Here is a 144,179-nt window from a genome sequence, read left to right on the forward strand (position 1 = left end):
GGTTCCACGGATCCTACAAAAGCGAGAGCTTGGCTGAAAGAGATGGAAAAGGCTTTTTCATTGGTGAAAGTTGAGGACGAACATAAGACGGATTTTGCTAGCTACTTTCTGAAAGGCGAAGCTAATTACTGGTGGGAATCGAAGAAAACTTTGGAAGGAGAAGGTGTGGTGACCTGGGATAGATTCACTGATCTTTTCTTGGAGAAATATTTTCCTCATTTTATGAAGAACCAGATGGAGATCAAATTCTTGGAGCTGAAGCAAGACAACTTATCAGTGGCGGATTATGATACCAAGTTCACTGAATTGGCAAGGTTTGTTCCAGAATAAGTGGATACGGATGAGAAGCGAGCCAAGAGATTCTAGCAAGGAATGAAACCATGAATTCGTAGCAGGGTAGCTGTGTTTGAACTGACGACTTATACGGCTGTTGTTCAGAAGGCTATGATTATTGAAGGTGAAAGTGAAGCAGCTCAGAAAGAGAAAGGACCAGGAAATTTTCAAAATCGTTTCAACAAAAGGCCGGGATTTCAAGCTAGAGGAAAAGTAAATTTTAGGAGACCGGAACAAAATAATCAGAGGATGGTTAATCGACTTCCTGCCCCAACTCAGCAAAGGCTTATTCGACCGCCTATACCTGATTGCAAGACGTGTGGTAAAAAGCATACGGGGATTTGCAACAAGCCAAATGTTACGTGTTTTAAGTGCAAGCAAAGGGGACACTATTCTGGAGAATGTCCGACGGGAAAAGCAGAAGTTACTTGTTTCCAATGTGGGAGAAAAGGACATATCGCTAGAGACTGCAGAGGAATTACAATGGCCGCTAGTATTCCAAGAGTTTTAGCATTACCTCCACCTCCACTACCATAGCAAAATTAGCCTAGAGCAAGGACTTTCCATATGTCAATGAAGGAAGCGGTACAGAGTCTGAATGTGGTTGCAGGTACACTCCCTGTAAATTCTGTAAATGCGTTAGTATTGATTGATTCAGGAGCTACTAAATCATTTATTTCTGAAGATTTTATCTCTAAGATAGATTGTGAGGTTCAGTGGTTAGATGAAGTGTTAGTCATAAAATTAGCAAATGATGACCAGGTTGCAGTAGATCGAGTATGCCCGAGTTATGATATTGGGATAGGGAGATGTCATTTTTCAGTTGATTTGATACCTTTTAGGCTAGGGGAGTTTGATGTTATTCTAGGAATGGATTGGCTATCTAATAATAATGCTCAGATTGATTGTGCGAATAAGAGAGTGAAATTGCAAACTGAAGAAAATGAAACTGTGGCGCCCTCCGAACCCGGGTCAGAAGTTTGGGGTCCACACACACACCTTAATTATAACCTGCTTATAATAATAATAAAGATAATAATAATATATGCAGTGACCCTACTTATCAACCACCACGGACCGCAACAGGTTAAAGTATGCACAAAAGCCAAACACACTAATATATTACAAACCGTTCAAATCCCAACTATTTCAAACTCACACTGCGTATCAAACATTATTACAAACTTTTACAAACTTAAATTATCCCAAAAGAAGCCTACTAGCTCAGCTTCCTCAACCTGAACCCCTAGCTCAGCAAGTCACAATGACAAAACTGAGAATAATGATCATCAGGTGACTATGATTATGATATCAAGTGAACATTGGATTATAATTTAGAATTGGATATTATACTTTTAATTTAAAAACCAAGGTTAGGCTGCTGATCAGTTATGCACTAACCCCGAGCAAGGCACACAGCATTGCTCTAACTACTGGATCCAAGGCACACATTGGCCTAACTTGACCATTATATGGTCTGACCACGAATCTGGTCCACAATTTTATAAAAACAATCCAATTCTAACATAATAACATAATATGCAATAATAAACAATAACCAAAATCATTAACAACAATGAGTGTTTAACAATGAAAGGTTTTCAATCTTTGTAAGGATCAGTAAAGTAGTTTAAAAGCTTGAACGCTGGGTAATGAAAGAATTGGATAACAAAAGAATTAATATTTCAGGGTTTCAAAGATTTGGGCTCTCAAAGCATAGGATACAATGGTTGAATGTACAAGTAATTCAGTTCAGTGTTTGGGATTTTGTTTGCATATATTAATGGAATAGTATCGTATACTTGAGGTTCGAGTTTGGGTTTACAATAATCAATGGCTTAGAAAGAATATGGTTCATAAACCAAGAACAATAACTGAAATCAGGGTTTAGGTTTTCGTGCTTCAAAGCACTTGCAATGTCAACAAGACTATCAAGAATTACAATATCTCGAGAAAGTTCAGAACACTTGCCTGGTATTAGCTTACTACTCTGCACTGACTTCCAATCACAACCGTGTTACTTTTCAACTATCTGTTTTCCTTTCCTACGTCTTGCCTTTTCTGCTCACATATCATAAGCATCTATCAATCATCAACTCATAGAGTTCTATTCAACACACACTTCTATCTACCCTTCGTTTTACCCAAATCCGATTAACGGATTGAAATCTATGCAATAACGAAGTAAACACCGAATATATAGACCGATAGTCAAACAACAGGTCACGTATAACACATAATACATCACGTAATCAATGACATATCATTTATAAAGAAGTCTCGGGTCATAAATGTGCTTTCGGGTATTTAAAATAATTTTTAAAACATTTTTCGGAATTAAAACGGGTCGTTGGATCAATTTCGGGTTAATAAACAGGGTTCGGTTGGCCAATTCTGGCTCCGAAACAATTTTAGAATAATTATCGAGCCTTGAAAATAATTTAGAATAATATTTTAAAGCTAGAAACTATTTTTCAGAATTTTTAAATCATTTTTAATAATTAAATCTAATTAAATAATTAATTAAAAATCAATTAATAATTAATTAAATCAATTAATCAATTAATTTTCGAATTAATTGACTAATTAATCAATTAAAAATTAACTGAAATTAATTAACTAATTAATTCAGATTTATTTGTGAATTAAAAATAATTTTCGGAATTAAAATAATAATTTTTAGGATTTTCAGAAATTAAAAACGAATTTTTATAATAAAAATAAATGGGAAATATGATTTTTAAACATTTTTAAAACAGGAATCCTATTTTTGCAAAGTCTGGAAACTTCAGGGACCTAACTGCATCGTTTTTAAAACTACAGGGGCCTGTTTGCAATTTTACCAACCCCGCCGTCGACTTCGCCGGAGTGTGGCCGGAGAACACGATTCCGGCCACCTCAGGCCACCAAACTGTCCAGATCACAACTACACCTCACCAGGAACGTATTCATGCAATCAAATCATTATAATCATTCATGTTTTGGCCGGAAATTGGCCAAGAACATCGCCGGTTTCCGGCGAACATCGAAAATATTCAAAACACAACTCCCTTCTCTACAGACCTCGTTGGTTCATGAAACTTATACGACTGGATTGCTAATTTCACAGAGAACACAACCCACTATAACACAACATCAATCTATCACAGAATAAGAAACCCCCAAATTTCAATTAAGAACATTCATACGGGTTATAAACCCTAATTTTAAAATTCGAAAATCAAACTCAAATTTGAACATGTTATTGAACTCCAAATCAGACATGACATATGAAAATCATCAGGAAAACAAGCTCTACAACATGCAATCATCAAATCATACCAACAATCATCCGAACAAAAATTCATATTTTTAATAAAATAAATTCGAAAATAAATAAATTTTTAGAAATTAAACCTTTGATTCTGCAGTGAAACAAAGCTCAGAATCTGATAGAACACCTCAAATCCTTCGTTTTGGTTACTCAAGCTTTGAAAACAGAGATCGGTAATGCCTTCGTTTTGCTGTTTGATTTTTAGAACAGTTTATGAATATAAGATTTTTCTTGGTAAAATTATATAATTATCTGTCTGCAAATGATTTTTATATGAAATAAAATACGGTAAAAGGCTATTTATAATTACGGAAAATTAGTATCCCGTTGGATCATTCCGGATATAAAATGGTACGTTTATTTATAAAAACTGATCCAAACGGTATCGGTTTTCGGGATAATTATCCAAATCAGTACAGCTTGTACTACGGTCTTGGTCTCAGCACCCAGTTACACGTACTACGAAGTGATAATTGGGATAGTTTAATAAAAAGCTCCCGTTTATCGAAAATACGGGTTTTATTAATTTACCGAAACGAATATTGTATCGAAAATGTTGTGCCGGTACCCGCGCAGGACAAACCGTACGCCGGATCGAAAAAGTCGAAACATGGAAAATGCTCGGAATATTACAATTTGGTTAGGAAGGAGTTCTCGGAAGAGTTTCGGGTTCCAAAAACGTAACAACGGTTGACGTCGGTTGGTTCCCGTTTTTATAAAATAAATTTTAATTACCCGGAAAAAGATTTTAAAAATTTCATATGATTCTTATAAATCTATAAATCAACATAAAAATAATTAGGAAGATATGACAATTATCTATATTTTATTTTTGACATATAAAAATTAAAATACTCAATTAATATTATTTTTGAATATTCAAGTACATATATCACTTAACAATTAACTCACAGAATAGATACTGAACACACATATTAATTATTTAATAGTAAAAATAATTACACGTTATATCCCGGATATTACATCCTTCCCCCCTTAAAAGGATTCTGTCCTCAGAATCTCCTAAGAAAACAAATGAGGATACTTTTCTCTCATATCACTTTCTAACTCCCAGGTTGACTCTTCAACCTTTGGGTTTCTCCACAATACTCTTACTAACTTTATCACTTTATTCCTCAATACTTTCTCTCTTTCCTCTAAAATCTCTATTGGATTCTCTACATATGATAAATCTGCCTGAAGCTCTATTGGCTCATATTCTATTACATGCCTGGAGTCTGGATTATATTTCTTGAGCATCGATACATGAAAAACATTGTGAATGTGTCCCATGTGCGGAGGTAACGCCAATTCGTAAGCGACTTTGCCAACGCTCTTTAGGATCTCAAAAGGTTCGACATATCTTGGGCTTAGCTTCCCTTTCTTCCCAAACCTCGTTAGTCCTTTCCACGGTGATACTTTCAATAATACCAAGCTCCCTTCTTCAAATTCCATGTCTTTCCTTGACTGGTCTGCATATCTCCTCTGACGATTTTGTGCGGCTATTAATCTCTTCTGGATAATTTCAACAACTTCCTTTGTCTGTTGCATCAATTCAGGTCCGAGTATTTTGCGTTCTCCTACTTCGTTCCAATATAATGGAGATCTATATTTGCGTCCATAAAGGGCTTCATAAGGTGGCATCCCAATGCTGGCGTGATAACTGTTGTTATAAGCAAATTCTACCAGGGGTAAATGCTCGTCCCAACTTCCTTTGAAATCAATAGCACAAACACGTAGCATGTCCTCGATTGTCTGGATTGTTCTTTCACTTTGGCCGTCCGTCTGCGGGTGATAGGCCGTACTCATATTTAATTTTGTTCCCAAACATTCTTGAAAACTCTTCCAAAATCTTGAATTAAACCTTGGATCTCGATCAGATACGATAGACACTGGAACTCCATGACGAACTACAATTTCTTTTAGGTACATATGGACTAACTTGTCGAGCGAAAATCTTTCATTTATAGGCAGAAAATGAGCTGACTTGGTAAGTCTATCCACTATAACCCAAATGGCATCATGATTAGCCCTTGTCCTTGGTAATCCAACTATGAAATCCATGGTAATATGTTCCCACTTCCATTCTGGAATCTCCAATGGCTGTAGCAATCCGCTTGGTCTCTGATGCTCTGCTTTAACTCTTTGACAGGTATAACATTTGCTAACCCATTCCGCAATTTCCCTCTTCATATTTGGCCACCAATAATTCTTCTTTAAATCTCTGTACATTTTGGTACTCCCTGGATGGATGGAATATCTTGAACTATGTGCCTCTTGTAAAATTTCATTCTTTAACTCCGTCACTGGTGGAATCCAAACTCTTGAAGAAAACCTAAGAATACCTTGATCATCTTGTTGCGTGCATAATTCCTCACCTACCAAACTATTTATATCTTGATCCATTACCTCTTTCTGGCATTTCTTTATTTTCTCCAATAACTCCGGTTGGAAAATCATACTGTACACTTTTGCTTCCTCAGGCTTGCAAATTCTAACCTTCAATTCTAATTTCTAAAATTCTTTATATATTTCTTCAGGTACAGATAACACATTTAACCTTTCCTTCCGACTTAACGCATCTGCTACAACGTTCGCCTTACCGGGATGATAATTAATCGAGCAATCATAATCCTTGATCAATTCTAACCATCTCCTTTGCCTCATATTAAGTTCCTTCTGGGTAAATATATATTTCAAACTTTTGTGATCCATGAAAATCTCACACTTTTCTCCATACAAATAATGTCTCCAAATCTTCAAAGCAAAAACTATAGCTGCTAGCTACAAGTCATGAGTAGGATATTTCTGTTCGTGTGGTTTCAATTGCCTTGACGCATAAGCAATCACCTTGTCGTGCTGCATAAGAACACATCCTAATCCTTTATGAGAAGCATCGCTATAAATTACGAAATTCCCTTGATCGTCTGGAAGTGACAAAATAGGTGCCATGATTAATCTTCGCTTCAACTCCTGAAAACTTTCTTCGCACTTGTCATTCCATATAAACTTTTCATTCTTTCGTGTAAGCTTTGTTAATGATGTGGCAATCCTTGAGAAATTCCGAACAAATCGACGATAATATCCCGCCAATCCTAGGAAACTTTTTACCTCAGTGGGTGTTCTCGGTCTCTCCCAATTCGTAATTGCTTCGATCTTTGCCGGGTCCACTTTGATCCCTTCGTTACTGACTATGTGTCCTAAGAACTGAACTTCCTGTAGCCAAAACTCACACTTCGACAGTTTAGCATATAACTTCTTTTTCCTTAAAATCTCCAAAGCCGTTCTCACATGTTCCGCATGATCCTCTTCCGTCTTGGAATAGATTAAAATATCGTCTATAAACACAATAACAAACTTATCCAAATACTCCTTAAAAATTCTGTTCATCAGGTCCATAAACGCTGCTGGGGCATTGGTCAATCCAAAAGACATCACTAAAAATTCATAATGCCCATACCTTGTTCTGAAAGCTGTCTTTGGTATATCTTCAGGCTTGATCTTTAGTTGATGATATCTCGATCTTAAATCAATTTTGGAGAAGTACTTGGCTCCCTTCAATTGGTCAAACAGATCATCGATTCTGGGTAACGGATACTTGTTCTTGATTGTCAGCTTGTTGAGCTCCCTATAGTCAATGCACAGTCTCATGCTTCCATCTTTCTTCTTGACAAATAATACCGGGGCTCCCCACGGGGATACGCTGGGTCTAATTATTCCTTTCTCTAACAATTCTTGCAATTGCCTTGCTAGCTCTTTCATCTCAACAGGCGCCATTCTGTATGGGGCTTTGGACACCGGTTCTGTTTCAGGTTCTAAGTCGATCGCAAATTCAATTTCTCTATCTGGAGGAAGTCCTGGTAACTCGTCGGGAAATACGTCTGGAAATTCATTCACTACTGGAATATCTTCAAGTTTTGCTGGCTCCTGACTTCTGTCGATTACATATGCTACGAAATGCTCACATCCTTGTCGTAGTAACTTCTTGGCTTGAATCATTGTTAAGAATTTCTTTATTTGTTTCTGACCTTTGAATGTTATTATTCTTTCGTCTGGCGTTTTCACCATTACTTTCTTATTTCGACAATCTATCTGAGCATCATGCTTAGATAACCAATCCATCCCTAATATCACATCAAATTCTCCTAACTTAAATGGTATCAAATCTACACAAAACTTACTACCAGAAATCTCAATCTCACAATTTCCATAAACTTGGTTTACAGTTACACGTTCTTGATTTGCTAATTCCACAGTCATTATTTCATTTAAGCACTCAACTGGACAGTTTAATTTACTAAAAAAATCTTGTGAAACAAACGATCGAGTTGCTCCCGAGTCTATTAACACTTTGGCACATAAAGAATTCACATTAAGCGTACCTGCCACGACATCCGTATCCTGGATCGCATCCTTCACCGACATGTCAAAAACTCTTGCCCTTGAAGTCTCATTCACTGTTGGGGTATATCCCATAATCCTCAATGCATTACTGACTGGGGCTGGTGTCTTGCAATCCCTGGCCATATGTCCTGGCTTCCCACATTTAAAGCATGTAAATCCAATGACTGGAACCTTCACTGCTGGATTCCGGATAGGCTGATCCTTATTTGCTGGATGATTTCGGCACTCCCTTGAATAGTGCCCTTTCTGGTTGCATTTAAAACATACCACATTCAACTTGTTACAAACTCCTCCATGCTTCTTTCCACAAACTTGACAATCTGGAAAAGTTAATCTCAACTTATTCGGCTGATTCACATTAGCTGGACGATTGCCCTGGCCTCCGTCTCCTGCATTCTGTCTCCTGAAATTAAAATTTCTCCCTGGCTGAAACTTGCCCTTCTTAAAATTTGGAAACTTCCCTGTTTGTGACTAACCCTCACTTCCCTCAACTTTCCTTTTCTTGCTTTCCTTATCTTTCTGGAACATCTCACTCTCTGTCTCTGCGATCATAGCCTTCTGTACAACCCCGGCATAGGTATCCAATTCAAAAATAGCTACCTTCCCTCTGATCCATGGCTTCAAGCCTTGCTGGAATCTCTTAGCTTTCTTTCTATCAGTATCAACATACGACGGCACATACCTTGACAATTCCTCAAACTTCCCCTCATAATCTGTTACCGACATATTCCCTTGCTTTAACTCTAAAAACTTCAGCTCCATTTGATCCTGAACAAACTGAGGGAAATACTTTTCTAGAAACAATTCCTTGAACCTTTCCCAAGTAATAATATTCGTACCTTCCAATGTCTTCACCATCTCCCACCAATAGGTGGCTTCATTCTTCAGATAGTAACTTGCAAACTCAACCTTCTGTTCTTCCTTTACTTTCACTAAGGCAAATGCCTTCTCTATTTCCTTTAACCAAACATTTGCTTCAATTGGCTCTAAGGAACCCTTGAATTCTGGTGGGTTTATTGCCTGAAAAGTTTTAAAAGTTACCTGGGGATTGGTCTGTCTTTGTTGTTGTTATGCTAGGTGAACTGTTTGTTGGGCCAAGATTTGAAGAATTTGGGCTATTGCTGGGTCCATAGGTCCTGGGTTCACATTCGGGTTTGTATCATCTTGATTGTTGTTGTTGTTGGTTTCTTTATTTCAGGTGTTGGTGCGGGTATTTCTTTTGGGAGGCATTTTCTGTAAAGAATCAATCAATTTATTTAGCTTTTGAATCAAATATTTGCATAAAAGAAAAGTTTTGTAAAACAGGAATATTTCTTTTTGAAAATAGTGGTAATTAAGTAAATTGCATTCTTCTTTACAGAATATAAACAGTTATGGAAAACAGGGTACATGGCATCACAGGGTATAACTGGTGCAATAAATAAGGTAAGGTAAAACAGGTGCAATAAAATAAATGACAGTGCTGGAAAGGAAAAAGGTACTGATATATATAGATCGAAAGTTTTAGGGTAGTACAAGCGTAAAGACGCTTCGAAAGTAAAAGCAAAAAGGGTACAACAACCTACTCACTAGTCAACATAGCTAGTCTATAAATATAACTCAAAAGTCTACTGATACACACTACACACTACTGTACATGCTATATAACCATACAACACTGCTCCGCATCTCCATCTCTGAGTCTCTAACTCATGGCAAGTTTGGACCTCCAATCTCCTCAAGCTCCTCTAGAACCCACTTAGCCCATTCCACTAGGAAGTCAGGGGTGATGTCCTCATGTGTAGCCTCAACAATCCTCACTGCAGCTGTCCTACGAAACGCCTGTAGCCTCTCTCTGAGTCGCCTCTCACCACTCCCAACCTCTCTGATACGCATGATATGTAGTAACTCCTGAATCTGACCCTGAAGGAATCGCTGCTCCATAAGGCAAGCCTCAAACTGATGATATGGACAGGATAAGAAGAGAACTGAAAAGGTACTCCTGTAACTGAATGACTAGTAAAACCAGAATCAGCAGGTGGGGGTCCTCTAACAGGTGGCCTCATGCCTGGAGGTGGAATAGCCTGCAGTGGCACGGGCTGCAACACCGGTGGAGGTAGAATAGCCAATGCTGGTGGAACAACAGGATGTGGATGCGAAAATGGCACTCCAACTAAAGGCTCTGAGTGATCAGCTGATACGGGAATAAAAGAGTCGGCCATCTCTGCTATCTGAAATCATATCGCAATACAAGAATCTCGTTCTATAACGCAAACTATACTAATACCTGATATACCGAAGCACTCAACCTCTCAACGTTCTCTCATCCTATGCCTTACTTCTAATCTTAACCCTCTACCCATTCCCGTTAACCTAGGCTTGTGTCAGTGACTTATAACCTGTAGCTCTGATACCAAACCTGTGGCGCCCTCCAAACCCGGGTCAGAAGTTTGGGGTCCACACACACACCTTAATTATAACCTGCTTATAACAATAATAAAGATAATAATAATATATGCAGTGACCCTACTTATCAACCACCACGGACCGCAACAGGTTAAAGTATGAATACAAGCCAAACACACTAATATATTACAAACCGTTCAAATCCCAACTATTTCAAACTCACACTGCGTATCAAACATTATTACAAACTTTTACAAACTTAAATTATCCCAAAAGAAGCCTACTAGCTCAGCTTCCTCAACCTGAACCCCTAGCTCTCGCACTGGACTGGGGATCCTCGCTACCAACTGGTTCCTTTTTAACTGGAAAGAATGTAAACAACATCGCACAAATGAGCTAACTAGCTCAGCAAGTCACAATGACAAAACTGAGAATAATGATCATCAGGTGACTATGATTATGATATCAAGTGAACATTGGATTATGATTTAGAATTGGATATTATACTTTTAATTTAAAAACCAAGGTTAGGCTGCTGATCAGTCACGCACTAACCCCGAGCAAGGCACACAACATTGCTCTAACTACTGGATCCAAGGCACACATTGGCCTAACTTGACCATTATATGGTCTGACCACGAATCTGGTCCACAATTTTATAAAAACAATCCAATTCTAACATAATAACAGAATATGCAATAATAAACAATAACCAAAATCATTAACAATAATGAGTGTTTAACAATAAAAGGTTTTCAATCTTTGTAAGGATCAATAAAGTAGTTTAAAAGCTTGAACGCTGGGTAATGAAAGAATTGGATAACAAAAGAATCAATATTTCAGGGTTTCAAAGATTTGGGCTCTCAAAGCATAGGATACAATGGTTGAATGTACAAGTAATTCAGTTCAGTGTTTGGGATTTTGTTTGCATGTATTTATGGAATAGTATCGTATACTTGAGGTTCGAGTTTGGGTTTACAATAATCAATGGCTTCGAAAGAATATGGTTCATAGCCCAAGAACAATAACTGAAATCAGGGTTTAGGTTTCCGTGCTTCAAAGCACTTGCAATGTCAACAAGACTATCAAGAATTACAATATCTCGAGAAAGTTCAGAACACTTGCCTGATATTAGCTTACTACTCTGCACTGACTTCCAATCACAACCGTCTTACTCTTCAACTATCTGTTTTCCTTTCCTACGTCTTGCCTTTTCTGCTCACATATCATAAGCATCTATCAATCATCAACTCATAGAGTTCTATTCAACACACACTTCTATCTACCCTTCGTTTTACCCAAATCCGATTAACGGATTGAAATCTATGCAATAACGAAGTAAACACCGAATATATAGACCGATAGTCAAACAACAGGTCACGTATAACACATAATACATAACGTAATCAATGACATATCATTTATAAAGAAGTCTCGGGTCATAAATGTGCTTTCGGGTATTTAAAATAATTTTTAAAACATTTTTCGGAATTAAAACGGGTCGTTGGATCAATTTCGGGTTAATAAACAGGGTTCGGTTGGCCAATTCTGGCTCCGAAACAATTTTAGAATAATTATCGAGCCTTGAAAATAATTTAGAATAATATTTTAAAGCTCGAAACTATTTTTCAGAATTTTTAAATCATTTTTAATAATTAAATCTAATTAAATAATTAATTAAAAATCAATTAATAATTAATTAAATCAATTAATCAATTAATTTTCAAATTAATTGACTAATTAATCAATTAAAAATTAACTGAAATTAATTAACTAATTAATTCAGATTTATTTGTGAATTAAAAATAATTTTTGGAATTAAAATAATAATTTTTAGAATTTTCAGAAATTAAAAACAAATTTTTATAATAAAAATAAATGGGAAATATGATTTTTAAACATTTTTAAAACAGGAATCCTATTTTTGCAAAGTCTGGAAACTTCAGGGACCTAACTGCATCCTTTTTAAAACTACAGGGGCCTGTTTGCAATTTTACCAACCCCGCCGTCGACTTCGCCGGAGTGTGGCCGGAGAACACGATTCCGGCCACCTCAGGCCACCAAACTGTCCAGATCACAACTACACCTCACCAGGAACGTATTCATGCAATCAAATCATTATAATCATTCATGTTTTGGCCGGAAATTGGCCAAGAACATCGCCGGTTTCCGGCGAACATCGAAAATATTCAAAACACAACTCCCTTCTCTACAGACCTCGTTGGTTCATGAAACTTATACGACTGGATTGCTAATTTCACAGAGAACACAACCCACTATAACACAACATCAATCTATCACAGAATAAGAAACCCCCAAATTTCAATTAAGAACATTCATACGGGTTATAAACCCTAATTTTAAAATTCGAAAATCAAACTCAAATTTGAACATGTTATTGAACTCCAAATCAGACGTATGACATATGAAAATCATCAGGAAAACAAGCTCTACAACATGCAATCATCAAATCATACCAACAATCATCCGAACAAAAATTCATATTTTTAATAAAATAAATTCAAAAATAAATAAATTTTTAGAAATTAAACCTTTGATTCTGCAGTGAAACAAAGCTCAGAATCTTATAGAACACCTCAAATCCTTCGTTTTGGTTACTCAAGCTTTGAAAACAGAGATCGGTAACGCCTTCGTTTTGCTGTTTGATTTTTAGAACAGTTTATGAATATAAGATTTTTCTCTGTAAAATTATATAATTATCTGTCTGCAAATGATTTTTATATGAAATAAAATACGGTAAAAGGCTATTTATAATTACGGAAAATTAGTATCCCGTTGGATCATTCCGGATATAAAATGGTACGTTTATTTATAAAAACTGATCCAAACGGTATCGGTTTTCGGGATAATTATCCAAATCAGTACAGCTTGTACTGCGGTCTTGGTCTCAGCACCCAGTTACACGTACTACGAAGTGATAATTGGGATAGTTTAATAAAAAGCTCCCGTTTATCGAAAATACGGGTTTTATTAATTTACCGAAATGAATATTGTATCGAAAATGTTGTGCCGAGACCCGCGCATTTTCTCAAAGTCACTTTGATCGTCATAAAGACAAGATGGGTATTAGATACCATAGTGATTGGCTTTAGTACAAGTGGGAGATTGAAAGAGATGTGTCCTAAGTCCAATCATGTATGATGATTTAGGAATAACATTTATGTAATATGTTTTGATTTCATTGATATTAATAAAAGACTTGTTTTGGTTTTATTGCGGACTTTATCTATTTAAGTGTTTAAATAAGATATATCATAGTTTAGAGTATAGCTTTTTATGGATTATGATGAGATCATAATAATGAGACCTAAAAGAAGATAACTCTAAACTTAAATATTTCCTGGTCGTAGGATTACTAACTGGTAATTAGTAATCCGCAAAGATCGGTACATACTATGTTTGCTTCATTATGAAGGATGTCTGTTCTCATAGACATTTGTGTGGTGACACTATAGCTAGTATGTATGTGCTTATTATAGAATAAGTTCATTGAACATGACTCACACAGCTGAACAACTGATGGAGTTCACTCACGTGTCAGAAGTTGTTCACATAGTGATAGTTGTACAAGTATCCTTAAACTTGAGGTCATCATAGTCATCTTGTGTACACTGAACTATGCTTTGGTTTAGTTCTTAGTCTCCAGGGACAATTATAAGGGCTCTACTGGGTATAGGAATTTGTACACGAAGATAGTGTATGATCAATAAAGGATCTACCCCTTCCAGTGAAGGAAGAGAATGTTCAATGCTGATCCACTTATGCTAGTTCAGGAATCTCTGGCCAGAGTGAATGAAATTAGAAAGGAGTTTCTAATTTACATTAAATAGAACTAAGCATAGTGAATGGGAAAGCAAATGATTAAATAAGATAGGCTTGACACAAGTTTCATGCCTTGTATTTATTCGTGACATTGCAGGGTAGAAGGAATTGATTGTACGGTAACTACTCACTGAATAGGTTCTTGGTATTCTAAGCAGTGAATTCGTATTATCCGGATAGTTACGATATGCTGAGAAGTATCCCTCACGATATAGAATAAATATGATTAATTTATTAATTAATCATATTTAATGAATTAGAGAATTATATAAATAATGATAAAATAGTTTTATTATTATTTATTTCTACTACCGGCTTAATATTGAACCTACAGGGTCACACCATAAAAGAGAATAATTTAATGGTGGAGGAATTAATTAATAATGGCTGGTAATTATTTATTTGTGAAATAAATAATTAATTAGCAGATTTAATAATTGATTAAATGAGATTCAATTAATTCTTAATATTATTAATTAAGAATTTAATTTTGGAAATTAAATCAAGTGAAAGAATTATTTTTCTAAAGTATTTAGAAAAGGGATTAATGATTAAAAGGTGTTTTAATTATTAGTTAATTGGTTAATAAGAATAATCAATTAAAGGGTTAATAGTAATAATATTTTATGGAAAATTTTCAGTTGAAAATTTTGCCTATAAATATACTATTATAAACCCTATTTGCCTCAACCCAAATAATTAACCCTAATTCTAAAGTAGAACAAGAGGGAGACAACTAATTCTCTCAACCTCTTCCTCCTCCATCACATTTTACTCTTGGTGGATACCGGTGGAGTGCTTCACACTTGAGGAGCAGCTGCTAGGGATTTCCGTTCATCGTTCTTGGATAGCTATTAAAGACCTCCATCTTTCCATTAATGTAAAACTTCTTCAGGTAAACATATTGAACTACGAATTAAATATTATTTTTCGCATGGATCCTGCGGAGGGTTTTGATTATTTTTTAAGATTTAAATTTACGTTTTCGTTGCGTTTATGTACTAAAAACCTATCACAAGTGAGCCAACAAATCATCCAAAAGATGATGCTCACTTGCACTAGATTTTGGCTTCCCCAACAAAGTTAAAGAAGGGGAATCAGGAATTGATGTGTTGATCATATCCACATCCAGAGAGTTTATGGGAGAATTTGGTGTTTGAGGTGCTTCTAGAACTAATGATTTTGGCTGTGACTCCACATTTATTGGAGCTACATCAAGTTGAATTTGTGAAGGTGCAGTGACTGTGTCTTTAGCACCAGTTTGCACAGTGTGTGAACCCTGTGCATCCCCAAATGTTTTGGATTTCTTCTTTCTGGCATAATTTTGGGGTGAGCTAGTGTCCCTTACCCTTTTGGCCTGTGCTCTTGGTTGAGAGCTTTGTTCAATAGTCACATCCTTTTGGGGGGATGCAACTTAGAAATGAGCTTACAAATGTTTCTCTCTAGATTGCTTAGTTAGTTATTCTATTTGCTACTTCTTGGTTTATATAACACCAAGATTACAAAGTAATAAGACATGATAATAAAACAAAAACTATCAAGTCTAATACTATGCTACTTCATTACTCTTTTCCAGCATATTTGATTATCTTCATAATAGCATGGAAATGGCAATGCTTCTTTGTTCTCTAAAACCCAGTTGAATAGGATTCCACATTCCATTTGCATACACTCGACGCATGTGACTGTGTTGTCACTGTCAACAGATGTTTGAATTCTTTATCCGTCAGGTTCATGATCATCCGTCGAGTTCATGATCATCCGTCAGATTGTCTTGTTGATCATCCGTTGAATGGCATTGTTGTTTATCCGTCGGGTAGCAATCTGGCACTTGACTCCATTTCATTAATGCAGAATTAAACGACATCATCTATGTACAATTAATCAACCTATTCTACATATCTAGTTAAAGTTAACATGCCTTGAGTACTACTACAGAATCTAACCAATGTGTATGCAGAAATGTGCTACAGACTTATTGTTACATAAGCTACTCACTCGATGGATAATAAATCATCATCCGTCGGGACTATATTGAGTCATCCGTCGGGACTATAATCCTTATCCATCGAGTGCTACATTTTTCACTAAGTAAAATCTACCAAGGTGTTTTGTTAATGAAATCATCAAGTACACAACATATTCATAACAGTTTTCTTGAAGAAGTGTAGTATCGTATCATAACTTACTCCTCCTGGAATGCCTCACTGGAATGGAGTTTCTGAAAGGAGAAATCGTACCTTGTTGGACATGGTGTGATCAATGATGAGTCTAGCAGATCTTCTAATAAGTTTCTGGGGTTATGCTCTAGAAACAGCTACATATACACTAAACCGAGTTCCAACTAAATCGGTTCAAAAGACTCCATATGAGATATGGACTGAGAAACGTCACAGCATGTCTTTTATGAAAGTATGGGGATGCGAAGCGTTTGTGAAACTCTTGGTGTCTGACAAGCTGGGACCAAAATCGGATAAATGTTATTTTGTGGGATATCCTGAAGAAACTAAAGGGTTTAATTTCTATAATCCTACCGAGAACAAAGTGTTTATTGCTCGAACCGCTGTATTTCTTGAAAGAGAGTTACTTTCAAAGAAAACTAGTGGGAGGACTATAGATCTCGATGAAGACCGAATTGTACAAAATAATATTGAAAAAGAGTTGGAAAATGGGCAGGAAGTACATCAAGATGTTCCTGCTCCGAAAACACAGGTTGTTTGTAGATCTAGTAGGGCTCGTCATGAGCCAGAGAGATATTATGGATTTCTCTTGACTCAAGATGATGATGTAATGCTCATAGATAATGATGAGCCTCTTACCTACCAAGATGCTATGAACAGTCCAGACTCCGAGAGATGGCTAGAGGCCATGAAATCCGACATGGAATCCATGAATCAAAATAAAGTATGGACTTTAGTTGATCCACCTGAAGGGGTAAAACCTATAGGGTGCAAGTGGGTTTTCAAGAAGAAAACTGACATGGATGGTAAAGTACAGACCTATAAAGCGCGACTAGTGGCAAAATGTTTCAAACAAGTTCATGGTATAGACTATGATGAGACCTTTTCACCAGTTGTTATGGTCAAGTCCATCAGGATTTTGCTAGCAATAGCTGCTTACTCGGGTTTTACTGAAGGGATAACATCAATAACAATATTAATGAGCAAAACGCTCAGCAAGTGAATAATAGGGTACAACAGTTCATCATATGCTTCAAAAAAATAATAACAGAAAGTAAATCAACAATATGAAATTTCAAGTAAAAGTTCAAGATTTTAATAAGTGAATGGAATTGAAATCACACAGCGCTATGAGCAATGAGGGGTGATCAGCCACATCAAAGCTCCGAACCACATAACAAGTGATTCACTACTATTGAGGATTATCGGCACACATTGTCCATATAAACCATCAGGCTCCTCGCTACTGAGGTTTTAAAACTATAACAGTGACTGGCGCCTCAGTCTCATCATACCATTCAATTCCTTTTTAATAACTCATTTCAAATTAAAAGGGTTCTTGATCAAGGATAATATAACAAGGGTTGGTATTAACAAAGTTCAAATGAGAGGATGATATTAGTGTTTGAGTTTCCAAAGGAAATGAATCTAATGTATGAGGGTTTTAGGTTTCACTGGATATATATTAAGGAACTATTTGTAGGGTATTCACAGGGATATGAGGTAATATGTGATGAAAAGGGGGTTAATTCAAGTATGGATGTGATTAACTAAGTTCAAGATCCAATCATTGAGTGATATCAGGGACTAATCAATATTATTAAATGATAGTCAAACATTCACAGGGTATTCAATCACAAGAAATGGAATTATAAAGATAAGTTGAGAGTTCACTTGCCTGAACTACGCTTACTGAGTACTTGAATGGAATCGTCTATGGGCTCCTTTCCTGGCCTCCTACTTGAACCTACAATTATGGTACTCTTATCAATAACACTTGCTAACTACCCATCCGTGTATAATTATATATACAAATATATATATATATATATATACTCATGTATATAAGTGCAGTTTCTAGGGCATATCATCAGTAGAGAAGGCATTCAAGTTGATCCAGTAAAGATTGAAGCTGTGTTGAACTGGGAAAGACCAAAGACGCCGACAGAGGTTCGAAGTTTCTTAGGATTGGCAGGATATTATCAAAGATTTGTTAAAGATTTTGCGAAGATAGCAACACCGCTGACCAAGTTAACTCGAAAAAGTGAAAAGTTTGAATGGAATAATAAGTGTGAAGAAAGTTTTCAAGAGTTGAAGAATCGGTTGGTGACCGCACCAGTATTAGTACTGCCAGACGAGCAAGGAAATTTTGTTATATACAGTGACGCTTCGTATCGCGGGCTAGGATGTGTATTGATGCAACATGGTAACGTCATTGCCTATGCTTCGAGACAACTTAAACCTCATGAGTAGAAATATCCTACGCAGGATCTGGAATTGGCAGCAATCGTATTTGTATTGAAGCTTTGGAGACATTATCTGTACGGTGAAAAATGCGAAATCTACACGGATCATAAAAGTCTGAAGTATATCTTCATGCAAAAGGAACTGAACATGCGACAACGTCGATGGCTGGAATTGATTAAAGATTATGATGTTACAATCAGTTATCATCCAGGAAAAGCAAATGTTGTAGCGGATGTGTTAAGTAGAAAAGAAAGATTGAATCGGTTAACTTCATGCGAAGAATTGGTTAAGGAATTCGACAAATTGGAAATCGAGATTCGTATTCCCCATGAGTCGGTAGGAACTATCTACGCTATGACTTTTCAACCAGGATTGCTAGAAAAGATTCGCCGTTGTCAAGATGAAGTGATGAGTCAAGACAATGACTTAAAGGGAGAAGAGATTACAACTCAGAAAGATAATGAAGGAATTTTACATTTTGCGTCAAGAATCTGGATCCCTAACGTGGCAGAATTAAAAGAAGAGATTATGCGAGATGCGCACAATTCGAAGTATTCCATTCATCCAAGAAGCACGAAAATGTATCGCGATTTGAAGGAGAACTTTTGGTGGCCGAATATGAAGAAGGAGATAGCAGAATGGGTGAGTAAATGCTACACATGCCAGCGAGTTAAAGCAGAACATCAACGTCCTAGTGGGTTATTACAACCGTTAAACATTCCAGAATGGAAATGGGAACATCTGGCAATGGATTTCGTAGTGGGACTTCCAAGAACGAAAGCAAATCACGATGCAATTTGGGTTATTGTTGATCGATTGACAAAATCACCACATTTTCTTCCGATTAACGAGAGATTTTCACTGGACAAGTTAGTGCACTTATATCTTAAAGAAATTGTGATGCGTCATGGAGTACCAGTATCGATTGTATCGGATCGAGATCCTCGTTTTAATTCAAGATTTTGGAGACAATTCCAAGAATGTCTAGCAACGAAGTTGAACATGAGTATAGCCTATCATCCACAAACTGACGGTCAAAGTGAAAGGACAATTCAAACGATTGAAGACATGCTACGAGTTTGTGCGATCAATTTTGAAGGCAGTTGGGATGAACATTTACCCCTAGTGGAATTTTCTTATAATAACAGCTATCTCGCCAGTGTTGGAATGCCACCGTATGAAGCATTGTATGGGAGGAAATGCAGATCACCAGTGCATTGGGATGAAGTTGGAGAACGCAAGATTTTGGGTCCAGAATTAATTCGGCAAACAAAAGGAAAGATTGAACTTATTCGAAAATGAATCGAGGCAGCGCAAAACAGGAAAAGCAAATATGCAGACCAAGCAAGGAAGGATATGGACTATCAGGAAGGAGAACACGTATTGCTCAAAATATCGCCATGGAAAGGATTCACCAGATTTGGCAATAAAGGGAAATTGAAGCCACGATATATTGGACCATTTGAGATTTTGAAGAAAATTGGGAAGGTTGCGTACGAGTTAGCTTTACCACCCCATATGCAGCACATTCACAACGTATTTCATGTATCTATGCTTAAGAAGTACAATCCTGATACAAGGCATGTAATAGAATATGAACCAGTAGAACTTCAGGCAGATTTGTCGTATGTAGAGCAGCCGATAAGGATTTTAGATCGGCAAGAGAAGGTATTAAGAAATAAGTCTGTATCATTAGTGAGAGTCTTGTGTAGAAACCCAGTGGTTGAAGAATCAACCTGGGAGCTTGAGAGTGAAATGTTAGAAAAGTATCCTCAGTTATTTGCATAATGTGATTCTGAGGACAGAATCCTGTTAAGGGGGGGGGGAGAATGTAACGACCGAGGAATTATGCTTGTATTATATTATAATAATGATAAATTATGTGTATTATTATGTGATTAAATGTGTTAAGTCGTTAAACCCTAACTGTTATGTGTTATGTGTTGGCTGTTTTGATACCAACTTGTTTTGGATATTTATTGAGCATTTTATCGTCAGTTATATATGTTATATTAAAACCTGTACAGCTCAAAACTATGTTTTAAAAGCCCATATTTCAAACAAAATCATTGGCTCCATTTTATTAAAAATTCCTTATACCATATCGCTATTCTGAACCCCTAGACGTTTTACAAACTGACCTTTTTCGCGAAAAAACAACTTTTCCGGACCCTTCGGATACCAAAAACCCCACAAAAATTACATTTTTATTTTTATATGATCATGAAATTATCATATATCATTTTTCTTTGTATTTTTGTAATATTCACAATTTTTGGGAATTTTTAGCATTTATTTTGTATTTATTGGATATTTAAAAATTCAATATTAATACCCAAAAATTATAAAAATTGGGGCCAAATATTTTTATTAGGAGTGTAATTATACCCTTAATTTTACTTAGGCGTATTATTTTCATAAATATAAATACCTGAGTTATTATTAATTAAATCAGTTAATTATACAGAAAAATCAGAAAAATAAAAAGAAAAAGAAAAAGGGAATAGGGTTAGGGTTTGTGAAGAACAGAGCAGGAGAATCAAGGTCGAATTTCATCGTGATTTCGGAGTCCAAATCAGTCGTGTGGGTACTCGTTTTGAAGCTTATGATCTCTAGTTTTCAATTATGTAATTGTTTTTCGTGTTTGATTGATCGAATGGAAAGTTGTTATTTCGGGTTTTAATTTCGAATTCGGGTTTTGATTTCTAGTTATTGTTTGATGTTATTGTTGTTAGAAACGTGTAGATCATCGAATAGGGAGTCGTTTGGCACCGGTTTCACTCGATTTGGTGTCCGTTTCGAGCTCGTCGGAAAAACGGCGATGCCGCCGTTGTTCTTCGTTTCCGGGGACGACGTCGACGACTGGAGAAGAAGGAAGGAAGGAGAGGGTGTCTGTGTTGTTGTGCTTCAGAAACGCAGAAGAAACGAACTGGAATCGAGTGTTTTGGCTGCGTTTGGTTCGCCGGAATCAGCCCGCCGGCGTCGGGTTCTGGGCAGCCGACCGGTTGTTCTTCCCGACCCGTTTGGGTTGGGGACGACCCGGTTTCGACCCGGGTTCAATCCTAAAAACCCAAAATCTGTTTCTATTTTTGTGTTTATGATTTAATTAATTATTTATTTATATTTTAGTAATTAAAAATCAGTTTTAATAATTCTAAAAATTAATTAAAAATTAGTTTTAAATTCTGAAAAATAGTATTAATAATTTCTGAATTATTTTATTAAATTATAAATTCGAATTTATTTATTTAATTAATTATTTAATTATTTATCTAATTATTTATTAATTATCTAATTAATTAATAATTGGGTAATTAATTAATAATTAGGTAATTAATTAGTGAATAAAGATTAGAAATAATTAAGTAATGTGATTAATAATATAATAATTAGTTAATAATGCGAATAGTGATTCACTAATTAGAATTATTATTCGAGCGTTAGTTATTCGAATAATATTTCGGTAATTATTCGTATCTTATAATTAGTTATCGGTAATTATCTGTTTAGCGAATCGTACGAGTTTCAATAATAATCTAATAATTCGATAATTATGCGAGAATTGGGAGTAGCTCGTAGTTATACGAGTGATTAATCATTAAGTTAGTTTATAATTCGAGTAATCCGTAGTTATTCGATAAATAGCGTATCGGTTAATTAGATCGATTGATTATTTGTAAATAATCGATCTGATCGAATAAATAATAATAATTTGTAATAAATAGTAATAATTCCTAATAATTAGGGATTAATTATTTTTAAAATACAATAATTATTAATTAATTATTTAAAAATATAATTAAAGATTGTTTAATTATAATTAATTATTTATAATTAATTATTAATTAATTAAATCTTTTTTAATTCATAATAATTCAACTGTTAGTCCGATTTGAGCGAAACAAAGACCTCTAGACTCAGAAAAATGAGACGAATCCAATAAAAATAGTTGTAAGTTATAATTTCTTCCAAAAGAGAGTGGTTTGGTGATAATTGATAGTTCGTAGGTCCTAATAGGGGTATAATTGAGCCGAATAAATCCTGAAAAATTATAATAAAATCAGATAAGACTAGTAATGCAGGTATGAGTCTAGAATTTATTCTAAACAATAATTATAAGTCTAAAAAAATGTATTATGTGTTTTATGTGCTATGTGCTTTACGTGATTATATGAATATATGTGCTGTATAAATGTATATGTATATATGCGAGTCAGATAGAAACGCATGGGTAGACTGATAAGGTTGCGTGATATCAATTCAAGATACACGTATATAGTAAGTTATCTAAATGACTATTTTTCCATGATTGGTTCAGTGTTAGCAAGGCAGAGCAAGCTAGGGTCAGAAGACGGTGAGTTAAACCAGGTTAAGTACGTGCAAGGCTAGTTTTTCCCCTATTCTAAATTCAGATTAGTGATTTATATTTCTTTTCTATCGTATCAATTCTCTTTGATAATCATTGTTCATATACACTGTTACCCATTTATTATTGCTTGTTCCAATTTCATTTCAATTCTTGATTTACCCAATTTATTGAATTCCCTGTTCATATTTCAATCCTTTTTACCCTTATTACATATACTCTGGTATATCCTGGTGTTGGGATATATCAATAGCATTCCGATTGTTCCGGATGCTAAGCCTTGCACTGGATGGTTACTATACGGGCTGGGTTTTACCCAGACCATTATTTAATTGGCCATAGTTGCCTGAGTACTCCTTATGTTGGTTGGGTTTATGCAGTTGGGTATAGATCCGCACTATATTCTGACTGATCAGCAGGTTATAGTGCATATATTGGTTCTTGTTTCCAGTCTTGTTCATTTGGTACTCGCCAGTATTGGCAAATTACTATCCTATACAGATTCAGCTGGTTGATCCAACCAGCAGCTTATTGGGTCACTTATCTCTCTTTCTTTATACTATATATATTGTTGCAGGCTTGTTGAGCAATTTTGGCTCATCCCTTTTTATTGTTACTCCTATTGTTTTACAGTTAAGGTAGAGAATGAAACCCATCAGGACCCGCATAGTCAAGAAGCGAGTCAAGCAGCGGGACCCTCTTATACCAAGAGTGTTCCTTCTGATTCCCGAAGAGAGCTTTGAATTGCCAGATCAGGTGCAGCAGAATAAGTAGTAATGTTGGGTTGAATAAATGTATTGTGTAGTTTGAATAGAAGTTGTGTAGTGAGAGTGTAGATAGAATAAAGTTTTGTAACAAAGAGAGTTCTTGAGACAGATTTTATTTAGTTGGGTTTGTAATAAAGTGTAGTATGTGGTTCTTGTTTTCAACTCAGACCTTAAAAGATCCTGAGTAGTGATAGTTCGGGGTAATTATTATATTTATATTCCGCTTGTGCAGGTTTAGTTTGTAATTGTTGTTAATAATGCCCATAATCTATACCTTGGATTTGGAGGGTGTTATAACTATCACGTCACCTAGTGGGGCCTTTCCTTTCCTAACCGAGAGTTCTCACTTTCCGAATCTACACGTATAAAGACACTATTTCAGTATCCTCATAGTCAATCGTCGTTCATCTTGAACATCTAACGCTATTCTACCCATTCGCTATACATAAAATACCTGTACGAGTATTATATATGTTTATACTTCACGTACACATACCAATTCAAATAATTATACAAGTAACACTTACCAAATAACATACTTGCACGTTAGTCTTATATGAACACAATCCAAAAATATTTTAAGAAAACATTTATCTTGATAATATATAGTAAGTATATAAAATAATATTTAAATATAACTCAAGTTAATTGGAATCAATTATTATTTAAATAGATCCCTAGTCGATAAAATTAATTAGTTAACTCTTTTAACCGAGCAATTAAATCAATTAAAGATTATCTAAATATAATTTAAAAACAAGTCAAGTCAAATTGAGTAAAGAAATCATTTTTGAAAATAATTTAATATAATCAGATAGATTAATATAGAGTGTGTTTCTTGTTTCTAATATTAAAATCAGTTTTTCGTATCATTTTTTTTTAGAAAAATTGAGGAGCACTCCCCTTATTTTATTAGCTCCCAGTCGATTTCAAGTAGACACAAACAACAACACCAACAACAAGCATCCACCTTAATCGATTAAAACCAACCATGTCCAATTTCAATTAAGCAATTTCATAAAATGAATCATCAAGCATTTAACGGACTTGATATATACAACTTGGTTCCAATACTCACAAATTGAACCTTTTATTCACAAAATTCAAGTTACAATTTCGGAAAACCGAGTTTAACATCAACACTTTCATTACATAATTACGAAACACATAATCAATAAATACCCATCAATTTCATTGCATAATAAACTGAAAATTGATAAAACTCAAATATAATTAATAAAAACGATGTTTTTAATATAGTAGGACTCAGTTTTAACATCATCATCCACCGGTGGCTCGCCAGAGCTCATCGCTGGCGGCGGCAAAGTTCCGGTGGTGCACGTTAATCGGGTTTCCAACCGAAACTTGACCGATTCGCTTATACACATACACCATTCACTCGTTTTCGTCAAAAATCAAAGCAAATCAGAAAATTTGAACCCGACCCGAAATGGGTTCGTCACAAAATCGATCGATACATATAATCACATATGTATATAAGTACAAATCGGCATATATGAGAAGCAACGAAGCAAGAATCGAAATGAATCAAGAACTCCAAACCGGGCCCGTAATGGGTGGTTCGAAATTGATGTATATACATAGAACTATACTTACATGCACTTCAATATATTAATTAGAATAGTAAGAGGAGTAGAACCCCGGTTTCTGATTTAGAATCGGCCGAAAAATTGAAGAAAGAATGAGGAGAGAGATAGTCTAGAGAGACAGAGAAGAAGCGAGAGAGAGAAGAAGCGAGAGAGAGAGAGAGATGATGCTTGGGTCGATAAAATGAGAAGAAAAGGCCTGGTCTGATTTCAACACAGCCAGGGGTATTTTAGGAATTTTTCTGTTAAACAAATTTCTATATTGAAGTCATTTTATGCTTGAGAAATTCCTAAAATCGTACTTATTAAATTGAAAACTGGAGATTAAAATTCAGAATTATTGAAATTATATTTTTAACATGTAGATAATTAAATTACCTTTGTCCCCATATTTTTAAAATAATTTTTGAGCGTATAGATTATTTTATACAAATTTTACAAGTTACTTCTCAAAAAATCAAAATAATGATTTTAAAATAATTTAAATATACCAAATCACCAAAATAAATTCATCCATCATTTTGATAAAGACTCTGGGGTAATCTAGAGATAATATAACAAATCTCATTATTTTATATAATTTTAATTACTTTATAGGAATATTTAAAGGCTCATATACTCCTATTTTCACATAATAAAATGTTTAAAATCGTTTAAAAATGCATCGACCACATTGTTCCACACGTACAAGTCACATATCACGTAATCCCACCTTCCTCAGTAGAAGCTTCATACTTCCATTAATTTCCATATTAAATCTTAAATATTCTCACTTTTCCATCTTCGATATATTTACAAAAATCTGATATCTTTATCGGTCACAACTTCGCTTTATTCATTTAATCATATCAACACATATGGATCACTTAATCGTGTTCACACATTCATATATAATATTTAAGAATATAAGTCTCGAAGTCCCTGGATATTACATCCTTCCCCCCTTAAAAAGGAATTTGTCCCCAGAATCACACCTTAGTAAATAAATGAGGATACTTATCAAGAATTTCGCTTTCAAGCTCCCACGTTGCCTCCTCAACGTTAGGATTCCTCCATAAAATTTTTACTAATGGCACTATCTTATTTCTAAGCGTCCTCTCTTTCCGGTCTAGTATTTCTACCGGTTGCTCTACATAAGAAAGATCTGGCTGAATCTATAAAGGTTCATACTCTATCACATGACTTGAATCTGGGTTGTACTTTTTAAGCATAGATATATGAAAAACGTTATGAATGTGCTGCATCTATGGCGGCAGAGCCAACTCATACGCAACCATTCCAACTCTCTTTAATATCTCAAAAGGTCCGATGTATCTTGGATTCAGCTTTCCTTTCTTTCCGAATCTGGACAATGGAGACACTTTTAGCAATTCCTTCTCACCAGGCTCGAGTTCCATATCTTTTCGATTTCGATCAACATATTTTCTTTGTCATTCTTGAGCGTCGATCAATCTTTTACGAATCAGTTCCACCTTTTCTTTGGTTTGTTGAATCAATTCTTGACCCGAAAGTTTATGTTCACCAACTTCGTCCCAAAACACAAGAGATCTGCACTTTCTCCCATAAAGGGCTTTATATGGAGGCATGCCAATGCTTGCGTGATAACTATTGTTGTAAGAGAATTCCACCAGGGGCAAATGTTCGTCCTAACTTCCTTTGAAATCTAACGCACAGACTCTTAACATGTCTTTAATTGTCTGAATAGTTCTTTCACTTTGCCCATCTGTTTGTGGATGATAAGCCGTACTCATATTCGACTTTGTTCCCAAATGCTCTTGGAATTGTCGCCAAAATTTTGAATTAAATCTAGGGTCTTCATCCGACATAATAAATACTGGTACCCTATGCCGCATAATGATCTCATTCAAATATAACCTAATAAGTTCATCTAACAAAAATCTTTCATTGCATATATTACACTACCTTTTGGCTCAGGGATTCGCACTTCAATTTCTAACTTTTCAAATTCTTTTATTAACTCTTCTGATAATGTTAACATATTTAATCTTTCCTTTCGACTCAGGGCATCTGCCACGACATTCGCCTTTCCAGGATGATAATTTATCGTATAATCATAATCCTTGATCAATTCCAGCCATCGTCTTTATCTCATGTTCAGCTCCCTTTGGATAAAGATATACTATACTTCAAGCTTTTATGATCCGTATAGATTTCACACTTTTCTCCATACAAATAATGCCTCCAAATCTTAAGTGCAAATACGATTGCTGCTAACTCCAGGTCATGAGTTGGATATTTCTGCTCGTGAGGCTTCAATTGCCGAGAAGCATACGCAATCACTTTTCCATGTTGTATTAACATGTATCCTAGTCCTTTGTGAGACGCATCACTAAAGATCACAAAATCACCTCCTTCATCCAGTAGAGCTAACACGGGTGCTGAAACTAACCTCTTCTTCAGTTCTTGGAAACTCTCTTCACACTTGCCTGTCCATATGAATTTTTCGTTCTTTCTGGTCAACATTGTCAATGGAACCGCTATCTTTGAAAGGTCTTGTACAAATCTTCGATAGTAGCCAGCTAGTCCCAGAAAACTTCTAACTTCTGTTGGCATCTCAGGCCTTTCCATATTTATTACTGCTTCGATCTTTGCGGGATCCACTTTGATGCCTTCACTGCTTACCACGTGCCCAAGAAATTGAACTTCCTTTAGCCAAAACTCGCACTTAGAGAATTTAGCATATAACTTCTCTTTCCTTAAAATTCCCAAAGCTATCCTCAAATGTTCAGCGTGTTCAGTTTCCATTTTAGAATAAATCAAAATATCATCGATAAACACGATCACGAACTTATCCAAATATTTCTTGATAACTCTATTCATAAAATCTATGAATGCGGAAGGTGTATTGGTCAGCCCAAAAGCCATCACTAAAAATTCATAATGCCCATATCCCGTACAAAACGCCGTTTTAGGTATATCTTCCGCTTTGATCTTCAACTGGTGATAACCCGATCTTAGGTCAATCTTAGAGAAATATGTCGCTCCCTTTAATTGGTCGAACAAATCACCGATCCGTGGAAATGGATATTTATTTTTAATGGTCAGCTTATTAAGTTCATGATAGTCGATACACAACCTCATGCTTCCATCCTTTTTCTTGACGAATAAAACTGGTGCGCCCCATGGGGATACGCTTGGTCGAATCACCCCTTTGTCCAATAATTCCTGCAATTACGTAGCTAAATCTTTCATTTCTACAGGTGCCATCCGATAAGGAGCTTTCGATACTGGTTCAGTGTCGGGTGCCAAATCAATCACAAATTCTATCTCTCGATCTGGTGGCAATCCTGGTAATTCATCTGGGAAAACATCGAGAAACTCATTAACAATCAGAATTTCCTCTATCTTAGGTGGTTCTTTATTAGAATCCACTATATGTGCTAAATAGGCCTCGCATCCTTGTCTTAATAATCGTTTTGCTTGAATCATCATCAGAAACTTATTTCTCTTGTTTCCGCCCCCGAAAGATGACTTCCTTAGCATCCTTGGATTTCAACCTCACTTTCTTGCTTTTACACTCAATCTGAGCATCATGGTATGCAAGCCAATCCATTCTTAGGATGATGTCAAATTCTCCTAGTTTGAAAGGTATCAAGTTCGCGAAGAAATGACGACCTCCTATCTCTATGTCGCAACTAGGAAAAATTCTATCGACAGAGACTTTATCCTGATTAGCCACTTCTATTAACAAGTTGGGCTCTAAAGGTTGAGTAGCACAATTCAATTTATCAACAAAATTCTTGGATATAAAAGACTTGGTAGCTCCTGAATCCACTAATACTTTTGCATCTAAAGAGTTCACGATAAGTGTACATGCGATCATATCTGAGTTCTGAACAACATCCTTCATCGTCATGTTAAAAGTTCGAGCCCTTGGTTGCATTTGAGGTGCTGGAGGTGGTGCTCCTGTTATCCTGAGAATATTTGCTTGTTCAACAGGTTCCTTACAATCTCTAGCCATATGTCCCAACTTGCCATATTTAAATCATATCACACCTTTCATGTCCGAAGAACTGGTGCATTCTGAACAATAATATCCCTTCTTGTTACACTTGAAGCATATGATGTTAGACTTGTTACAGATTCCAGAATGCTTCTTCCCACACGTCTTACATTCTAGGGCGGTGGGTCTATTGCCTTTCTGTTGCTGATTCTAAGTGGAGAAACGGTTACCCTTTCCAATATTTCCGGGTTTGAACCCTTGGAATCTATTATTTGTTGGATTGTCAGAACCCTTCTTGAACTTTCCCTTCGACTTTCCACTTCCTTGTCCTTGACTTTCTTCATAACCTTGAATTTTTTTTCTTGTTATCATTCTCCCTCTTTGATATTTCACTTTCACCTTCTATAATCATAGCCTTCTGAACCGCTGTAGCATATGTCTGGAGTTCGAGAACTTCCACCTATCTATGTATCCATGATTTAAGTCCTTGTTGGAATCATTTTGCCTTCTTACGTTCCGTATTCATATATTCTGGCACAAACCTTGCCAGTTCTGAAAATTTCGCCTCATACTCTGCTACAATCATACCTTCTTGCTTCAGTTCTAAGAACGAGACTTCCAATTGATCCTGTAAATATTGAGGTACATACTTTTCCAGAAATAGTTCATTAAAACTTTGCCACGTGATTACACCATCTTCTTCTAAAGCCTTGGTAGACTCCCACCAGAAATTTGCCTCATCTTTCAGATAAAAACTTGCATATTCAACCTTCTTATTTTCACCAACCTCTGCCAAAGCAAAGGCTTTTTCTATCTCTTTTATCCAAGACTTCGCCTTAATTGGATCTGTTGTTCCCATAAATTCTGGTGGATGAAGGGACTGGAAGGCTTTAAAGCTTCCGACTCGAGGAGCTTGGGGCTGCTGCTGTAAAGCAGCGGTTTGCAGCTGAAGAAGGTGGAGAATCTGAGTCATTGTAGGATTCTCTTGATTCTGACTTTGGGTCTGGTTACCCTCATCTGGGTTGGTTGGTTTTGTTAACATATTCTTCTAATGAATAGAAAAACAACTTATTAAGCAAGATGCTAGCATGGAAATATATCACAACATAATATCTCATAAACTTTTTACCATCCATCATTTAAAATGATTAGCACATGCATCCTTATTGCTACATAAGTTGCTCGTCATATAGTTGATATCGTAGGGTAAGAGTTCAGGGGTCATTGTGAAGCATAGGTATTATTCAAAACAATATGTAAACATGTAGGAAGGGAACAATAAGGTGCAATAATGTTATGAGAAAGAAATACGCATATGAATAAAATGATAGTAAAGGTTTCAAGATTAAGATCAAAATGAAAGATAAGGAAAAATGATAATATAGCTACATGATCAAACAAGGGAAATAATTTTTGGGAATATATCCCCTTAAGTACCACCAGCTGCGAACTAACTACTGCCATAAATATAATAAATATTAACCAACTAAGGTCATCCTATTGACTCGGCATCCACCAAGTCTTTCCCATCTTACTAATACCAAGATAAAATAACCACATGTCATAATTTCACCCACCTGCATAGCCCCAACATAAACTTCATCAGATCACTGACGGTCCACACTAGTTATCAATACATTCGACATGCATCTTTTCCGCCTAGAGACTTTATAAGTCCTGGTCATCGCGTAACTAATCGGAGAATCGTCATCCAAACGTTATCGAGATTACCCAATTACACCCTAAACTTGTAAACTTACCTAATCATGACTATGTCCGATAGTCTCAACTAAACTCTATATGAGTTGGAGATGCGCACTTAACTTAGGGGTCTCCCTAAAATAGTCTTAACTTGTTTCAGGGACCAAAACATGTAGCTCTGATACCAACCTGTGACGCCCTCCCAATCCGGGGTCTAGATTGGTGAGTCACTTTTCACAATTAACCACATTATCGCAATTAAATATATAACCCCTTTACATCATAAGGATCTTAAACGGGTTATGGTATAAAACAAGTTACAACTACTAACGGTCAACATAAAATTATTACAAACCTTAATAAATAGCCAAAGTCATAACTTCGGTTTGGAATTACACAAAATAACCCAAAGGTACTGATAACAACAATCTAATTCAACATAGCATACTCCCAACTATTATTTATGTGTGTCCCCTATCTGAGCTGGTATAGAGATTCTAACAGTATGGTGAGGACCGCTACAGATATTCTTAACAGCCGTGCCCAAGCCTGGCCATCTTCCTCATGCTTAACTGTCACGGTTAGATAAATAACAGAGTGAACTACAATAGCTCAACAAGTAAATAGGGTACATCCACGTACAATCCTCACACGGACTTTACAGCCCCTCTGGACGTGAATAGGGTACCCATAAGGCCATATATTCAGCCTTTCAATTGCCAGCCCTCACTGGTCTTTATTATGTGCCAGCCCTCACTGGTCTTCATAGTGGACTGGCGTCACTCGACCACTTGCACATCCAATCAATGGAAATTCATAAAATCATTTGGATTGAAAACTTTCATTTTCGAAATAATTTTCATTTAAAAATCTCTTACCATTTCTTTGAAATCATCGAGACCCTTTCAAGTTTAAAATCATTCTTAATTTCAAGTTCATAAAACTTTTTTACATAGCAAGGGTAGGGTGTACCAAAAGAACCAATGTTCAGGAAATCAAAGCTATCATCAACTTGAAAGCATTTGCATTTGAAATAAGGTATAATATTCAAAAGGAAAATAAACAAGCCGTGTCAACATACAAGGCTAATAAAAAGAGTGACAGTAGGTATTCAATCATAACATCGAATCATAACATATGAGGCAAGGGTTGAAATGTTATTTGCTTTATTTGCTTCCTTTCTTGACCACAAGACCTACTATCACGTCACCTAGTGGGGCCTTTCCTTTCCTAACCGAGCGTTCTCACTTTCCGAATCTACACATATAAAGACACTATTTCTGTATCCTTATAGTCAATCATCATTCATCTTGAACGTCTAACGCTATTCTACCCATTCGCTATACGTAAAATACCTGTAAGAGTATTATATATATATATATATATATACTTCACGAAAACATAACAATTCAAATAATTATAAAAATAACACTTACCAAATAACATATTTGCAGGTCAGTCTTATGTGAACACAATCCAAAAATATTTTAAGAAAATATTAATCTTGATAATACATAGTAAGTATAGAAAATAATATTTAAATATAACTCTATTCATAAAATCCATGAATGCGGAAGGTGTATTGGTCAGCCCAAAAGCCATCACTAAAAATTCATAATGCCCATATCCCGTACAAAACGCCGTTTTAGGTATATCTTCCGCTTTGATCTTCAACTGGTGATAACCCGATCTTAGGTCAATCTTAGAGAAATATGTCGCTCCCTTTAATTGGTCGAACAAATCACCGATCCGTGGAAATGGATATTTATTTTTAATGGTCAGCTTATTAAGTTCATGATAGTCGATACACAACCTCATGCTTCCATCCTTTTTCTTGACGAATAAAACTGGTGCGCCCCATGGGGATACGCTTGGTTGAATCACCCCTTTGTCCAATAATTCCTGCAATTGCGTAGCTAACTCTTTCATTTCTACAGGTGCCATCCGATAAGGAGCTTTCGATACTGGTTCAGTGTCGGGTGCCAAATCAATCACAAATTCTATCTCTCGATCTGGTGGCAATCTTGGTAATTCGTCTGGGAAAACATCGAGAAACTCATTAACAATCGGAATTTCCTCTATCTTAGGTGGTTCTTTATTAGAATCCACTACATGTGCTAAATAGGCCTCGCATCCTTGTCTTAATAATCGTTTTGCTTGAATCATCGTCAGAAACTTATTCTCTTGTTTCCGCCCCCGAAAGATGACTTCCTTAGCATCCTTGGATTTCAACCTCACTTTCTTGCTTTTACACTCAATCTGAGCATCATGGTATGCAAGCCAATCCATTCTTAGGATGATGTCAAATTCTCCTAGTTTGAAAGGTATCAAGTTCGCGAAGAAATGACGACCTCCTATCTCTATATCGCAACTAGGAAAAATTCTATCGACAGAGACTTTATCCTGATTAGCCACTTCTATTAACAAGTTGGGATCTAAAGGTTGAGTAGCACAATTCAATTTATCAACAAAATTCTTGGATATAAAAGACTTGGTAGCTCCTGAATCCACTAATACTTTTGCATCTAAAGAGTTCACGATAAGTGTACATGCGATCATATCTGAGTTCTGAACAACATCCTTCATCGTCATGTTAAAAGTTTGAGCCCTTGGTTGCATTTGAGGTGCTAGTGGTGGTGCTCCTGTTATCCTGAGAATATTTGCTTGTTCAACAGGTTCCTTACAATCTCTAGCCATATGTCCCAACTTGCCATATTTAAATCATATCACACCTTTCATGTCCGAAGAACTGGTGCATTCTGAACAATAATATCCCTTCTTGTTACACTTGAAGCATATGATGTTAGACTTGTTACAGATTCCAGAATGCTTCTTCCCACACGTCTTACATTCTAGGGCGGTGGGTCTATTGCCTTTCTGTTGCTGATTCTAAGTGGAGAAACGGTTACCCTTTCCAATATTTCCGGGTTTAAACCCTTGGAATCTATTATTTGTTGGATTGTCAGAACCCTTCTTGAACTTTCCCTTCGACTTTCCACTTCCTTGTCCTTGACTTTCTTCATAACCTTGAATTTTTTTTCTTGTTATCATTCTCCCTCTTTGACATTTCACTTTCACCTTCTATAATCATAGCCTTCTGAACCGCTGTAGCATATGTCTGGAGTTCGAGAACTTCCACCTATCTATGTATCCATGATTTAAGTCCTTGTTGGAATCATTTTGCCTTCTTACGTTCCGTATTCATATATTCTGGCACAAACCTTGCCAGTTCTGAAAATTTCGCCTCATACTCTGCTACAATCATACCTTCTTGCTTCAGTTCTAAGAACGAGACTTCCAATTGATCCTGTAAATATTGAGGTACATACTTTTCCAGAAATAGTTCATTAAAACTTTGCCACGTGATTACACCATCTTCTTCTAAAGCCTTGGTAGACTCCCACCAGAAATTTGCCTCATCTTTCAGATAAAAACTTGCATATTCAGCCTTCTTATTTTCACCAACCTCTGCCAAAGCAAAGGCTTTTTCTATCTCTTTTATCCAAGACTTAGCCTTAATTGGATCTGTTGTTCCCATAAATTCTGGTGGATGAAGGGACTGGAAGGCTTTAAAGCTTCCGACTCGAGGAGCTTGGGGCTGCTGGTGTAAAGCAGCGGTTTGCAGCTGAAGAAGGTGGAGAATCTGAGTCATTGTAGGATTCTCTTGATTCTGACTTTGGGTCTGGTTACCCTCATCTGGGTTGGTTGGTTTAGTTAACATATTCTTCTAATGAATAGACAAACAACTTATTGAGGAAGATGCTAGCATGGAAATATATCACAACATAATATCTCATAAACTTTTTACCATCCATCATTCAAAATGATTAGCACATGCATCCTTATTGCTGCATAAGTTGCTCGTCATATAGTTGATATCGTAGGGTAAGAGTTCAGGGGTCATTGTGAAGCATAGGTATTATTCAAAACAATATGTAAACATGTAGGAAGGGAACAATAAGGTGCAATAATGTTATGAGAAAGAAATACGCATATGAATAAAATAATAGTAAAGGTTTCAAGATTAAGATCAAAATGAAAGATAAGGAAAAATGATAATATAGCTACCTGATCAAACAAGGGAAATAATTTTTGGGAATATATCCCCTTAAGTACCACCAGCTGCGAACTAACTACTGCCATAAATATAATAAATATTAACCAACTAAGGTCATCCTATTGACTCGGCATCCACCAAGTCTTTCCCATCTTACTAATACCAAGATAAAATAACCACATGTCATAATTTCACCCACCTGCATAGCCCCAACATAAACTTCATCAGATCACTGACGGTCCACACTAGTTATCAATACATTCGACATGCATCTTTTCCGCCTAGAGACTTTATAAGTCCTGGTCATCGCGTAACTAATCGGAGAATCGTCATCCAAACGTTATCGAGATTACCCAATTACACCCTAAACTTGTAAACTTACCTAATCAAGACTATTTCCGATAGTCTCAACTAAACTCTATATGAGTTGGAGATGCGCACTTAACTTAGGGGTCTCCCTAAAATAGTCTTAACTTGTTTCAGGGACCAAAACATGTAGCTCTGATACCAACCTGTGACGCCCTCCCAATCCGGGGTCTAGATTGGTGAGTCACTTTTCACGATTAACCACATTATCGCAATTAAATATATAACCCCTTTACATCATAAGGATCTTAAACGGGTTATGGTATAAAACAAGTTACAACTACTAACGGTCAACATAAAATTATTACAAACCTTAATAAATAGCCAAAGTCATAACTTCGGTTTGGAATTACACAAAACAACCCAAAGGTACTGATAACAACAATCTAATTCAACATAGCATACTCCCAACTATTATTTATGTGTGTCCCCTACCTGAGCTGGTATAGAGATTCTAACAGTATGGTGAGGACCGCTACAGATATTCTTAACAGCCGTGCCCAAGCCTGGCCATCTTCCTCATGCTTAACTGTCACGGTTAGATAAATAACAGAGTGAACTACAATAGCTCAACAAGTAAATAGGGTACATCCATGTATAATCCCCACACGGACTTTACAGCCCCTCTGGATGTGAATAGGGTACCCATAAGGCCATGTATTCATCCTTTCAATTGCCAGCCCTCACTGGTCTTTATTATGTGCCAGCCCTCACTGGTCTTCATAGTGGACTGGCGTCACTCGACCACTTACACTACCAATCAATGGAAATTCATAAAATCATTTGGATTGAAAACTTTCATTTTCGAAATAATTTTCATTTAAAAATCTCTTACCATTTCTTTGAAATCATCGAGACCCTTTCAAGTTTAAAATCATTCTTAATTTCAAGTTCATAAAACTTTTTTACATAGCAAGGGTAGGGTGTACCAAAAGAACCAATGTTCAGGAAATCAAAGCTATCATCAACTTGAAAGCATTTGCATTTGAAATAAGGTATAATATTCAAAAGGAAAATAAACAAGCCATGTCAACATACAAGGCTAATAAAAAGAGTGACAGTAGGTATTCAATCATAACATCGAATCATAACATATGAGGTAAGGGTTGAAATGTTATTTGCCTTATTTGCTTCCTTTCTTGACCACAAGACCTACTATCACGTCACCTAGTGGGGCCTTTCCTTTTCTAACCGAGCGTTCTCACTTTCCGAATCTACACGTATAAAGACACTATTTCAGTATCCTTATAGTCAATCATCATTCATCTTGAACGTCTAACGCTATTCTACCCATTCTCTATACGTAAAATACCTGTAAGAGTATTATATATATATATATATATATACTTCACGAAAACATACCAATTCAAATAATTATAAAAATAACACTTACCAAATAACATATTTGCAGGTCAGTGTTATGTGAACACAATCCAAAAATATTTTAAGAAAACATTTATCTTGATAATACATAGTAAGTATAGAAAATAATATTTAAATATAACTCAAGTTAATTGGAATCAATTACTATTTAAATAGATCCCTAATCGATAAAATTAATCAGTTAACTCTTTTAACCGATCAATTAAATCAATTAAATATTATCTAAATATAATTTAAAACCAACTAAGTCAAGTCAATTTGAGTAAAGAAATCATTTTCGAAAATAATTTAATATAATCAGATAAATTAATATAGAGTGTGTATCTTGTTTCTAATATTAAAATCATTTTATCGTATCATTTTTTTTAGAAATATTGAGCATCACTCCCCTTATTTTATTAGCTCCCAGTCGATCTCAAATCGACACAAACAACAACACCAACAATAAACATCCACCTTAATCGATTAAAACCATCCATGTCCAATTTCAATTAAGCAATTTCATAAATGAATCACCAAGCATTTAACGGACTTGACATATACAACTTGGTTCCAATACTCACAAATTGGAACCTTTTATTCACAAAATTCAAGTTACAATTTCGGAAAACCGAGTTTAACATCAACACTTTCATTACATAATTACGAAACACATAATCAATAAATACCCATCAATTTCATCACATAATAAACTGAAAATTGATAAAACTTGAATATAATTAATAAAATCGATGTTTTTAATATAATATGACTCAGTTTTAACATCATTATCCACTATCGGCTCGCCGGAGCTCATCGCCGGTGGCGGCAAAGTTCCGGTGGTGCCCGTTAATCGGGTTTCCAATCTAAACTTTACCGATTCGCTTATACACATACATCATTCACTCGTTTTCGTCAAAATTCAAAGCAAATCAGAAAATATGAACCTGAACCGAAATGGGTTCCTCACAAAATTGATCGATACATACAACCATATATGTATATAAGTACAGATCGGCGTATATGAGAAGCAACGAAGCAAGAATCGAAATGAATCAAGAACTCCAAACCCGACCCGAAATGGGTGGTTCGAAATTGATGTATACATAGAACTATACTTACATGCACTTCAGTATATTGATTAGAAAAGTAAGAGGAATAGAACCCCGGTTTCCGATGTAGAATCGGTTGAAAAATTGAAGAAAGAATGAGGAGAGAGATAGTCTAGAGAGACAGAGAAGAAGCGAGAGAGAGAGAAGAAGCGAGAGAGAGAGAGATGATGCTTAGGTCGATAAAATGAGAAGAAAAGGCCTGGTCTGATTTCAACACAGCCAGGGGTATTTTAGGAGTTTTTCTGTTAAACAAATTTCTATATTGAAGTCATTTTATGCTGGAGAAATTCCTAAAATCGTACTTATTAAATTGAAAACTGGAGATTAACAATTCGGAATTATTGAAATTATATTTTTAACATGTAGAATATTAAATTACCTTTCTCCCCATATTTTTAAAATAATTTTTGAGCGTATAGATTATTTTAAACGAATTTTACAAGTTACTACTCAAAAAATCAAAATAATGATTTTAAAATCATTTAAATATACCAAATCACCAAAATAAATTCATCCATCATTTTTATAAAGTATATGGGGTATTCTAGAGATAATATAACAAATCTCATTATTTTATATAATTTTAATTAATTTATAAGAATATTTCAAAGCTCATATACTCCTATTTTCACATAATAAAATGTTTAAAATCGTTTAAAAATGCATCGACCACATTGTCCCACACGTACAAGTCACATATCACGTAATCCCACCTTCCACAGTAGAAGCTTCATACTTCCATTAATATCCGTATTAAATCTTAAATATTATCACTTTTCGATCTTCGATATATATACAAAAATCTGATATCTTTACCAGTCACATATTCGCTTTATTCATTTAATCATATCAACATACGGATCGCTAAATCTTCTTCACACATTCATATATAATATTTGAGAATATAAGTCACAAAATCCCTGGTTATTACAGAATAAGCCGGAATCATAACCGAAAATTTACGCCGCCGCTAGCTTTGATTTTCCGATCAACACTCTCCAGGAATCGTCTGTTAATTTCACATATACCATTCGATTCATCTCTTCACAATCTATATATTGATCCAATCAATTTCATATAATAACCCTAAACAAATAAATATCCAGTTTCCAATTAAGAATATTCAAAGTTATAAATCCTAGTTTTTAATTTCGAGAATCAAACATCAATTTGAACATGTTATTGAACTCCAAATCAGTCATATAATATACCAAAATGACCAGGATAAAATTATCTACAAGATTAAGCCGTCAAATCATATCAATAACATCAAGAACAAAATTTCATAATTTAATCTTTATATAATTCGAAATAAAATAATTAAATAAGAAAAATACCTTGATTTCTGCACTAAAATGGATGGTTGCTTATGAAAGGACTTTTCGAGAGCTTCGATTTGATATATAGCGCGCTTGAATCGGAGTTCGATAACGCCTTCGTTTATGCGTTTTATTTTCAAAAACATAACATTTAATTAGGGTTTTCTCTGTATTTCACTGGATTTTACTGACTGATTATGATTATACGAATAAAAATAAATAATAAAAGGGCTATATATATTTATGGAATATTGGTTCATGTTGGATCATATAGGATCGATAAATTAGTTACTTAGCCGTTAAGTAACTACAAAGACGATTTGTTTTGATACCCGTATTGGATAATTATCCGAACCGGGCTTCTTATAAAACACTTTATACGAACATAATGTAATATTATCCCGTCTTTTGAGAATACGGATTTTGTTGCTTTATCGGAATCATTATCGTATCAAAAATTGTACGCCGGGACGCGTACGGGTCAAACCGTAATCTGGATTGAAAAAGTTAAAACACGGAAAATGTTCAGAATAACCTGATTTGGTTAGGAAGGAGTTTTTCAAAGAGTTTTGGGTTGTAAAAACGTAAAAATGGTTGAGGTTGGACGATTCCCGGTTTTATAAAATAGTTTTATAATTATTCAGAAAATAATTATTAAATCTGTAAATCGTTATAAAATCATATAACGATCCAAAAATTACTAGAAAATATCACAATTATCTATATTTTATTTTGGACATATTAAAATTAACATACTCATATCTTATCACATATAAACATGTAAATATAAATATCAATCATCAGATAATTCACCAAAATTCACATAATAATCATATAATAATCATTTATTAATAAAAATAATTATGCGCGATATCCCCGATATTACATCATTCCCCCTTAAAAGGATTTCGTCCTCAGAATCACACTAAGGATCATATAATGATACATTCAAGTATCTCACTTCTATTTTCTTAGGTTAATCCCTCAACCTTACAACTTTTCATAAACCTTTACTCGCAGCATCACTCATTACTTAACAGCTTCTTGCTAACATCATATTCTATTAGTTGCTCATATAACTCAACTCAAGCCTCCATTTTATATAAAATGGAGCTAAATTAGTCTTCATGAGTATACACATATAAACACCTATGAACCTAATATACGTGTGGCGATGAAGCCAACTCACCTACACTTATCCTGTCTATTTTACTGTTGCAAAAGGACAAGAATAATGCGTATTAATTCTCTTTTCTTTCTAATTCTAGTAATTCGTGCTCATGATAGTTTGCAATAGTTACTGGTTGTTGAACCTCATTCCCACATGTTCCTTTATTTAATTAACCTAGTTTGTAATTGCTTCCAATCGCAATCAAGGCTCTTTAATCGTCCCCTTAATCTTCTTGTCCATCTGCGAATGATATATTGCAACCAGGGCGTATTTGATTTTGAACGTTCTCGAAATGACTTTGGAATTTAGAATCAATGAGAAAATCTTGACTGAATATGATTGATGCACAAACTTATCACCATATCTTATTTTCCTTGAATCACAATCGAGTATATTTGCTGAGCGAAAATTTCTTACGGCTTTGAAAAAAATACACTAACCTGGAGGAATTATCAGCATATTCTAACCCATATATCATTTGTTTTGGTTCTAAGAAGTTCTCATACGAAACTGACTGTAATGATTTCCTTGACGTCTAGTCAGATATAACGTTTATTCTTTCTTTGTGCCATACGATCAGAAAGTCTTCTTTGCCATCTATGTCTTATATCATATTCTAGGAGTAGCTTGAATCTCTTGAGTTATCGAGGTTTAACCGAATTCCTATCTTTTAGTTTTGTCTTACTTGATGTTCGTTCATCTAGGAGCGGTAAATACTATTCTGGTTGGACATAATTCATCGTATTCTGAATACTCCTGTCAAATCTCAAATCAAACAATATTGATCATTTACAATCAATTTATGCATCTGATGACATACCACCATTTCTTCAAGCAACAACTAACCCACTTATTTGACAAACTGTTTATTAATAAGAGAGAATGATTAGGTTTGGATAACTTATCGATAATGATGCATTTAACGCTTTTCTCACCTTGGGTTCTCAGGTGACTTCACTATGACGTCTCTTGGCGATATGTATCTATCTAGTTTTTGATGTCCTGCCTTAACTCTTGGGGAGGTATAACATTCACTTACATGTTTCCCTCAGTTTATCTTCATATCTGGTCATTAGATTATTTCTTTTAGCCTTCGGTACTTAATAGTACTCCTGGGATGCATTCCCTATTTCAATTTACAAATGTTTCCTAAATTTTTCACCGTACTTCTGTCCCTCATATTAACCATATCTTACCTATATCATGGCATTTATAAGGTTTCTTTAACATCCTTTTGATTCCACTTTCTTTCCTATTTCCGTTCTTCATTCTCATAGCTCATTCAAAACCGAACTCTTGATATTATTACTCATTTTGATATTATATCAAATTAGATATCAATACGAACTTTGATGCTCATAATATCCCATACTAAATTAAACATCAATCATCTATATTAATACCACTTTTGATATTTAACAACCTAAGTATCAACATCAATCAAACACTGAATTAAAACTGTATCTCACATTTTATCCGAAACAAAAATACTGGAATAAATCATTTATTGTATGATTATCAAAACAATTTTGAAACAAGACATCCTTTAATAAAACTTTATTGCAGATGATAAAATCTCTTTGATTGTCTAATAAAATCCATATTGGTATAGTTATTAATCTCTGCTTTATTCCACCTTCTTTCTTTCTTTCCTTCCTTCCTTCTCTTTGCTTTATCTTAAATCTCTAGCTCTTGAAAACATTCTTCTCACTTGTCCATACAAATAAATTTTTATTATCTTGTCCATTATAAAGGGCATATTCATCAAAGTAAAGTCTCACACACTTGCAGCAATTTCTTAATTCTACTGGTGTCCTTACTTTCTCCAAATTCCTCATTGCTTTGATTTCAGATTTGAAAGTCACATCAAAATTTGACTTAATCTAATTGGAATCGATTTTCATCTAACTGACCATTAATTGGTAAAATTAACCAATTAACTCACTTAATTGATCAATTGCACCAAGTGATGACTAGCTAAATGAAATCAAAGACCAATTATATATAGTCGGATTGGCTGTAACAACCTCTTTCAAGAACCAAGATCATAATTATTTGGAGTATCAACATGAATATCAATAACACACGAAAGTATACTTTCTATCTTTAAGAGTAGGGAATTTTTCGAAAATTTGGGCAGCATCTCCTTAATTATTGACTACCAGCCGGACTCAAGCCGACACCAATAATCAACCAAACAACCAAAAATCAACCCACAAGTATGCCAATCAACTGCCACCTTCTAAACTCATCATTTCACCACCACATATCAGCTAGTATAACCCATATTTTAGTTCAACTTAAGATAATAGTGAACAATTCTTTTTATACCATACCTTTATTCTTATCTTCTGATTATAACAGAATATCACTACTGAGTACAATTATAAATTATTCTAGAATTTTTCTAGTTTGTGTTTCAATTCAAGCTCTCAAATGAATAATCTATCTATCCCTGACAATATACACTTGTTCTTATTAGTTAACTTATTCAACTTCTGATAACCAACACCTGGTCTCAACCAACACTATCATAAACTTGTGAAAAAATTCATTTGGTTTCAAAGCATTAATTCTTAAAAATTATTGCATTTAAACCACCATACCTTCATTTCCACTTATGCCTTTTTATACCAAACTTCCTTCACTGGCTCGGTTATGAGTATCAAATTTGCCATAACTCATTTACTTAAGTGGGAAAACCCAACCATTCCTTAAAGAACACCCTTGAAGTTTATTCGTAACTAGAACTTCTTCGATCTTAAATCTTCATGACAATTATCTCCCACATGATTGAGTTATGCTTCATCTTCACAATGCATTAATCGATTATCTGATTATTATTAAAAATTTCTTCATTTGCTTCTGCTATCCGATCAATCATTTACCTTATCTGATATACACAGCTTTACTTTTTTATTCCTCTAGTTAATTTACCTCATATAGTTCGCTAACAACTTCAATTCACGCCTAATGCAAGACTTAAAATGTATCACGTATATATATTTTTGCCTCTGATTTAATGTCCTCGTAACAACCACGTTATTGGCATAATGGTTCTTCTCTGCACGTATATGTCCACCATTTATTGGCTTGCAATTATCCAGACTCACCAATAACTCCATCTGCTACACGGGTTCATTTCACTTCCTTTTAAAACATTCAAAAAATAGACCTTACACAAGAAGGGAATTTGTATATATGATTCTGATTGGAAACTTTTTGTAAAGGATAACAGTATAAGGAAACAATCGGAAGGATCCATAAAATCAAGAAATCATAATTGAAGAGGAAAGAATGAATGATGATTTGGATATGAGTGAGACAACCATATTTGTACTCAAGATGGCCAGTCTTTCATACTATATGGCATACAACACATGATTAGGTGGCGTCCCACCAGACTCTTTGTCATTTTGACAAAGCGTCATACCATAACACTGTTTGTCTCAATCAGAAAGCAATATTTTGAAGGGGAATGATTTGAAAGCGATTCAATAATTTTCTTATCACCTTATAGAGCTGATCATTAAAGATGTTCATACTTTACTCGAGATATATAAGAATATATAGGATTATAGGAAAGAATGATATCATTGGTCGCCATCAACATTTCATCTGTTTATAGCTTCAACGCTTGTCCGATCGATAGATCTCATTCTGAGTCATATATTAACTTTAGAAAGTTCTCAAAAATGCTTTCTTTAATTGATTATCAGAATAAATTCCCATTCATTAGGCCTTGTATCTTTAGCGGCGCACTTCCATGTTCAATATTTTTATAATTCCACCCTATTTGCACTCTTACGAGATTTACAATCATAACTTCAAATTTCTCTTACTATACTGATCATTCAACATATCGACTCATTTGCTAATAACATTAAGTCTGGAAATTTTCTCAATCTCCTTTGATCATACTCGGCTTCTTGTGAATCGACGTATTCTTTGAACTCTGATCGTCTCAGAAATTGGATGAATTGTTTCTTTGTACATTGGTTCTTTCGTTAAACTTATCAAACAATATTTGCATTCTTCTTCTAGGAGCAATCAAACCTTCTCTATAATAGCGGGTCTATTTTGCCTTCTAAATTAATCATATTAACTTCTAGAATAAGTATTCTTCTAGATAATCTAAATCTTATAACAATCGAGAAACTCAGGAAGTAATTGGACAACCAAGTTTTAAAATTTTTTTATTTAAAGGACTTTTTAGAAAAAATTTGTTAAGAAAATCTCTTTGAAAACTAGTTTAAAATTTTTAAAATCATACACCTGGTCATTATTACTATATGAGTTGGTTGTCGTCCTACTCAACTACCACAAGGAATTTAATTAGGAAAACAATCAGATAGGAGCCCATTTATTTCCATATATCTTCTACCCCTTATTGGGTCCATTTTGCCTTCATTGGTCGACAAAACTCCAGTTACCGTTGCATATTACCTTATTCATAATTTCACTTCTAGTCTTCCATACCAGTAACACTCCCATCATCATCTCTTACAATTACTAAATATAACAGATCTATCCAGTAATCATCAAATCTATTTATATAAAACAAGGTCCACTAATATCACATCACATTACTACTATACGTATCACTTTTAGTCATAACACCATCATCTATTTCAAAGTAAACTCCCGATCTCCAATCTTCTCTAACTCCTTTAAAATCCATCTAGCTCATTCCACAAGATGATCATGGGTGGCATACTTACTAGTAGCTTCTTATTACCTGGTTGTGACTAACCTTCGGAATACCTGAATCCTCTCTCTAGGTTCCTTCTCACCTTTCTTAATACCTCGTGTACTTACCATATGATGTAGCTCTCGAATCCATCCTCATAGGTGATGTTGCTTCATAAAATGAGTTTTAATATGAGAGTATAGAACAAGGCGTAGGGTAGATAGAAAAGATGTGTTTACAGCTGAATATCCGATAAAACCAGAATCAACATGTGGGGGATTCTCGAATAGGTAGTCTCGAATCGGGGGATGAGATAATAGCTGGAAAAGGTGCAACCGTCGCAACCGGAGGTGATATGGCTAACACTGGTGGAAGAGCAGGGCGTGTATCGGATGAAGGTCCTCCGACTAAAGGCTCCGAATGATCACACGATCCTGGGATAAAAGAATCTGCCATCGCGGCTATCTGGTAATCACGTCACTAGAGAAGAATCTTGAATCTCATCTTGAATCATGCCAAATCCTACTATACGGTCACACTTACCTCTCGACGTTCTATTTTTATATTTCCTAATCTTAATCCTAACCCTCTATCCATTCCCGACAATCTAGGCTTGTTTCAGTTACTTATAACCAGTATTTCTAATACCAAACCTGTGACGCCCTCCAAACCGGGGTCAGAAGTTTGGGGCTCACAACACACACACATACAATATATAAACCTGTATATAAAATATTATATACATTGACCCTTCTTTACGCAACCGCGGATCGCAACAGGTTAAAATATGAAAACAAGCTACAATCTTAACTTTTATTACATCGTACCAAATCCCAACTAGTTCAACTTACAACTGATAATGATATCATTCTCACAATCTTGCATAACTCATCTAAAATATAAATCTCTCTGCTAGATCGATCCAACTTAACCTAGAATCCTAGCTTGAACTCTGGACAGGGAATCCTTGTTACCAACAATTTACATTTCAACTGTTAAAAACATAAAAAGGTTTGCAAGAGTGAGCTAACTAGCTCAAAAAGTCATAATAGCAATAACTGAGGTTAAACAATGATCAATTGAAATGATTATAAAGAATAAAGTTTCTGGATAAGCAATGATTCGAATTGGATATTCACTTTTCATTTTTAAAAAACAAGGTTAGGCTGCTGATCAGTCACGCACTAACCCCGAGCAAGGCACACAACTCTGCTCTTTATACTAGATCCAAGGCACGCATTGGCCTGTTATGACCACGAATCTGGTCTAACCATGAATCTGGTCTAACCATGAATCTGGTCCACATTTATAAAACCATCCAATTCTAAAATGATTCAATATGATAACCATTGTAATTCAATAAAAACAGAATCATAATTAACATTGATAAAATATTTATCTCAGAGCATAAACCATTTCATAGATATCGCCAGGGTATATCAAGGTATAAATATGAAGAACGACTTCAAGCCTCATGAAGAATCAAGTATCTCATGAACAATGGTTCAATGATAAAGCAGGGTATAGATCTTTGATGATATAGGGTAGTATAGAGTATATCCGTTTCTGTATGCTCAAGTAATTCTGGTTCAGTATTTTATTTATGGTGAGTATGTATTTGTGAAGTAGTATCGTATTTGTATGGTTTAATATCTGGAAAATCAACCGTTGGTGGTTTACAAGAAATAAGGCTTACAGCTCAAGTTCAATGATATGATAAGGGTTCAAGGTTTAATAGTTTAAAGCACTTGCAATATAAATAGGATTTATTTTAAATACTAGCAACATGTTGTGGGAAAGTTCGAAAATATTTGCAATATATATTGAAGAAAGTTTAGGAGTACTTGCCTTATCACAGATGATTTTCAACTTTACTTGTATTCATCTAACAGTTTTACTCATCAATCACTTTCCTTCTCTTTCTATGCCTTGCTTCTATTTATCAGTCACTTGTCTTCTCTTTCTACGCTTTAGTTCTATTTACAGATCACTAGCTTCCTTTTTCTATACCTCACTTACTCTGTTGGACATTACAAGCATCTTTCGATATTCAATCTCGTATTATTCTAATCATCACATAGACGTCATAAACTTTTATCTACCCTTCATTTTACCCAAATCCGATTTACGGATTGAAAGTTATGACAAAAATCATCCAACAATATCCACATAGGCATATAACACATTAATCATCTAGCACGTAGCACATAGCATGCAAGACATTCAATCAAAATAATTTTTTTCAATGAAGATTCGGGGTCAAAATGATTTTCCAGGTATTTAATACAAATTTTTGAACATTTTTTGAAATTAAAATGGGTCTCCGAATCAATTTATAATTAAATAATAGGGTCCGAACACCCGAATCTGACTTTAAAATAATTTATAATAATTATCGAGTCTTGAAAATAATTTAAAATAATTTTTTTAAGCTCAAAACTATTTTTTGAAATTATTAAATAAGCAATTAAGATTAATTAATAAGTAACTAAATTAATTAATCAATTAATATTTAAATCAACTGACTAATTTATTAATTAATTATCAACTAAAATTAATTAATTAATATTTATATAAACCAGATTTAATAATAATTTTCTGAAAATAATTAAATAGAAATTTAATTTTTGAAATTTTTATAAACAGGGATCCAAATTTAATAACCTTTTAAAATCAGAATATCAAGTTTGCAAATCAGGAAAAACTTCGGGGTACTAAAGAGTAATTTTCCCCGTCGTCTTCCCTGTTTTCGGCTCCGGTGGCCGGCCGCCATTAACGGCGGCCACCAAGCTTTTCAGGTGAGCTTAAAAGCTGCCCAGAACTTAACCAAAATCACAGAACATAGCCTTCAGACACCCAGGAACATGATCATGCAAACGGAATCAACAATAAATCGAAGAATAAGCCGGAATCGTAACTAAAAATTTACGCCGCCGCTAGCTTCGATTTTCCGATCAATACTCTCCAGGAATCGTCTGTTAATTTCACATATACCATTCGATTCATCTCTTCACGATCTATATATTGATACAATCAATTTCATATAATAACCCCAAACAAAGAAATACCCCAATTTCCAATTAAGAACATTCAAAATTATAAACCCTAGTTTTTAATTTCGAAAATCAAACATCAATTTGAACATGTTATTGAACTCCAAATTAGTCATATAATATACCAAAATGACCAGGATAAAATTATCTACAAGATTAAGCCATCAAATCATATCAACAACACCAAGAATAAAATTTCATAATTTAATCTTTAAATAATTCAAAATAAAAAAATTATATAAGAAAAATACCTTGATTTCTGCACTAAAATGGATGATTGGTTATGAAAGGACTTTTCGGGAGCTTCGATTTGATATATGGCACGCTTGAATCGGAGTTCGATAACGCCTTAATTTAGGCATTTTATTTTCAAAAACATAACATTTAATTAGGGTTTTCTCTATATTTCACTGGATTTTACTGACTGATTATGATTATACGAATAAAAATAAATAATAAAAGGGCTATATATATTTATGGAATATTGGTTCATGTTGGATCGTATTGGATCGATAAATTAGTTACTTATCCGCTAAGTAACTGCAAAGACGATCCGTGTTGATACCCGTATTGGATAATTATCCAAACCGGGCTTCTTATAAAACATTTTATACGAACATAATGTAATATTATCCCGTCTTTTGAGAATACGGGTTTTGGTTTTTTATCGAAATGATTATCATATCAAAAATTGTACACTGGGACGCGTATGGGTCAAATCGTAATTCGGATTGAAAAAGTTAAAACACAGAAAATGTTCAGAATAACCAAATTAGGTTAGGAAGGTATTTTCCGAAGAGTTTCAGGTTGTAAAAACATAAAAACGATTGAGGTTGGATGATTCCCGATTTTGTAAAATAGTTTTGTAATTATTCAGAAAATTATTATTAAATCTGTAAATTATTTAAAAATCATATAACGATCCAAAAATTACCAGAAAGATATCACAATTATCAATATTTTATTCTGTACATATTAAAATTAATATACTCATATCTTATCACATATAAACATGTAAATATAAATAACAATCATAAGATAATTCACCAAAATTCACATAATAATCATATAATAATCATTAATTGATAAAAATAATTACACGCGATATCCCGGATATTATAAATGTCGCAAGGCAAGGTAGCAGGAATTCTGGAAGTGGATACAACTACTGCTATAGCTTCTCAACTTAAAGCTTTAACGATGAAAGTGGATTCTTTGGTTAATTATGGAGTTAATCAGATCACTAGTATTTGTGAGCTTTGTGCGGGGGTACATGAGACTGGGCAATGTGCTATTTCTAGTGAATCAGCTCAGTTTGTGAGCAACTTTCAGAGGTCACAACAGCAAGCTCCAGCTACTTATCATCCCAACAACCGCAATCATCCTAACTTCAGCTGGAGCAACAATCAGAATGTGGTACAATAGCCTTATCAGCCATACACAACAAAGCATTATAACCCTCCTGGTTTTCAACAACCACAATATGCACCAAGGCAACACCTTCAACTTTAGCAATTACCTCAAGCTAATGAAAAATCTGAATTGGAGGAGTTGAGGCTCCTGTGCAAAAGCCAAGTTGTTTCTATCAAGACCTTGGAATCAAATTGGGTAGATTGCTAATGCCTTGCTAAATCGTTAACCTGCTACACTTCCTAGTGACGCTGAAGTGCCAGGAAAAAGGGAAGCTAAGGAGCAGGTTAAGGCAATTACATTGAGGTCTGGAAAGGTTGCACATCCTGAAAAAGCTAAAGCTCCAGAATCTGAAGTTGTGGTTGAAGAAAAGGAGCCGAAGGAAGCAGAAGTGGAACCATGGAAGACAGCTATTGGCAACACTCCTCCTGAGGGTAATACAGGGGAAAAACAGGTATATCCTCCACCTCCCTTTCCTAAGAGGCTACAGAAGCAAAAGCTGGATAAATAATTTGCTAAGTTCTTGGAAGTTTTCAAGAAACTTCACATCAACATAACTTTCACTGAAGCTCTTGAACAAATGCCTAGTTATGCGAAGTTCATGAAAGGTATTCTCTCTCAGAAAGTGAAGCTCGATAATTTAGAAACCGTTGCTCTAACGGAGGAATGTAGTGATGTACTACAACAGAAGTTGCCTCTAAAGCTTAAAGATCCTGGAAACTTCACTATTCCGTACATCATTGGAAAAGTATCATTGGACAAATGCTTATGTGACTTGGGAGCTAGCATCAACTTGATGCCTTTATCTATCTTCAAGAAGTTGGGTCTACCTGATCCAAAGCCTACATACATGTCCTTGCAGTTGGCCGATAGCTCTATTACATATCCATGATGCATTGTGGAAGATGTATTGGTCAACGTGGACAAACTCATCTTTCCTGCTGACTTTGTTATTCTTGATTTTGAGGAAGATAAGAAGATTCCCATAATCTTAGGAAGACCTTTCTTGGCTACGGGCCGAACCTTGATAGATGTGCAAAAGGGTGAGCGTACTATGCGAGTTCAGGATCAGGATGTTACCTTCAATATTTTTAATTCCATGAAATTCCCTACTAATGAAGAGCAGTGCTTTAAGGTGGAGTTGGTCAAATCTGTGGTTACTTCATAATTGGATCATGTGCTTAAATCAGATGCCTTAAAGAAAGCCTTATTGGGGGATTTCGATAGCCAAGATGATGAATGCGACCAGCAGTTGCAATATTTGTCTCCATGGAAGTGATGTTTGGAAATGCCTTTTGAATCTCTTGGGTTGGAGGAGCTGAAAAGTTCTCCAAAGCACCTCAAGCCATCTATTGAGGAAGCTCCTACTCTTGAGCTTAATCCTTTACCTGAACATTTGAGGTATGCATTTTTAGGTGATGCATCTACTTTGCTTGTTATTATTGCATCTGACCTTTCAGGTAGTGACAACGAGAAGCTTTTGAGAATTCTTAAAGAGTTCAAGTCGGAAATTGGATGAACTATACCAGATATCAAGGGAATCGGCCCTTTTTATTGTATGCAAAAAATTCTGCTAAAGGAAGGAAGAAAGCCTAGTGTTGAGAAATAGAGAAGGCTAAATCTGATCATGAAAGAGGTTATGAAGAAGGAAATCCTCAAGTGGCTAGATGTAGGGATCATTTATCCAATATTTGATAGTTAATGGGTGAGTCTAGTTCAGTTTGTGACGAAGAAAGGAGGTATCACTGTGGTTGCTAATGAGAAGAATGAGCTTATTCCTACACGAACAGTCACGAGATGGAGAGTTTGCATCGATTATAGAAAGCTGAACAAAGCTACAAGGAAAGATCATTTCCCTCTTCCTTTTATTGATCAGATGCTTGATAGATTGGTTGGGCATGATTATTACTGTCTTCTGGATGACTATTCGGGTTATAATCAGATTTGTATCGCTCTAGAAGATCAAAAGAAGACTACATTCACATGTCCTTTTGGTACTTTTACATTCAGGAAAGTTGTGCACCAACCATATTTCAGAGATGCATGATAACTATCTTCTCTGATATGATTGGAAATAATATAAAAGTGTTTATGGACAATTTCTCGGTCTTTGGAACTTCTTATGATGAATGTTTGCACAATCTTGGGTTAGTGCTGAAAAGGTGCGTTGATACCAAATCTGGTTCTCAATTGGGAGAAATGTCATTTTATGGTGCGCCAAGGCACCATTCTTGGCCACAAGGTCTCTAGTAAGGGTCTCGAGGTGGATAAAGCCAAGGTGGGGGTTATTGAAAATCTTCCTCCACCAATTTCTGTTAAGGGAATTCACAGTTTTCTTGGTCATGCGGGTTTCTATAGGTGTTTCATTAAGGACTTCTCTAAGATTTCAAAGCTGTTATATAATTTTCTAGAGAAAGATGTTACTTTCAAGTTTGATGACGAATGCCTTGTTGCTTTTGAGAGATTAAAGAAGAGTTTGATTACGGAACCTGTCATAACTGCACCTGATTGGTCTAAACTGTTTGAAATGATGTGCGATACAAGTGACTATGCAGTTGGAGCAGTTCTTGGGCAAAGGAAGAACAACATATTTAATGTGGTCTACTATGCTAGTAAGACCCTCAATGGTGCTCAACTGAACTACACCACTACTGAGAAAGAACTTTTGGCTATATTCTATGGTTTTGAAAAATTTCGATCTTATTTACTTGGGACAAAGGTGACAGTTTTCACTGATCACTCTACTATTCTCTATTTAGTCTCGAAGAAGGACTCGAAGGCTAGACTAATTCGATAGATTCTTTTACTTCAGAAATTTGAATTGGAGATCAAGGATAGAAAAGGGACTGGAAATCAAGTCGTCGATCATCTCTATCGTTTAGAGGATCCAAGTGCAAATTCACAAGATAAGTCTTTGATAAATGAATTTTTTCCCGATGAGCAATTGTTTGGAGTCCAAGAAGAAGAACAGTGGTTCGCCGTCATTGTGAACTACCTTGTGAGTAACATTATGCCTCCATATTTGACTTATGCTCAAAGGAAGAAGTTTCTGCATGAAATGAAGTGGTACATGTGGGATGAGCCATTTCTTTTTAGGCAAGGAGATGACCAAATCATCAGGAGATGTATTCCTTACAGCGAAACGCGGGGGATCTTGCCAGATTGCCATTCAACGGCTTATGAAGGACACTATGGTGGAGAAAAGACAACAACTCGTATTCTTCAAGCATGTTTCATTTGGCCGACTTTGTTTAAAGATGCTCATCAGTTCATTGTGAAATGTGATCGATGTCAACGTGTGGGTAATATGTCCAAGAAGGATGAGATTCCTCTTAATGTGCTTCTCGAGGTTGAAGTCTTCGATATTTGGGGAATTGACTTCATGGGGCCATTTGTCTCATCTTGTAACAATCAGTATATCTTGTTGGCGGTTGATTATGTCTCTAAATGGGTGGAAGTCAAGGCTTTGCGCACGAACGATGCGAAGGTAGTGCTTAAATTTCTTCACAAGCAGATATTCACAAGATTTGGAACTCCAAGAGTCATAATCATTGATGAGGGATCGCATTTCTGCAATTGCAAGTTCACTGCTATGATGCAAATGTATAATATGAATCATCGCATTGCTACAGCTTACCATCCTCAGACGAATGATCAAGCCGAGGTATCTAACAGAGAGATCAAGCACATTTTAGAGAGAGTTGTGTGTCTATCGAGGAAAGATTGGTGTTTGAAGCTTGATGAAGCTTTTTGGGCATATCAAACATCATATAAGACTCCACTAGGCATGTCACTGTATCCGTTGGTGTATGGTAAGGGGTATCATTTACCGGTGGAGCTAAAGCATAAAGCTTATTGGGCTTTGAAGAAGTTGAATCTTGATTTGGATGCAGCTGGTAAGAAGAGTGTTAGGAATATGTCGTGTACTTGATGATTATGTCAACAAAACACCTTAGTAGATTCAACTTAGTGTAATTTGTAGCACTCGAAGGATGATCAAATAAAGTCCCGACGGATGAACCCTATAGTCCCAACGGATGACCAATTGACATCCATTGAGTGAGTAGCTTATGTAATAAATAAGTATTGTAGCACATTTCTGCAAACAACTTTGTGTTATTTCTGTAGGAGTATATGAGTCATGTTGACTACTAGGGATATACATAATAGGTTGATTAATTGTAAATATGTGATGTCTTGTAATTCTGTATAAGTGAAATGGAGTCAAGTGACAAATAGCTACCCGACGGATGATCAACAAAGCTACTCGACGGATGATCAACAAAGCTCCCGACGGATGATCTACAAGACTCCCGACGGATGATCAAATTCAAATATCTATTGACAGTGACAACACAGTCACATGTGTCAGGTATTTGCAAAAGGAATGTGGCAGCCTGTTAAGCAGGAATTTGAGAACAAAGAAGCATTAACATTTCCATGCAATTGTGAAGATATTCAAAGATACTGGAATAGAGTAGTGAAGCAGCATGGAGTTAGACTAGATATGTTTTGTTTTATTATCTTGTCTTATTGTCATGTGAACTTGGTGATATATAAACTAAGTGTAGCTAGTAGAATAATTAACAAAGCAAACACATTTTAAAGAGAGATAGAAAATGATGTACTTGTCAAGAATCTCTCTATAGTTTGATTCTTCAACTTATAAAGCAGCTGTGAGCCATTTGAGCTTCACAGAGTTCTCATTGATATATATATCTCTGGTGGATACTTTCAAATCCACCAAAAAGTTTTAAAAGCATTTATTTTTATTACTTTCATATTTTATCAAGCAAGAACAATTTTAGTTTCGAAAAAGTTGTCAGAATTACATTCAACCCCCTTCTGTAATTCTTGTTGTATTGTTAAGGACTAACAATTGGTATCAGAGCAAGCTCTTGAAATACAAAGAGTGTAAAGATCACAACAAACAGAAAGATGAACAAGAAGGATGTTGGAGTCAAAATTCCTTTTTTGGACAAAGATAATTACCACCACTGGAAGGTAAAAATGCACCTTCATATTCTTTCCCAAGATGAGGCCTATGTGGATTGCATAGAGAGAGGTCCTCATGTACCAATGAGAGATGCAACTGTAAATAAGCCATATGTTCCCAACCAAGGCATGAATGGTCATACCCTGATATTGAGAAAGTCAGGAAAGACAAGAAGGCCATGAACATATTATTCAATGGAGATATGTTTGATAACATCATTAACTGCAAAACAGCCAAGGAGGTTTGGGACACAATTCAGATAATCTATGATGGTACTAAACAAGTAAGGGAAGACAAGATACAATTACTGATTCAGCAATATGAGCATTTCCACTGTGAAGAAAGTTAGTCTCTCACTGATATTTTCAATAGATTTTAAAAGCTACTAAATACTCTGAAGCTGCATGGAAGAGTCTATCAAACAAAAGACTCTAACCTCAAGTTCCTTAGATCTCTTCCAAAGGAGTGGAAGTCAATGACAGTCTTATTGAGAAATTCACAAGAATACAAGAAGTTTACCCTAGAGAGACTGTATGGCATTCTGAAAACTTATGAGCTTGAAATAGAGCAAGATGAAAGGATGGAGAAAGGAAGGAAGAAAGGAGGATCCATAGCACTGGTTGCTGAGTTAGAGAAAGAGAAAGAGATGAAGGTAGAAGCTGTTGAGTCTACATCAAAGGTCTGTGAAAGCAAGGGCAAAGGGCTGGTAGCTGAAAATGAAGATTAATTGAGTCAAGATGACATGGACGATATTGATGAGCATTTAGCATTCTTTTCCAGAAGATTTTACAAGCTCAAGTTCAAGAAGAACTTTGGAGTTGCGAAGCCAAATAGAAACATGATGGATAAATCAAAATTCAAGTGTTTCAAATGTGGCTTAGCTGGTCATTTTGCAAATGAGTGCAGAAAGTCGGATTCCAGCAAGAAGAAGTATGAGCCTGTTGATTATAAACAGAAATACTTTGAGTTGCTCAAGCAAAAGGAAAGGGCTTTTATTACACAAGAAAATGACTGGGCAACTAATGGATTGGATGAAGATGAAGAAACAAGCTATGTCAGCCTAGCCCTGATGGCCAAGTCTGATAAAACAGAAACAAGTTCTTCAAGTAATCAGGTAATCACCACTAATTTAGCATATTTGACTAAGGATGAGTGTAATGATGTAATTAATGACATGTCCACAGAATTATATCACTTGCGTATTAGACTTAAGTCCCTCACTAAAGAAAATGCTAAAATTAAAGAAAATAATTTGTTTTTAAGTGAGAGGAACAATGTGCTAGAGTCTTAATTTTTTTTGAATTTGAGAAATTAAGAATTGATTGTAAGATTGCTAAGAATGAATTAACTGAGTCCTTGAAGAAAGAAGAAATTTTGAAGAAGCAGCTTGAACGTGAATAGGAAGTGATCAAGGCATGGAAATCATCCAGAGATGTCCATCCTCAAATCACTAAAGTTCAAGGTATTGAGTCCTTTTATGATGCAGCCTGGAAGAAGAGCATGGAGAATATGGAATCCAATTTGGTTAAAGGATTGTCGACGGATGTGGACTCAACGGATGATGAAAATCATCCTTCAGATAATCAAAGGAATTATCCATCGAGTGACAAAGAGCCACATCCGTTGGCTGTGAGTAAACCAGTGAGTAAAGCTAGCCAAGCTGAATGAGAAATATGAATCTATTTCTAAGAATTTTATTCTAGGAGAATCAAGTCAAGTCAGGAAAGACAAGAATGTTAATGTTGGTCATCTGTCCATCAAGCAATTGAATGACAGATTATAAAAGATTGGGGTTAAAACAGAAGCTAAAAAGAAAAACAATAGAAATGGAAAGCAGGTATTAACAAACATAACAACTACACACCTGATAAATATGCACCTAGAAAAATCTGTGTTAAGTGTGGTAGTGTTAATCATTTGTCTGTTAATTGCAAGATTGTCATGCCTACTTCCATGACTGTGCCTCCCTCTTTTCCCAGCATGAATGCCATGTCTGCTATGCCTATGAATGCTATGTGTGCTCAGAATATGAATGCACAATTTGCTGCTATGCCATTTGCACCTAATCCTTATTATGTTGCATTTAGTATGCCTCAAATACCATTTAGCATGCCTTACCGGAATAACATGTTTGCAAATAGCATGCCTTTTTCCTATTAATCAAAATGTGCATGATAATTCTGTTCAAATGACTGGTTTCAAAGGTCCAACTCAAATGACTAAGGATGAATCAGAAATACCCAAGTCAAATGAGATTAAACCTAAGAAACCAAAGAAGAAAGCTAACAAGGTAGGACCCAAGGAAACTTGGGTATCAAAATCAACTTGATTTTTTTTATGTGTGTAGGGAAACATAAAGAATCTTTGGTATCTGGATAGTGTTTGCTCAAGGCACATGACTGGAGATTTTACCCTGCTCACTGAGTTCAAGAAGAGAGCTGGCCCAAGTATTACTTTTGGATATGGCTTGATTTCAAAAGACAATGTCATCATTGAAGAGGTTTCCCTAGTGGATGGTCTAAAGCATAATTTGTTGAGTATCAGCCAGCTTTGTGATAAGGGCAACTCAGTAACATTTAATTCAGTAACCTATGTTGTGACAAACAAAAAGAGCAACAAAGTGGTTCTCATTGGAGTGAGAAAAGGGAATGTGTATCTAGCTGACTTCAACTCATCAAATGAAGAATCTATCACTTGCCTTCTCAGTAAAGCAAGTCAAGATGAAAGTTGGCTATAGCACAAGAAGCTGTCCCATCTAAACTTCAAGACCATGAATGAGCTTGTCAAGAAAGAACTGGTTAGAGGTATTCCTTAAGTGGATTTTGCAAAAGATGGATTGTGTGATGCCTGCCAAAAGGGAAAGCAGATCAAAGCATCATTCAGAAAGAAGCTTGATTCAACAACTGAAGAATCTTTGCAATTGCTACACATGGATTTATTTGGACCAGTCAATGTGGTGTCCATCTCAAGGAAAAGATTTTTCCTAGTAATTATGGATGATTTCTCAAAGTTCTCTTGGACATATTTTCTAATGTCTAAAGATGAAGCTAGTGAAATCATCATCAATCACATAAGGAAAGTCAACAATCATCCTGATTTTAAAGTAAGAAGAATTAGGAGTGACAACGGAACTGAGTTCAAGAATTTTGTGATGAGATCATTTTGTGAAGAAAATGGGATTATACATGAGTTCTCTGCAGCAAGAACTCCACAACAAAATGGAGTAGTGGAAAGAAAGAACAAATCCCTTATTGAAGCTGCAAGGACAATGCTTGAAGAATCAAAGTTACCAACATATTTTTGGGCTGAAGCTGTGAATACTGCCTTCTACACTCAAAATATCTCTTTGGTTAATCAAGTAAAGTGCATGAGTCCCTACCAATTATTCAAGAACATGAAACCAACTCTAAATTTTCTTCATGTCTTTGGCTGCAAATGTTATATCTTGAAGAATCAAACTGATCAACATGGGAAGTTTGATACTAAAGCAGATGAAGGAATTTTTGTTGGATATATTGTGGGAAAGGCATATAGAGTTTACAATCTAAGAACCAACATTGTTGTGGAATCAATACATGTTGTGTTTGATGATAAAAGGATTGAAGGACTACAAGATGGAGATTTCCATGAGAGCCTCAAGTTTGATAATGTGGAGATGGTTAGTGATGACAGTGATGATGAGAGTGATCAAGAAACAGTAACTAAGAATAATACAGACAAATCTACAACTAATGAGGCTCATAATTCAACATTTGTCGAGTTAAAAAATACTTCATCCGTCGAGAGACAATCTGCCTTATCCGTCGGGAGACAATCAGCTTCATCCATTGGAACACAAAGTGAATCATCCGTCGGAACATTAAGAGAAGCTAAAAGTTAGAGTAGATCACCTACAGAAAGTTCCCCTTTCTCAAATCAAAGATTCACAAACTCAGGGGGAGTTTCTCACAATCAAAACTCAGTCACACATCAAGACAACAATGAGACCTCTTCATTTAGAGCAAATCTACCTCAACAGAGAAAATGGACAAGAGATCACCCTTATGAGCTCATTATTGGTGATGCATCTTCTAGAGTTTAGACAAGGAAAGCAACTCAAGAAGAATGTCTGTATAGCAGCTTCCTATCTAAGGAGGAACCAAAGAAGGTAGAAGAAGCTCTGTTGGATCCTGATTGGATTTTAGCTATGCAGGAAGAGCTAAACCAATTTGAAAGGAATAATGTATGGAAGCTGGTACCCAAGCCTAAAGTAAAGAATTTAATAGACACCAAGTGGGTATTCAGAAACAAGATGGATGAAAATGGCATAGTTATAAGGAACAAAGCTAGATTGGTTGCTAAGGGCTATTGTCAACAAGAAGGAATTGATTTTGATGAGACCTTCGCTCCTGTTGCAAGACTTGAAGCCATCAGAATTTTCCTAGCCTATGTAGCTCATGCCAAATTTCAAAGTCTATCAAATGGATGTCAAAAGTGCCTTTTTGAATGGAGATTTGGATGAGGAGGTCTATGTTAGTCAGCCTCCTGGTTTTGAGGATCCAAATTTTCCTGAACATGTATATTATCTTCTGAAAGAACTTTATGGATTGAAGCAAGCACCTAGATCCTGGTATGACAGTTTGTCAAAGTTTCTTTTAGAGAATCACTTCAATAGAGGTACTGTTGATAAAACTTTATTCTTTAGAAATGTTAATGGCTCTAGCATACTTGTTCAAATTGTAGATGATATTATATTTAGCTCTACAGATAAAAAACTTTGCAAAAATTTTGCCAATTTAATGCAAAGTAAGTATGAAATGAGCATGATGGGAGAACTAACTTACTTTCTTGGTTTACAAGTTAAGCAAGTTAGTGATGGAATATTCATTAGTCAAACCAAATACATTTATGATCTTTTGAAAAAGTTTGAACTAATGGATTACACATATGCAAAAACTCCCATGGCCACTGCAACTAAACTTGAATTAAACACTACTGAAAAATTCGTGGATATTTCAAGTTATAGAGGCATGGTTAGCTCACTTTTGTATTAACAGCTAGTAGGCCAGATATAATGTTTGATACATGTCTCTTTGCTAGATTTCAGGCTGATCCTAGAGAATCTCACTTAATAGCTATTAAGAGAATTTTCAGATATCTCAAGGGTACACCAAAACTTGGCATTTGGTACCCTAGAGATTTTGGTTTTGATCTAACTAGTTATTCAGATGCAGATTATGCAGGTTGTAGAATTGATAGAAAAAGTACAACAGGAACCTGTCAATTTCTAGGAAACAAGCTAGTATCCTTGTAACAACCCAAATTCGGGGTCAAGATTTGATGTCACTAAACAATCTTTACAAAAAAAATAAATTAATAAATAACCCCTTAAAAACCGGATCGTTTACAGGTTATGGTATGAAACAAGAATCTAACCTTCTACAATTCACAACAACTACAATACGAGTGTAAATACCTTCGTGCTAATGCCCTTGCTTTATTTTTCTAACATCTTCGTCCTCTCGCAGCGGGGATCTCTCTAACTTCTGCTGTCTAACGAAAGATATTCACTTTTATCCTTATCTTCTTCTGAAAGAAATAAGAATTTACAAAGCAAGAATGAACCAAAAATGCCCAACAAGTATATAAGTGATTTCCAAGTATCAATACCAAAGGAAAATTTCCAGAAAAAATCTTTAAACAATTTTTAAACAATTCTATTTATTTGAGGGAGTTAAGCGAATAAACATTGGCTGTTACCAGCCTTTAATCATAAATTCAAAAGTGACAAGCGATTCCCAAACTCATCTCCTGAATCAGGGTTTGTCCGGTTTTGGAATCATAAACTTTTCGAGAGAGAATATCGTTAATGGCGATCAACAATAAATTAGACTGGACACTAGTTCACACCTATACCCTGCTGATCAGCCAGGATACAGTGCAAATCTATATCTCACTATATAGATCCATTCGGGTACCACAGGCACTATCGCCCAAGGGTCTGGTCTATCACCGACCCGTAGGATCCAGCTCACCACTGGCCCTCACAGTAACCATCCAGCCCGTAGAGTATTTTGACGTCAAATCATTTTGATTTCAATACATCCCAACTCAGGGTTCGCAAATAACCCGAAAGAATGGGTATTTGCTCAAGAGAGCAATCGAATTATAGGAACAATAATGAAAAGAACTTGCATAATTAAGAGTAGTTGCAGTGAAATATAAAACAATTAAATATTCTGAACTTAGAATAGGAATGAAAAAATTAAAATTTGCAGTATTTTAAAATAAAGTTCAGGAATACTTGCCTTAATAAGCTTTAATCGCTATTACTGGTTGACTTTGGTTCGACTTGAACGTTCGGCTTTATCGTCAAACTACTATCCCATTTTGGATACGATCCCAACATTCAGGCCCTTCGATTGAAACTTCGTTGATCTTGATGACTAATCACTAGATCATTCTTAGTTCGATGTCGATACTCGAGTTTTCCGTCTAGGACCTACAGGGTTAAAATACCCTAATTCAGATAATTGTCTAGCTAAACGTAATACCACTATCCCTTCTACCATACGATTTCTTAACCCGGCTCATATTTATATGAATTATCGAAATATACATAGCAATCATGGTTCACATCTTCAAAATTTGGTTCGGTATTTATTTTTTTGGAAAGTACGTATATTCGTCATCTCGAAAAATAAGGTAATCGATTATTTACAAAATATTTTGTCACATCATGAATGTAGGTTTCGTAAAATTTAATTACACATCTTCGTTCGACGTTTCCGATAATTATAGGTTACACTCCCGTATTTTCAGAATTAATTTTCCGAAAATTGGGCAGCATTTCCTTTGTTTATCGGCCTACCCGTTGAAATCAAATCGATGTCAATCATACAACATCAACAATCCACAACTACAATTCATAATTCCCAAACATCAATGTAATTTCAATTACATATTATTGTTATTCGCATTTTTATTTGCAATTTTTATTTTGAAATTAATTCCACGAACTAATTTTATTTAATTTATAAATGTAGGACTCAGATTATATCATCATAGTCCACCATCGGCGATAAAATTTACGGGTTTTCGATCATATTGAACATCCTACGTAAATCTCACCGATAAGTTAATATAATTCCCGCACGAAAAATTTTATTTCATGAATTTAATTAAATCATTTTCCTTCTGAATATAAAATAATCAAATCAATAAAATAATTCATGCAAACCAACAGTAAGCAGAACAGGCTGAAAGAAATAAGGCGGCTACACGGCGGTACCCTAGTTTTTAATAAATACAGTAATCATATACCCTAGTTTTTAATCCATAACATTTGGCGCCATCTGTGGAACAGCACAACAACAACCATGGCGAGAACACGGAGAACAATCAGCATCCTTGAAGGAGGAACACCCGCGGGGACAACCCAAACGATTTCGTCAACCGTGGAGGTATCTCCGCATTCAACCTATGACGTCGCCCAAGGAGAAGCCCAGATAGGGGCAACTGAACCTCAGCCGCAAGGGACGATTCCCTCGGCTACTCAAGGTACGAATCCCCAAGTTCAACAACTACATACACCTGTGAATTCTCGACCCATTGGGTATGAGTATTCAACTGTTGTGACTACTAACCCCCCTTATGGGATGCCCCTTTATCCCGAGGTTGGAGGAAGTGGACATACTGGACAGAGTAAAGCACGAGGGTGATTGCCCCCTACATACGAGGTTTGGCTCCTATTCCTGAGGATCAGGAATTTTCTAGTCCTTACACTGAAAGAGACTCCGAATCTTTGGATGATAAAGTAGCCCCAAGAAGGAGACGTGCTGGCAAAGAGCCGATGGCTGATGGTAACCAACGTCCTAGGAGCACCCAAGGGACGAATCCCTAAGAAGTGCAGGAAAGGATCAGGGCTCACGAGGCTGAGATTCAAAGGATGAAGCGCGATTTGGAGGCGCACCAGACCACCAGACCCCCACTACCTTCTAGGGGGAGAAATCCTCCTCTGATCATAGACCTGGATGGTCCAATATAGAGAAGGGCTGTTGTCCCAAGGGCTGATCCAAGCAATCTTCTTCCCCTTGGAGATCCTGATGATCCTACTCCGCCCTTCACTGAAGAAATAATGAATGCCCATATCTCAAGAAAGTTCAAGATGCCAACTATCAAGGCTTATAACGGCACGGGAGATCCCGCAAATCATGTTAGGACATTCTCTAAAGCACTGCTGTTACAGCCCGTGAATGATGCTATTAAGTGTCGAGCCTTTCCTCAAACCCTGTCGGGTATGGCTCAAAGGTGGTATAGTCGTATGCCCCCAAACTCTATTGGGTCGTTCAGAGAATTAAGTCAGGCTTTTATTAAGCAGTTCATCAGCGGGAGAGTGCATGAGAAAAGTTCAGCATCCCTCAAGAGCATTGTGCAGGGAACAAAGGAATCCTTGAGAGACTACCTGAATCGTTTCACAAAGGAGGCTTTAAAAGTCCCGGACCTTGATGACAACGTAGCCATGATAGCACTGCAACAAGGAACTAGGGATGAGTTCTTCAAGATGTCCTTGGCCAAGCGCCCCCTGAAAGCATGTTGCAGCTCCAAGATAGGGTCGGGAAGTACATCAAGGTGGAAGAGAGCATGCGGAAGACCGTAGCGAGTAATGAGCCTACTGGAGGCAAGAAGCGGAAAACTGACCTGGAATATATCACTAAGGAAAGTATCCTAGAACCGAGCAAAACCCTGATTCAACCCCCAAGAAGGGAGGACCTGGGCAAAATTTCACTGAATACACTAAGATGAATGCTCCTAGAAGCCAGATCTTGATGGAAATCAAGAAAGATTGAGATATTCGTTGGCCTAAGCCCTTGAAGGTTGATCCTTCCAAGCTAGATAAGAGCAAGTATTGCAGATTTCACAAAAATGTTGGTCATGACACCGATGAGTGTAGACAACTGAAAGATGAAATTGAGTTCCTCATTTGAAAAGGAAGATTGAACAAATATACTGGAGAAGGTGGGGTTAGCAATAACAATGGAAGGAAGAACTTTGAAGATTGTAGGAGGGACCAAGACGATCAGGGGCGGAATCCCCAGCCTAGAGGAACGGTTATAAATACAATTTTTGGAGGGACGCGACCTCGAGGGCCTGTGATAAACACAATCTTTGGAGGACCAACTGCTGCTGGGTTATCCAGGAACTCCAGGAAAGCATATACTAGAGAGGTTATGCATATTGTTGGAGAAGCCCCGAAGAGGGCCAAGACAGGAGTAACAATGGCTTTTGATTATTCTGACCTAGAGGGTGTGAAATTTCCTCATGACGACCCGCTGGTCATAACACCGATAATAGGAAATAGCCCGGTAAAGAGGGTCCTCGTAGATAATGGTGCTTCAGTGGATATTTTGCTCCATGACACCTTTTTAAGGATGGGTTATAATGATTCTCAATTAACCCCGACCGATATGCCGATATATGGATTTGTTGGAGTAGAGTGCCCCGTGGAAGGGATAATCAAGTTGCCAACAATCATAGGTCAGGAACCAAGGCAAGCAACAAAGATGTTGGACTTTGTTGTGGTGAAAGCTAGTTCTACTTACAATGCTATAATGGGAAGAACAGGGATACATGCCTTTAAGGAAGTCCCTTATTCCTACCATTCAGTAATGAAATTTCTAATCCGGAATGGGATTGGAGAAGAAAGAGGAGATCAAAAAATGGCTAGAAGTTGTTATGTGGCCTCACTGAGGGCAGATGGAGTCGGGGGGCAGGTTCTGCCTATTGAAGATCTGGATATTCGAGAGAATGATGAGAAAATAGGGAAGCCAGCAGAAGACTTGGTCTCGATTTCTTTAGCTCCCGAGGATCCTGAGAAGGTGACTTTCGTTGGGGCCACACTAGAGGAGCCCCTTAGAGGGAAGTTGGTGAAATTTTTGCAAGAAAATAGTGATGTGTTTGCATGGTCAGCAGCTGATATGCCAGGCATAGACCCGGAACTAATCACTCATAAACTGAATGTGGATCCAAATCAGAAGACAGTGAAATAAAAGAAAAGAAGTTTTGCTCCAGAAAGGCAGGAAGCTATAAGATAGGAGGTCGAGAAGCTCTTAGAGGCTTGTTTCATTGAGGAGATACAATTTCTGGAATGGTTTGCAAACCCCGTAATGGTGAAGAAGGAAAATGGAAAATGGATGATGTGTATAGACTTCACTGATCCGAATGATGCATGCCCTAAGGACTGTTTTCCGTTGCCAAGAATTGATACTTTGATAGATGCCAGTGCTGGGCATGAGATGCTGAGCTTCATGGATGGATTTAGTGGATACAATCAGATCAAGATGCACAAGGATGACATTCTAAAGGTATCATTCATCACTAACTTCGGTGTTTATTGTTACCTTGTTATGGCATTTGGTCTCAAGAATGCAGGAGCCACCTATCAAAGGTTGGTAAATAAAATTTTTAAGGATCTTATTGGCAAGACTATGGATGTCTATGTCGATGACATGTTAGTCAAGATTCTAGTAAAGACTGATCATATAACCCATTTGAGGGAAGCTTTCGAGGTCCTGAGGTACCACAAGATGATGTTAAATCCTACAAAGTGTGCTTTCGGAGTAGGATCTGGAAATTTTTTGGGATTAATGGTCTCCAAGAGAGGGATCGAGGCCAACCCCAATAAAATAAAGGCAATCCTGGACATGGAGCCACCAAAAACTATCAAAGATGTTCAAAAACTCACTGGAAGGATCGCTGCGTTGGGACGATTCGTCTCCAAGTCCGGGGACAAGTGTTTGTCGTTCTTCAAGTCCTTAAAGAAGGTTAAGGATTTTGTATGGAGTGAGGAAAGCCAGAAGGCATTCGAGGAGTTAAAGAAATATATGGCCCATGCCCCGTTGTTGGCCAAGCCAGCTTTGAATGAAGTCTTATACTTGTACTTGGCCGTTTCAGAGAGTGCCTTGAGCGCTGTATTGGTTAAGGAGGAACTGAAAATCCAGAAACCCATATATTATGTCAGCAAAACTCTGCATGGAACTGAGTTGAATTATTCAACTATTGAGAAGTTTTCTTTAGCCTTGGTGATGGCTTCAAGAAAGTTATGTCCTTACTTTCAGGCTCATCAAATTGAGGTGCTAACAAATCAGCCCCTGAGAAATTTCATTCATAGTCCTAAGGCTAGTGGGAGGTTGATCAAATGGGCAATAGAGCTGGAAGAATTTGACATCAAGTATAAGTTAAGAACGGCAATAAAAGGCCAGGCATTGGCTGACTTCGTGGTGGAATGTACCATACCCAACCAAGAAGTCGGGGGCAGGAAGATACCATACCTCAAGACAAAGAAGTTGATAAGGGGATAAAGAAAAGGATGATAAGGAGAAAGAATATTGGGTTCTCTATTTTGATGGAGCATCAAAACCAAATTCAAGTGGAGCAGGTTTGGTTTTAAAAAGCCCTGATGGGTTCTTGATTGAGTATGCCATGAAGTTAGACTTCCCGACCACAAATAATGAGGCAGAATATGAAGCTCTGATAGCTGGCCTCGGCTTAGCAGGGACACTTAGAGTCAAGAACTTCAAGGTCTGTGGAGACTCAAAGTTGGTTATATCCCAGGTGAAGGGGGAGTTTGAGGCAAGGGATGATACGATGGCTAAGTACGTCCTCCTAGTAAGGGCTGTGATGTACCAATTTGATGAATGCCATATTGAGCACATTCCCAGGGAGGAAAATGCTAAGGCAGATGCATTATCAAAGTTTGCTTCATCTGAGATAGAGGAAAGCTCAGGAAGTGTATACTTCCACGTTCTGAAGACACGGAGCATTGATGTTAAGCTTGTAGCTCCTGTAAGACTGGGGAATTCATGGATAGATCCCATTAAGACTCATATTCAAACCGGATGGTTGCCAAACCATGCTACTGAAGCACGTAAGCTGGCTGTTTGAGCACTAAAATACTCTTTGATAGACGGGATTTTGTATAAAAGATCTTTTATGGTTCCTTACTAAAGGTGTCTCAGGCCCGATGAGGCATGTTTGGCTCTTGAAGAAGTACATGAAGGTATTTGTGGGCAACACTTGGGGGGCAGAGCATTAGCTCATAAGATAACCCGTTTAGGCTTCTATTGGCCAGAAATGATGGCTGATTCCAAAGAATTTGTGAAGAAGTGTGACCGCTGTCAGAAGCATGCACCTGTCGTCAGACAACTCCCTGAGATGCTGACCTCCATCAACTCACCTATCCCCTTTACTATGTGGGGAATGGATATACTTGGGCATTTCCCCATGGCCACTGCACAAAGGAAGTTCCTGATTGTAGCCATTGATTATTTTACTAAGTGGATTGAAGCCAAACTCTTGGCCAAAATCACAACTAAGCAGGTTGCACAATTTCTGTGGGAAAATATCATGTGCCGGTATGGAATTCCCCGCATCCTAGTCACTGATAATTGGACACAATTCAACAATGAAGAATTCAAGAAGTATTGTGAGGAGAATGAAATTGAATTACGATTCACCTCTGTGGCTCATCCGCAAGCCAATGGGCAAGCGGAAGTGGCAAATCAGATAATCTTGGATGGACTAAAGAAGAGGATCGAGAAGTCGAGGAATAATTGGGTGGATGAGATACTCCCAATACTATGGGCTTACAGGACTACCTGTAGAGTCACGACTGGAGCAACTCCCTTCATGTTAGCATGTGGAGCAGAAGCAATTGTTCCCGAGAGATATCACACTCCTCTCCCAGGATTCAAGCTTTCAATGTTGAGGAGAATAAGGAAGGGCAAAGATTAGCCCTGGATCTAATTGATGAAGTGCGAGATGGGGCACATGCGAAGATAGTGGAATATCAGAAAAAGGCTTCGTTCTACTACAACCTATGGGTTAAAGAAAGGTTCTTCAAACAGGGTGACTTGGTCTTGAGAAAGGTGGAAGCCTCTGGTGTAGGGCAGAAAGGGAAGCTTGCCCCAAATTGGGAAGAGCCATACAAGGTCAAGAGCGTTCAAGGAAGAGGAACCTACAAGCTGGAGACTATGGATGGTTTTGAAGTCCTGAGAACTTGGCATGCACAAAACCTGAAGGTTTACTATGTGTGAGGCAATTGAACATGATTATCACTTGTCAAGGTGACAAGTAGGTTGAAAAGCACCTTGAAGCTTTGCTTGCTTAGGATTTACATGTTTAGCTTTATTTTGAGGTTTATTAAGACTTATGTAAGGGATGAATCCCAATGATTTATGAAGTTCAGAAAGTTTTCAAAATATGTTTGAATCTCTATGGCAAGGCAAGTAAACTAAGTGCATGAAAGCATAAAGTCAGATAAATAGAAATGGATCAAATAAATATTACAAAGTTTGATAAATAAAGTCTCGAAAATAAGATAAAATAAATAAGCAACGCAGGGCTAGAAAAGCTCCAAGGAGCAGAGGTGCCCTCGGCATCCATATCATAATCTCCTCCACTCTCGCTCGAAGTCTCTGTCGTATCGGAAGATGAAGAGTTGTCATCTTCAGCAGGCCTAGAAGACAACTCCGGAGGAGGAAGAAGCGGGTCCTGAGGGATACGATCCGAGACAACTACTCGGGTATGAAACCTCTGCAGCAAAGCCTCGTCATCAGGGCAGACATAGTCCGCCGGGTTAATATCAGGACAAGCCTCGTTCACGGTCCCAAGGGCCGTGTCCCAACCAGTCCTAAAAAACCTAGGAAAGACTGAGTCATCCCTAACCCTCATGGACTGAGTAAACTCCTCCAAGTCCAGATAGTTATCAATCGCCTTATCTTTCTCGGCCGAAGCACCACCAGCTCGGCGTTAGACTCTCTGAGCTCTTCCTCCTTACGCTTGAACTTCTTCTCTAGAGCAGCATACTTCTTCTGCTGCCTCTTGAGGGCATTGTCGGCTTTGTCAGAAGCCCTCTTCCATGATTCGGCTTGCCTCACAGCGCCTTGAAAATAGGCGTTAGACTAAAATTAAACAATAAACAAAGGTGTAAGGCAAGTGAATGCTATAAGTAAGAAAGATAAATTCAATAAAGGGTCATACCGAGGCCAGAGACTGAGCTCCCATGAGCTTTATCCTCTCCAGGTCAGGGGTGGCAACCACATCAGTAAAATCTTTGGGAGTCACGCCATGGTAGGACCAATCCCAAGCATGCTTCGTGGATCCAACCACGGTATCCCCTCGGCGGAATCCCCAAAGAGGCTGAAAACCGCCCGTAGCAGCAGGGGCAGGAGTAGCAGCAGTAATAGGAGTACTAGGGGCTTCGGATCCCTCAGCTGAAGCCTCCCCCATGGGCTCCTTGTGTTTCTGTAATAAGATAGGCTCCGTGGCCTTTCATCGAGTGTCCAGGACCGCAAGTCGAGCCTTTTTCATCCTGGCAGTCTCCTCAATGGGAGGCACATTATCCTCGTTGATCTCCTTAGCAGCTGCAAAACAAGATAAAAAACAAAATAAGTGGTGTCAATAATGCATGAAATGAAATAAAATTGAGAAAGGAAGAAAAATACCCTGTTGAGAAACAGAGGATAGCCCCACATGGATGAGGGAGAACTCCTCTAAAAGAGTCCAGCTGGTAGTAGTACCGTCATCCAAAGTAAGCTCATTATAAATAATAGTTTCCTCGGGGCTTAAGTGAATGGATTTGAGGCTACCATCACTAACCTTCCCGAAGGAAGATATGAGGAGTGTGCCCCAGTCGCCATTCTCCCACCGTAACCCGACAAAACTATTCCTCCAATTTTGGTTATTATCGGGAATGGAGGAACTGTTAAAGATATGCTTACACTTGGGCCTTTGTTTAACATAGACCCAACCACAAATACTGGAAGAGCTGTTATAACACTGAAAAATCTTCCTAATAATAGCTACGGATAGGGGAAAACCTTCCCTAAGGCAGCAAACCATAAAACATAAAATGTTCCTCCAAGCGTTTGGAGGAAGCTAACATGGGTTTATTTGTAAATCAGCTAGAAGGTGAGGAATGAAGGGTTGAAAAAGAAACCTAAGCCCAACATTAAGGCCATCTGTATAAATAAAAAGAGTATCGGCTTTCTAGTGGCAAGTACGGTCGCCACCAGAAATTGGAACTAATCTCAGGGGAGGAAGAACATTATAACATGCATTTAATTTATCGTAATCTATGTTGTGCCAAGTGTTACAATGATTAAAAGAGTCGAGATGTGCAGTGGAGGGATATTCGTCCCCCCTAGTATTAATCATATCAATCAAAGACATGTAGGAAGAGCGGATCTCGATATCCTTACCTCGTTTTGAAGCCGAGGCAATCTTTGCCGCTCTCTCAGCACCTTTATCTGCATTGATGGAAAAATAGGAAAGCTTGGAAACTTGGAAGAAAGTTGGAAGTCCCTAGAGAGGGAAGAGTTTTGGAGATTGGAGAGTGTTGAGAAAAGAGTGTGAAGTTGTGGAAATGAGAAGTGTGCTTTCACAACCCCCACAACTCACTCTTATATAGCCCTTGGTAGGGCAAATTGGGCCTCAAAAAGCCCATTTGGGCCCAAAAATGAGAAGATTCTAGTATTATCCAGGAAATTCTTGGAAAAATTAAGTGAAAAACTTAAATTTTTAAAGATTCTGGAAGAATCCAGAAAAACTTAGAAGAACCTGGAATTTGAGATCAGATATAAAGCCCAATTCTGGAAAAATCTTGAAAAACCCAAGTGTTTAGGGCTCAAGAGGCCCAGTGCCAAGGCCCAAATACAAAAACCCAGGAATTGAGGCCCAAATATTTTAAAGGTGAATCCAGTCAAAAAGGGGATGGCCCAAGATAAAGGCCCAGTTCAGAAAAAAGCCCAGGGTCAATACTAAGTACCCATAAAAGAATCCAGGCCCAAAGTTGAGTTGGAAGAAATCCAGCCCAGATTTAAGGGCCCAAATCAAATATGTGGAGTTACAAAATATATATATATGCCAAATTCCTGACCCAATTCGATCAGGACTTACATTATATTCCTACTCGAATGAGTTGAGGTCGAAATAGCTACAACCAGGGCTGAATAAAAGGCTTATTTCGACCAGAATTTAAACCTATTCGACCAGAAACTGTATAGAAATCCTGGTCGAAACTCTTGAGGTCGATATGGCTTCGATCAGGGCAGGCAAGGGATGTTAATTCGGTCAAAACTAGGAATTCTGACCAGAAATCCTGACCGAAAAGGAAATTTCCTGCTCAAATATATATATATATATATATATATATATATATATATATATATATGAAAATCCTGGCCGAAATTCGACCAGGATTCCTGCTCGAAAGATCCTCCTCGAAATGCTGTCGACCAAGGCACAATGAAGGATAATTCGACCAGGATCCTGGTCGAACAGGATTCCTGGTCGAACCAGGTTTAAAAAAAAAGGAGAAAAAGAAGAAAAAAGAGGGAGAAAAAATGTTTTCTGAAAAAGAATTTTATATTCTGAATATTTTCAAAAACAAGGAAATTCCTTAAAATATTTTCTGAAAATGTTAATATTTTTCAGAAAATAAGGGAAAATTCCTGAAAATTAAGGAAAAATCCCAGAATTAAGGGAAAAATTCCTGGAAATTAAGGATAAATCCCAGAATTAAGGGAAAAATCCAGAAAATTAAGGAAAAATCCCAGAATTAAGGGAAAAATTCCTGGAAATTAAGGATAAAACCCATAATTATGGGAAAAATACAGAAAATTAAGGAAAAATCTCAGAATTAAGGGAAAAATTCCTGGAAATTAAGGATAAATCCCAGAATTAAGGGAAAAATCCAAAAAATTATGAAAAAATCCCAGAATTAAGGGAAAAATTCCTGGAAATTAAGGATAAATCCCAGAATTAAGGGAAAAATCCAGAAAATTAAGGGAAAATCCAGAAAATCAAGGAAAAATCCTAGAATTCAGGGAAAATTCCTGGAAATTAAGATAATTCCTAAATAAAAGGGATAAAATTAAACCATCATAAATGTGTAGGTCGCTCCACACTTTACGCAAAAACGATACCCTGTAAGGGAACAAATGAATGTAACTTCTGCGAAACCTAGTCACTGTTTCCCAAAAGTTGGGGAGCAAATGATAGGGAAGAAAATAAATCCTGATTACGTAGTTAATATTGCATTAATTACACATGATTTGGGCTACAAGGCCCAATTAAAAGATGTGCGACATTCGGACCAAAAAGGTTAACACATTGATCAGGCCTGATGGACCAGATTAGGCCTGATGGAACAAAGAAGGCCCAAAACCCTGAATATTAATTAATTTCGTAATTAATTAATAAGGTATTAAGATAAGTCCTAATGGGGATATAAATCCTTGTAGATTGGCCTCCAAGGAACCTCATGGGATAAGGAATCAGCTTTCTACTTCCTAGGACTCCAAAGTCCATTCTAATTCGGAGACTTGTCCACCAAGTCTCCAAACCCAAGTCCAATTCATGGACTCCCAACATCTTTATGAGGGGCCTCACCCCACAAATCAGAACTACATTTTTTGACTTGATCCTTGGCAATCAGCAAGGTACGTAGGATCCTTGTTAAGGCAGATCGAGTCACGAAACACAAGAGCAGTCAAATCGAGCCTCGAAGCTCACGTTCCTTAGTAATAAATATAGCAATCATATACCCTAGTTTTTAATCCATAACAACTTTATACAAAAATAAGGTAATAATATCTCGCCTTTCTAGAATACGAGTGTCATCGATCTATAAAATGATTAACGTATCGAAAATTTTATGCCGGGACTCGTACAGGTCAAACCGTACCCCAGATGGAAAAAGTCAAAACACAAAAAGTGTTCAGAATTATCAACTTAGGTTAGGAAGGAGTTTTCGGAAGAGTTTCGGGTTGTAAAAATGCAAAAAAGGTTGAAGTGGAACGATTTTCGATTCTAAAAAGTAATTTTATAATTATATAAAAATTATCATTATTAATTCTATAAATCCTCATAAAATCATGTAATAATCCAAAAAATACCATAAAAATACCAAAATTATCCATATTTAATTCGGGATAATTAGAAATTAAAACATCCTAATTTTATCAGATATCAGCACCCAAATATTAATATCAATCATCAAATAATTCACCAAAATTCACATAATAATTATTTATTGATAAAAATAATTACACGATAATTCCCGGATATTACATCATTTCCCCTTAAAAAGATTATGTCCTCAGAATCATGCTAAGAAACAAACTATGATATTTTTCGAGTATCTTACTTAAAATTTCTCAGAACGTGTCATTTTAACTGCTACTCAACGGGTTTCTATCGATATCAAATCTATCAGTTATTTATGCAACTTGACTCAAACCTTCATCTTATACATATGGAGCTAAATTACTCTTCCTAGCTATATATATGTATAAACGTCTTATGAACTCGTTATACCTGTGACAACAAGGCCAACTCATTCGTAATCATTCTATCTATCTCCTTGTCTCAAAGGATTAACCCAATTTATTCTAATCTCCTTTTCTTTCTAATTCTAATAATTCATGGTCATGAATACTCCCTATTTTTACTGACTGTTTTACTTTACTTTCCACGTCTCTTTCTGTTCGATTAGCCTGACCTATGATCATTTTCAATCGCATTCGAGAATCTTTAATCGGTATCCTGTACTTTTCATCCATCTGCGTCCGATATACTGAGCTCATGGTGTCTTATGCTTCGAAACGTTCTAAATTTATTTCAAAAATTAAAGGAAAATCTCGGCAATTGCGTTTAACTCACCACTTTGTAGTATACCTCAATTTATTTTCAATCACTATCAAGTATATTCATCGAGCGAGATCTTTTATCATCTGAAAGAAAATGTATTAATTTGGAATGGGCTGAATCTTAAATTTATTCAAAACCAAACTCTGGGTACTAATACTCATTTTGTTATCATATCAAATTAGATATCAATACGAACTTTGATGCTCACAACACTCCATATTGAAGTCAACATCAATCATCTATATTAATACCACCTTTGATATTCAACAACAAAGTAAGTATTAACATAACCAAAAACTAAACCAAAACCTGATCTTCAATTTCTAACTTTTCCAATTCCTTTACCTATTTCCCAGTAATCATAATGGTATTCACTCTTCCCTTTCTATTCAAGACATTTGTCCCTAAATGGACCTTATCTGGTTGGTAATTAACCATACCTCTGTTAGTCATAATTAATTATGACCAGAATTCATACCTTTGAAGCTTATAACGCAGTTGCCATTTTTCAACCCTCCACCGACATATCTTCAGGCATTCAACTTAGTCTTCCTTAGTCCTTGAATGGGAGAGGATGTTATCAATAAATACAATTACATTATCCAAATATTCCTTATACACTATGTTCATTCAATCCTCAGACCTACAACTTCTGATAATTAGTGCGTAACCTCATACCTCCATTCTTCCTTTTCCATGACCACTATGGTGCATGGCGCGGAACACTTCTTATTTTATTATTCCTTCATTCCATACACCTAAAGTTTCCTTAATTCATTACTTCATCCCTACTGGGTCATACGATACAGGGCTTTTGACACCAGCTCAACTTTGTGCAATAACCGATGAGAAATTCTTACTTCATTTCTCGAGGTAACCTTGGTAAATCATTTGTTCGAACCTTCGGGACTTCACTTTAATTCTAAATAATTCCGATATGAGATTTATTGTATTGTTCTTCTCTAAAAATTCACCATTAATACCTTCGTTTAATCTTCCCTGTTTACACGCCTCCTTCGAATGAAATTCCTATCTTCAATTGCTGACGTTTTACTTCATTCTCCTATCAGTTCTGGCACATCTGATGTTCATAACTTGCTTATATCCTGGATCATTTTTATAAAATGTATTTATCATTCTTTTGATTCCACTTCTTTTCTTATTTATTTCTCCATTCTCATTATTCATTATCTCTTTTAAACATAGGGAATTTCTTTTTCTTGATAATATTAATATGTTCATTATTAGATAAGCCATTTTTTTTGAAGTTAACACTGGAATGAAGGATTTATTTATAATGCTTAAATTCTCACTAACAGAATTATCAAAATTCATCGGTAGCTATTTTTTTAATGTTGCATAAATCATCACTGATAATATATTTGGCTTTTCCCAATTGATTAACATCTCTTTTTCTAGAATTCACCTGCGGACTTCGTCAGTCTCTGTCTTATATCAGATTCTTGGATTTTTGAGTTTCCCACTATTTTACAGAAACTTCCATTCAATTGCCATTCGACATGGGTATACATTCAAGTCCTTCACGGAATGTTATTATAGATGATAAAATTTCTTTGTTTTATCTTACACCTTCAGTTCTTGAAAATGCTCTTCTTGTTTATCGCAAAGGCCCATTCATCTAGATAAAACCTCGCACATGTCTGCAGTAACATCACGCTAATTCTACTAAACTTTTGATTTCTGCTAATGCCATCATTTCCTCCAAATTCCTAATTGCTTTAATTTCAGAAATAAAAATTATGTCAGAGTTCGACTTAATCTAATTGGAATCGACCTCTATTTAACTAACCATTAATTGGTAGAGTTAATCAATTAACTCTTTTAACTGATCAATTAAACCAAGTGCTGACTAGCTAACTGGAATCAAAGACCAATTATATAAAGTCGATTTGGTCATAACAATCTTTCTCAAGAACCGAGATCACAATCATTTGGAGTACCAATGAGAATAAAAACATACTTCTTTATCCTTAAGAGTAGGGTAATTTTTTTGGAAATTTGGGCAGCACTTCTCCTATACCGTCGACTACCAGTCGGACTCAAGCCGACACCATCAATCAACCAAATCATCAACTATCATATTCATCCACTTCCATCAACCAAATTCATCCATTCACCATAATTCAAACTATATCATTTTGATCAGCATATGTATGATTAACTGGCATAACATATATCTTTTTGAAATGGGACTAAGGTCTTAAACCAACAATGTTTAATATAACCATACTTTTCTCAGTTCTTCCAGAATATTACAAAATGTTATTAGTGAATTTAAAATTTATCTTGTTGTTTCTCAAAACTTTATTTCATAATTCTTTTATTTCTTGCTATTACTAATTGTGTACAGTTTTTTAAGAATTATACCGCATCCTTCAACTAATCACATCCAACCTCTATTTTTTTGATGATATACACTCAATTTTATTAACTAATCTGTTTATCTTTTAATAATCACGCATGGTCTTAGCTATCATCATCCCAATCTGGTGCAAACTCAATCATCAGATCATTATTTCTTAAGACGTTTCACAGTCGAATCACTATTACTTCATTTCCACTTATGTTCCCGTATCGATATTATGTCGTTGGTCCGTTTATGGGTATCAAATTCACCATAACTTATTTACCCAAATTAGAGAACTTCACAAACACGTTCGAAATTTGGTTGCAATTAAGATTTCTCCTATCTTGAATCTTCACGATAAATATCTTCTCGCGACGAAGGGATGCTTCACGTCTTGATCGCCTATCTGAGGCATCGTTCAGAATTCCCCTGATCTTTGATTGTCATCCCGACATTCATTCACTTTGTCCGATGCATTCAACCTTACTTCCTTATTTTATAATTAATTTATTTGTTACGCTTCGCTAACCATTTATCTCACATCAAATTCTCCTGATTTAAATCGCATCGTTACTGCAACCTACCGTACTGGTGAGATCTTCATAACGAGAATAACTGTCTGACTTGATGTCTTTGCCACGACTACGTTATCAATGTATCCATTCTTCCCTGCTCACAGATGTCTACCATTTATCGGCTCGCAATCATACCTATACTCGACATGTAATTATACCTATTACACGAGACTATTCCATTTCTTTTGTAATCGTCAAAGAACAGACTCTACACGAGAGGAGAGTTTGTGAATATGATTTTGGTTAAAAAGAACCGGATAATGCAACAAACAGTTGGGATAATCTGCAAGTCAATAAATTGAAGGAAAAAGAATGAGTAAAGATTTAGATGTGAAGGAGACAACCATATTTGTACTTAAGATGGCCAGTCTTTCATACTATATGGCATACAGCACATGATTAAGTGGCGTCCCACCGGACTCATCATCATTTCGACAAAGCGTCAGATCACAATATTGTTTGTCTCAATCAAAAAACAATATTTTGAGAAGGAAATAATTTGGAAGGAGTACAATAAATTTCCTTTCGCTTTAACCTCATATGATTTATCAATAGAAGAAGCTCATACGTATTCAAGAATCAAGAAGAATATATGCTATCGTATTTATAAAAGAATGACATTGTGGGTCACCGTTGGTCACTGTCCATGCTTCACTTACGTATGCCTTCAGGAATCATTCGAATGAGAGATTCACAGCTCAAGTCACATCATCACTTCAGAATGCCGTTTGTAAATGCCTCCATATTAAATATCTTTATGATTCGATTATAATTGCGTCTTTACAAAATTCATAATTATTACTTCCAACTTCGTCTACGTCACGTAAAATAGTCATCGATCACGCAACGCCTCAACTTCGACGATCATGATATTATTATTCCTCGCCAATCCTCTGGAAGAGTCTTCTATTTCTTTTAATCATCCTCGAACCGCTCAAATCATGAATCTTGTTAAATTTTAATAATTTCATGAATTGGGTAAATAATGTTTTAACATGTTTATTCAATTATTTATATTGTTAAACAAAATTTATGTTCGTCTTTCACGAAAAACTTTAAACTTTCTTCTTACTAGTGAGTCTACTTGGTCCTCCAAATTAACAATACCGAGTCTAAATAGATTCTTCTTTTAAGTCATTTTCTGTCTATAATAACAAGAACTTAAGTAGTAATTCGACAACCAAATTATGAAACTCATTTTATGCATAGATCTTCTAATAGTTGGTTAAGAAAATCTTTTTCAAAATCTCATTTTAAAAATTTGAAAATCAAATGTTTGGTCATCATTACTATATAAGTTACTTGCTATTCTCATGATCCGCTGATGAAATATCTAATTAAAAGAATGCCCTTATAAGGGTCTCTCCACTTTGGTACCTCCTCTACTTTTCCTTGAATTCAGCTCACACTTATTAGTCGACGAAACTTCATTTACCATTTTATACCATTTTATTCACAATTCTACCGCAACGCTGATATCTGATATTATCTTTGACATTCTTGTCGTCGTCCTTGACGTTATGCTTACAACTGTACATGCGATTCGACGTTCTGTCTGTAGATAGGGTCACACCTTCTTGCTAGTCTTACCTATATCTAGTAAGGTAAATATCATTCCTTACGTAGCTCCCGATAGGTGATAAAAATCTTCTCGCAACGGTGGTGCCTTTGAAACGTGCAATGTTGGTTCTTCATCAGCTTCTATCAACTCGTTACCTCCAGCTTGAAGCTCGTTCTACTACCTAATTCTAAGTTAAATCATACCACAATTCACTTAGCCTCTCTTACACGTTCTCACAAGACGCAATTGCATTTTTCTTTAAAATTACATAAAAAGTAGGGTAACATACCCAGTCTCCGTCGATCTGCCGATTCCTCATTACTGTAGGATCTAAGAATTCAATATACCTATAACATTACAATATTCTCCTTACACTTTTCTTGACAACATCCTATCTTACCAACTCCATATCGGATCTGCTAACCCTAATTCGCACTCAACTCAACTTAACATGAGTATGCCTAGGGTATTTCCTATCTTATATGGCCTATCACTCCTATCTTACCCTCACCTATTCTTATTTCAGTGACCAATAACCTGTAGCTCTGATACCAAATTGTAACAATCCAAATCCGGGGTCAAGATTTGGTGTCACTAAACAATCTTTACAAAAAAATAAAGTAATAAATAAATAACCCCTTAAAAACCGGATCGTTTACAGGTTATGGTATGAAACAAGAATCTAACCTTCTACAATTCACAACAACTACAATACAAGTGTAAATACCTTCATGCTAGTGCCCTTGTTTTATTTTTCTAACATATTCGTCCTCTCGCAGCGGGGATCTCTCTAACTTCTATTGTCTAACGAAAGCTATTCACTTTTATCCTTATCTGCTTCTGAAAGAAATAAGAATTTACAAAGCAAGAATGAGCCAAAAATGCCCAACAAGTATATAAGTGATTTCCAAGTATCAATACCAAAGGAAAATTTCCAGACAAAATCTTTAAACAATTTTTAAACAATTCTATTTATTTGAGGGAGTTGAGTGAATAAACATTGGCTGTTATCAGCCTTTAATCATAAATTCAAAAGTGACAAGCGATTCCCAGATTCATCTCCTGAATCAGGGTTTGTCCGGTTTTGGAATCATAAACTTTTCAAGAGAGAATGCCATTAATGGCGATCAACAATAAATTAGACTGGACACTAGTTCACACCTATACCCTGCTGATCAGCCAGGATACAGTGCATATCTATATCTCACCATATAGATCCATTCGGGTACCACAGGCACTATCGCCCAAGGGTCCGGTCCATCCCCAGCCCATAGGATCCAGCTCATCACTGGCCCTCACAGTAACCACCCAGCCCGTAGAGTATTTTGATGTAAAATCATTTTCATTTCAAAGCATCCCAACTCAGGGTTCGCAAATAACCCGAAAGAATGGGTATTTGCTCAAGAGAGCAATCAAATTATAGGAACAATAATGAAAAGAACTTGCATAATTAAGAGTAATTGCAGCAAAATATAAAACCGTTAACTGTTCTGAACTTAGAATAGGAATGAAGAAATAATTGTAGTTTTTTAAAAGAAAGTTCAAGAATACTTGCCTTAATAAGCTTTAATCGCTATTATTGATTGACTTTGGTTCGACTTGAACGTTCGGCTTTATCGTCAAACTACTATCCCATTTTGGATACGATCCGAACACTCAGGCCCTTCGATTGAAACTTCGTTGATCTTGACGACTAATCACTAGATGATTCCTAGTCCGATGTTGATACTCGAGTTTTCCGTCTAGGACCTATAAGGTTAAAATACCCTAATTCGGATAATTGTCTAGCTGAATGTGATACCACTATCCCTTCTACCCATACGATTTCATAACCCAACTCATATTTATATGTATTATCAAAATATACATATCAATCATGGTTCACATCTTCAAAATTCGGCTCAGTATTTATTTTTTTGGAAAGTACGTATATTCGTCATCTCGAAAAATAAGGTAATCGATTATTTATAAATTATTTTGTCACGTCACGTAAGTAGGTTTCGTAAAATTTAATTACACATCTTCGTTCGACGTTTCCGGTAATTATAGGTTACACTCCCATATTTTCAGAATTAATTTTCCAAAAATTGGGCAGGATTTCCTTTGTTTATGGGCCTACCCGTCAAAATCAAATCGACGTCAATCACACAACATCAACAATCCACAACTACAATTCACAGTTCCCAAACATCAATGTAATTTCAAATATTTATTATTGTTATTCGTATTTTTAAATTTTTATTCATAATTTTCATTTCAAAATTAATTTCACGAACTAATTTCATTTAATTTATAAATGTAGGAGTCAGATTATATCATCATAGTACACCATCGGCTCGCCGAGGCTCATCGCCGACGGCGATAAAATTTACGGGTTTTCGATCATATCGAACATCGTACATAAATCTCACCGATAAGTTACTATAATTCCCGCACGATAAATTTTATTTCATGAATTTAAATAAATCATTTTCCTTCCGAAAATAAAATAATCAAATCAACAAAATAATTCTTGCAAACCAACAGTAAGCAGAACAGGCCGAAAGAACAAGGCGGCTACACGGCGGTACCGCCGGTGTTACAACACCGAACAAACACACAGGGGTAGAAACACACACACACACACACGCGACACGATACACACACACACAACACGATACACACATGAACAACACGATACACACACGAACACATACGCACAAATACACACACGAACATACAACACGTCACGCGCCACCACCTCGCCGGAAAACGGCAACGGGCGGCGACTGAAACAGAGAAACAGGAACCGAGGAAGAGAACGAGGAAGCCTGAGAAATTACCGAAACAGGGAGGAACAGGCGTGCAAGAAGAAGAAGGAGAAGCAGAGGTCGGGAAAGAAGCATAGGAAATTGGGGGAAGAAAGAAAAATAAGAGAGAGAGAGGCGACGAGGGAGAGGTGAGATATACAGGGGGTGGGGGATTTGGGGATTGACTGTTTATTCATTTATTTTTATTTTATTTTTTTTGTTTTCGATCCTACTTATTTATTTTATTATAGTTCCTGACCCGTTTTCTCGCAATTTAATGAAATAGTTGCACATCAAATTTTTTTGAGAAAATTATAAATTACATATCACAATTTCCGAAATATTCAAGAGATAACAAAATATAAGTTTTATAATTTTTAAATCATTTTTGGAACTCATATCCGACTCGCATTTTAACAAATTAACGAATAAATGTGTGAGTAAATAAAAGCAAGAAAATTCCCGAAGTAATTTTAAAATTCTCGAAATATTTCAAACTTAATAAAATGAAATTTTCATGATTTTTGAAATATTTTGGAATTAAATACTGATTTTATAATTAAATGAAATCAGAAAAACATTTAATGATTAATAATTAATAAAATATTGATTTCCAAATTTTATAAACTCCTAAAAATAATAAATAAAATTATAAAGCGACAAAAATAATTTTTGAGACAATTTTAGCATTTATGAGAATAAATATTCAATAAAAATCATTTTAAAACTAAAATGAATTCATATCACTCAATAATTAATTCTATCACAAATTTTTGTACCTAACCGATCAAATACAATTAATAATATCGCAATACATAACTGACAGGACCATCACATATTTTATTTATTTAATAATTCAATAATTATATTTACACATCGGATCCGAAAATAGGTTACTTAGCCGCTAAGTAACTATATAACGATATAATTTTAATACCAGATTTGGATAATTATCAAAAAAGAGCCTCTTATTATATACTTTATACAAAAATAAGGTAATAATATATCGCCTTTCGAGAATACGAGTTTCATCGATCTATAAAATGATTAACGTATTGAAAATTTACGCCAGGACTTGTACAGGTCAAACCTTACCCCGGATCGAAAACGTCAAACACAAAAAGTGTTCAGAGTTATCATATTAGGTTAGGAAGGAGTTTTTGGAAGAGTTTCGGGTTGTAAAAACACAAAAACGGTTGAAGTGGAACAATTTCCGATTCTAAAAAGTAATTTTATAATTACATAAGAACAATCATTATTAATTCTATAAATCCTCATAAAATCATGTAATAATCCAAAAATTACCAGAAAAATACCAAAATTATCCATATTTAATTCGGGATAATTAGAAATTAAAACATCCTAATTTTATTAGATATCAACACCCAAATATTAATACCAATCATCAAATAATTCCATAAAATTCACATAATAATTATTTATTGATAAATATAATTACACGATAATTCCCGGATATTAAAATCCCGGTTCAGTAAAAAGCAAAATTCAGTTTCTACTTCTACAGCAGAAGCTGAATATATTGCTGCTGGCAGTTATTGTGCACAAATTTTGTGGATGAAAAACCTATTGCTAGACTATGGTCTGCAAGTGGAAAGAATTTCTATTTTTTGTGATAACACAAGTGCAATTTCCATTACTGAGAATCCATTACAGCATTCAAGGACAAAGCACATAGACATCAAGTACCACTTCATTAGGGAACATGTAATGAAGGGTATTGTGGAACTTTATTTTGTTCCAAGTGAAAAGCAGCTTGCAGATATATTTACCAAGCCACTTGATGAATCCACCTTTTCAAGGTTGGTAAGTGAGTTAGGTATGCTTAATCATTCTTGAATTATTTCAGATATGTTTGCAAGTTAAAATACAGCCATAAATTTAATTGATTTTTCTATTTTGGATGAGATTTTGGCTAAGTCAAAATTTACATCCCTACGGATGATCATTATCCATCGAGTCTGATCATCCGTCTGAATAGAATATCTTAATAAAAATCAATTACCTTTCTGGGATATTTTTTACCTGATGGATTAATTGTTTTACTCCCATCTGTCGAGTTGTCCAAATCATAGCCGTTAATTTTCTGAACATCATCCATCAAGTTTACTTACAGTCTGTAAGCATATCACGACGGATGATTGATAGAATTTTGATAGTTTATTTTAATTTAAACAGCTATTTTGGGCTATTTTGATTGAATCTGTATTACATTTTTCAGTTTATTTTTAAGAGAGTATAAAAGCAAAATTCATTTTCATTCTTTTCTTTTATCACCCTCAATTCAATTACTCTAACTCTCTTTCTTCTCCAAAGCAAAAGTTCTCTCTGCAAATCTCTCATTCTCTAACAGTGACACCTGTAGTCAAAATCATGTCTCAATCTGGATATATCTATGAAAAGAACAACTTTGCAGCACTTGTGAATAAAGAGATTCCTCAGTCTGGAGACTTTCACAAGATGATGGATTTTGTGAAGAGCTGTAAACTAAGTTATGCCATGCTAGAATCACCCACAATCTACTGTGAAGTTGTGGACGAGATATGGACTACGGCCGTGTACAATTCTACTGACAAGACCATAACTTTCACTCTCAAAGGTAAACAATTTTGTGTTAATGGTGATATTGTCAAAGCACACTTTAAAATTCCAGATAATACTGTTACTGTTCCACACACAGACACTGATATAGTTAACATGCTAAATTCTATGGGCTATGCACTCCCCACTTTTAAGTTAATTAAAATTAGGAGGCTAGGGCTTAGAAAGGAATGGAGCTATCTCTGTGATGTGGTAACTAAAGCATTTTCTGGTAAAATTAGCAATTTTGAGTCTGTTAACATTTCTATGCTTATCATGCTTTACATGCTAGTTACTGATAAGTACTTTAATTTCAGTGACTTGGTCTTGTTTGAGTTAGGGTATAAGTTAGGGGAACTTAATAGGAGGGGTAAAAGTGTATATTATGTTAGATTTTTTATGATGCTTGCTAACATCTTATGGAGGACATTGTTGTTGAGAACCCAACCAACAAATTGAATTGTTGGGTTTAAGAAAGGAGAGTCATTGCTGATCTCAACAGGGCAAGTCACCACAAAGAGGTGGCCCTCCATTACTTTCCAATCATGGAGGGACCTCAGGTAAGTGAGGTAAGCACCACTGTCTCCACAATTCTAACCTCACAAATTTCTTTGCCTTCAAGTGTAGCAATGGAATTTGTGTCAATGACCCAACAGATGCCTACCCAAGCTACCAAATTAAAAATTTCAAAAACCAAATCAATGAAAGCCCCCTCTGGTGTCTCTTAAAAGATACCAGTTGCGTAACCTACCAAACACAAAAAGCGGAGTATGAAGGAGGGTGAGTTAGGTGAGGGACAGGATGAAAGTCAAAGAAACCCTAAGGATAAGGCTGGTGAGATTAGTTTACCCAAGCCTATCCATACCACAGTTTCCCAACAAACTGTGGTTGTTAATAAGGAAATAAGCTCAATTCTAGTTTCATCCTCCCAAAAGGATGTTACTATTGAAACAAGCTCCCAACCAGGAGAACATATCAAGAGGGTTAGGGACACAAGTTCACCACAGACTTATGCTAGAAAGAAAAGATCTAAAATCCTTGGGGATGCACAGGGCACACACAGTGCAAACTGGAGCTAATGATCCAGTACTGCACCATCTCAAAGTCAGATTGATGTGGCTCCAATAAATGTGGAGTCACAACCAAGATCATTACTACATAAAGCACCTCAAACACCAAATTCTCCCACACACTGACTGGATATAGACATGATACATACATCACAACCAAATTCTCCATCTTTAACTCTATTGGAGAAGGCAAAAATCCAAGCAAGTAAGCATCATCTTTTAGATAATTTGTTGGCTCACTTACCATTTTTTTCTGAGTCTATTTAGACATCTGTGCCCAAACTTTCATCAATCTGCATAGAGTCTACAATAGTCTCCACTCCAAACTTATTCATTTCTACTCTCCCGGTGGATATTATTCATCAGTCGAGTGGTGATTGTATCCCGACGGATGTGCCTAACAGCAGTCATCCGTCAGATAGTCAAACTACTATCCCGATGGATATTTCTCATCCGTCGGCAGTCTCTGCACAACTTCAAAGTTCAACAATTGTCACAAGTGTAGATGACATAGTGGTAGTATAATCACTTTTAGGACTAATGAAAGGGAGTGAATTGAGTGAGAGGCTGGGTTGCTCCCAGGCAAAAGGAGAGATAATGAGTGAATCTATGCAGACCATTTCTTCAGGTCTGGAAAAAGTGAGTAAGAGGAGTCCCACCTTAGATGGTGGAGGTGAGGGTGTGAGGGTAGGAAGCCAAGGGGAGCCCTTGATGCAAGAACAGAGAGATCATGAGAGAAATGCAGATATAGGAGAAATAAGGGTGGACATTATTGTTAGTGAGTAAATGAATGTCATTGAAGCAGATAGAGAGGAACTATCTCAGCCTAGTCAAGCTGTTATAGATTCCACCTTTTTGGATGCTGAGACATTTACTCATCCAGTTCCAGCATATCAACTTTTGGCTGGACAGGGCAATGAAAATATAGAAAGGATGCTAAATTTGGTGCACACCACTCAATCCATGCAAAAAGCAAAGGATGCCATCATAACTATGCCTTCTACAGCTGGTGATGACATTGATTATGAGGCTGGTGGGTCAGAAAAATTCTTTGGTGATGAGGGTGATGATAGTGAAGAGGATCCACTGGACATATGGGGAGAAGTAGGCCCTAGTTCCAGATCTGGTATGCCAACTTGGGCATTTTCAAAGAAATGTGATGAACATCATTTCAAGACCACCTTCATACAACTCATCAGTCAGACACATTCTGCTCTTTAATCAACAAAAAATGCCAGCACCAAGAAGCTCCTACAAGAACACCTTGCTTCTCTTCAGTTACAACAAATCCAAGGTTTTCAACACAGTCAGAATGTCACTTCTATCAAAAATGAGGTTGATCAAATGAAGAAGGACATTTCTGAAAGATTGGATGCTAAACTTCCAAAAGCAACAATAATTGATATTAAGAGACAACTAAGGAAGAACTCTGATCTTGCTACAAAAGTGGATTCCCTGGATAAAAGGATGATTTCTATGGAAGCTTCTCTAACAGTTATTCATCTACATCAAGCACATCAAATAGACTTGCTTCAAAAGCTAGTGGCAGCATAAACCTCTTGCTTTACTCTACTTGCTGACAACAAAAAGAGGGAGAAAAAAGGCTCTATTATCCCAATCAGTCAAGAGGGATCAAGGAGTGAGGGGGAGCAGAAAGTGCTAAACATACAAGTAAGCAAAGCAATTGTGCCAGCAACTGCCTTCATAAAGCCACCTGTTATAGATAACATTGATCTTATCAATCAAGCAGCAGCCAAACTGAAAGCAGTAGCTGAGAAGAAGCCAGTGAGCCCATTAGATTGGAAGAAAATTGATGATGATATTCAAAAGAAATTTGGTAAATTTTAGAATTCAGACAAAAATTTCATTCATCACTCTCAAGTCAAGAATATTTTTGTGAATGAAATGAGTATGATTATCTGGAAAAATGCCAAACATCTTACATCAAATCTCCAAAGGCAAATCTGATCATGAAGCCTAAAAGAAACTACTCAAAGTTCTCAAAAAAAACTGAGGGGATCTTTTATTTGAGACACCTAGGCCAGATGATAAGAAGCTGTTGGCTAGGTCAATTGCATTTTACAAAGATCCAGTTGATTCAACACTGAAAAGAAGAATTGCCAAAATTTACAGAAATGGTAAAGAAATCTGTGTGGTGGCTGGACACCCTCAGTTTGTAGAAGCTAAAAAGGAAAAGAAGGAAAGAATCAGGCAAGAAAAGAAGCAAGCTACCTTAGATGCTAAGAAGCTCAAACAAAAGAAGGAGCAAGTTGCTATCTTGGCCAAGCTTCAAGCTGTGAAGACTACAAAAGAGATTTCTTCACAACCATCTGTAATTACTGAACCTCAAGATCAGAAAGTGCAAGATGCACCTCAAAAGATAAAGAAACCAAGGCACAAGCAAAGAATTAAAAAGAAATTGGACTTCAGTGATGAGGAAATGGAAGACTATTTTCCTAAAAAGTCTACTACTACAACTCAAACATCCATGCCCTCTATGGTACATGAGGAATTAAAGGTGGATCTATTCAAGAACTTTCATGGTGAACCTATCGTTCCAAAGGATGAGCCAATAGATTTGGATAGTCTACCAATTCCTAAATTAAATCTACTTATATTCAAGAAGCCAAGGAAAACAAAGATTAGAGAAATCAAGAAAGTGAAGCCTATGACTCTCAGAACTAAGACACTAGCTAAATCTCAACCCACAGTCAACAAGGGAGATATTCTGTATATCTGTGTCATCAAGGAGTTTTCTGATATAAATCTCTACTTGGATGAACTGTAAGAAGTAAGAGGGATTGATGCCTACAGATATCTACCTGAAATACTAGTATTCAAATACAAGGGAGGAAGAGAGTTCACATGGCCACTTCACAGGATTCTTCAAGAAAGCCAATCTGTACTGATAAAGGTCTATTCATACTTCAAAAAGAACTTTGGATTCAATGTGACTGCAAGAAGACTAGTTTTAAAGAATATTGAAGAGCTAAGGGGTAATAGAACTAAAGATGCACTCCCAAAGATTCTAACTATTCCTTATACAGGAAGAAGAATGCATTTGAGGCCTTATTGACTGATGGAATTCATGGATGATAAGGGAGTCAGAGATTCTTCAGATTGGATGACCAACTGAGCATCTCTAGCAATGAGACTCTTCTGGAAATGCAAGGAATGTTGGATACATCTGATGTTGATGAGCTTGAATTCCACATACAACTCCAGAATCAAATAGAAGAGAACAACAGGAAGCTTGGGAAGAAATCCAGACAATCAAGGAAATAGATTTATCTACTCAGACTAGAGGAGCACCTTAATAATGATTGTGAGCAACTCTTTGTACACTTTGCCTTGTTCAATTTTCAGTAAATAATGTAGCACTTATCAGTTTTTATCTACTACTTTTTAATATGTATTTTTAGGGTGTTTTGTTATCATCAAGTTTCTCTTAATTTATGGCTACAATTCTAGTAGACATAAATTGAGGGAGATTGTTAGGAATATGTTGTATACTTGATGTAATGTTTGTAAGTATTATGATATTATAAAATCTATAATGTGGCATTACTGTGCATTATTGTGAGTACATAAGTTTCTAAATATTGTTTTCCAGTGATTATGTGAATTAAGTAAATACAAATATATTTTCTTTCGTGATGATTTGAATCTTCGTACAAATATTTAGATATGGAAATTCTGTGCTTAGACGATTAGATAAATTGGTATAATGCTAGATTGTATTTTAAAACTTTATTGCATTAAAATCTAATTAAATTGTATTTTTATGTGGCTTGTTATAGAAGTATTATTATAAAGAAAATTCTTTTAAAAATTCTTTTAATTCAAATTTCTTGAAAATAGTCTTATAAAACTTTTTAAATCTTAAAGTAATTTATGGTATAATTTTTGTGATTTATGGAATTATACTTTATTTATTAAAATTCATTCTTTTTAAGCATATTTTAATTCTATAAAAATAATTACTAGATTACTAATGTACCCTTGCATGCAAAATCCCTAATAATAGAGACCAAGGATAGGACCGCCATTTCTAACCCCACTAACTCACTTTAACCAGGCAAAGTACTCATCTACCCTTGCATGCAAAATGGCTTAAGCTTGTAGGAAGGGCATATAGGTCATTTCTCAATTCCACTACCACTTTAACAAATCAAAAACCAAAAACACAAGCTTACTCTCTCATTTTGCACACACACTTCACTCTCTTCCCTCTCCTTTCTCTCCATTCGGCCGAAGCCACCCCCTCCCCCTCTTCTTTCATTTTTTTTAATTTTTTCAAACACTTTGATCAAGGAGCTAATTCACTCATATTCCCATATTTATACTTGGAAAATTTGGCTAATAAAAGGTATATTTTATTATGTGTTGATGTGTTCTTGTAGCCAAGATTTAGGCCTTGAATTCTCATGGATTTAAGGACTAAAATCATAAGGGATTAAAGATATGGACTTGATATGGTCTTGGAGAAGTATTTTTACTTTAACTTTCTAAGTCATAATCTTGTTCATAGTATTTGGCAATTATATATTAAAAGAGCCGAATCTATATGGATTGTTCTTTAGAAATTTCTATGAAAATGACTTTGCATGTTGCTTATAAAACGTTTTTGCTTCTAAAAATGATGAATTATAATGTTTAAACTCTTGAATGCTATTGTTTTTTCAAGTATATTAAGTTTTAAGACTTTCATGTTAGTTATAGCCCTTGCATGATGAAATTAACCCTTGCATGTTGATTTATAAGTGATTTTAGACTAGGAAACCATACTTGCTTGCTATGAGCTTTGATACTTGAGTTTTATGAGGTGCATACCACGAATTATGTATTAAATTGATAGTTTAAATATGTCATGATTAAAAGAGATTAAAATCAGTAGGTATCAAGTGCTTAACCTAAGTGTATAATTCGAATTATGGTTAGAACTTAGAGATATGAAGTTGTCTAGCTAGTTGCCTCTCTTGACCCCTTGATAATTGGTAATAATGGTAAATAAAATGAAAATCAACCTTGTGAACTATAGGTCAGTAGGGTTTAGCATGATATTAGGCTTGGTTGTTGGTTTTTTCATTGGTTTTGGTGGTTAAGAAGGGAGTTAAGGTGGAAGGGATGCATTAGTCCTATTTGGACATAATTTAGCAGTAGAAGTTTAGGTCATTTTAGGTATGCATTGGTGAGGCCTTGTTAGACCCAAGTTCTGTGGAGTTAGGACTTGGTATTTACTTGAGTCCAGAAGCTTTAGATTGGATAAAATCATGCATTTGGTTAGGTGCACAAACACAAAACTGAGAGGAACTCAGAACAGGGCAGATTTGGTACAAGTCCATATTTGACCCATTATAACCATGTTTTAGGATAGACATTCATTGAGACTTGGTTTATAATAGTATAATGAAGTCTTATGAAGCTTAACAAGTCATTAAAATCAATAATTGAGCAATTTAAGTGAGTTTTAAGTTGGTAAAAAAAGGCAGATTGGTAAGCAGGGAAGGCAGATTTGTGTCAACTTCTACTTAAGGCCTAGGGAGGCCTGAGTGAGGTTTTTGAGTCATTCAAACTTTGAGAGTTATTTTAGAGTCTTAGGAACCTCAGAGAGTTGGTTTGGAGTGAAGGCCCAAGGTGGAGATACCCCATTTTCACCAAAACACTCGATAGTCACCATAAGAGTTGCATTAGAAAGCCTATGAGGAATGCATTGTGTTCAAGTGCTTTATGAGTGAGGCCTTGATGTCAAGTCAAGTTTGGGAGTTGCATTATGTCATAAGAGTCTGTAGAAATCATAATTAAGTGAAGGCCCAAGGTAGAAATGTATATTTATGTTGAGGCACACAAGTGGTGCCAAGGCGTGCATCCAGGAAGAGTTTAGAGTATGCATTAGGTTTGTGGGTCATTGTGAGTGAGGCCTAAGTGTGCCTTACTATTTTTAGAATAAGTTGAGGTCTTTAAAATAAGAGTAATAGTATTAATCATAATATTTGTGTGTTACTTGGTCATGTGCATAAGAATTTGAAATAGTGTATTGAGTATAAGTATGTACTATTAACTAAATGTTATATTGCCATGATTATGTGTTATGTGATTTCTTTGATGCATTTGCTACTTGTATCTAAATAAGCCTATATATATACATGTGTATATATATATATATTTGTATATATAATTATACACGGATGGGTAGTTAGCAAGTGTTATTGATAAGAGTACCATAATTGTAGGTTCAAGTAGGAGGCCAGGAAAGGAGCCCATAGACGATTCCATTCAAGTACTCAGTAAGCATAGTTCAGGCAAGTGAACTCTCAACTTATCTTTATTATTCCATTTCTTGTGATTGAATACCCTGTGAATGTTTGACTATCATTTAATAATATTGATTAGTCCCTGATATCACTCAATGATTGGATCTTGAACTTAGTTAATCACATCCATACTTGAATTAACCCCCTTTTCATCACATATTACCTCATATCCCTGTGAATACCCTACAAATAGTTCCTTAATATATATCCAGTGAAACCTAAAACCCTCATACATTAGATTCATTTCCTTTGGAAACCCAAACACTAATATCATCCTCTCATTTGAACTTTGTTAATACCAACCCTTGTTATATTATCCTTGATCAAGAACCCTTTTAAATTGAAATGAGTTATTAAAAAGGAATTGAATGGTATGATGAGACTGAGGCGCCAGTCACTGTTATAGTTTTAAAACCTCAGTAGCGAGGAGCCTGATGGTTTATATGGACAATGTGTGCCGATAATCCTCAATAGTAGTGAATCACTTGTTATGTGGTTCGGAGCTTTGTTGTGGCTGATCACCCCTCATTGCTCATAGCGCTGTGTGATTTCAATTCCATTCACTTATTAAAATCTTGAACTTTTACTTGAAATTTCATATTGTTGATTTACCTTCTGTTATTATTTTTTTGAAGCATATGATGAACTGTTGTACCCTATTATTCACTTGCTGAGCGTTTTGCTCTTGAATATTGTTATTGATGTTATCCCTTCAGTAAAACCCGAGTAAGCAGCTATTGCTAGCAAAATCCTGATGGACTTGTCCATAACAACTGGTGAAAAGGTCTCATCATAGTCTATACCATGAACTTGTTTGAAACATTTTGCCACTAGTCGCGCTTTATAGGTCTGTACTTTACCATCCATGTCAGTTTTCTTCTTGAAAACCCACTTGCACCCTATAGGTTTTACCCCTTCAGGTGGATCAACTAAAGTCCATACTTTATTTTGATTCATGGATTCCATGTCGGATTTCATGGCCTCTAGCCATCTCTCGGAGTCTGGACTGTTCATAGCATCTTGGTAGGTAAGAGGCTCATCATTATCTATGAGCATTACATCATCATCTTGAGTCAAGAGAAATCCATAATATCTCTCTGGCTCATGACGAGCCCTACTAGATCTACAAACAACCTGTGTTTCCGGAGCAGGAACATCTTGATGTACTTCCTGCCCATTTTCCAACTCTTTTTCAATATTATTTTGTACAATTCGGTCTTCATCGAGATCTATAGTCCTCCCACTAGTTTTCTTTGAAAGTAACTCTCTTTCAAGAAATACAGCGGTTCGAGCAATAAACACTTTGTTCTCGGTAGGATTATAGAAACTAAACCCTTTAGTTTCTTCAGGATATCCCACAAAATAACATTTATCCGATTTTGGTCCCAGCTTGTCAGACACCATGAGTTTCACAAACGCTTCGCATCCCCATACTTTCATAAAAGACATGTTGTGACGTTTCTCAGTCCATATCTCATATGGAGTCTTTTGAACCGATTTAGTTGGAACTCGGTTTAGTGTATATGTAGCCGTTTCTAGAGCATAACCCCAGAAACTTATTAGAAGATCTGCTAGACTCATCATTGATCACACCATGTCCAACAAGGTACGATTTCTCCTTTCAGAAACTCCATTCCAGTGAGGCATTCCAGGAGGAGTAAGTTGTGATACGATACTACACTTCTTCAAGAAAACTGTTGTGAATATGTTGTGTACTTGATGATTTCATTAACAAAACAACTTGGTAGATTTTACTTGGTGAAAAATGTAGCACTCGATGGATAAGGATTATAGTCCCGACGGATGACTCAATATAGTCCCGAAGGATGATGATTTATTATCCATCGAGTGAGTAGCTTATGTAACAATAAGTCTGTAGCACATTTCTGCATACACATTGGTTAGATTCCGTAGTAGTACTCAAGGCATGTTAACTTTAACTAGATATGTAGAATAGGTTGATTAATTGTACATAGATGATGTCTTTTAATTCTGCATTAATGAAATGGAGTCAAGTGCCAGATTGCTACCCGACGGATAAACAACAATGCCATTCAACGGATGATCAACAAGACAATCTGACGGATGATCATGAACTCGACGGATGATCATGAACCTGACGGATAAAGAATTCAAACATCTGTTGACAGTGACAACACAGTCACATGCGTCGAGTGTATGCAAATGGAATGTGGAATCCTATTCAACTGGGTTTTAGAGAACAAAGAAGCATTGCCATTTCCATGCTATTATGAAGATAATCAAATATGTTGGAAAAGAGTAATGAAGTAGCATAGTATTAGACTTGATAGTTTTTGTTTTATTATCATGTCTTATTACTTTGTAATCTTGGTGTTATATAAACCAAGAAGTAGCAAATAGAATAACTAACTAAGCAATCTAGAGAGAAACATTTGTAAGCTCATTTCTAAGTTGCATCCCCCCAAAAGGATGTGACTATTGAACAAAGCTCTCAACCAAGAGCACAGACCAAAAGGGTAAGGGACACTAGCTCACCCCAAAATTATGCCAGAAAGAAGAAATCCAAAACATTTGGGGATGCACAGGGTTCACACACTGTGCAAACTGGTGCTAAAGACACAGTCACTGCACCTTCACAAATTCAACTTGATGTGGCTCCAATAAATGTGGAGTCACAGCCAAAATCATTAGTTCTAGAAGCACCTCAAACACCAAATTCTCCCATAAACTCTCTGGATGTGGATATGATCAACACATCAATTCCTGATTCCCCTTCTTTAACTTTGTTGGGGAAGCCAAAATCTAGTGCAAGTGAGCATCATCTTTTGGATGATTTGTTGGCTCACTTGTGATAGGTTTTTAGTACATAAACGCAACGAAAACGTAAATTTAAATCTTAAAAAATAATCAAAACCCTCCGCAGGATCTATGCGAAAAATAATATTTAATTCGTAGTTCAATATGTTTACCTGAAGAAGTTTTACATTAATGGAAAGATGGAGGTCTTTAATAGCTATCCAAGAATGATGAACGGAAATCCCTAGCAGCTGCTCCTCAAGTGTGAAGCACTCCACCGGTATCCACCAAGAGTACAATGTGATGGAGGAGGAAGAGGTTGAGAGAATTAGTTGTCTCCCTCTTGTTCTACTTTAGAATTAGGGTTAATTATTTGGGTTGAGGCAAATAGGGTTTATAATAGTATATTTATAGGCAAAATTTTCAGCTGAAAATTTTCCATAAAATATTATTACTATTAACCCTTTAATTGATTATTCTTATTAACCAATTAACTAATAATTAAAACACCTTTTAATCATTAATCCCTTTTCTAAATACTTTAGAAAAATAATTCTTTCACTTGATTTAATTTCCAAAATTAAATTCTTAATTAATAATATTAAGAATTAATTGAATCTCATTTAATCAATTATTAAATCTGCTAATTAATTATTTATTTCACAAATAAATAATTACCAGCCATTATTAATTAATTCCTCCACCATTAAATTATTCTCTTTTATGGTGTGACCCTGTAGGTTCAATATTAAGCCGGTAGTAGAAATAAATAATAATAAAACTATTTTATCATTATTTATATAATTCTCTAATTCATTAAATATGATTAATTAATAAATTAATCATATTTATTCTATATCGTGAGGGATACTTCTCAGCATATCATAACTATCCGGATAATACGAATTCACTGCTTAGAATACCAAGAACCTATTCAGTGAGTAGTTACCGTACAATCAATTCCTTCTACCCTGCAATGTCACGAATAAATACAAGGCATGGAACTTGTGTCAAGCCTATCTTATTTAATCATTTGCTTTCCCATTCACTATGCTTAGTTCTATTTAATGTAAATTAGAAACTCCTTTCTAATTTCATTCACTCTGGCCAGAGATTCCTGAACTAGCATAAGTGGATCAGCATTGAACATTCTCTTCCTTCACTAGAAGGGGTAGATCCTTTATTGATCATACACTATCTTCGTGTACAAATTCCTATACCCAGTAGAGCCCTTATAATTGTCCCTGGAGACTAAGAACTAAACCAAAGCATAGTTCAGTGTACACAAGATGACTATGATGACCTCAAGTTTAAGGATACTTGTACAACTATCACTATGTGAACAACTGCTGACACGTGAGTGAACTCCATCAGTTGTTCAGCTGTGTGAGTCATGTTCAGTGAACTTATTCTATAATAAGCACCTACATACTAGCTATAGTGTCACCACACAAATGTCTATGAGAACAGACATCCTTCATAATGAAGCAAACATAGTATGTACCGATCTTTGCGGATTACTAATTACCAGTTAGTAATCCTACGACCAGGAAATATTTAAGTTTAAAGTTATCTTCTTTTAGGTCTCATTATTATAATCTCATTATAATCCATAAAAAGCTATACTCTAAACTATGATATATCTTATTTAAACACTTAAATAGATAAAGTCCGCAATAAAACCAAAACAAGTCTTTTATTAATATCAATGAAATCAAAACATATTACATAAATGTTATTCCTAAATCATCATACATGATTGGACTTAGGACACATCTCTTTCAATCTCCCACTTGTACTAAAGCCAATCACTATGGTATCTAATACCCATCTTGTCTTTATGACGATCAAAGTGACTTTGAGAAAGTGGCTTTGTGAGTGGGTCTGCTACGTTGTTATATGTGTCAACTCTCTTGACGTCTCCTCTTTCAATACAATACAAGAAATGTTACCGTGCTCCCACTAACCTTTTTGTAGACACATGGTTCATCTATGTTTTTGATAAAACCAAACTCTTTGATTGTCTCATCAAAACGGATGTTCCATCTACGAGAAACTTGCTTTAAACCATATATGGTTCGCAGAAGCTTACATACTAGGTGTTCATTTCCCTTGGAAAGAAAACCCTCTGGCTGTGTCATATACACTTCCTCTTCAAGTTTCCCATTGAGGAAGGCCGTTTTCACGTCCATTTGCCAGATCTCATAGTCGTAGTAAGCAGCAATCGCAAGCAAAATCCGAATTGATTTTAACAGGGCTATGGGCAAAAAAGTTTCATCAAAATCAATCCCTTGCCTTTGTCTGAATCCTTTTGCCACGAGCCTGGCCTTACAGGTCTCCACTTGCCCATCTGCTCCAATCTTTCTTTTGTATACCCACTTGCACCCAATAGGCTTAACACCTTCAGGCGCCTCAACCAGAGTCCATACTTGGTTGGCATACATAGATTCCATTTCGGATTTCATGGCACTATACCATTTCTCTGAGTCAACACTACTCATAGCCTCATTATAGGTCACAGGGTCGTCATCATCAATGATTGACAACTCATTGTCATTCTCAATGACAAGGCCATAATACCTCTCAGGTTGGCGAGACACTCTCCCTGACCTACGAATGGGCTTTTCCAGAAGGTTGTTCAGTCTGAACAGGTGTTTCCACTTGATCCGTAGTAGTTTGTGCTTCTTGAACTTCATCAAGTTCAATTTTTCTCCCATTGTTTCCTTCAAGGATAAACTGCTTTTCCAAGAAGGTAGCATTTCTGGAGACAAACACCCGATGATCGGTGTAAAAGTAATACCCTAAAGTCTCTTTGGGATATCTCATAAAATTACATTTTACAGATCGAGATTCCAGCTTATTTGGGTCAACTTTCTTGACATAAGCTGGACATCCCCAAATCTTAACGTATTTAAGACTCGGTTTCCTTTCTTTCCATATCTCATATGGAGTTTGAGGAACAGATTTGGAAGGCACCTTATTCAGTAAATATGCTAAGGTTTCCAATGCATAACCCCACAGGAATATTGGAAGATTTGCATAGCTCATCATGGACCGAACCATGTCTAACAAAGTTCGACTTCTCCTTTCAGATACACCATTCAACTGTGGAGTATATGGAGGAGTCCACTGGGAGACTATACCATTTTCTTTAAGATAAGCTAGAAACTCCCCATTCAAGTATTCACCACCTTGATCTGATCGAAGAGTTATAATACTATGTTTGGTTTATTTCTCCACTTCATACTTATATTCTTTGAACTTTTCATAGGCTTCAAACTTGTGTTTCATCAAATACACATATCTGAATCTAGATCGATCATCTATGAAAGCAATGAAGTATGGAAATCCATCCATGGCTAGCGTAGACATTGGTCCACATACATCTGTGTGTACCAATCCTAGAAAATCTGCAGCCCTCTCTCCATGTCCACTAAATGGAGATTTGGTCATTTTAGCCAATAGACAAGACTTGCATGTAGGATATGATTCAAAATCAAAGGGGTCAAGTAACCCTTCCTTATGCAATGTCCGCAGTCTATTTTCACTAATATGACGAAGTCCGCAGTGCCACAAGAAAGTGAGATTTTCATCATCCTTTTTTCTTTTATTAGTATGTTCAATTTGTAGTAAATTATGCTCTACGTCACATACATATAGACCATTGTTTAAAATACCACTTCCATAAAGAACGTTATCTCTAAGAATTGAACATTTATTATTCTGAATAACAAACGAAAATCCAGCCATGTCTAACATGGAATAGAAATAATATTCCTCACAATCGAGGGAACAAAATAACAATTATTTAGAACAATAGTCTTGCCCGTAGGCATATGTAAATGAAATGATCCTACAGCTTCAGCAGCAACTCTTGCTCCATTTCCCATCCGTAGAATCACCTCCTATTCTTCAAGAGTCCTACTTTTCCTTAGTCCCTGCAACGAATTGCAAATATGAGAACCACAGGTGGTATCTAATACCCAAGTAGAAATTTGACTTAGTGACATATTAACTTCGATCATGAACATACCTAAATCAGAAGCGGTAGTCTCACTACCCTTCTTCTTCTTCAATTCTGCAAGGTAAACCTTGCAGTTCCTCTTCCAGTGCCCCACCTTGTTACAGTGAAAGCAAACAGCTTTGCTCTTGGGGTCTTCAGCTTTTGGTGGAACCGGCTTTTTCTCACCTACTTTCTTCTTGGAAGGGTTCTTCTTCCTTTTCTTAGGATCGGAACCTTCACCAATTAGAAGAGCAGAACTCTTCTTAAGGGGAAAATTCGATTCTGCAGTCTTCAACATGTTGTGGAGTTCAGGCAGGCTGACATCCAGCTTATTCATGTGAAAGTTCACAACAAACTGTGAGAACGAACTCGGAAGTGATTGCAAGACCAAGTCTTGGCTCAGCTCCCCATCCATGGCAAAACCAAGTTGTCCAAGACGTTCAATCAAATTGATCATCTTAAGTACATGGTCATTCACAGATGATCCCTCAGACATCCTACAACCGAACAGTTCCTTCGATATCTCATATCGAGCTGTCCTCCCTGCCACATCATACAACTCTTGTAGATGCATAAGGATAGTGTGAGCATCCATATGCTCATGTTGCTTCTGTAGCTCAATGTTCATGGAAGCTAGCATGATGCATTGAGCAACATTTGCATCATCTATCCACTTACGATACACAACATGTTCATCATTATGTGCATCGCTAGCAAGTTCAGTAGGCTTAGGTGAGTCAAGCACATATTCCAGCTTCTCAACCCTGAGAACAATTCTCAAATTTCGAAGCCAGTCAGCAAAATTAGGACCAGTCAACTTGTGAGCATCTAGTATACTCCGGAGTGATAGTGCAGAAGACATAACGAATATAGTAAATCTGTAATTGATGAACACATAACAACACTTAGCAAATATTCAATTTCATTTCAAGACACTATATGAATCGGGTCTTTATTCATAAGTGGCTCCCACTAGTTTATCTAATTTATACAGCCCCTAAGTGAAAATTAAGCATTCATAATGCTAGTGGGAATAGGGATCCTACATTCTATCACACAACCTCGGCTATAGCACGAAACGTCATGCGATGTTCAATAGGCAGACAACTCTTGTCAATTACATCTTATGTTATTCCCTAATAAAACTTTAGCCTCTTGAATAATTGAGTCATGGCTGTAGTATGACAAACTCAATATTCTAAGTCAAGTCTAACCCAATATTTCATACAATTGAATCAGTCTCCAACGGCCCACGGCTGTAGCACGTAACGACCTTTAGATTCTAACTCAATGTACACATCTCTATATAATAGACAAGTATTTCTTATTTCGAAATCAAAGCCCTCGGCTGTAGCATGAAACGACAATGATTTAGTTATAAGAACCACTTTCTACCATGTTGGAAGGCTATGACCGACACAAGCCCGTTGTGTCATTGGCCAATTACTACTTGATATTATTTAATTTTAGAGGGATTATATTATGTTACAATCATAATCATATTATAAAGAGATTCTTCCTTTTAAATTAAATATTTCAAATCAATAATCGATAATCAGATGATTCTCAGATCGGGGGGAGCATTGTCAAGAGGCGTCACTTAATACCCCTTTCTTACAGATAGAAATCTGCTTTTGACAGAATCATCCTCTCTCTCAATATTGAAAATTCATATTTAATTACGTGTTTCATAAACACAAGAATCTCATGATTGTATTCATAATATTATTGTTAAGGCAAGAAATGATTCCTATTCTAGATTTTCTAGAGCACGCCTTATATTGATTTAAGTTCACCTAAATCTATCATCGCATGGTAAACATAGGCATATATCTCATATATAAAATTAAATAAACAAGTAAATGTAAAGTGCAATAAAGTAAATATGTTTGGTTATGGCCCCATTCTATGTGATCTTTATCAAGCTCATGATAAAGATCAAGGTCAATCTAATATGGTGATGAAAATAAATACAACTACTTATTACATAAGTCTTCTTCTTTGTTTAGACTTCTTGTATGCCTCGTCTTCTTCTTTGTATCACCTCCATTGGATAGCCTTCTTGAGTCTTCAATTACATTACATAGATTGAAAGTAAAACTAATCTAATGAACTTACAAAAATAACTCGAGTTACATTCGAGATTTATGATTACAAAGATTGACGACATGCAAGTCGTATTTAAATCCAAAACCAAAACCATTACACTAAGGTCGAAAAGCCATAACCATCCACCATGCTCATACAACACATAAAAGCATGTTAAAACACATAATCTGATCTTAACATATCATATTATCCATGATCTAATCATAAAAAAAATATGACAAAAATCAGAAAAATCAGAATCAAATCAGAAAAACAAGAATCACTGTTTACAGGCAGTAAAAGACGTCAAATGTCTTACAGACGAGCCGTTGATAGCTAAAGCTATCAGTTTTGTTCAGACGTTCGTTTACCTATGGAATAGAGTATTTGTTTGTATAAATCAGATACCAGACCCAGATTTCAGCAAATCTGCAGCAGCCAATTCAGAATCCGTATCTAATATGATTCTCATAATTAGAACAAACATAAATCATGTATATATCAGTATATATAAAGATTACATAATCATCTTCTGATTATATAACTCACATGAATATCATATATTCAAAACCATACATATATAAGCATATTATATCAACATCAAATCATGGTAAATCACGTACATGCTCATATATCGAAAACAGTTAAACACATAAACGAATTAAAAACTTTTCACAAGTAGCTCTGATACCATTGAAGGGTTTTTAGCACATAAACGCAATGAAAACGTAAATTTAAATCTTTAAAAAAAACCGAAACCCTCTGCATGATCCATGCAAAAAATAATATTTAATTCGTAGTTCAGTATGTTTACCTTAAGAAGCTTTACGTTAATGGAAAGATGGAGGTCTTTAATAGCGATTCAAGAATGAGGAACGGAAATTCCTAGCAGCTGCTCCTCAAGTGTGAAGCACTCCACCGGTATCCACCAAGAGTATAATGTGATGGAGGAGGAAGATGTTGAGAGAATTAGTTGCCTCCCTCTTGTTCTACTTTAGAATTAGGGTTAATTATTTGGGTTGAGGCAAATAGGGTTTATAATAGTATATTTATAGGCAAAATTTTCAGCTGAAAATTTTCCATAAAATATTATTATTATTAACCCTTTAATTGATTATTCTTATTAACCAATTAACTAATAATTAAAACACCTTTTAATCATTAATCCCTTTTCTAAACACTTTAGAAAAATAATTCTCTCACTTGATTTAATTTCCAAAATTAAATTCTTAATTAATAATATTAAGAATTAATTAAATCTCATTTAATCAATTATTAAATCCTCTAATTAATTATTTATTTCACAAATAAATAATTACCAGCCATTATTAATTAATTCCTCCACCATTAAATCATTCTCTTTTATGGTGTGACCCTGTAGGTTCAATATTAAGTCGGTAGTAGAAATAAATAATAATAATAAAACTATTTTATCATTATTTATATAAATTCTCTAATTCATTAAATATGATTAATTAATAGATTAATCATATTTATTCTACATCGTGAGGGATATTTCTCAGCATATCGCGACTATCCGGATAATACGAATTCACTGCTTAGAATACCAAGAACCTATTCAGTGAGTAGTTACCGTACAATCAATTCCTTCTACCCTGCAATGTCACGAATAAATACAAGGCATGGAACTTGTGTCAAGCCTATCTTATTTAATCATTTTCTTTCCCATTCACTATGCTTAGTTCTATTTAATGTAAATTAGAAACTCCTTTCTAATTTCATTCACTCTGGCCAGAGATTCCTGAACTAACATAAGTGGATCAGCATTGAACATTCTCTTCCTTCACTGGAAGGGGTAGATCCTTTATTGATCATACACTATCTTCGTGTACAAATTCCTATACCCAGTAGATGTCACACCCCCAGCTTAACAAACCAAATAAATATAACTATTACAATATTTAGAAGAAAGTAAACATAACCAAATCCAAGATCTTATAGTTTAGGGTTTGGAACAGCCCAACACTACCATCTATTACAACTGATTTTAATATCGAATCCTCACACAAAACTATCTCTTATTCTACCTGAGCTCGAATATATGCATCAGCGTCACAGGTCTTACGTGTTGTCTGCTTGAATCTAACCATAGCTGCTAGCTGTAATATCAGGGTAAAGTAAGGAGTGAGCCAAATGCTCAACAAGTGCTAAACAATACGATACAAAACATAAATTGTAACACCCCCAGATCCGGGGTCGGGGATCCGGGTTGTCACGGTCTTTCTTTCCACAATATCACTTCACTTAATTAATAATAAATAACCTTATGCTGTGACCCCACACTAACACACACCACAACCCGTTATAGTCTCAGAGGTGAAATTGAAATAAGTACAAGTCTTTGAATCCACAATTTAAAAGTTATTACAACCCAAAATGATTACTTGATAAATTTACAGTTAATTGCCATTATCTGCCACAAGTTATAATTATACATAATTGATTCTCAAAAGTAGATGGTCGGATCTACAATAGATCTACCTCTGCAGCTATAGCAGCTACAACATCAACAGGAAGACGCGGGACGCTTCCCACGCGCTTGCGCTGGGTCTGCTGGAGTCTGGCCATCTTTCCTAACTGTTGTTGTGTGATGAAGAAATAAAGCAAGGGTGAGCAGCAAGCCCACCAAAATAATATGTATAATGATTTACAATATATGAGCCTACTCATAATACTCATGAAAGTCTTGGTCAAAAGAAATGAACCAAGTTTGATATCTTAATGCGATGAAGTCGCAAAATATTCAGTATATATACATATATACTTTTCAAAATATTGGAAGTCCTCTTCCATGCATAATATACACAAAGTCCCAGTGTATAACTGTATAAAAAATATCGTTGCAAGGTGATCTCATATATCTAACCTTGTCTCAACGTTTTTCTGAAAATCTTTGTCATTCATAAGACAATTATTAATTAGATATAAGTTTAAAAGATGAGGTTACCAAATACCCCAATATACTTATATCTTTCCCAATACTACTTGAACTACCACCGTTCAAGTTATAATCAGTTTCAAAAGTTCATCACATAGATGAGACTACAAGACAAGATTTGAATAGATTCAATCTTTGAAATATTATTGAATGAAATAAAGTTACGAGATACTTTATTTAGTCCCGATATATATATATCCACATATATATATCTCTTAAACATTTCCTGGAACCTCTGTTATATAAAGTATGAACAGAGTTTAAAACATCCAATGAATTTTGGAAAGGATAAGAATTTTGGCATAAACCCGATATCTCGCTGATCAGGCAAAGATACCAATAAGTAACCTTTTCTACTGTAGATGGATGAATTCCTCACCGGTCATCACCCTGGCCGCATTAGGACCTCGCGCTAGACCGTACCCCGGCCCCTCACGCGTTGATGGACTGCCACCCAGCCACTTACACAATAATAGACCGTACCCCGGCCTGTCGCTTATGCCGACTCAATCAAATGGACTTACTTCCCGAATATTGGGCAAGTAATCAAATTGTTTTCTCAAAACAGCAACCTCGTTGCGAATATAAAATACACCACAGAGCCGGATTCCCCAGGTTTTGAGCGAGTATTTAAATCCCCTTAAAAGGAAGATCTTAAATATAAAAAAAAAAGAGTTTTGGGATCCGCTCTGACTTTTAAAAATCATTTTGAAGACTCGAAAACACTTTAAAGAGTGTTTGGAGTAAAGCTGATTTAATGAAGTAAATCAGTCCCCAGAATATTTAGAAAATGACCGAATATTATTATTTAAATAATATTCCCATAAAGAATCGTCTTTATAAAAATAATTGAAGTAGAAGTATTAAAATTTATACTTGAAACGAGTATTAAATAACCAAAGATATACTTATATGAAAGTATTATCTTTATTTGAATAATCGAAAATAAGTTTGATTATTTACACCTTATTCTTTAATAAAATAAAGAATATATCTCAGCAAATAATCGGAGTCATAGATCCTCAAATGAATATTCAAATAATATTCAATAAATAAAATAAGCTGAGTCATAATACCTCGAATGAATATTATAAATAATATTCATTAAATAAAATAAAGGAGTCATACATCCTCAAATGAATATTCAAATAATATTCAATAAATAAAATAAAAGAGTCATAAGCCCTCGAATAAATTTTCGAAATAATATTCAATAATAAATAAAGTTTAAAGTTATCGAATAAACCTTATTCGATTAATAGTTTGGAAAACTATAACCATATATAAATAAATATATATATATATATATATATCCATATCCATATATATACAAAATCTACTCGGGATCCTCGACTCCCGGTTTTAGAAAATATTTTCACCTTTGGGTCCCTATACTAAGGGTATACGCAAATACCGCTTATCTCTAGCATAGGTATTATGCAACGAATAAGCATTTGAACCAACAGATATATATTTCAAGAATATGAAACAGGCATGCATATATATACCATATCACATGCTACAATATATCGCAAGAATTTGCTAAATAACCAACATGCATCAATCGCAAGATAATGCATATACAAGTGTATACATCACAACAACAGTATAACGGATAGAATACTTGCCTGAGCGACTTGGGTTACGAATGGCTCGGGACGAGTCTGGTAACCTATAAACAACAAGTAAGTTGGAATTAAACCAAAGTCACTTGTAAATCTATACTTTAACTAACTTAGACTCTAACGCTTGTTTTGCGCTCACTGATTCGCTTAAGTCACTCGGGTACCCTCGGCTCCACCATTTTTAATAATTTAACCTTTATGAGTTTTAAAGCGATTCCTTCGCGAGTGACTTACCAACTGCCTAAAACACTTACCATAAATGTTTCATGCATTAATTAACCCTTTTCGGTCTTTAACCTACATTTCAAAGTAAGGCGAGGGGAAAAAGTTTCGTTCGCGAAACGCCGTTACTTGAAATGGTCGTTTCTCCTAAACCGTTCATCGGAATCAAACGAACCACATATCAAAACGAAGCTCGTAACATGAACTATCTAAACATGACAATGGTCAAAACCTAGCAGTGAGTTCAAGGGTTCTGATGTTAAGAACAAAAACAGTCTACGGTAAATCGGACATTACGACGGCTATGTTTACGTGATTTCCCAAATTTAAACCAACTCAAAACAACCACAATCCAACCCCAATTCATAACCCAATCCAAACTCCATCCAAAATACATTACAACAGCCCCAAACCAACTCATTATAATCCATTTACTTACTCCTAAAACTTGAATTTAAACTATACTACATTCTTTAACCAAATCTTAAGATTTCAACAAATCAATCACCACCATTCCAACCCAAACTCTTAAACAAACAAGTTTCATGCTTCACATATACTATACTACTCATAACCATTCCTAAATACTCAAAACTAAAGCTAGGGTTTGTAGTTTATACCTTCCTTGGAGAGTGGAGAATCAAGAGGATGGCTTGAAATCACCTTTAAAGCCCTTAACCAAGCTTAATCTAAACAAAACTTCAAGAACACAAATTTTAGTTCTTGAAAACACTATTCACCATCTTCTTTGATGATTTATAGAAAAAGATTGGCTTGGAATTAGAAGCTTAAACTTATAGGAAGTATGTAACTTAACTAGGAGGAGCTAGGATAATTACCTTGGAAAATAACAAGTGGAGGAGCTTGGACTTCCCATTTCTTAAGAAACCACCCGAGAGCATGAGGAAGAAGAAGAGAGAATTTTGTGTTTTGTTTGATGAAAATGAAATGATTTGCTTGGTTGGTTGATTTTTGTTGTTTGCTTTAGTGAATTACCTAGTTGCCCTTGGTTTTGTGTGGTTAATATTCCACCACATCTCCTCCTTCCCTATGTCATGCTTACATCACATTGCTATGTCATCCTCCCTTCCTTGTCCTCTTCTCATTGGTTGGGTGACATCACTTCCTCTAATCCCTTTGCTTAACTTCCTAATTGTTTGCCTAATGACCGCTGATCTGTTATACGGTTCGCTTAACTTTCGTTTTCATTTATCGTTTGAAGGATCATACCCGGGATCTTATTACTTAGGTTCCCTTAACCTTTCTCAATACATTGTATTCCTTTTATGATCCTCTCTTATAATCCTTTAATTTAAATCCTTTTTATCCTGTTACCTTATACTCAATTCTCTCCGTATCTAGTGGATTTCCGGGAAAAATCAAAGTGTTCGGAATTGGATTCTGACGATCTTTACATACACTTATATCCCATATAAAGTACTAATAAAATCTCAGAATATCCATATCAGAACCCCTACATAGTGTGGCATGAAAAGTTTTCTCGTTCAGCAAAAACACTATTCATAAGGGTTTCAAAATTTCTCAAAAATTGGGGTTATTACAGTCTACCCTCCTTAAAAGGATTCCGTCCCGGAATCAGATAGAAAGTGAATAGGGATACTCTCTTAGCATTGCACTTTCTAACTCTCGAGTAAATTTTCCCACATTGTGGTCCTTCCATCAAACTCTGAATAGTTTGATAACCCTTCTCCAAAGCACTTGTTCCCTTTTCACTCTATAACCCTTCCTGGTTGCTTCATATAGGTTACGTCGGGTTACATATCTATGCGCTCATATGCCTCTATTTATCTGGCATCTGAATTTCACTTCCTTAACATTGATACGTGAAACACGTTACGACCTGCTACATGTTCGGGGTTAGGGCTAGCTCATATGCTAACTTCCCAAACGTCTTAATATATCCAAGGGTCCAACAAATTGTAGACTTAGCTTTCCTTCCTTTCCGAACCTCATCAATCCTTTCCAAGGGATACCTATAACATTATAGGTCCCCTATTTCATACTCTTTATCCTTTCGTGTCAAATCAACATACTTATCATGTCCATCTTGGGCTACTACCAGCCGTCCTCTGATTAGATCTATCATACCCTTGGTCCTTTGGACTACTGCGGGTCCGAGCATCTTGCGCTCTACAACTTCATCCTAACATAAGGGAGATCGACATTGTCTTCCTTCAAGGATCTCATAAGGCGACATCTCGATAATGACATATGATCTATTGTCGTAAGATAACTCAATCCGAATTAAGTGATCATTCCAAATTCTTTCAAGTCTATTACACAGACTCTCATCATAGCTTCCAATCATTAGAGCTCTTGCTTCTCAATACCCATTCTTTTCCAGTTCGTAATCGCTATCACCTTCCGTTCCTAATATTATACCGGTTATACTTTTGCTCGTTAGCGTTCTATAACCTTTTAATAACCACGTCAACCTTAGTATCACGAACGTGTTCCCATTCCGCATACTACCACCACTTTATTACTCCTTTTTCAGTTGTTTCTATTTTCCGGAATTTGATCAATCAAATAGAAGTAAAGGAATTTGTTGAGAGATCACTATGATCACGAACACTTGTCCTATTGCATAGTTAGTACAGAAGGTGGCCAGCCTTTAGTACTTGACAAGCAATTAAACAATAGATGGTATCCTACTAGGCTTCTATCACACAGATAGATAGTCATTCGGCAATACCTCCCCTTTCTGGAAGGGTTGTTCTTCTCAGATTACATGAAATGAAAAGAAGAGAAAAGAACGAACTGAAGAGAATTGTATATTCATAAAAAAATTTTATTGCCATAAAATATCTGGCTTGGAATCTACCTCTGAACTATAGAGGTTTGTCATAGAAGAACAAAACATATATGTATTTATATCAACATCAAGTATTATAGCATCGCATTTCACGTGCCTAAATATTTTCGCTATCCCGTCCATCATTCTATGGACCCATGCTCTTCCTCGAGCTTATACACAATTACCTTTGAAACTCCCTCGACATCGAAAATCGAATCTGGGATCTCATTCTAGACATCATCGTTACTTGAATTCTATGCTTGCACCGCAACCTTCCTCGTATAATAATACGACTCTCTATTGATAAGAAAGAATAATAATTCACTAGGTAGATACTCTACTTAATTAGTCTATCAATGATAACTTATACACTACCACGACCCGATTAGTGGTGCTCAATCTCAACACCCATTCCAATACAACTCTCATGGTTGTAATCAGCTCATTACTCGCAGAATCATTGCTGCCTTACTATGGTCCACCACTGACCTACTGTCATCATTCACTTTCCATGAAATCTTAATATCTAACCATACGGAGTCCATATATGTCGTATCTAATTCTTCTAAGGAGTTAACATAATCACCATTCTTGATTCATGGAGTACACTCCTGATTCTGACATACATACATGACATGAAGCAGATAAAATTGCAGAAGAGTTTCGCTCAAAGCAACGATAGCAGGTTAATACCATTCTAAATCATATGCCTTAAATAGAAGACTTACTCAAAGGTTCGTCTAGTCCTTTTTGAAACATGGTCCTGGCTTATTCTCAAGATAGTATCTTCTAAGATAGATAGCCCGTTCATGGCGATTACACGAATTATACCTTTACCAACTACTATTACGGTTGGGTATTGCACAGTCATCAGAAGGAATGTCAATCATCCAAACCATAATTCAACCTTCACATTTTTAACCATCATCACTGTTTTCTTTTGGCACACGCGCCTATAATTATCCACTTACCTTTAGAGTGTCGGCCACCTCTTTGGCCTTTCCTGATAGTAAAATTTCCTTACAGTCAATGTCATTTTAACCACCTCCAAATAAATTTTCTACCTTATTTCCGATCACTGCTTGAGTGAAGATGTTTCCCTTAAAATCTGATGAGTAAAAAAAAAATATCACCATTTTTCCATAAGTTATTGCCTCAGTCTTTAGAGGTTAATCACTGTCACGACTGACTCTCAATCATACTTAGAACATCTTTTATCTTAAGTCCTAATTGCCCTGAACAATTTCGACCATTACTGGTTCGATCCATCCTTTCTCGTGGTTTAACACGTGCCCCACTTGTTATCATTATAATTACGTCATATTTCTTTTATCAACATTTTTATTCCTGAGAATTTTGAATATTACCTTTCTCCTTGGAAACCTCTAAGGTTATCCTTCAATCGTTCCTCCTGTGTTCCCTAAATACAGGGCATATCAAAATACCATTTACTATTACTAGAACCATTGTCTATATACTTCTGAAAATTTCTCCACTAATTCTTAAAGGTTATTGTTACCTTAACCCTTTCCAAATCATACTGTCAAAACTCATACCGTCCCTATTAAGGGTGAAATGCAAACCTTTATGCATTCCCCTAGGATTCATTTTAAGTTACCGATGTTCTAGCCTTAATTCCACCTTTAAAAGGTACCTGCATCCATCCATGGATAAATCAAGTCATATATCCTTGACAGATTATCTTATTCATCATTCCCACCTCGATAGTCGATACCTAATTTCATAATAGCATCCTTATTCAAATTGAGGTCAATCCATATGGCCTCCAAAAGATAACAATGGTCATCCGCTTATCTTGCCTAATTTGGTAACGATAACAAGGATGTTCTGGAAGATATTGGTCGTGTTCAACGTGAACTTCTTCTTAATAATTCCTTATTTACTTTTGTTGTTTCTCAACAGTCACCTCAATGTTGGGATATCTCTCATATCTGGCGTCTCCCTTTCTGGGTATCAAGCCACCGATCTTACACTTCACATTCTTGAAGGTCACTTCCTTCATCCAATTTTCCTAGTTTCTTACTTTCTTGTCTCCTCAGTCTATCCGCGTCTCATTATTTATCCTTCGAACTATCTCAAGGTTTCTTCGAATCCTCCCAACTTACAGGGGATAATATATATGTATCTCTTATACCTTCAACCATCAATTTAACTCATGGTATATCTCCCTCATCCTGACGATTACATACTTTTCTATGTCTATTGCTACGAGTCTTTAGGGTTTCCTCATACCCAACTCCCTTATCATTCCTCAAACTCTATTGCCTTTATATTCCTTTCCACTTCAGTTTCTTTTTATTTTCCTTTCTCTTATCATTATTTCATGAACCAACACAACATAAGCATTGATTTCAAACATCCCGTCATTCTGGATTCGTGCCCTTAGAACGAATCTTGACAACTTTTACAACTTAAATTCACCATTCATCATACTCGTCTGCCTTTGTTCTGGCTCTAAAGCTTTTACACTCTCTCCATAACCTTGGGAATTACTTTCCCGAAAACAATTGGCTGAACTTTAATCAGTTTATCATAACCTCTGGCTCCGTGCCTTTCTTGGTCTTTCACCAGCGGGGGGTCTCTCTCTTAGGAGGGTAAGTGACAAAACCGTCCTTTTGAGATTCGTCAATCATTTAGAATCTCAAATGATTCCTATATTTCCTTTAGCCAGGCTCTTGCCTCGATTGGGCCAGCTTGTTTCTTGGAACTCTGAGAGCTTAGCGACTTAAAGGTCCTGAAAGAATTTCTCACCGTACTGTTTCCTCAAGGTGGTGGTTGGGGATAATAGTCTAAGTTCTTTTTAGACAGGTCCATGAATTTCCGTATAGGAGTACCGTCTCGGGTCTCCTTATCTCGCTCGACTTTTGTTTTCTCAGTCTAAATATTTCTTCCTACTCCCCATACTTGGGGTTATCTTATACGTTAAAATCCTTATTTTCCACTTCATTATGTTATGGGTTCCTTCTATCTTGATGGCGTCCTCCCTGACTATCACATTCAGGGTTTGCTCTAAATCTTATTCCTCAAACTAGCTTTCATCTAAGATCTCATCTTTACGCTCTTGAACTTTCGGAACCCAAATTCTATAGGAATACCTCATTATTCGCTTATCATCTTTCTCGATATTAATCTTTTATCTAATTGTTGGCTCTCTGCCTTCATTCATAACTTTTTCTGGCACAATATGATCTTTTCCAATAATTCGGTCTCTATTGCAATCTCAAATAGCTTTTCGGTACCGGCTCCGGTTACCTTCACTACTATTTCCATTTTCTCAAAATCTCTTATCCACTCTCCCAAAGACATTATCATCTTGAGTCTCTCCTTTTTACTAAGGGCATCAGCCACCATATTGGCTTTCCCCGAATGATAAAGAATCTCCCAATCATTATTCTTGATTAGCTCTAACTGCCTCCTCTGGCATATGTTGAGCTCTTTCTACGCGAAAATGTACTAGAGCACTTATGGCTTAGGTAATTCTCGCACTTCTCTCCATACAAGTAGTGCCTCCAATCTTTAGGGTAAAACTATTGCCACGAGCCTAAGCTCATGGGCGGGGATATCGAATTTCATATTACCTTAATTGTCTTGACATGTACGCGATTACCTTACCGTGCTGCATAAGCACGCACCCTAAGCCCTTGTGCGAAGCGTCACTACACTTCACAAAATCTCCTTTTTCCATCCGGCAACGCCAGCATAGGGGCCATCACCAACCTCTGCTTCAGTTCTTGAAAGCTGTTCTCGCATTTCTCTGTCCATTCAAACTTCTCAGTCTTACGAGTAAGCCGCGTTAAAGGGGCTACTATCTTTACAACTTGAACGAACCTCCGGTAGTGACCGGCCAATCCTACCTCTGGTAGTCGACCTAACCATGGTCATCAATTCATCAGTGGTCCTTTATTCATTCTTGTCAGGATCCTCCATGGGATCCTTCTCAGCAACTATCCCTTCTAGGACAACATCCTCAACCGTTACATTCTCAATATCAACATCATCCGGTCCTGCATTAGGACACTCTATCGGATCCACAATCCGATCTCCAATTAGTAATAAAACATCATCGCGCTGTTGCTCCTCAACCTCAGGGTTCGGAGTCCCGCTACTCTATACGATAACGAACTACGCTTCTATCGCTACATTTATAAGGGTTCCCATAAGGGTTTTAACTGTCAGTACTATGTTAGGTAGTCCGACTATGAACTTGGCAAGAGTTCTTATTATCTTAGTGAACTTATTATCTTAACGTCCCATCATCTCTGAGGTTTATAACGCTTAGCTCTGATACCATTTCTGTAACACCCCCAGATCCGGGGTCGGGGATCCGGGTTGTCACGGTCTTTCTTTCCACAATATCACTTCACTTAATTAATAATAAATAACCTTATGCTGTGACCCCACACTAACACACACCACAACCCGTTATAGTCTCAGAGGTGAAATTGAAATAAGTACAAGTCTTTGAATCCACAATTTAAAAGTTATTACAACCCAAAATGATTACTTGATAAATTTACAGTTAATTGCCATTATCTGCCACAAGTTATAATTATACATAATTGATTCTCAAAAGTAGATGGTCGGATCTACAATAGATCTACCTCTGCAGCTATAGCAGCTACAACATCAACAGGAAGACGCGGGACGCTTCCCACGCGCTTGCGCTGGGTCTGCTGGAGTCTGGCCATCTTTCCTAACTGTTGTTGTGTGATGAAGAAATAAAGCAAGGGTGAGCAGCAAGCCCACCAAAATAATATGTATAATGATTTACAATATATGAGCCTACTCATAATACTCATGAAAGTCTTGGTCAAAAGAAATGAACCAAGTTTGATATCTTAATGCGATGAAGTCGCAAAATATTCAGTATATATACATATATACTTTTCAAAATATTGGAAGTCCTCTTCCATGCATAATATACACAAAGTCCCAGTGTATAACTGTATAAAAAATATCGTTGCAAGGTAATTTCATATATCTAACCTTGTCTCAACGTTTTTCTGAAAATCTTTGTCATTCATAAGACAATTATTAATTAGATATAAGTTTAAAAGATGAGGTTACCAAATACCCCAATATACTTATATCTTTCCCAATACTACTTGAACTACCACCGTTCAAGTTATAATCAGTTTCAAAAGTTCATCACATAGATGAGACTACAAGACAAGATTTGAATAGATTCAATCTTTGAAATATTATTGAATGAAATAAAGTTACGAGATACTTTATTTAGTCCCGATATATATATATATCCACATATATATATCTCTTAAACATTTCCTGGAACCTCTGTTATGTAAAGTATGAACAGAGTTTAAAACATCCAATGAATTTTGGAAAGGAAAAGAATTTTGGCATAAACCCGATATCTCGCTGATCAGGCAAAGATACCAATAAGTAACCTTTTCTACTGTAGATGGATGAATTCCTCACCGGTCATCACCCTGGCCGCATTAGGACCTCGCGCTAGACCGTACCCCGGCCCCTCACGCGTTGATGGACTGCCACCCAGCCACTTACACAATAATAGACCGTACCCCGGCCTGTCGCTTATGCCGACTCAATCAAATGGACTTACTTCCCGAACATTGGGCAAGTAATCAAATTGTTTTCTCAAAACAGCAACCTCGTTGCGAATATAAAATACACCACAGAGCCGGATTCCCCAGGTTTTGAGCGAGTATTTAAATCCCCTTAAAAGGAAGATCTTAAATATAAAAAAAAAGAGTTTTGGGATCCGCTCTGACTTTTAAAAATCATTTTGAAGACTCGAAAACACTTTAAAGAGTGTTTGGAGTAAAGCTGATTTAATGAAGTAAATCAGTCCCCAGAATATTTAGAAAATGACCGAATATTATTATTTAAATAATATTCCCATAAAGAATCGTCTTTATAAAAATAATTGAAGTAGAAGTATTAAAATTTATACTTGAAACGAGTATTAAATAACCAAAGATATACTTATATGAAAGTATTATCTTTATTTGAATAATCGAAAATAAGTTTGATTATTTACACCTTATTCTTTAATAAAATAAAGAATATATCTCAGCAAATAATCGGAGTCATAGATCCTCAAATGAATATTCAAATAATATTCAATAAATAAAATAAGCTGAGTCATAATACCTCGAATGAATATTATAAATAATATTCATTAAATAAAATAAAGGAGTCATACATCCTCAAATGAATATTCAAATAATATTCAATAAATAAAATAAAAGAGTCATAAGCCCTCGAATAAATTTTCGAAATAATATTCAATAATAAATAAAGTTTAAAGTTATCGAATAAACCTTATTCGATTAATAGTTTGGAAAACTATAACCATATATAAATAAATATATATATATATATATATCCATATCCATATATATACAAAATCTACTCGGGATCCTCGACTCCCGGTTTTAGAAAATATTTTCACCTTTGGGTCCCTATACTAAGGGTATACGCAAATACCGCTTATCTCTAGCATAGGTATTATGCAACGAATAAGCATTTGAACCAACAGATATATATTTCAAGAATATGAAACAGGCATGCATATATATACCATATCACATGCTACAATATATCGCAAGAATTTGCTAAATAACCAACATGCATCTATCGCAAGATAATGCATATACAAGTGTATACATCACAACAACAGTATAACGGATAGAATACTTGCCTGAGCGACTTGGGTTACGAATGGCTCGGGACGAGTCTGGTAACCTATAAACAACAAGTAAGTTGGAATTAAACCAAAGTCACTTGTAAATCTATACTTTAACTAACTTAGACTCTAACGCTTGTTTTGCGCTCACTGATTCGCTTAAGTCACTCGGGTACCCTCGGCTCCACCATTTTTAATAATTTAACCTTTACGAGTTTTAAAGCGATTCCTTCGCGAGTGACTTACCAACTGCCTAAAACACTTACCATAAATGTTTCATGCATTAATTAACCCTTTTCGGTCTTTAACCTACATTTCAAAGTAAGGCGAGGGGAAAAAGTTTCGTTCGCGAAACGCCGTTACTTGAAATGGTCGTTTCTCCTAAACCGTTCATCGGAATCAAACGAACCACATATCAAAACGAAGCTCGTAACATGAACTATCTAAACATGACAATGGTCAAAACCTAGCAGTGAGTTCAAGGGTTCTGATGTTAAGAACAAAAACAGTCTACGGTAAATCGGACATTACGACGGCTATGTTTACGCGATTTCCCAAATTTAAACCAACTCAAAACAACCACAATCCAACCCCAATTCATAACCCAATCCAAACTCCATCCAAAATACATTACAACAGCCCCAAACCAACTCATTATAATCCATTTACTTACTCCTAAAACTTGAATTTAAACTATACTACATTCTTTAACCAAATCTTAAGATTTCAACAAATCAATCACCACCATTCCAACCCAAACTCTTAAACAAACAAGTTTCATGCTTCACATATACTATACTACTCATAACCATTCCTAAATACTCAAAACTAAAGCTAGGGTTTGTAGTTTATACCTTCCTTGGAGAGTGGAGAATCAAGAGGATGGCTTGGAATCACCTTTAAAGCCCTTAACCAAGCTTAATCTAAACAAAACTTCAAGAACACAAATTTTAGTTCTTGAAAACACTATTCACCATCTTCTTTGATGATTTATAGAAAAAGATTGGCTTGGAATTAGAAGCTTAAACTTATAGGAAGTATGTAACTTAACTAGGAGGAGCTAGGATAATTACCTTGGAAAATAACAAGTGGAGGAGCTTGGACTTCCCATTTCTTAAGAAACCACCCGAGAGCATGAGGAAGAAGAAGAGAGAATTTTGTGTTTTGTTTGATGAAAATGAAATGATTTGCTTGGTTGGTTGATTTTTGTTGTTTGCTTTAGTGAATTACCTAGTTGCCCTTGGTTTTGTGTGGTTAATATTCCACCACATCTCCTCCTTCCCTATGTCATGCTTACATCACATTGCTATGTCATCCTCCCTTCCTTGTCCTCTTCTCATTGGTTGGGTGACATCACTTCCTCTAATCCCTTTGCTTAACTTCCTAATTGTTTGCCTAATGACCGCTGATCTGTTATACGGTTCGCTTAACTTTCGTTTTCATTTATCGTTTGAAGGATCATACCCGGGATCTTATTACTTAGGTTCCCTTAACCTTTCTCAATACATTGTATTCCTTTTATGATCCTCTCTTATAATCCTTTAATTTAAATCCTTTTTATCTGTTACCTTATACTCAATTCTCTCCGTATCTAGTGGATTTCCGGGAAAAATCAAAGTGTTCGGAATTGGATTCTGACGATCTTTACATACACTTATATCCCATATAAAGTACTAATAAAATCTCAGAATATCCATATCAGAACCCCTACATAGTGTGGCATGAAAAGTTTTCTCGTTCAGCAAAAACACTATTCATAAGGGTTTCAAAATTTCTCAAAAATTGGGGTTATTACATAAATCGAGATATATATTAAAGAATGACAATTTGAAGACATAACCAATAATAACAAGAGATAAAACTTTGGGTGATGGCATCATTTGCTTGTATCAAAACACTTTCAAAATCATATCTTAATCAAAATCATTTTATTACGCTACGGATTACAGGCGGTGATCAGCCGTAAAGTAATCCCGAACCTCGCTGGGTTCTAAAATATTAATGGGATCCCTATGCAACTTTTAAGCCTACAATATAAGTGTGGAAAGAACTCGCGTCTCAGTCCAGATCCACTATTCAAAGAAATCATTTATCCCCCTTTGGGATTGAAAAAAAATCCACATTTTAATCATTTCAAAAACCGATGCCGATTGATAATAAAATCTCTTAAACAATAAACATTTTTATCAAGGGATTATAGATCAACTTTGAAATATTAGAAATATGTCACAAAATCTCAAGGCCATGATCCACTAGACTTTACTCTATTAGGGTAACTGAAAGGTTTCCATATACAAGAACTTGGACAAGGAAATTTAGCAAGGCTATTGAATATTATGAAAGAGTAATGCCAAACTAGGCTTAAAGCAAGGATTCTAGACAAGGTATAGGTATTATAAAATCAAGAAGATGAGCATCAAAGGTTACAAGAAGACTAGAGGTGTTAAGGTATAAAGTAAGTGATCATTAGCTTAAGGTATATCACGATGTCAAACTTTAGGTTAAGAAAGAGGGGTATCAATCAATCAAGAACAACTTTGATGGATATCTGGCTTTTAGGTATCAAGGTAATGTTTCTATAGGAGTTCAAGCATCAGGGTGAGATATCAATACTTTAGGAATCATTAGCATGATAATCAAGAGGATCAATCAAGTATTATAACGACTCTTTATTTTATCATGGCATACCAATTACTTTAATATACTATCATGGTAAGACTTTTGATCTACTTACAATACGTACTTGAGGGTTCATGGAATTTCTATATAATTCAAAGATAAACTTAAGAAACGCTTGGTTCAAGTATATCAAAATGACTCAGGATAATCGCATCAATATATATGAACTATTTGTAGTGAATACGAAAGATAGGTTGAATCACTTGCCTTGAGAAAGGCTGGTCTGGTCTGGCTGGTAGGAGCAACTGGAAGCTTCACTCGACCTTTATGGAAAGTTTACCCTCGTCTCGAGATCCTACATAAATAATAATAATCCTCATTATAATATATTCTCACCAACTTAACCTAATTACAACCCGAAATTAAACACAAATGGCACTTAGGCCTATATGCACGCAATTTATATTCACCTTATAAATATAATTGTACACATAGCCACATATACTCACATATCATATTTTAATACCAAATAATATCACATACACCATAATGCAACACTAGGCTTGGATGATCTCGACTAACAACTTAAGTCACTTGGTCGCTATACTAGACATAGTCTCTAAATTTTGGCTTCCTTACTCAATGTGCCTCTACTAAACTATCCAAAACCTATTGACTCTCACTTGGGCCTTTTACTCTACTGGCTTTATACTATCTTGTAACCATAGTGGTCAATCTAGGTCTTATTCCTAAGTATTCTAAAACTATGTGATAAGTGAAAGTGCTCACTGGGGTAAATTTCAGAATGACATCTATGGTTTTTTGAGTGCATTAGACACCCTTAAACTACAAGTTTACCTCCAAAACTTTTACACTAGACTCTTCGGACCATAAGGCATCTCCCAAACTTGATGTGGCTCAAGGGCCTAGCTTGGGCCTAAGCTTAAAGTCCATGGTTCCCCTGTTTTCTGGGAAGAAAACGCCCTGACTTGAACTAACTTGTGGCACATGGTTCTTACTCAATTCCTATGAACTATGGTTGGAAAAACTTCTCTGACACTCCCTCTAAATAAGTCCCAACAGGGCCTAATGAGGGCCTACCCATGACATGGTCAAAACTTCCTATTTCTAAGTTGCAACAAAACTGTCCCCTGCTGGACAGATTTTGTGATTCCACTTGTGCACCTAACCAAACGACTTGAAAACCTCAAACCAACACCTAAAACCTTTTATATACTCCTAATTCTAGCTTCTGGTGGCTTGGGCCTCAAAGTGCACAACAATGACATGGTCAAAACTCACTCTAAACCTCAGGGTACTAAACTGATTTTCTACAGAAACTAAGACTCTCCTTTCTCCAAGGTTTTTACTTGACAAACTCAACTACCAACAACCCAAATACCCAAACCATGACTTAACTATGGTGATCTACTGAACTAACTCCCTTACACTCAAAATAATCTTGGTGGAGATCTTCCTTACCTAAGGTGCAACATGGCAAAACAAAGGAAATCACATTACACAATTTACAAGTCATCAAGTTTTTGAAAATAACAAGTTATATATTCTTATAAAATATATATACGAATTATTACCACATATCAAGGAGCACTAATCAAGATTAATACCTTATCCCTACTGAAATTAAAGCTTACTAACAAAATCTTTCCAAATGATCAAAATCTTCCAACATTCCAAGAGAAATCTACATGCATGCATGACTTCGAGTCTTACAAACCAAAACAACATATTTTCTAAATATATTCTACCTTGAAATCGACATGCAAGCCTAGAATAAGCTATATCTAGATGATCACTTAGCATGCAAAGGGTTTTATCAAGTTTTTGATCCAAAATTTTTGTTATCACTACCAAAACACATAGAAATGAAACAAAGCAACAAAATATTCTCAAGAACCATTCATTCCGCTCCCTCAAGGTTATGGCCGAATGAAGTGGAAGGGAAATGGCCTTTCAACATCAAGTGTCTCTTCCTCAAGACTTGGCATTTCACCATTCCTTGTAGTCCTCTCAAAAACAACCTTAAATCCATAAGAATCAAGATTGTACTTTGAGTTCCAACTAAAACTTTGACATGCAAACTTAAAACTTAAACTTTTCACTCAAAACTCTTTGAATTATATATGATCATAATATAGGAAGTAATATTTACTTGAATGGAAGGTGGGAGCTTGAATGAGGAATGAAGAAAAGGGGAGGGGGTAGGGTTTCGGCTGAAAAACCGAGAGGAGAGGGGGAGGGCCGAGAGGAGAGGGGGAGGGAGGAGGAGTGTCGAAATGGTGGAGTGAAAGTGGAGTGTTTGTCATGTTTACTTGGTTTTTATTTGCCCACAAGTGAGTGGATGAGAGAAATTACAAGAATAACCTTCCAACATAGTTAGGTAGATTTGCATGCAAGGACAAAATGGTAATGTGGCTAGTAGAATGAAAGTGAGTGGGGTTGGAAATGCCTTCCTTGCCCCTTGGTTGAATAGAAGAGAATTTGCATGCAAGGGTAACCATGTAATTTGATAATTATTAAGCAACTAATTTTCAAAGATTTATTTTTATATAATAAAATAAAAGTTCAAAAATTATAAAATTTATACCATAAAATAACTTGGCTTTTTAGTGATTTTATAAAATCACTTTCAAAATTTGTGAACAAAATATCTTTTAAAAGAAAATTTCTCCAAGGCTTAGAATATTCCTTATAAATCAAAAATAAAGGAAATAAATAAACTTTTGCTTTGAAAAATCATCTACTACACATAAAAAATTTATAATACAGAAATTTTCACTAACACAAACGTACAATCATAGAACATATTTACTTTCGGCTTTAATATTATACAAAATCCACAAATAGTATTACACAAAAATGCTGGTCATAATTGTAGAGCCCTTATAATTGTCCTAGAGACTAAGAACTAAATCAAAGCATAGTTCAGTGTACACAAGATGACTATGATGACCTCAAGTCTAAGGATACTTGTACAACTATCACTATGTGAACAACTGCTGACACGTGAGTGAACTCCATCAGTTGTTCAGCTGTGTGAGTCATGTTCAGTGAACTTATTCTATAATAAGCACCTCCATACTAGCTATAGTGTCACAACACAAATGTCTATGAGAATAGACATCCTTCATAATGAAGCAAGCATAGTATGTACCGATCTTTGCGGATTACTAATTACCATTTAGTAATCCTACGACCAGGAAATATTTAAGTTTAGAGTTATCTTCTTTTAGGTCTCATTATTATGATCTCATCATAATCCATAAAAAGCTTTACTCTAAATTATGGTATATCTTATTTAAACACTTAAATAGATAAAGTCCACAATAAAACCAAAACAAGTCTTTTATTAATATCAATGAAATCAAAACAGATTACATAAAAGTTATTCCTAAATCATCATACATGATTGGACTTAGGACACATCTCTTTCAACTTGCCAATTCTTTCAGGAACTGTTGAAACATCTGTGCCCATAATCTCATGAATCAGCACATAGTCCACAATAGTTTCAATTCCAAGTTCATTCATTTCTACTCTCTCGATGGATATTGCTCATCCGTCGAGTAGTGATTGTATCCCGACGGATAAGCTTAACAGCAGTTATCCGTCAGATAGTCAAACTGCTAACCTGACGGATATCCCTTATCCGTCGAGTGTCTCTGCACAACTTCAAATTTCATCTATTATCTCTAGTGCAGAAGACTTAGTGGTTGTACAGTCACTCCTAAGATTGAGGGAAAAGAGTGTTATGAGTGAGAATCTGGGTTGCTCCCAGGAAAAAGGAGAGGAAAAGAGTGAAAATAAGCAATCCAGTTCTTCAGGATTGGCAAAAGAGAGTGAGAGGAGTCCCACCTTAGATGGTGAAGGTGAGGGTGTGAGGGTGGGGAGCCAGGGTGAGACCCTGATGCAACAAAAGAGAGAACAAGAGAGAAATGCAGGTACAGGAGCCATAAGGATGGATGTCATTGCTAGTGAGTTAATGAATGTCCAGGATGCAGACAGGGAGGGACTATCTCAGCAACCTCAAGCTGTTATAGAATCCACCTCCCTCAATGTTGAGGCTTTTACTCACCCTGTTCCAGCTTATCAACTTCTAGCTGAACAGGGCAATGACAATGCAGAAAAGATGCTCAATTTGGTGTATACCACTCAGTCAATACTAAGAGCTAAGGATGCCATCACAGCTTTGCCCTCTACCGCTGGTGATGTTGATTATGAGACTGGTGGTTCAACAGATTTCTTTGGAGATGAAGGTGGAGATAGTGAAGAAGAGCCATTGGACATAGGAGGAGAAGTAGGTTCCAGTTCAAGATCAGGCATGCCATTATGGGCATTTTCTAAACATTATGATGAACACTACTTCAAAATAACCCTGATCCAACTCATAAATTAGACAAATTCTGCTCTTTAAACTTATACAAATGCCAACACCAAGAAGCTCCTTCAAGCACACCTTGCTTCTCTGTAACTACAACAGATTCAAGGCTTCCAACATGCTAGAGATGTCAACACCATCAAGGGTGATATTAATGAAATGAAAAAGGCTGTTTCTGACAAGATGGACTCTAAGCTTCCAGAAGCTACAATGTTTGACATCAAGAGACAACTCATGAAAAATTCTGATCTTGCCACAAAGATAGATGCCTTGGATACAAGAATGTCAGCTATGGAAGCATCTCTAACAGCTATTCATCTACATCAAGCTCAACAGACAGACTTGCTTCAGAAACTGGTGGATGCACAAACCTCCTCCTCTACTCAATTTGATAATAACAAAAAGGGGGAGAAAGGACCAAGTGAGAGGGAGAAATAGCTTAACATTCAAATTAGTAAAGTAATTGTGCCTATAATTGCTTTCACCAAGCCACCAGTTACAAACATCATTGATCTGATAAATGAAGCAGCAGCCAATTTAAGAGCAGCTGAAAAGGAGCAGTTGAAGCCAATCAACTGGGAGAAGATTGATGAGGACATTCAGAAGAAGTTTGGCTAGTAAAGAAGCAAAAAAAGTCAGCCATTCATCACTCTCAAGTCAGGCAAATCTCTGTGAATGAAATGAGCATGAACTATCTGGAAATGGGACAGCCATCCTGCATCAAATCTCCAAAGGCTGAAATAATTCTAAAGCCAAGGTTGAACTATCCAAAATCATCATTAAAGAACCCTTTAGATACAGTGTATGAGACACCTAAGCCTGATGAGAAGAAGCTTTTATCAAGATCAATTGCCTTCTACAAGGATCCAGCTGATTCAGCTTTAAAAAGGAGGATTGCTAAAGTTTTCAAGAATGGGAAATAAATTTGTATGGTGGCTGGACATCCTGAATTTGCTCAAGCAAAGAGAGAAGAAAAGGCAAGATTAAAGCAGCAAAAAGAAGCAAGCTATTCTAGATGCTAAAAAGGCTAAACAAAAGAAAGAGCAAGCTACTATCTTGGCCAAGCTACAAGCTGTGAAACCAACACAACAAATTCCTGCTCAGCCATCTGAAAATCACTGAATCTCAAGATCCAAAGAAGCAAGTTGAACCACAACAAAAGAAATCTCAGAGATCCAAGGAATTGGCCAAAAGAACCAAAAGGAAATTGAACTTTGTTGATAAGGAATTGGAGGATCAGTTTTCCAAGGAATCCACTCCAACTAAAACTCAAGCATCAAAACCCTATGTGGTATTTGAAGACATCAAGGAGGTGGATCCTTACAGGAACATTTATGGTGAACCTATTATGCCTAAGGATGAACCAATAGTCTGGGAGAGCCTACCAATTCCTGACTTCAATCTGCCAATCCTTAACAAGCCAAAGAGAACAAAGTCAAGAGCAGTCAAAAAAGTGAAGTTGTCACCTCTCAAATCCAAATCTCTAGTCAAAGCTCAATCTAAAGTCAACAAGGGAGATTACATGTACTTGTGTGACATCAAGGAATTCTCTGATCCAAATCTCTATCTAGATGAACTAGAAGAAGTGAGAGGGATTGATGCATACAGAAATCTACCTGAAAGGTTAGTTTTTAAGTACAAGGGAGGAAAGGAGATTCAATGGCCACTTCATAGGATCCTTCAAGAAAGCCAAGTTGTACTGATAAAGGTTTATTCATCTTTCAAGAAGAACTTTGGGTTCAATATAACTGCAAGAAGACTGGTTCTAAAGAAGATTGAAGAACTGAGGAGTATTAGAGCTAAAGATGCACTCCCAAAGACTCTAATTATTCCTTACACAGGGAGAAGAGTGCACCTAAGGCCCTACTGGTTGATGGAGTTCATGGATGACAAAGGAGTTAGAAGATTTTTCAGATTAGAAGACCAATTGAGCATCTCTAACAATGAGACTCTTTTGGAGATGAAAGAAAAGCTAAATCTCTCAGAATCTGATGACCTGGAATTCCAAAGACAGCTCCAAAATCAGATAGAAGAAAATAACAGAAAGCTTGAAAAGAGATCCAGACCTTCAAGGAACTAGATAAATCTGCTCAGGCTAGAGGAGCACCTTGAAAATGACTGTGAGCTAAACTTTGTACATTTTGTTATGTGAAGCACTTTACAGTATCATCTACTTTCTTTTAAAGTTGTATTTTTAGGGTATTTTGTTATCATCAAGTCTCTCTTAATTTATGGCTATAATTCCAGTAGACATAAATTGGGGGAGATTGTTGTAAATATGTTGTGTACTTGATGATTTCATTAACAAAACACCTAGGTAGATTTTACTTGGTGAAAAATGTAGCACTCGACGGATAAAGATTATAGTCCCGACGGATGACTCAATATAGTCCCGACGGATGATGATTTATTATCCATCGAGTGAGTAGCTTATGTAACAATAAGTCTGTAGCACATTTCTGCATACATATTGTTTAGATTCTGTAGTAGTACCCAAGTCATGTTGAATTTAACTAGATATACAGAATAGGTTGATTAATTGTACATAGATGATGTCTTGTAATTCTGTATAAATGAAATGGAGTCAAGTTCCAGATTGCTACCCGACGGATAAACAACAATGCCATTCGACGGATGATCAACAAGACAACCCGACGGATGATCATGAACTCAACATTTGATCATGAACCCGATGGATAAAGAATTCAAACATCTGTTGATAGTGACAACACAGTCACATGCGTCGAGTGTATACAAATGGAATGTGGAAGCCTATTCAACTGGGTTTTAGAGAACAAAGAATCATTGCCATTTCCATGCTATTATGAAGATATTCAAAGATGCCGGAAAAGAGTAATGAAGTAGCATAGTATTAGACTTGATAGTTTTTATTTTATTATCCTGTCTTATTACTTTATAATCTTGGTGTTATATAAACCAAGAAGTAGCAAATAGAATAACTAACTAAGCAACCAAGAGAGAAACATTTGTAAGCTATATTCTTAGCATTTTTCTGCAATCTTAGTTGTTCAAATTTATAAGCAGCTGTGAGCTAATTGCTACACAGAGTTCTCTTGATATAATATATATCTCTGGTGGATACATTCAAATCCACCAGAAAGTTTTTAAAGACTTGTGTTTTTAATTACTTGTGCATTAATTCATTCTAAGTTATTATTCCGCAGTTTGCAAATTAATTCACACAGCTATATATTATTAAGATAGAACATTTTATATCTTTATGAAAAAGTTTCAAGAATTCCATTCAACCCCCCTTCTGTAATTCTTGTTGCATTGTTAGGGACTAACAAAAACTTTAAACTCAAAGCTTAAGTATTCTCCTCCACGATCTGATCGTAGAACATTTATGATTTCCCCTGTTTGCTTTTTCACTTCAGCCTTGTATTCTTTGAACTTTTCGAAAGATTCAGATTTGTTCTTCAAAAGATACACATAATTCATAAGTAAAAGTAATGAAGTAGTAAAAGCCACCTCTTTCCATCATACGCATTGGACCACATACATCACTATGTATAAGTCCTAATCGTTCGGTGGTCCTTTCACCTTATCCGGTAAAAGGAGCTTTAGCCATTTTACCAATGAGACAAGATTTGCATTCTTCGTATGATTCAAAATCAAACTTATCCAAGTAACCATCTTTATGTAATTTGGAAATGCGTTTCTCATTTATGTGACCTAAACGAAAATGCCAAAGGTATGTTTGATTTGAGTCTTTCATCTTAATACATTTATTATCATTATTTATGTTATAGATAGGAGTATCTATATCAAGAACATATAAACCATTAAACAAATGTGCAACCCCATAGATAACATTATTGAATGAAAAGAAACAACTGCTGTTCTAAATCAAAAACGAAAAACCTTTCTTGTCCAAACAAGAAACCGAAATAATGTTTCTGCAAATCGCAGGCACGTAAAAACAGTTATCTAGTTCTAAAACAAGCCCAGTGGGCAACGATAAATGATAAGTCCCTACAGCTAAAACAGCAACATTTGCTCCATTGCCAACTCGTAGGTCGACTTCTCCCTTCGCCAATGTCCTACTTCCCTGCAGTTCCTGCACATTTATAAAAATGTGAGAACCACATCCAGTATCTAATACCCAAGATGTAGAAGTAGACAAATTGACTACTATAACATAAATACCTGAATCAGAAGCAGTAATAACAGCCTTCTTCTTCTTCAGATCCTCCAAATAAGCATGACAGTTCCTCTTCAAGTGACCTAGTTTCTTGTAATAGTGACAATCACCAACCTTTGGAACACCACCTTTAGGCTTCAAAGCCTTGGTCGGATCAGGTTTCAGATTGTCATTCGATTTAGATCCCATTTTCCTCTTGCTTTTCCATTTACCCTTTCCTTTGGCCTTCCCCTTATTCACCATCAACATGGGAGCAGGCGATGCCTTCTAAACATTGGTCTCAGCAGTTTTCAACATAGCCAATAGTTCGGTGGGGTTCTTATCTATCTCATTCATATTTTAATTCATCACAAATTGAGAATAGCTGTTGTTTAAAGATTACAAAATTAGGTCAATCTGGTGCTCCACAGCAATCGGGGCACCCAACTTGGCAAGGTACTCAATATACCCAATCGTCCTTAGAACATGCGGTCCAACCGGATCACGTTCTCCCTGCTTACATGCATGCAATGATTTGAAAGTATCAAACCTCTTCTGATGAGCTTGTTCTTCAAATATACATTTAAGGTGCTCAATCATATCATAAGAATCCATATTCTCATGTTGTTTCTGAAGTTCAGCACTTATGGTCGCTAATATGAGACATTGAACATCTGTGTCGTCATCGATATATTTCTGATAAATATTATGTTGAGCACGTGATGCTCCTTCAGGGAGAGGTGCAGGGCGAGGGTTATCTACGACATAGAGCTTGCGCTCTTGTTTGAGGACAATCATCAAGTTCCTCTGCCAGTCAAGGAAGTTTGTTCATGTTAGCTTGTCCTTCTCAAGGACTGATTGCACAGAGAAGTTGTTTGAATTGATTGCCATTTGATATCTACAATATTTAAAGTGCATAAGATAAATTAGTCTACAGATGATTATTAAATTATGTTCAAGTGATTATTCATATATATTCAAAATATATATCTCCCACTATTTTATCAAATTAATAGCCCTAACTATTAATTCGAAAAGTGTATCTTCTATATACTTTCTAGTGAGCCAAGATTTAATTTTTCATAATATTTTAGTTCAATTTTGGCTTTACTCCTAAAATATGATTCAATAAGGTAGACAACATTTGTCAATTATATCAACTATATAACTCTTGGATAGTTTAGTGGAACAACATTTATTCTTATTTATCCAATAAATCTCACCAAACTCTATGCCTCTAGGTTCACAATCCTATTGTGGTAACTTAGTTAAGTCAAAACCCAAAGGTCTAAAAAGTATCATATACTTCAACACGCCATCCCACGATAGATGGGAGTACTTCGCTCTGGTGAACCCACTCCTTATCGATCTAGGGGTTAATGCGTTGGATATATTGGAAGGCATCTAAATAACTTAATATAAACATTAGGGTTTTGTTAGTATTATAAAGATCATGATCCCATCATAAAGAGATTCCCAATTTTTCCTTGAATAAAATACTTCAAATCAATACTCGTCAATGGTTTGATTTCCTGGTAGTGGAGGAGTCACATCGGTCTCGCTTAAAACCCACAGCCTTACAAGTTCTATGAACCCGTTGTTGACAAAATCGCCCCTTGTCGGAAATAAAAAAGATTCGTATTTCATTCTGTGTTCCATAACCACGAGAATCTCATAATTGGTTGTAAATTTTAAAATCTTGAGTCATTATAGATTTTATCTTGTTTAGGCATGGCATGGGTGACGTATCTAATACATACATTCATGCATGATTAATCTAATTAAAGCATGCATCATTAACTATTCTATACATACATTCATATATCAATATGTAAGTGCGGTATATAAACGTGCTTGGTTATGGCCTTTATCCTATGTGATCCTTTCAAGCTAATGAAAGGATCAAGGTCAATCTATGGTGAATAATATAAATACAATTACAATTACATGTCTTTATTGTTCTTGTCTTGATTGCTGCTTCTCCTCTTGGATCATTGCTTCTTGAAGTACATTACATAAAAACAACCTATACTAATATACTTACATAAGAAAACTCGAGTAACATTCGAGGTAATATAGTTACAAGAATAATGAAAATGACATGCAAGTCATATTTATAAAACCAAAACCATAAACTTTAATCTAAAGGTCTTAAGGTCATAACCAGCACCATGCTCAAGTAAACAAATAAAGTACTTTGAGAAAAAAATAAAATTAAGCAGGGGTTCGAGTGCGGAAGCCCCCGGGCGGGGTCCGGGGTGGTAGCCCCGGGCAGAAATTCGGGGGCGGCAGCCCCCGGGCGGGGTCCAGGGGCGGCAGACCCCGACTGTGGTCGAGCTAAACATACCCCATTTCACAGATCATGTTAACACACCACTGTCTAACAGATTAGATCACTATCTATAAACCATACATCATGCATAATATACAACTCGCATACTAATCAGTCATAGCAAATTTATTACGTGCTCATATCATTATATGCTTACATACATGATAGATCTGATCATGCTTAATATATTGAAAATATGTAAAACACATAACCAAATTATCCCATTATACACATAGCTCAGATGCCATTGTTAGGGATTTGAGGATAAAAATGCAACGGAAAAATAAAATTTTCGAATCCCTACCACAGGATCTATGTATAATGAATGGATAATTACGGAGAATAGATGTTTTACCTTAAGAAGTTTTACGTTAATGGAAAGATGGAGTTCTTGAGTGATCACCACGTAGCCCCTCGCTGGAACGATCTACGCCTTGAAGATATCCACATGAATGATCGCCCGTAGGATGGGTGTATACTAGCACGTTCTTGAAGCCGCCTTCTTGCTCTCTCTATATCTCTTCAAGCTGCTAGGGTTTATATTTTATCAAATAAAATGTGTAACCCTAAATCTATTAGAAAGAGATATTATATAGGCAAGAGTTAATGGGCCTCCAACCCTAAACTGAATTTTAGAGTTATTATTATTATTAAATTTGAAATTCTAATTATTGTATTATTAAATCTCACTTAATCATCCAATAATTTAATTTCGGATTTAATATTAAATTCAAATTTCCTATTTATTTAATTAATTAAGTCACACTTAATTAATAACAAATAATTCAAATTACTTACATTTAATTTAAATCCGAATTTAAATTAAATAATCCTCCTATCATTCTTTGTGCGGCCCTTTAGGTTATTATTACGTTGGCAACAATTTTAAATCTAATTTAAAATCATAAACAATGAGCGGCATCTAGTAATACATCATTGTTACCCAAGTAATAATATTTAAATCGGTGATCAATTAAACCTTTCATGAATAATGTACAATGTAATATAATCCCTTTAGCTCGAGGCATGCTTTGTGTCATCCTCTATTAACGTTGAATCCTTCTTTCCTTGATCAATGAGTAAACTATTAAACAAATTAGAATTTGAGCACGACCATGCATTTTATAGTCCTACTCAATCAAGAGGCCAATAATATCACTCCTTTAATAAAGGAGGGCTAAATCCCATCTAGATCATTCATATTTCTCAAACGATTCATAATGTAACCAATGTCTACTTTTATTATTACCCGGTCAAGGATAACTTTTAATAGTATCAAATTATATTAATTCTCGTATAGAAATATAATGATTTCAGGTTAAAGGACCAATATATCATTATCACTGTGAGATTAACTTATGACACTATAAACATGTTGTATCTCACAACGGGTCAATCCAGCATCATGTATTTAATACATGTGCATGTGTTTTGGCTTTAGTATCACCATACCTATGATCAATGAGATGTAATCATCAGCCAACAAACACACTAGTCTCAATGTATTTATTATCGTCCCTTAACAATAATACTTGACTAGGGACCTTTAGCAATATCAATATTATTCTCATAATCTCATTTTTAAGTCACGTACTTAAAGATATAGATTTACATATCATGTTTCAAGGACATTTATTAATCCAACATCTTATCGCATAAAATAAAGATATAATAAATTACTAAAGAATAATCCATATAATCATAATTAATAATCCAAATGTTTTATAATATAAACATAATAGTGTTGTCTCTAGGGCACAAACACGAATAATATGAATGTGAAACATTTCTGTGCTCATCTTTTCAACAGTTTTCTTATATTGATTCATATTTAAATCAGTGGTGGTAAGAGTTGGTACCTGTGTTTTTGATGAAGAAGACTATCCTTGCTCCAAAGTCATTAGTGCATAATTTCCAACTTCCTCATCTTCATCATTGTCAGAGTCATCCCAACTTTTACCTTCTGCAATATAACCTTTGCTTTGCTGTTTCTTTAGAGGAGCTTTATACTTTGCTTCTAATTCATGATAAGCTTTGTCTTATTTGCCTTCTTGGGTTTCCTGCACTCTGTAACAAAATGTCCCAACTCATCACAATTAAAGCACATTATCTTTGATCTGTCAACGGATCCTATTTTGTAATCATTTTTGCTATCAGATGTGTACTTCCCTTTTCCTTTCTGGTTGTTGTCTTTGTTGAAAGACTGTCCTTTACCCTTGAAGAACCTTGGCTTCTTAACTCTAATATTAGAGAACTTTCTTACTAGATAGGCCATTGATTGATCTAGCTCATCAAGTTCATCCAGGGTGTAGAACTCATCTTCTTCCAGTTCCAGTATAACTTGTACCTATGAATCATTGATTCTTTGCTCACTTGTTGAGGCAGCTGGAGTCTGGGATCTTGGCTCATCATTAGAGGTCTTGCTTTCATTGACAATTAGGGCACTTGAAGTATCTATAACATGCCCTTGACTAGACCTTAATGATTTCCTGTAAATTATTTCTAGTTCATATGTTTTCAAGATTCCCTACAGGACTTCCAGAGTTATTCTACTCAAGTCTCTCCCTTCCTGATTGCTGAGATTTTCTGTTCCAAATGATCAGAGAGAGTAAGCAAAAATTTCAAGTTCACTTCTTCAGCATCATAGTACTTGTCATGAAGCTGCAAGTCATTGATCAGCTTATTGAACCTTTCAAACACATCAGTATTACTTTCTTTTGACTTGGCCATGAAACCCTCATATTATGAAATCAGTATCCTTCTTTGATTAGATCTAACCTCCTCAGTTCCCTCACAGAGTATTTCAATCTTTTCCAAGATCTGCTTGGCAGTGTCACAGTTGACAATGTTATTATACATTACATTGTCAAGTGATTCTATTAAAATCAACTACAAGCCACTATCCAGGGAAACTTTCTCTTTTTCAGGCTCAGTGTACTCAGAAGGGTCTTTTGGAGCATAATGAGCTGAAATGACCATATCTCCATCTGTAGATTCATCACTCTAACCGTAGGAATGAAGGGTCCATTTTTGAGAATCTAGATATAGAGTGGATTGGCCATCCGGATAAAAAGCAACATTTTCTTTTTCCAAAGAGTGTAATTAGCTTTGTCAAAGGTAGGTATTTTGATGCTACTGATTTTCTGTGTATTCATTCTTCCAAGATCTTGAATCTGTTTACTTTCAGATTTTGCTCTAATACCACTTGTTAGGAAATGAATAACACACAAAGTGGGGGGGGGATGTGTTTTAGGTGTTTTTGTGCTTTTCTTGAATCTTTATGGTTGAACAAAGTAAATTAAATCTTGTAGAGAAATATGTTAATGCAGAATATAAGAATGTAATAATAAAGAACACAAATCTTTCAAAACTCACTTAATTTTATATTAAAATTAAGCATGTTTTGCTACAAAATTTCTAGGCTCTTTGTTGATAAAGAGCTTAGCTTCTTCTTGAGAATGGTACAAGATTTTTCTTTCTAAATTGTTACAACTAACAAAGGACCAGTGTTAACTTTATAAATCAGTTAACTACTAGTTTACACAGTGTACAATAAGATATGCTATTAACCTTTAGTAAACTATCACCTGTCATTTCCATTTTAGGAAAAGTGAATCTTCTATTTTTGGCTTAACATATCTTTAGCATCCTATGATTACTTTGGTCTTCCTTTGTCAGTTACTCTTCACCATTGATCTTGCACATCCTTCAAGCTGCTTTTTGTAGACTTGTCAATCCAGCTGGTTGGATTGTTTGTTGATTGTAGTTCTTGGATATTGAACAGGTCTGCATTTTGTAATTTGAGAATTTACCTCGAGATCTCCAGTTAGGCATATAGAGATCTTGACATCTCGATAAGTATATTGACTTATCGAGATCTCTAATACTCTACAGTGAATTTGACTTATAGAGGTCTCTGAGTTCTCTATAAGAGACTTTGGCTTGTTGAGGTCTCTCAGCTTCATGTCTTCACTTTGACTTGTCGATAACTTAGAGTTCTCTAGTGAATTTTGACTTATCAATTTCTCTGAGTTCTCTAGTGGATTTTGACTTATCGATAACTCTGAGTTCTCTAATGAATGTAGACTTGTCGATAACTCTGAGTTCTCTAGTGAAGAAATGACTTGTCGATATCTCCAAACTTCATGTCTTCAATTGACTTGTCGATATCTCTCTGAGTTCTCTAGTAGCTTTCCTGACTTCTCGATAAGTCATTTGGAGTTCTCGAGTGTAATATTCGGGAAAATTATATGAATATTATATGTTAAATAAATAAATATTATGTGTTTATGTAAGTTAAAATGTTCATTTCCATGATATTACGTGTTTTAAATGTTGTTTGTGTTCCCGAGCGAACCAGTTTTTTTTTGATTGATTAATATGTGTTTGAACTGCAATTATATGAATCAATATGTAATCTGGACTCGTATTTACTTGTGTCTTTATCGAAGTACACGTTTTATTTCGTTTTATGCGCATTTGATTGTATTTTATGTGTGATCGGGTTTTACTGTTAATTTAGAAATCGTCTTTGTGTTTCAAAAATAAACGGACTGGGACCCCACCGGGACGTTAAAGTCCACAAAATTCGTATTTTTGTTTTTATAGAATTATCTATATTTCAAATACTCTTTAGTTTTGTATTTTTACATTATTCGCAATTTTTGGAAAATTTTGATACGAATTTTATATTTTATTACTTTTAAAATTATTCCCCGTAATTATGATTTTGGGGCTTAATTATTTAATTATGGGAATAAAAACACCCTTAATTTATTTTGGGGATATAATTTTAGATTTAATATAAATAGCTGCAACAATTTTATTTTATTCATTTTATTTAACAAAAATCAGAATATAAAAACAAAACTCAAAAACACACTTTGGGGGTGAGATTCGTGAACCAACCTTTAATCACTGATTTTGATTGATTCCGGGAACCAAATTAAACATTCTATATATCAAATTAATCCTTGCTTCAAGCTCTATCCATCCATACCAATTTCAGAATATGAGGTGAATTATATTGCAAAATCGATTTTTGATTCATGTTCTTGAATTTTGATTTTAATTGTGGATGATTGTTGATTATTTTTTAGGGTATGAGTAGCTTTGGAAAGATTAGTAGAATCGATTTGTGTGTTTATTTCAATTATTTTAGTTCGAAATTGACTAATCCGAGTTTTGAGTTTTTAGATTTTTTTCAAATCGATTTTTTTTATTAATAGGATGTTCTTGACGATCTTTGATGATTTGGATAGCTTTTAATTAGTCTGAGCTTTGTTTTCGTATTAAAATCTTAAATTTTGGGTTCAATTTGATTATAACTCATGTTTGCCGGTTGTTCGCGGGAGTTGAGTTCGGAATTTGGCCGGGATTCGTATCCGTTGTTGAGTTGAGATCGATGCTTTATTTTCTGGACTGCAGGGCTGATTTGGAACGGTTAGGGATCATAAACGGAGGCAACCGGCTGGGTTTTGGCCTCGTTATGGCTGGCCGGAGACGTAGAGGACTCGCCATATTTCGGGAGTTCATCGGAGAAGACGACGGAGTCTGGGTTTTCCAGATTCCGGCGACAACTCCGATTGAACCCGGCGGTAGTTCATAAGGGTCCTGGTTTTAACCCGTTTGTCTTTATTTTGACCCGTGTTTAATCTATTTTCCCCCAAATCCCCCACCTCCATTATGTTTCTACTATAATTTTTATATTTTTATTTCAAAATCTATTTCTAAAATTCTAAAAATCATTTAATTTAAATTTCAAAAATCATTTCATTATTATTTTAAATTTTAAAAATTATTTTCTTAATGATTTTAAATTCTAAAATTTATTTCTCTTATTAATTTCAAAAAAATCCAAATTTATTTTAATTATTTATAATTTGTTTTAATTAATTATTTATAGATTTAATTAATTGGTTAATTCATATAATCAATTAAATTTATTTATAAATAGTTAAATAAAATACAATTATTTATAATTAATTCAAATAAATCCTAAATATTGTTTTTAAGCTTTTAAAAATTTTATTTTGGTATTTAAAAATCGATTAATTTATTATTAATTGATTTATTTCTATTTAATATTATTTTATTCATAATAAATAAATTGTTCGTCCGTTTAATACGAAACGAACGCGTACAGACTCAGAAAAATATTACGCTTTCAATAAAAATACTTTCGAGTCCTAATTTATTTTGTAATGAAATATTATTTTGATTTGTGAGTTATTCTGAGTTGGTATTGGATCGATAAACACTGTTAATGACTCGATTCCAATTCTGAACATATTGAAACCTATATTTTGATGACCTGACTTATGTGTTACATGAAATATGTGATTACGTGATATACGAATAACATGATTACGTGTTACGTGATATGCATGCTATCTGGTTACAGTTTTAAAATTCCATGGTTAGTTATAAACGATTGGGTAGACGTCAAGACGTATAGTTACGTCAATTGAGTTTAATTCTGTCAATTATGATAGTCCTTTTGTTTATAGAATCGAGTTGCAAGGAGCGCAGTCCAGTATTAGACGCTGTTTGTAGCCAGTAGTTATAAGCCAGGGTTTTAGTGAAAGGTTATCAAGCATACCAGGCAATTACCCATGACTTCACTTATCATTCAAGTGACATTTATTTCGAATCGTATTATGCTAGTATCCCTATCTTCACTTATTGTACAAGTGATATTTATTATGAATCCTGTTATGCAAATATCTGTATCTTCACTTATCATTCAAGTGATATTTACTCTGAAATCTGTTATATCAGTTTCTATACTATTTTGAGTTCATAACAGTTAATGGTTTTATATTTCTCTACAAATTACTCTATACAGTAGAACGTTGAATTGAGATTTGTGAATAACTATTTTTTCTAGTTATTTCGCCATTAATTGTTGAGATAACCCTGAACCATATGAAATGGGGAGTTGAATATATAAGGATGTCATTGATATGACTCATTTGATCAAAATTGTTTTGTGAATTGATTACTGGTTAGCGTAAGAGGCCGAGGCACTGGTCCATCGTGAGCTATTATATAAAAGTGTAATATCTTGCACGGCGAGTATATGCTTTTTTATGGATATCCAATAGGTACGGTATGGTTGCGGGATATCGATATCTATATTTACGATATGGCTGTGGGATACCGGTGCTGTTTCATGACTGATTATCAAGAACAACATAGTGCATAATTGTATTTTGTTAAAATATCGCTTAAACGTTAAAGTTTATATCATCTTCTGGTTTTACTCAGATATTGTTATTGTTGTTCACTTATAAACTATATACTGCTTGCTGAGCAATTCTTTCGCTCATAATTATTTATTATTCTAATCTTTCAGCTAAGTCAGAGCAGGCCTGAGATCCAGGTTAGACCAGGAGAAGTGTACTTGTAGATAGTTTGGTGTGTTTTCCAGGTAGTTAGTTTGGGACGCTTGAATAGTCTAGAGGTTTGTAATAAAATTTGAATAAGTTGTAAAACTAATTAGACTTATGGTTTGTAATAACATTTGGTTTATATTAGTGTATGTCTCATACTATAACCCTGTGATCGATCCAGTTGCATGCAAGGGGTCATATTTATTATCTTATTCCGCTGTGCCTATTTTATTTTGGTTTATCGGTTAGTGACCCCCAAATCTAGACCCCGAGTTTGGAGGGCGTCACAGGTTGGTATCAGAGCTACAGGTTATGGTCACTGAAATATGCTTAGGATTGTCATAAGTGAGTCATATGAAGATCACATAAGATAAGCGCGTGTGGTTTAGCTCTTTTAGGGTTAAATTTAGGTTATTGAGATGGGTTATAGTTAAGTTGTTCGGGTTCTCTATTTTGTGTTTAGCTCTTGGCTTTTATGCCATTGCTTTGCTATTTTGATTGGTTTCCGAGGATAGTAAGAAGTGATGAAAGAGGTTGGAAGGTTGTGTTGCAACCCTATCTACCAATTGTTGGTTGTATTTGAGACTTTGAGTAAGAGTTGGAAGATTTGGATAATTTTTGTCAAATTTCTTTGTGTTATTATTCTCGAGATAATAAGCATGATTATGTGATAATCATGTCTCATGTGTTAATATGGTAGCAAGTTTATGATATTTTAAAACAGATAATGCTTAAGAATTTTGATATGTTAAAGGATTGCTACATATTTGACACAATTCTTAACAGATTATTATATATGTTGCTTGTTTCTTACTAGAATAATGGCACCAAAGAGGAGGATTAATTCAGGAGAGGATCGTACCGAGAGTCGCACAGATCTAACAATTGTCCAGATGTTGGGACTGATGCAGCAACAGATGTTGCATCTTACACAGCAGCAGCAGCAACAACAGCAACAAGCAGCAGCACCACCTGCAGTGACTTTTAAGCAATTTCAAGCTCTGAAGCCACCTAAGTTCAAGCGAAGTGCTGACCCCGTGGAAGCCAATGCATGGCTTAAAGAGATTGAAAAGGCTTTTGACTTAGTCGGAGCTGGAGCTAAACAGAAGACCAAGTTTGCAAGCTACTTTCTGAAGGGCGAGGCGAACTATTGTTGGGAATCCACGCGAGTGTTAGAAGGAGGTGAGTTTGTAACTTGGGAAAGGTTTACAGAGTTGATCATGGAGAAGTATTTCCCGAGGTACATGAAGAATCAAATGGATATCAAGTTTCTGAATCTGACACAGGGTGATCTTACTATTGCGGAATATGAAGCCAAGTTTATTGAGTTGGAGAGGTTTGTGCCAGATCAGGTTGATATAGATGAAAAGAAAGTAAGAAGGTTTGAGCAAGGATTAAGATTTTGGATTCAGAACAGAGTGGCCATGTTTGAGTTGACTTCATATGTGGAACTGGTTCAGAAAGCGATGGTGATCGAAAGTAGAAGTGACACGTCTCAGAGAGAAAATGATGGAAAGAAAAGGAAAATAGAAACCTCAGGAGGAGGTCAGCAACAAGGAAATTTCCAAGGCCGTTTCAACAAAAGGCCAGAGTTTCAAGGTAATAGGAATGTGGGATTCAGGAGACCACAATCAGGAAATGGAGGACAAAGCAACCGTTTTTAAAATTCAAATTAGCAGAGGTCCAATCGTCCACCAGTACCAGATTGCAAGTTTTATGGCAGAAAAAACTTTGGGGTTTGAAAATCTAATTTTGTGTACTACAAGTGTAATATAAAGGGACATCATGCATATGAGTGTTGTAATCGAATTCCAGAAGTTACCTATTTCCGATGCGGGAAGATAGAGCATTATGCTAGCAACTGTAAAGAGCAAGCTCAAGGTTCAAATGTACCAAGGATTACAAGACCATCCTCTCGAGGTGTGCTAAGGATTGAAGGAGCACCAGCCAAAAACCAGCCAAAGGCCAGGACATTCAACATGACTATGAAGGATGCTATTCAGAGTTCAGACGTGGTTGTAGGTACGCTTCCAGTCAACTCTGTAGATGCTAAAGTTTTAATTGATTCTGGAGCTACAAGGTCATTTATTTCTCAAGATTTTGTTAATAAACTGCATTACAAAGTTAAATTGTTAGAACAAGCTTTAATGATAGAATTAGCTAATAAGAACCAAGTTCCCGTTGATCGAGTGTGCCCGAGATGTAATATTGAGATAGGGGGACATCATTTTTATGCCAACTTAATACCTTTTAAGTTGGGAGAATTTGATGTAATCTTAGGAATGGATTGGTTGTCAGAGAACAACGATTAGATTGATTGTAAAAATAGGAAAAAGAGACTTCAAACATTGGATAATAAGAAGAAGGTAATATTTCGAGGGAGTAAGCAAGAAAAGAAGTTCTTAATGATAGCTCAAGAAAAGAAGTTATTACACTAGAATTGTGAGGCGTATTTGGCCCATGTGATAGACACCGGCACAGAGGTTCCAACACAAGAAACAATTTCAGTTGTCAATGAGTTTCCAGATGTCTTTCCAGACGATCTTTCAGGGTTACCTCCAGATAGAGAAATTGAACTTGCGATTGATTTAGCACCCATAACAGAACCAGTTTATAAAGCTCCGTATCGGATGACACTAATGTAGATGAAGGAGTTGGCAACTCACCTGTAAGATCTTTTGAAGAAAGGAGTTATAAGACCTAGTGGATCCCCGTGGGGCGTACCAGTGTTTTTTTTCAAGAAAAAGGATGGGAGTATGCAGCTATGTATTGATTATCGAGAATTGAATAAGCTGAATATTAAGAAAAAGTATCTGTTGACAAGGATCGATGATTTGTTTGACCAACTGAAAGGCGTTGTATGGTTTTCTAAGATTGATTTAAGATCCAAATATCATCAACTGAAGATCAAGCCAGAAGACATTCCGAAGACCGCATTCAGAACCAGATATGGGCATTATAAGTTTCTAGTGATGGAATTTGGATTAACCAATGCACCGGCAGCTTTCATGGATCTAATCAATCGAGTATCCAAGAGGTATTTGGATAAATTCATGATTGTGTTTATAGACGAAATTTTGATCTATTCCAAGATGGAAGAAGAGCATGCAGAGCATTTGAGGATAGTTCTGAGGACACTGCGACAGGAGAAATTCTATGCAAAGTTGTCAAAGTGTGAATTTTGGTTAAAAGAAGTACGATTTCTTAAACACGTGATTAGCAATAAATGAGTGGAAGTGGATCTGTCAAAGATTGAAGCTATAATCAACTGGGAAAGGCCAAAAATACCAACAGAAGTAAGAAGTTTCATGGGATTGGCAGGTTACTACAGAAGATTCTTGTAAGATTTTGCGAAGATAGCTATGCCATTGATAAAGCTCACCAGGAAGAACCAGAAATTTGAATGGGATGAGAAATGCGAAGAGAATTTCCAGGAATTAAAGAACAGATTAGTATCTTTTCCAGTGCTAGTCTTACCAGATGATCAAGGAAATTTTGTGATCTACAGTGACGCGGCGTATAAAGGATTGGGATGTGTTTTGATCCAGCATGACAAAGTGATAACCTACGATTCAAGACAACTGAAACCACATGAAGAGACGTATCCAACTCCTGATCTTGAATTGGCAGCTATAATATTTGCATTGAAGATATAGAGGCATTATCTGTACGGAGAGAAGTGCGAGATCTACATGGACCACAAGAGTTTGAAGTATATCTTCACCCAGAAAGAATTAAACATGAGGCAGAGAAGATGGCTCGAATTGATCAAGGACTATGACTGTACCATCAACTATCATCCAGACAAAGCAAATGTGGTGGCAGACGCTTTGAGTAGGAAACAAAGGCTAAATATGATCACTTCATATGAGGAATTGATCAAGGAATTTGAGAAGCTTGAAATAGAGGTCGATATTTCAAGCATGTCTACAGATATATTATGTGCAATGTCATTTCAACCAGAATTATTGGAGAAAATAAGAAGATCTCAAGAAGAAATAATGAGCCATGATCAAGAAAAGTTGACAGGAGAAGAGAAAGGGAGTTATAAGGATGATAAATGAATCTTAAGATTTTATTCCAGAATATGGATACCCAATGTAGTCGAACTGAAAGATGAAATTCTTCGAGATGCTCATAACTCCAGATATTCAATTTATCCCAGAAGTACGAAGATGTACCGAGACTTAAGAGAAAAAATTTGGTGGCCAAGTATGAAGAAAGAAATTGCTGAATGGGTAAGTAAATGTTACACTTTCCAACGAGTCAAAGCGGAACATCAAAGGCCCAGTGGACTTCTACAACCATTAGACATTCCAGAATGGAAGTGGGAACATATTGCGATAGATTTCGTAGTTGAATTACCAAGGACCAAGGCAAAGCATGATGTTATTTGGGTTATTGTTAAGAGATTGATGAAGTCAGCGCATTTTCTTCCTATCAACGAGAGATTCTCATTGGATAAATTGGTTCAACTATACCTGAAGGAAATTGTAGTTCAACATGGAGTTCCAGTATCCATAGTTTCAGATAGAAATCCTCGATTTAATTCAAGATTTTGGAGAAGTTTTCAAGATTATCTCAGAACGAAGCTGAATATGAGTACCGCATATCATCCGTAGATAGACGGTCAAATTGAAAGGATGATTCAAACTATTGAAGACATGCTAAGGGTATATGCACTAGATTTTGAAGAAAGTTGGAACGAACACTTACGATTGGTTGAATTCTCCTACAACAATAGCTATCATGCCAGTATTGGAATGCCGCCTTACGAAGCTTTGTACGGGAGAAGATGCAGATCTCCAATATATTGGGAAGAAGTTGGTGAAAGAAAGATTTTGGGTCCAGAATTAATCCAACAGACGAAAGAAAAAATAGAACTCATCCGGAAACGATTAGTGGCGGCTCAAGATCGTCAATGCAAATATGCTGATCCTGCCCGAAAGGATATGGAATTTGAAGTTGGTGAAGCACTGATATTGAAGGTTTCACATTGGAAAGGTTTATCAAGATTTGGAAAGAAAGGAAAGTTGATTCCGCGTTATGTTGGCCCTTTTGAGATTTTAAGGCGTGTTGGGAAGGTTGCTTATGAGATAACATTACCACCTCACATGCAGCATATCCACAACGTGTTTCATGTATCAATGTTGAAGCGTTATTTTCCTGATTCAAATCATGTGATAGAATACGAGCCAATTGAGAATCAGCCAGATCTGTCTTTTGTAGAGAGGCCAGTGCATATTTTAGATAAGAAAGAAAGAGTTCTTAGGAGTTAGTCTGTGTCTTTAGTGCGAGTCTTGTGGAGGAATCCCAAGGTTGAAGAGTCGACCTGGGAGTTGGAAAGCGAAATATGAACCAAATATCCTCACTTATTTTCCTAGGCATAATATCCGGGAAAATTATTTGAATATTATATGTTAAATAAATAAATATTATGCGTTTATGTAAGTTAAAATGTTCATTGCCATGATATTACGTGTTTTAAATGTTATTTGTGTTCCCGTGCGAACCAGATTTTTTTGATTGATTAATATGTGTTTAAACTGCAATTATATGAATCGATCTGTAATCTGGACTCGTATTTACTTGTGTCTTTATAGAAGTACTCATTTTATTTCTTTTAATGCGCATTTGATTTGTATTTTATGCGTGTTCAGGTTTTACTGTTAATTTAGGAATTGTCTATGTGTTTCAAAAATAAACAGACCGGGACCCCACCGGGACGTTAAAATCCACAAAATTCGTATTTTTATTTTTATAGAATTATCTGTATTTCAAATACCCTTTAGTTTTATATTTTTACATTATTCACAATTTTTGGGAAATTTTGATACGAATTTTATATTTTATTACTTTTAAAATTATTCCCCGTAATTATGATTTTGGGGCTAAATATTTTAATTATGGGAATAAAAACACCCTTAATTTATTTTGCGGATATAATTTTAGATTTAATGTAAATAGCTGCAACAATTTTATTTTATTCATTTTATTTAACAAAAATCAGAAAATAAAAACAAAACTCAAAAACACACTTTGGGGGTGAGATTCTTGAACCAACCTTTAATCACGAATTTTGATTGATTCCGGGAACCAAATCAAACATTCTACATATCAAATTAATCCTTGCTTCAAGCTCTATCCATCCATACCAATTTCAGAATCTGAGGTGAAGTATATTGTAAAATCGATTTTTGATTCATGTTCTTGAATTTCGATTTTTATTTTGGATGATTGTTGATTGTTTTTGACGGTATGAGTAGCTTTAGAATGATTAGTAGAATCGATTTGTGTGTTTATTTCAATTGTTTTAGTTCGAAACTGATTAATTTGAGTTTTGAGTTTTTAGATTTTTTCAAATCGATTTTTTCGATTAATAGGATGTTCTTGACGATCTTTGATGATTTGGATAGCTTTTAATTAATCTGAGCTTTGTTTTCGTACTGAAATCTTAAATTTTGGGTTCAATTTGATTGGAACTCGTGTTTGCCGTTTGTTCGCCGGAGTTGAGTTCAGAATATGGCCGCGTTTCCGTTGTTGATTTGAGATCGATGCTATGTTTTCTGGACTGCAGAGCTGATTTGGAACGGTTAGGGATCAAAAACGGAGGCAACCGGCTGAGTTTTGGCTTTGTTATGGCTGGCCGGAGACGTAAAGGACTCGCCGGATTTCGGGAGTTCATCGGAGAAGACGACGGAATCTGGGTTTTCCAGATTCCGGCGAGAACTCCGATTGAACCCGGCGGCAGTTCATAAGGGTCCGGGTTTTAACCCGTTTGTCTTTATTTCGACCCGTGTTTAATCTATTTTCCCCCAAATCCCCCACCTCAATTCTGTTTCTACTATAATTTTTTTTTTTTTCAAAATCAATTTCTAAAATTCTAAAAATCATTTAATTTAAATTTCAAAAATCATTTCATTATTATTTTAAATTCTAAAAATTATTTTCTTAATTATTTTAAATTCCAAAATTTATTTCTGTTATTAATTTTAAAAAAATCCATATTTGTTTTAATTATTTATAATTTGTTTTAATTATTTATTTAATAGATTTAATTAATTAGTTAATTTATATAATCATCAATTTAATTTATAAATAGTTAAATAAAATACAATTATTTATAATTAATTCAAATAAATCCTAAAAATTTTTAAAATTATATTTTGGTATTTAAAAATCAATTAATATTATTATTAATTGATTTATTTCCATTTAATCTTATTTTATTCATATAAATAAACCGTTCGTTCGTTTAATACGAAACGAACGCGTATAGACTCAGAAAAATATTACACTTTCAATAAAAATACTTTCGAGTCCTAATTTCTTTTGTAATGCAATGTCATTTTGATTAGTGAGTTATTCTGAGCCGGTATTGGATCGATAAACACTGTTAATGACCCGATTCCAATTCTAAACGTATTGAAACCTATATTTTGATGACCTGACTTATGTGTTACATGAAATATGTGATTATGTGATATACGAATGACATGATTACGTGTTACGTGATATGCATGCTATCTGTTTATTGTTTTAAAATGTCATGGTTAGATATAAACGATTGGGTAGATGTCAAGATATATAGTTATATCAGTTTCTATACTATTCTAAGTTCAGAATAGTTAAACGTTTTATATTTCGCTACAAACTACTCTATACAGTGGAACGTTGAATAGAGATTAGCGAATAACTAATTTTTCTAGTTATTTCACCATCAGTTATTGAGATAACCACGAACCATATGAAATGGGGAGTTGAATATATAAGGATGTCATTGATATGACTCCTTTGACCAAAATTGTATTGTGAATTGATTACTGGTTAGCGTAAGAGGCCAGGCACCGGTCTAGCGTGAGCTATTATACGAAAGTGTAATATCTTGCAAGGCGAGTATATGCCTTTTTATGGATATCCAATAGGTATGGTATGGCTGCGGGATATCGATACCTATATTTACGGTATGGTTGCGGGATACCGGTGCTGTTTCATGACTGATCATAGGAACAACATAATGCATAACTGTGTTTTGTTAAAATGCCGCTTAAACATTAAATTTTATATCAGTTTCTGGTTTTACTCAGATATTGTTATTGTTGTTCACTTACAAACTATATACTGCTTGCTGAGAATTTCTTTCGCTCATACTTGTTTATTATTCTAATCTTTCAGCTAAGTCAGAGCAGGCCTGAGATCCAGGTTGGACCAGGAGAAGTGTACTTATAAATAGTTTGGTGTGTTTTCCAGGTAGTCAGTTTGGGACGCTTGAATATTCTAGTAATTTGTAATAAAATTTGAATAAGTTGTAAAACTAATTAGAATTATGGTTTGCAATAATATTTAGTTTATATTAGTGTATGTTTCATGCTATAACCTGTGATCGATCCAGTTGTATGGAAGGGGTCATATTTATTATCTTATTCCGTTGTGCCTATTTTATTTTGGTTTATCGGTTAGTGACCCCTAAATCTAGACCCCGGGTTTGGAGGGCGTCACATCGAGTGACTTCTCTATAACACTAAATATGTGACTTGTAGAGATCTTGATTTAGAGTATTTTTATCTAAAAAGATTTATTCAACTCCAAACTTCCTCAAAATTCTTCTGAGGCATGAACTTCTTGATCTTCTTCCAGATAGAATCCTTAGGCTTGATACTGTTTTAGGAAAAAGACTCCAGTCTGCTCTTTTCCATTTTTACAGACTTTAAAATGTTACAAGTACAAATACAAACTAAGATAACAATACAACTTACTTAGGGTTGTCAATTTGATTTAATCTTGTTGAGATACAAGCATGTCTTGCACAACAATGAGAACATATGAAACTAAGCATATTTCATTTTGTTTATAAAAAAAATCTTAACATCGTAACCACTGATGAAATTTGTGGTTACCTGGATGACGAGTTTGAACTAAAGAGTTATCAAATTTGGGACGAGAAAGGCAATTATAACTCTGATTTGAGTGGTCTTGGCATCAGAACAATCGATAGCCCCTCACCAAATATTTTTTGCCAATAAAATGGTACACTTAGAGGTGTCCTCGTTCACATACTTTATCAGATTCTCAAATAAAATTTAATTTGGAATACCAATATCAAATTGATGCCCTTACTATGATTTCAAAGTTTAATATACAATCTCATCCCGAATAGAAGAAAAGAATGCCCGAGGAATATATGGATATTAGATCATCCATGTTCTTGACAATTTGTTAAATATTTACAATCTTGACTGAGTAGAGTAAGTATGAAAGAAAAATCAAATGGAGATATTTATTATGAATATTTGTCGATTAATTGAGGAAAATTTATTAAAAATTCCTCGGAAAGTTGAAATAAAGTATAAATAGCTTTGAGCCGAACAAGAAGATCGTAATCTATAAATGAAAGTTCATGGATCAACAAAAGATTTTGAATAAGCCCTTATTCATAGAAAATTATTTAAGTTGTTGGTCATATCAGAAGTTCAAAGTAGAGAACTAAATGGATTGC

The 144,179-nt window shown here is 35.7% G+C and overlaps 1 protein-coding gene across 1 annotated transcript; it reads right to left on the reverse strand.

The window, feature by feature from the left end:
- Positions 1 to 28,905: 28,905 nt before the first annotated feature.
- On the reverse strand, positions 28,906 to 29,427 carry LOC141672978 (uncharacterized). The gene has a single exon (XM_074479711.1). The coding sequence runs from the start codon at positions 29,425 to 29,427 to the stop codon at positions 28,906 to 28,908; it is 522 nt and encodes a 173-aa protein (XP_074335812.1).
- Between the last annotated feature and the right edge of the window lie 114,752 nt (positions 29,428 to 144,179).

The sequence above is a fragment of the Apium graveolens genome, chromosome 1 (assembly GCF_009905375.1).
Source record: "Apium graveolens cultivar Ventura chromosome 1, ASM990537v1, whole genome shotgun sequence".
In the NCBI taxonomy this organism is placed as follows: domain Eukaryota; kingdom Viridiplantae; phylum Streptophyta; class Magnoliopsida; order Apiales; family Apiaceae; genus Apium; species Apium graveolens.

Bases quoted from the DNA above. Each gene is read 5' to 3' on its own strand.
- LOC141672978 (XM_074479711.1), bottom strand. From the start codon at position 29,427: ATGGCTAGAGATTGTAAGGAACCTGTTGAACAAGCAAATATTCTCAGG.